We start from the raw sequence: 121,896 nt of genomic DNA, 5'->3' as shown, positions 1-121,896 counted from the left end.
TGCTAGACGACGAAATGTCAGTAAGAAATGAAAAGTCCTATCCGCAAAAGAGTGTGCTTGGTGGACGCGTCTAGGTAAAACTTGCTCAGGGAGGGTCGTCTTACAGCTATAAGAAAAAAATGGAGTTAAATAAATATAACAAGGGAAGTAAGACGAGCAATGAAAAGTAACATACCCTTTGGACGAAGATGACCCATCTCATCAGTGCAAGGAGGAAATGGGTCTCTGCCTACCTTAACAGGGTTCCTTGCCCAGAACCTTGAGATGAAGAAAAACTCTGTCTTCCATCTCCTATCAGATGAAGGAAGGGACTTGAACAACCTACAACTAGAACCCTTGGCAGAGAATTGGTGGAAACTTAGGGATTGACTTATCTCCAAGGGTTTGTAGCAGTATAAGAACTTGTCCACAATAAGAGGACAGTTTCCATAAAAAACTTCCCTTTATATCACTTGCATGGATATGACGAGCCTCCATGCGTTAGGGTTTAGTTGGTTTATACCTATACCTAGCCTATGGAGGATCTTTCCAGTAAAGGCATTAAAAAGTAGCCTAAGACCCCCTAGTAGGTAGGCCTCATATAGACCAACTCCAAAGTGAGAAGTACAACACCAATCTCCATAAACAGCTGGACGAGGGTTAAGATTTTCTGGGATCTAGTACCAACCCCTAAGAGAGTTAAGTTTCTTCTTGTCCATCCTAAAGGGAATGCCTACAGCACAACAATACAAAGTGTCATCTTTACTTGAGGAGGAGGTGGACGAGGAGGCACTGGTGGACGAACTAGCAGATGACCCAGAAGCAACCCTCGTCCTCATTTCTTCCTAAAAGACTTCTATGGGGACCCGAGGGACTTCAGATGAGTATTGCTCATCTGTGGTATTCCCCCCACTACTACTACTACTACAACAACTATTACCACTATCACTAGTATTACTCTCATCATGATACTCATCTATTTATTTCTTGTCCTTATCCCTAAACGAAGACACTACAATCTCAGCCATGTGTAAAGAATGCTAAAGAAGAAAACCTATAGATGGGAGAAGAAGGATACCTAATTCTAGACGAAGAGGACTAAGGACGGAAGGAAACTTCTAGATGAGGCACGGAGGATTACTGATGTCAAAATGGAAAATATGGGAAAGTAAGAGGGTAAGAGAGGTATTGGACTATTTATAGGCGACAGACCTAGACATTGAAGGGACGTGAGCCAACCAGGACACACCACATGGCAGCTTTTCTTAAAGAATGAAACGACATGACCAGTGGACCTCTAGGATTAAGCCACGTGTCAGCATCTAAGCATCTTATTTTGAACCACCTTGACACGCTACCTAGACAATCTTCCAGCCAATAAAGAATCGCCACATGTAAAAGCGATAGTGGCATGGACAACACAAAGACAAAGGGGCAATTGATAGGATCCAAAGCAAGTTTAGTTCATCCATGACTAGAACACGTCCATAAGGTTTTACAAGAAAAGAAGCCCAATAGAAGAATCCCAACATGATGAAGATCTATACATAAGATATAATAGCCTTCCAAGTTATGATGGTCGTTCATGACTCACAAGGTTATAGACGACCAAGCGTAATCGTCTAGGGCTTGTAAGGGAATGGATGACCATGCAACACTTAGTAAATTTCAGGGGAATTCTCTATAAGCTCTACACAATCAATCCACGATCTATCATTTTGGAATGTGGAGAGAATTTCTTGAAACCTGCTCTGCTTTTTCTCCATTAACTCCACATATCTCTCACGATGGTAGTGGATCTGAGTAAGTAGACCCACTTCCAACTCTCTATAAAATGATCAAGTCACATTCATCCAAGGTAAGTTCGACTATTCACAGTTTCCCATCCTCGTATTTTAGAGAGAAAACTGACTAAACCGTCGAAGGGCCCTTGGCTGGGTTACACTAGTAACCTTTGACATTCTTTTATTTCCTTTCAAGTCCTAAAGCCATCATCATAATCCGAAATATTCCAGTCTATTGATTTTCGTGTATCATCAAATTATAAATAGATTTGTAAGATATCATTGATAATATGAAAAAAAAAAAAAATCAATTTCATAATAAGTTTTTATTTTTTATTTTTTATATTTTTTGTTTAGAAGAATTTTCATAATAAGTATGAGGCCTTACATTTGGCATTTGGGTACCAAAAGCCTCTTTGGGCTCATAGAAACTTACCTGGCCCAATCCCCTAAAAGATAAACGAAACCTTAAAAACAAAGCATACAAATACAATAAATACAAAACGCCACCGTCGAGACAGTCTGAAACTATTGTGCAACTCTTTTTTGATTTTTCTGTTAAAAATCAAAATTGGGTGTGAGAGAGAGAGAGAGTGAGAGTGAGAAAAAGATTGAACAATGTATTCGAGTTCGAATCACAGTAACGGCTACCACCCACAACACCAACACGAAGACAATCGTTTCGGACAAACACAAAGTCACTGCAAGGACCGAGTTCGCAGGTACACTCGTGGCGGCGCTACTAGTACTAATAGTAGGTCACGTGACTTCAGGGACTCCCATGGCCATGCTGGTCCTACCTCTGCCTCTGCCCTTAGGGTTTCTGACCAGCACCAGAAACCTGCTACTGATTTCGACATGGCTTACTTTCACTCTTACGCCCACGTTGGCATTCACGAAGAAATGATCAAGGTCTGGTTTTTTTATTTTTTTGTAAGCTTTTTAGTTTGAGAAAATTTTAGCTGTTTTTGTTTGTTTGGATGCATTTTGACTAAATGGGTTTTGTTTTATTGTGCAATTTGGATGTGGGTTTGTGATTGTTTCTCTTTTTCTAGTATTGGGTTGTGATGTTTCCTTTTTTACATGTTGTTGGGTTTTGTTGTGTGAATGAATGGTTGTGTTGTTGAGCTCAAGTAGTTGGGTGTTGGGAGCTAAGTGCTTAGATTTTGATGTGGACATTATGGAGGGAATGAAATTGTTGTTCTTTTAAGGACGTAGAAAGCACAGGGACTCAGTTGATAGCAACGTTTAATAGTAACTCCATTGGAGAGTTTATAGAGTCTTTGCCTTTTTGTACATACTATTTCATTGTAATTCTTTAGACTTATTGGTGTTCAGTGTACCTGAAGTAGTCTTTTGTCAATAGAATTATTATTTACCTGTTAAAAAAAAAAGAGTAAGGTGAAGGGTGAGGTCCTAGCTTCAAGATCCATTGGCTGTTTGTGTAACTTACCAATAAAATAACTAAAATTTTATGTCGTAATTTCAAATTTAGAATAGCCCATTCACTTGGAAAATCTGCGTATCTTTTTCATGCATATTTATGTGTATGATGAAGGCATGAAGTCTATGTCATTCTTTCTAGTGGTAAACTAACTATATGTTGGTATAGAATGGTGTGATATCACTTAGGCATATCATTCATATATATATATATATATATATATTGCGTCAATATCCTTCTCTCTCTATCTTTCTTATTGTATAAGTATTAGAAACAAAACAATTCCTTATAGAAGGATCTAAGCACTATATTTGTTAAATTGAAACTGCTGTCTTTTTTTGGGGGATGGTGGGAGCATGTCAGAACAACCTCTGAGTTCTTGCTATCAGTGGGTTCTCCCTGAATGCATTTTTATTACTTTCTATCAGTGTTTTATTGTCTTTCTTTATACTTGAGGTTGCTTATTATAAATTTTGATAAATTACTTGATTTGATCCAATATTTTGGTAAGGTTTACAAACTTTATAATCTCAGAGTATCAAATACCTTAATAAATATATAGACTAATTTATACTTTTGGCCCTTAAAGTTTGGGTTGTTTTCATTTTGATCCTTTGAGTTTTAAAATTTGGCCCTTCATGTTTGATCTGTTTTCATATTGGCCTGCTGTTAATTTAATCTAACCATTAAGTGTTAGATAAGTGCATCCATTAAGACACTTCACCCATATAATGCTAGGTGTCACCAAATTACTAATGGAAATGGATGGTAGGGCCAATATGAAAACAAGATCAAACATTAAGGTCTAAAATGAAGATTTTGCCAAAATGAGAACAGCCCCAAATTTTAAGGGCCAAAAGTGTATTTTAGTCATGTTATATTCTATTATATTTTACAGACATATATCTGCACATCATTTTTGGTAAATGAATATACCACAATGGGCCATTATAATTTGAAAGTGTTTACCCTGATACTCTGCATGGACTGAAAGTAAACACAGCTTATATGGTTCACTTTCTTCTTCCTTAATGCAATTGTGTTTACAGGTTGTAGTGGATGTTGGTTGTGGCACAGGCATTCTGTCGATATTTTGTGCCCAAGCTGGTGCAAAACGGGTAAGCTCTCTAGGAGTTAATTTGATTTTTTTGTTTTTGTTTTAGCTTGAACTCTTGGAATCAATATATGTTAAATGTTTAAAATATGTTTAATGTACATCTGTATAATCATCAGAATTGTATGGTAAAATTAATATTTGATGTATGGAAATTTTTTTGTGAAAAAGAGTGTAACGTTATGTTTAGTAATTTCTGAAGTCAAATTTGGAACAATTATGTGTATCTCAATAAACCAAGAAGAAAAAGAATGCAGTATGTTGAGCATTGCAAAATATCAGATGAATAATATCATAACATATTTATATTCCATGTTGCAATGTTTTGCCTCTAGCAGGCAGTTACTTCAACTAAAATGGATTGTCTTGTCCTTCAAAATATAAATTAATGCACAATAGGTATTCTTTAGTAGCAGGTGGAGGCTTGCCTAGATTTGTTAATTTGGAAAATCTGTTGGTGGCTGATAATTGCTTCAAAATGATGTTTTATGGTGGACCTGCAATATTGAGACTATCACATGTGCAGAATATTTGTTTGGACTGGTATGTCAATGAGCTTTAGTTTAGATTGCATCTTGTAAGAGCAAGGTGAAGGTTAGATCATGAGTTCAAGACTTGTTGAGTGTGCATGTAACTTACAATAAAAAAAATTGTTGAGGTGGTGTTGCTGTTTTAACTGGTAGTAGTAGCTATGTGTGATTTAATATTGCTTGCAGATAATTTCTTTCAAGTTTCTACTTCTCAGTTGCAGATTACCCAATATTTTTCTATTTTGCCCATTTGGCTTTTTGAATGAAAAATTTGACATACGAGTATGGAGTTGTTTCCCTATTATTATCTCAATTGAGTTGTTAAGAAGATTTTGTCATTGCTTGAACTATATTTTTTTGTAAATTTTTTTTAATGAGTAGTACAACAACAATAACAATGTCTTGGTCCCAAATTTTTTTGGGGTTGGCTATTTTTTATTAGTAATAAGAAATTTTATTAGCAAGAGAAGAAGAAATTCTCTTATAAATATGGAGTGCACAAGAGAATCCCCTAAAGAATTACAAGATTACCCCCAACTCCCCTTTCCCCCCCCCCCCCCCCCCCCCCCCACCAAAAAAAAAGTTGTCCATTTGTCCATTCTTTGCAAAGAACACAAGAAAACATATTTGATTTCAATAGAAGACTTCTCAACACCATTAAAAGTATGATTTTTGCTCTCTTTCCAAATGTTCCGCATAAGGCAAAGAGGAGCTGCATTACATATGGGACTTTTTATGGCAATTGAATAACACTTTCTAACTGAATTAAACATCTATTGCTTTCTTTGTCATTTCTTGAACTGTCCTCTTTATTCATAAACATTAATTTTACATTTTTGTCTTGGCCATGGGGAAGTACTATATTGGTTCCTTATTTTGTAAAGACTTGAGTGATGCTCTTTTTCCCTTTTCTTCAGGTTGATGTTAATGATTGTTGATTTGTTTTCTTCTTAACTTACTTCCAGTTGTTGTATATTGAAATTGTAGAAATTTATGTGTATGAAATATTTAATTTGGTTTTGTTGTTACCAGGTATATGCTGTTGATGCAAGTGAGATTGCATTGCAGGTATTTTTTTGGTAGTACTAACTGTTTCATCTTGTTATTCTTATAACAATGCTCATTTTTCTGGCCTATATGTGGTTCGTTTTGTTTGATTCGTCTGGTCTCTATGGTCTATGTGTTCAACTTCCTCTTACATTTTATAGAATCAGTTGAAATTATTCATGATTTGGTCAGTACAACAATGGGGATAAGGTTTCAATCCTTTTTTTATTTTATATTTTCATAAGTGATAATGTCAATGACATCAGGTAAAGGGGGAAAGATAAGTATGATTATGAATTGGTTAATTTATTGAATTCTCAAGATGTGGGTTTGGAATTCTTTTCTACCCTTAGTTGTGCCACTTAAGTTACTTCTCTTATTCTGTTTTCAGTTGTTTTTGTTTGCTGTTTTTTGTGTTCACCATCATGAACACCTGTAATGGCTGTTTGCGTTTTTCTTGTTGAATAAAAGTCCTATTACTTATCAAAAAAAAAAAGATGTGGGTAATATAGCATTAGTTCCTTCTTAACATATATGTTCTTTCTTTCCTTTTTTTTTTTTTTGGGGGGGGGGGGGGGTGGGCGGGTGGGTGATGTTAGTCCTTTTCACCTCTCTTTCATAAATATTTGTGATTTCAACTGGTGTGGATGCATAATGTCTTTCTATTTTTTTTTTCACATTTTTTATGCAATAAGCATCTGACTAAATAATTTAATTTTTTGAGTTTGGACTGATCTCTTTCTCTTGTGAGCAGGCAAATGAAGTTGTGAAGGCTAATAATTTATCTGACACAGTCATTGTATTGCATGGACGAGTTGAGGTAGGCTTTTTTAAATGCACTAATGTTTTTCCTATTCTCTGAAAGGGGTTTTGAGTTTTAATTATATTAGTTAATCATCTTATTAATAATTTGCCTGTGTACATTTTTTATTATTATATAATTGGCAAGTGTCTATGTTGTGTGTAGGTATTGATGCATTATGAAAAAAAACTGTAATTTTTATAGGGGTCATAAACCATTAAATGTATGCTAGGTGTATGTTATTCTCATTTATACTTTCCACACGTCGTGGTATTTTATCTCCTTTCCTGCTTGCCCAAACTAATCTGCTTTTGCGAGCTAGTACTTTAGATTTCATATGATTTCTGTGAACTCAGATTATGATGTCTGCAGGATGTTGAAATAGATGAGGAGGTTGATGTTATAATTTCCGAATGGATGGGCTACATGCTTCTCTATGAGGTGATTATAGAACTGTGCATGCTGGAGTTTTTTTTTTTTGGGATCCGGAATCTAACCATGTGATTATAGAATGACAATTTTCTTACTTCTATTATTATGAGGAACTTGCTTATTATTGCAGAGTATGCTGGGAAGTGTGATCACTGCAAGAGATCGATGGCTAAAGCCTGGAGGTCTTATACTTCCTTCAAATGCAACGGTATCTTCACTTTTTTGTCTTATAGTTAATATAGTCCTGTATTATTGAGGACATTTGTGACTCCTTCTGCCTCCAATTTTTATTCAATTGACAATCTAGTCACTTTGGTTGGATTGTGGCCTTATTGACTTGTAGTTTGTTGAACTTGGCATTTAATAAAAAGCAATTTGCTTTTATGATCTTATTTCAATTTGTACTGCTTGCAGTTGTACATGGCACCAGTTACGCACTCTGACAGATACAGTGAAAGCATTGATTTCTGGCGCAATGTTTATGGAATTGATAGTGAGTACACATCATTCTAACATGGCATTCTTAATCATTATTTTAACATGATACATTTATGTTACAAGTTGGAGATTCAGTTATTTACTGTGTTCACAAAGAGAATATCTTAGTGCCAATCAGTTGAATTTCTTTCGAGCAAAAAAAGAAAAGAAAAGCGATTTTGTGTTATATTTGCTCTGTTTCTATTGTTTATGGCATCTTTATATGAAGTAACACACACACACACACACACACATATATATATACACAGTTTATTCCTTTGCCTGGCTACTTATTTGGAGCTTGTATGCCACCTTTCACCTCTATCAGAGTCTAATACTTTACCAGTGTCTGGGGAGAATTGTTGTGCCCTAAATATTTCCTCTGTAGTAGAATGCATCAGGAATATTATTTAACCCTACCTAGATTTTAGTTGCAGCATTTATTGGGAAATCCTTCTGGTTGAATGATCTAGATTTTAACTGTTTGTAATTGATAAAGTATTTTTGGGGTTCTTAACCGAGACCTCAAGCACATCATGTATTCTTAGATATGGTTTGGAAGTGGAGGTCTTCCATTCAACAATAAATGCACGGAGGATACTTGATGCTTGAAGGTTGAAGAAAAAATGTTGATTCTGATGTTCAGAATGGTAATTAGGCTTCGAAGATGTTCTTCAGCGTGGTTGAGGACCTAGTTGTAAAACTTTATCGTGTACCAAGGTCAGCTATGCAAGCAGCTCATGAAGTACAAAGCACAGGAAGGCTGAATCTACTTCTAAGCTACAAATGGTCAAGACTCTTTTTTTTTTATAGGTAAAATGGTCAAGACTTTGATATGACATGAAATTGAAGGACTCACAATATGTCAAGACTTTGATTTGCCTTAGAATCAAAATTTTAGCTAAAGTTCTTTCTCTTGTTTTGTCATGCGAAGCAGATATGTGAGTAATTTTAAATTTATAGGACTAACTTCTTAGTCAGGAGCCTGCTCAATAATTAGTTTACAACTGAGGTTTAAATGGAACTTCACCTAGGAAGCATGGACATGGACACTAGTAAGACACAGCATTACAAAAATTTCTAAAAAATTTGGACATGACACAGGGAACACGGGGATACATATATTAATTAATTATTAGATATTCTTTTATTTATATTTTTTAATATATTGTTAAGTATTTTTTTATATAAATAATGTAAGAAAGTTTATAATAAAAAATAGCCAACCCAAGTACATTGGAAATGTACTACAGTGGTAGAAATTAAGAACCCAGATTACAATGATCAACTAGAACAGGGAAAGACAAACAAGAACATGAAGGCAAAACTAAGCTCCATTCAAGGAGAGTATGAAAGAAAAAAGACTTTATATCAAGGATAGACCGTTCACAATCCTTGAAGCATCTAGCATTCCGTTCCTGTCATAAGCACCAAAACAAACCTCCATAAATCTATATTTCTATGTGTTCCAAACTTTCCTTGCCAAGAATCTAACAACTCAAGAACTTTATACGGCATAACTCAATGTATACCAAATAAACAAAGACCATAGACCACATCTCATATGCTATAGGACAATGAATGGATACCAAACAAACAAAAGACCATAGACCACATCTCATATGCTATAGGACAATGAAGAAGAAGATGATCCACTGATTCCCGACACCTTTTGCACATATAGCACCAATCTAGCACTACAATATGCCTAATCTGAAGATTATCTGTAGTTAAAATAAACGCTTAACAATCCAAATATATTGTTAAGCATTTATTTTTCATATAATGTTAAACATATATAAATTTAAGAGCAATAATGGAAAATGCTATAACAAATCCAAAAACCAAAATACACCCTAGCTGTGTCCCATTATATATATTAAAAAGGGCTAGGACATGCTTGCAGCCGTGTCCCAGAGGTGTCGGACACGGACACGGCAGCCTAAATGAGGTGTCCATGCTTCTTATTCACCCTATACTAGCATCTTCTTAGCCCCTAAAAGTAATCTTCTTGGTTTCTCTATATAAGGGGTGTACCTTAATGGCATTGAAACAAATTTTGGACCCAAATATTGCAGCTGATTTGGTTCATCAGTTGAGCTGCCTCAATTTTGTGGTGACATGCCATACTTTCTCTACCGGATATGCCACAGGCATCTAGATCAAGAAGTGAGGTGTGCCTTATTTTTAATTTCTATGCTACCTTTTAGCTGTCTTTATCCATATTTTACTGTCAAACTACAGTCTGTTTGTTGCTAACCTGTATACTCCCTCTAAGCCAACCTTGTTTGACATAATACATCTTTATTCCCATCTTAAAGAGGCTGTACTGCCTCTTTTTGGTGGCTGACTTTAGTAGTTCTGTTACGGTTCTTTGAGGTCTTGATTGTCTTACACTGTTCTAAAGCATGCATCTTGATTTCATACATTCTTTAGAGGGCCTTTTGCTGATGGAAAATAGATAGTGAACGCTATTCTCCATATATTTTGTAGGCAGTATCCTTTTGTGTTTGTGTCAAACTGTTGTCAAATAAAATTTCGTTGTACCAAGTTTTGTTAGCATCGTAAACGGCATTATTATACAAATGGTGAATCTAGATTTCAATTGAAATGCTTGCACTTATACATCATAAATTTCTCTCGAGACATTGTATAAATGGTTTTGAAGTTGTTTTTAACTGTTTCTTTCTCATAGGTAAGTATTTTTTAGTTATTTGTGATCTAGCAGTTATGATATTTTGTATTTGGATGCAGTGTCTGCTATGTTGCCACTAGCAAAACAGTGTGCATTTGAGGACCCATGCGTGGAGACAATAATGGGTGAGAATGTTTTTGACATGGCCGCATGTGGTGAGTCCTCTTATCTTAGTTCCGGATTTCATTCATTTATGGTCTACTTCTTTAATCTTTGTACTGACATTTTTAGAAAAATAAGTTGTGTTATTTTAAATTAAATTAAACAATTTCATATATTTACATATCTACAAATTTATAATGTGAACTGCTTCTCTATCCTATGCGATACACTCCCAATATCAGTGCTGCATGCAGTTAGAATCCATGTGCTGAAGTGATTACAAGATTAAAAAGTCATATGAAGTACAGTAACTCATTCAAAATCAACATGGCCATTTCTTTATTAAATTTTAAAGAACAGAATACCAGAGAAGACAAAAAGCATCAGTGTCTTACCTCCTTTTTTCAAATGACACTCCATTCTTGGGGTTTGTGATCCATGTAGTAGATACACCCTTACAACCACTTTCATGCCATTACAAAGTGTGACAAAATATCCTTTTTCAAATTAAATTCCCATCTCAAGTAATGGTTACTTACCAGACTGGTTAGAGGACAAACAAATAAAGGAGAAAAAATTGTAGCCCTAAGGAACAGTGTCATTTTTTATAAATAGGAGGTGAGTCCCTGATATTTCTCAAACTTCAAGGGAGTTTTTGCTGGTATACCCTTTCTCTTTTAGGAGTCCATTAATTGATGTCTAAGATTGTTGTTGAGACTTGTATGCTTGAAATGAAGGCGTATTCGTCAAAACAGATGTAAGATTTTATGTTCTATCTCTGCTCTGCCTTTTTGAATAATTTGGCATGAAAAATGCAATTGGACTCTCATATGCAACTATGAAGGAATAAAGTGATATTATGACATTACTAAACTGCTCTCACATGGTTTGTTAAGCAAAGGCCAGAAAAGATATTTTGTCCATGAAAGTAGGAAGAGTGATGATTTTCGCATTTTGGAGTATGTTAGCAAGTACATATGCTTTGAAAAAGTTAGATTCCACACACCCCCCCCCCCCCCCCCCCCCCCTTCTCTTGGGATTTACATGAAGCTTTGAAAATTTATTTGTCCAATTGTTTACAGGTAAAGCATGTTGACTGTTATACAATTATAATATTTGAAGACATTTGTAGAGGGTCTGTGGATGGTTATTGGAGATTTTAATGCATTTGATGGTTATTGGAGATTTTAATGCATTTTTACATGCATCAGAGAAGCAAAGCACACGACCACCTCAATATGTGCAGGTTGAAGCTTTTAGGAAAGTGTTGGATTCTTGTCAACTTCAAGATCTTGGATACAGGGAATATCTGTTTACTTGGAACAATAAGAGACCAGGTGAAGCAAACACAAAAATTAGACTGGATAGAGGAGTTGCAAATGAAGAGTGGAGAGTGAAATTTCAAATGAGTACAATTACTCATCTATCAACACATGTTTCAGATCACCTACCAATTATGTTGCAAGTTCAATCTTTTCAACAGCAAAGGCAGCAGCGTGGGAGGTCTTTCAAGTTCGAGGAAGCATGGTTGCTCTCTAATGAGTGTGAAACAAATTCAACATGGACTCGCTTTGATGCAAGTTATCATGATTGGGAGAAGAATAAGAAGACCATAAGGAGCCAGGGATTTCGCCCTCCTCATCCATCATTATTAATTAATTCTCAACAACTGAAGAAAGAAATATATATATAGGAGAAAATATACTATTAAACTTTTGCTTCGGTTTCGGTTTGTGTTGGAATAGGAGTGCAATTTATATAGGAGAGGGAGGGACAATCACCGCCTATTACCTATTAGTTTTTTTTTTTTTTTTTTTCCTTCGCCTAGTAGTTGATTGACTTATGCTTACGTGTCATGCAAATTAATTTTTTTTATCTAAAATTAATAATTTTGGTTTTACAACAAATAAATTATTAAGCCAAGTTTCTACTTAATTTTTTTTACCGACTTTAGACAAATAAAAATTTATTAAATTTAAAAGAATTTTATTTGAAGATAAAATAATTGCGTAATGCTCAACACTATTCCCCTTCTGATTCGTAAAACATGAACACCCACGCAAGCAAGAAAGATTATTTTCAATTTCATGAAACTTGTGGAGGAGTATCAATAAAAAAAAAAATCATTAAGTTGTAGTTCTTGTTGTCTGACATTTTTGGCGCTTTAGTTTTAAAGAGAGAGAGAGAGAATTAAGAGGCTATGGTTTAGGGTTTAGCGGACTCAAGGTAAATTAGGGTTCGACTATTCCTAAAAAAACAATTAGGGTTCGGCTTCCCTCCTTTTCTTTTAATTAAAAAAATTGCCGTCATCCACTACCCATGCCACATAATTTTTTAAAGCCCAGTTGAATTCAGCTTTAAACCCGAAAATAATAATAATAATAATAATAATAATAATAAAAAGACCCTAGGTGTTGTGTTTTGCGTGGTGGATCTAGGTTAGAGGAGAGCGTGTGGTGAGTTGGGTTTAAATTTGGTTGTCTTTGGGCCTGGGCTTGGTTCTGAGTTTTGTTTGTGGGCTAGGTTGAAATTGTTTAAAATGTGGGCCGGCTGAGCCTATGGGTTTAGAGTTATATGGATTTGGATATTGGCTAAAGAACTTGGGCTTACCATGTGGGTTGATTGAAATCATCTAATAAAGGATTAACCCGGTTAAGCTTGAGGTTTTGAAAGCTCTCAAGCTTGGGCCATGGGGGGTTGGGTTTGAAGTTGAGTAGCGAAGCAAAGAGGAAGAGGTTTAGAGCAAGAGATGAGGGATCAAACCACCTCCGAATTCGACGATGGCTTGGGTTGAAGATGAGAGAATTAGGAACGTTGATAAGTATGTCTGACTCTGGCTTCAAACTTGATGACACAAAAAAAATAAAAAAAATAAAAATTGTCTTGCTTATTAATTTCACATAAATGTCCCCCTATTATTAAGCCCCACAGTTTTCTCTCTCTGAGTTCTTTTTTTTCCTTTTTCACTTTATCTTTTTCTTTATTCTCTTGCATGTAATGTGCTTCACAGTAAAAAAAAAACAGGTGATGCTGCTGCTTGGAATGTTGTGGCTAAGATATCTTCTTATCTTCTTCTTCTTAATATAAAAAAAGCGGCAATGCCGCTACAGTACTTCGGTACTGTGTATTTAGTGTATTTGCACTGTTATCCTACTGTTCGTCTACAGTGAATTTTGGTGAGTCCCTCTATTTTGTTCGTTTGTGGAGTGCTAAACGCTGCGTTTTCGCTGAATATATAAAACAATAAAAGGGAGTGAGGGAGAGAGGCTATCTAGAACTCTCTTTTCTCTCTTCTCTCTGGATATTTTCTCTCTCTTTTTCCTCTGGAAGAACTCTCTGTATCTCTCCTCTCTATCATTTCAGGACGATAGGACCAGATCGGCTCAGGAAGAAAGAAAAAAAAAAAACATGGTAAGAAAGACCGACTAATTTTTACAGTATCTCTTTTTTATTTTTTTTTTTGTCTGTTTCTTCAAAATTTCCTCTCTTTTTTTTTGTTCTTAAGATCTATGTTTGTATTTATTTTCTTGTGGGTTTCAATATTTGATTGTTTGCTAATACGGGTCTTTTAGGTTTTGATAAAGAAAGGAGATTTGGTTCCATTTTGGGTATTTTCGGCTTACCCAAGAAACAGAGATGGGAGTGGGTAAGAGTGACAAATAGAGAGGGGTGAAAGACAAGAGACCTCATCAGTGATAGCAGAGCTGAAGGAACTCTGAGTTTCTCTCACCGATCCGCACTCTATTTGCTGAAAGAGCAAAGAGGGCTTTTCCTACTTGGATGGAGAGGGCTTTTCAACTATTATACAAATCAAAGGTCTGGTTTGTGGCTTTGGTTTTTCTCTCAACTCATACCACAACTATTTACATTTTCTAAATTTATCTTCTTTACGATTTCCCTGATTTCTTCTTTTCATTTGCTAATATGGGTATTTTGGGTCTCTTTTCTTCTAAAGTTTTAGCTGCTGGGTATGGAGTTGTGTTTAGTCAAGTAATGTTTGTTTTGGTAGCCAAAACAGTGAGTTTTTTTTTTTTTTGGAGGAAAAGCAAAGCTGTTTCAAGTGGAGGGACCAAAACAAAACTTGAAGAGAGAAAGAGTGTGGGAGGTGGCGAGGGAAAGTTTGGGATGGAAGCGAAGGGAGCCAAGAGTTTTTCTCTGCTCGGTTAATGGTTCTCTACATGATGGGAGAGAAATGGGTGGCTTGGCTAGGTATGTGTCTCTCTCCTAATTTTATGATTCGCCTTCCCTAAAATTCCTAGATCGGTAGATCCTCCTTCTCATTCTCTTATTTTTAATCTCCTTTAAATCCCCTCCTCTCTAGAATGATTAGATCTGTGCACATTTGATTACAAGTTCGTTAGTAGGAACTTTGGAGAATAGACTTTATATATTTTTTTTTCTGAGTTCTAGAGCAGCTCACAATATAACTTACCTGAAGCTCAAAACGGCAAAAATCTTAGTTATGTGGGCATGTTTTGTTCCTTTGGCTTCTTGGGGTTTGTAATTGATATTTAACATTGTATATATTATTAGCTTTTCATTTTGCTAGCAATTTGGGAACTCAATAAGAAGCTAAAAATTGATTATTGATTTGTTCATCAATTAGCTTTCTTATTTTATGATGATAGCTGACATTTATATTGTTATACTGACACAACAAATTTCACAATATTTTCACAATTATTGACGTGTTAATTTCTTACAAGTCGAAATAAAATAATAAAATATGAGACTGTAGTCAACCATAACTGAAAATAAATGTTTAAAAAAAATGTTACAACACATATTGTTATCACAATATTTTCACAATTGTTGAAATCTCAGTTTCTTATATATCAAATAAAAAAAATGCTAAATCCACAACATTTTAACATTAATTTCACAACAAATCATAGGTAAGCTATTATTGATGGATAGTACTGGAGCTACCGTGCTTTTGGTTTATTCAACTGGCATTGTAGCTACAGTGCCTAAAGGTTTTTTTTTTTTTTTTTTTTTTTTTTTTTTTTTTTTTTTTTTTTTCAGTAATCGGTTTGTGTTTTTTTTTTCTTTGAAATATTTATGTAAGCTGGTATATATATTGTTATACTGACACAACAAATTTTACAATATTTTCACAATTATTGACGTGCCAATTTCTTACAAGTCGAAATAAAATATAAGACTGTGACTAACCACACTGAAAATAAATATTTTGAGAAAGTGTTACAACATTTATTATTATCACAATATTTTCACAATTGTTGAATCTCAGTTTCTTATAGATCAAATAAAAAAATGCTAAGTCCACAAAATTTTAAGATTAATTTCTACCGTGCCTAAAGTTAGTTTTTTTTTTTTTTTTTTTTTTTTTTTTTTTTTTTTTAATATTTATGTAAGCTGGCATATATATTGTTATACCGACACAACAAATTTTACAATATTTTTACAAATATTGAAGTATCAATTTCTTATAAGTCGAAATAAAATAATAAAATATGAGACTGTGACCAACCACAACTGAAAATAAATGTTTTGAGAATAACAATAATAATGTTATCAGTTTAAAACCAATAATAACTTGTCATTTAAAATTTGTTCTAAAAATGTTATGAATGTAGCATTTCTCTCAAATAAAATAAAAAAAATTTCTATTCGGATCCTAAAAATGAAGATATTGTGAAAATATTGTGATATTTTGTTGTATTCTTGGATTTTTTTTTTTAATATAATCAAATTGGGTGAGCCAAAATTCACGTTTTCACACACAAAATCTATATTAATTTTCTCACTACTGGAGGCAGCACGTGCAGCCAATGCTAGTGTAATAAAAAATCTCACTCAAGAGAGGGAAATAAAATGGAGCAATGGATTGTGAGAGAAATTAACTTGTGCCCACCTAAAATCTAACAAATGAGTTTAGAACACTTTTGGGATTGATAAGGGTAATTTTGTAATTAACCCATGACAAAACAAAAGGCAACGGACATAACAAGGCTGTCAACTTCACTCATGAGAGACAACCTTGTTGTAAAGTCTACAGCTCCACCCCATACCTGACGGCTGCATCTTGGGCTCAGTAAGCTGAAGACAGTAAGCTAGAGACAGTAAGCTAAAGACAGTAAGCTGGAGATAGAAAGCTAAAGATAGTAAGCTGGAGATAGAAAGCTGAAGACAGTAAGCTGTCAGTCTCTAAGCTGAATACTTCACGCAAGATGAAGCCGTTAAGCTGACGACTTCATCTTACGACCAGTTGGCATCTACGCCTAGACGAAATGAAAAGCTGATGGGGAGAAAGCTGAAGGCAGGAAAGGATCCCATGAGATATGTGTATTAATGAGTGATAATGATAAATTTACAATATTAGAATCACCAATGAAAAGGGATGAAGTGACAGTCTATTGGCAAGTGACGACATGAGGAAGTCTACGGGTCCACCTCAAAGCTGATGGGAGCACCTTGAGCGTCGATGGAAAGCTGACGACTATAAGCTGAAGGGGGTATGCAAGACCTCGACAGTTCTGATGTGGCTTTACTTGAGCTCCACGCATGTGTCTATAATAAGATATCTTGTGCTCCATGCTCAGTGTTAATCAAAAGGACTCCTAGAAGGAAAGGGTTCTGATATGGATAAAAATAGTGCTTAAGGCATACGCAAGCAAAACCGTCAGCTTCCACTGCAAGCTGATAGCAAGAGGAGATCAGATAGGAGTAGTGAAGGGAGTCGGCAGGAAGTACCAAAAGGCTGACGGTGTCAATAAGCTGACACCTATAAAGCTGAAGGGAATGCAATAAGCTGACGGTCCTGATAGCGGTTTGCTTGCTGCCCACGCTTGCATATATAAGAAAAAGTTTTGCCCTCCACATTTGGTGCTACTCAAAGGGATTCCTATAAGGAAAGGATTCCGCCAAATACGCCTAAAAAGACACTTATAAGGAAAAGACTTCCACAGCAAGAAAAATGTCAACCCTTTACTACTATAAAAACCTCAATACCCTCACTAGCCAAGGTACGCACAATTTTCCCCCAGCTCTGGTACTCTAGACTTGTGAACAAGAGATTTCTCTAACTTGACCGTTGGAGGGTATTTGGCCGGTACCACACTGGTACTCCTCTTAAGGTCTTCAACTTTTGCATTGTGCAGGTTCTTATCAGGAGCACGTTAGGACCGTGTGACTCACTGGTGATTTTTTCGGTATCATCAGTTGGCGCCATCTGTGGGGAATATGAGTAATTAGTCATTGCTTTATCCCTGAGACAAAAGGTCGTACGGTCTATACTCGATTGATGGCATCAGCCAAGCAAGAAACTGGAAATCCCCCCACAGCTATAGAATGGCAACTACAGACACTCTTTGTTGCGATTGAGTGACTTACTCAACAAAATAAAGCCCTTATGCTACAAAACCAAGCGTTGGAAGTGCAAATTAAGCAGCCGCAAGAGCATCAAGTCTTATTGCATGATCAAGGTAGAAGTGGTCATAATCACTATCCACCCCTTCGAAATATTATAGAAGGGAAGAGCAAATAGAAGAAAAGACTGACGACTACAATACTGTAGGACGATGAATGATTGGCCAAAGAGAAGGCAAGAGGCCTAGACACTCTAACAGCTGACTCGTTCGTTTGACCCCACCAAACGCTCCTATCGACCATATACTTACACTTATCAAAGACGACCAAAGTCACTTACGGGTGGACGGTCTAAATATTAAGTTGCCTACGGCTGGACAGACCACTAAAAGGTGATGACCAACAAAGTTGAAGAGTATAAAGACTTGCTCCTAAGCACCACTGTGAGGTGACGACCAACAAAGCTGAAGAGTATAAAGACTTGCTCCTAAGCACCACTGTGAGGTGACAACCAACAAAGCTGAAGAGTAAAAAGACTTCCTCCTAAGTACTACCAAAAGGTGACAACCAGCAAAGCTGAAGAGTAAAAAGACTTACTCCTAAACACCACTAAAAGGTGATGACTAGCAAAGTTGAAGATTAAGAGGACTTACTTCTAAGCACCCTTAAAAGGTGACGATTAGCAAAGCTGACAAGTATGAAGACTTGCTCCTGGGCACCACTAAAAGGTGGCGACCAACAAAGTTGAAGAGTAAAAAGACGTACTCCTAAGCACCACTAAAAGGTGACGACTAGCAAAGCTGACGAGTAAAAAGACTTATTCTTAAGCAACACAAAAAACTCCATTCAAACAGATGAGCTTTCGACTATCTTATGGGCATATTAAACGACAACATGAAGCCCTGCAAGTGAAACTCCATTCATACTAGCATTTGGAACCAAAGCAGTGATACCGGAAAAGGTAGGACTTACAAGCTTCAAAGCGGATCACTAAAATGAAGAGAAGAATGACAAAGAGCTATGTCTCGATCTTGACTTACTAAACAAAGTAAGAATAGGTACTGAACAAAGGCTAGTTTCGTATCAAAACCTCATGGCTAGGCAATACAATAAACGAGCAAAGCCAAGACAATTAGACGTAGGTGAGCTAGTTTTAAGAAGGGTAATGCTCGCCACCAAGGACTCAGCACATGGAAAGCTAGTCCAAACTGGGAAGGACCTTATAAGGTAGTCGACCGCTTTAGGAGAGGTACTTACCACCAAGGGACACTTGACAGGAAAAAGCTACCTCACCCTTGGAACACCAAACACTAAAAGGAGTACCACTGGTGCTCACAGTTTGTTGTTACTTGCTTATTTAAGACTTAACTTATTTTCCTATAAGCTTACCATTTGAATAGAAGCATTTTCTCCACTTGTGATGCATTGGGTAGAAAAAGCGAACGACCAATACTATCTACCCTTCTACAATGTCTCCGAGGTGGTGAACGATCAACTCAAGTAGCGAAGGTAAACATGGAAGGGGGGCAACAGACGAGGAACATTTGTACAACGTATCGACTCAAAATATCACCTCCCAAGGTGAGCATCACCTTTCAAGGTGAACCCCACTTCTTAAGGTGGCCCTTACTTCTCAAATTGAAAGTCACCTACGGGTAGACGCATGACCAAAGTCGCCTATGGGTGGACGGTCACTATACTAAGTCACCTACGGGTAGTCGCATGGCCAAAGTCGCCTACGGGTGGACGGTCACTACATTGAATAACCTACGGGTAGACGCATGACCAAAGTCGCCTACGGGTGGACGGTCACTACACTAACTCGCCAATGGGTAGATGCATGACCAAAATCGCTTACAGGTAGACAGTTACTACACTAAATCACCTACAGGTGGACATATAACCAAAATCCCCTTATGGGTAGACGGTCACTTACCGGTGGACGTATGACCATAGTCGCCTATGGGTGGATGGTCACCATACTAAGTCACCTCCAAGTAGACGACCAAAAAGGTGACGAGACACCAAAATTTAGTCACCTCAATTAGTCCACAACCCCAAGTGGACGACTGACAAGGCCACAAAACCCACAATAGTGGAACAACGTAGAAGCAAATGAACAAGAAATCCGGTGCTTGTCTATAGAGTGTTCACCTTAGGAGAATGCAGAGATTAACAAAAGCCGACTGCTTTTGGAGCTTCACGGACAACACAACTCCTCCTTTAACTTTGCAAATACTAAACCTCAAGCAAGCTATTCATTCAATATCAACATTCAAGCATGCGTACGTGTTGAGATAACCATATGTGCATGTAAAGGGAAAGACAAGTGGAGCTTTGCATGCTGTTTACTAAGTTGTAAAGGTCATGTGTGTGCCAATGATTCATTAACCACTAGCTATAGCATTTAAGTGCAAAACCACAAAGAAGCCACCATGCTTCCCCATGAAAAATCAAAGCTTCAGGACGTGTTCAATATGTGGCGTAATTAATAACACGTAAGATGACGGAACTACCCCAAAGACGACCTTAGCGCCACTCAGAATGCACCGCATATACCCTCAACTACCCCATCAATCGAAGTGTAACTCCCGAGGAAAGAGACGATGGCTGCTGACGGACACATATGCTGAGGGGGTAAAGAATTGCATGGTCCAAAGATCAATGGCTACCATCAACTAAGAGACTGGAAACCCGCCCAACGCCTTGGAGAGGCAAGTGCAAACCCTCGCCGCGGTGGTTGAGCGGCTCACCCAACAGAATCATGAGTTGGAACAAAAGTTGGGCCAACGGAACAAATAGCATCTGAACCATCAAAATGACGATTAGGGTGGTGGCAAATGTAACAATGACCATCCCCCTATGGACGATCACCAAGAAAAAGGATGTCCAAGATGAAAGCCTTTGAGTGGACCGACGAATGCCAAAGAGCATTTGAGGAACTAAAGGCGTACCTCGCATCTCCACCACTCCTCAATCCATCCAAACCCGATGAAGAGTTTTCCCTCTGCTTGGTCGTATCCCCTACGGTTGTTAGTTCAACTCTCATCCAACAAGTGCCAATGCTTCAGCAAGACCTCATGGCTAAACACTACGAAAGGAAGCCGACGGGCACCTAATCCTCATCCCAACGGGATGGATTGACAACCAAGAATGCCTATGGGCATCTAATTCTCATCCTTACGGGATGGATCGACAACCAAGGATGCCTACGGGCACTTGATCCTCATACAAAACTAAGTCCCATCTACGGGATGGATCAACAATCAAGGATGCCTATGGGAACCTTACCCTTGTCCAAAACTAAGCCCTACCAACAGGATGGACCAACGATCAAAGATGCCTACGGGTAATTGTTCTTCATCCAAAACTAAGTCCTACCTATGGGATGGACCGACAACCAAGAATGCCCATTGGCACCTAATCCTCATCCTTACAGAATTGATCGACGTTTTAAAACACCGACGGACACCAGATCCTCATAGCAAGCTAAGTTCTACCTACGGGTGAACAAATGAACAAAGTCACCTAAGGGTTGACGGTCCAATGTAAAGTCATCCCCAAGAGGGACGGACGATGACCAAAGTTGCATACAGATGGACGGACAACCAAAGTCGCTTATGGGTGGACAGAAAACTAAGTTCGCCTACAAATGAATGGTCCAAAGTAAAAGTTATCCCCAAGATGGAAGGACAATGACCAAAGTTGCCTACAGGTGAACAGAAAACCAAAGTTGCCTACAGGTGAATAGAAAACCAAAGTCGCCTACGGTGGACAGTCCAAAGTAAAGTCATCCCTAAGAGAGAATAACAATGACCAAAGTCACCTACGTGAGGACCGTGTGACTTACTGACGATTTTTTGGGATATGGATAAAAATAATGCTTACTCATATAAGGCATAAGCTGACGGTTACATGTAAAACCGTCAGCTTCCGTTGATAGGTGTCAATGAACGGAGTGTAGGGAGTCCGCAAAACGCACCTGAGGGCAGATGCCAGTAAGGCTAAAGGATGTAGGATAAGCTGACGACCCTGATACAGGTTTACTTGCTGCCCACGATTGCATATATAAGGAAATGTCTTGCTCTCCACGTTTGGCGCTACTTAAAAGGATTCCTATAAAGAAAAGACTTCTAGTCCAAGGAAGAGAGGTCAACCCTCTACTATTACAAAGTCCACAAAGTGGATGAGTTTACTGCTAAGTCCACGAAATGGACGAATTTATTACAAAGTCCACAAAGTGGACGAGTCTACTACTAAGTCCACAAAGTGGACGAATTTATCACTAAGTCCACAAAGTGGACGAGTCTACTACTAAGCCCACAAAAGTGGACGAGATTATTACTAAATCCACAAAGTGAGCAACCTCATTACAAAGTCCACAAGACAGTGGAGAGATCCACCACAAATGGACGGACCTAAACACTGATAGGTCCGTAATTTGGTTCATCCCACGAAGATGGGTTAATAAAATAAAGTCCATAAAATAAAGGATGGATCCATAACAAGTGGACAGACCTAACTAAGCAAATAGGTCCATGATTAAGTCCGTAAGCAGGTTCATCCCGTCAGGATAAGGTTACAGACCACAACAAGCAGACGGATCTATAACTAAATAGACGGGTGTGTCTCTAAACTTGTGAAAACATATCTTGAGGCATCACACATAAATGACCCTTCCACGACGTTAACTCCATAACCCGTCAGCTAAAGCTGACGAGGCTATGGAGTAGGGGGCAGCTGATAATTGTAATTTTGTAATTAACCCATGATGAAACAAAAGGCGACGGACATAACAAGATTGTCAACTTCACTTATGAGAGACAACCTTGTTGTAAAGTCTACAGCTTCACCCCATACCTGACGGCTGCATCTTGGGCTCAGTAAGCTGAAGACAGTAAGCTAGAGAAGACAGTAAGCTGAAGACAGTAAGCTGAAGATAGTAAGCTGGAGATAGAAAGCTGAAGACAGTAAGCTGTCAGTCTCTAAGCTGAAGACTTCACGCAAGATGAAGCCGTTAAGCTAACGGCTTCATCTTGCGACCAATTGGCATCTACGCCTAGATGGAATGAAATGCTAACGGGGAGAAAGCTGAAGGCAGGAAAGGATCCCATGAGATATATGTATTAATGAGTGATAAGGATAAATTTACAATATTAGAATCACCAATGAAAAGGGATGAAGTGATAGTCTATTGGCAAGTGATGACATGAGGAAGTCTACAGGTCCACATCAAAGCTGACGGGAGCACCTTGAGCGTTGATGGAAAGCTGACGACTATAAGCTAAAGGGGGTATGCAAGGCCTCGACGGTTTTGATGTGGCTTTACTTGAGCTCCACGCATGTGTCTATAATAAGATATCTTGTGCTCCACGCTCAGTGTTAATCAACAGGACTCCTAGAAGGAAAGGGTTCTGATATGGATAAAAATAGTGCTTAAGGCATACACAAGCAAAACCGTCAGCTTCCACTGCAAGCTGACTGCAAGAGGAGATCAGATAGGAGTAGTGAAGGGAGTCGGCAGGAAGTACCAAAAGGTTGATGACTTCAATAAGCTGACACCTATAAAGCTGAAGGGCATGCAATAAGCTGACGGTCCAGATAGCGGTTTGCTTGCTGCCCACGCTTGCATATATAAGGAAAAGTCTTGCCCTCCACGTTTGGTGCTACTCAAAGGGATTCCTATAAGGAAAGGATTCCACCAAATACGCCCAAAGAGACACCTATAAGGAAAAGACTTCCACAGCAAGAAAAATGTCAACCCTTTACTACTATAAAAACCTCAATACCCTTACTAGCCAATGTACACACAATTTTCCCCCAGCTCTGGTACTCTAGAGTTGTGAATAAGAGATTTCTCTAACTTGACCGTCGGAGGGTATTTGGCCGGTACCACACCAGCACTCCTCTTAAGGTCTTCAACTTTTGCATTGTGCAGGTTCTTATCAAGAGCACGTTAGGACCGTGTGGCTCACTGGTGATTTTTTCGGCATCATCAGGGATCATTAGGCCCATGTTTTGATGTGGGACAGAATCTACTATTTAATTTTTATAATTATTTAATTTTGATATTTTTATGTAATTTTTATTATTTTAAGTTTAGATTATTTATTTCATTGTTTTTAGGTACTTTTAATGCTTTTTAGGTTGTTTAAAAAAAAAAAAAAAAGCTTTTTAGGTAAAATTTGGTTCTTATTATGATTAGGTGTTAATTAGGAACTTTTTTAGAATATATATTTTCTTGTTTGTCAAGTTTTATGGAGCCTTTAAATAAGCCTATGTTTTTTCAGAGATTATTATTAATAAAATTTAGAATTTTTCTCAAACGTTTTCTCTAGTGGATTCTAGACCTATCACCTTGTGGATTTAAGGAATCTTTTGTGGATTCGAGGTTTACTACCAGAAGGTTTACTACTAGAAACTAACAGTTTAGTTTATGTTCCACCAAATAGAATATTGTGTGTGCTTTGTTTAGGCTTTCGTGACGTCACTTGGTATTAGAGTCTTGACTTACCCTAATCTGATGACTAATCGGCGTGACCACCACAACTACAACAACGACAGCAAATCAAATTTATTTTTGGGTCTGTGGATTGGGCTCAAAGGAATTGGGGGATAACACATGCACACGCATCTATCAACACATGTTTCAGATTACCTACCAATTATGTTGCAAGTTCAATCTTTTCAGCGTGGGAGGTCTTTCAAGTTCGAGGAAGCATGGTTGCTCTCTAATGAGTGTGAAACAAATTCAACATGGACTCTGCTTTGATGCAAGTTATCATGACTGGGAGAAGAAGAAGAAGACCATAAGGAGACAGGGATTTCGCCCTCCTCATCCATCATTATTAATTAATTCTCAACAACTTAAGAAAGAAATATAAATATAGGAGAAAATATACTATTAAACTTTTGCTTCGGTTTCGGTTTGTGTTGGAATAGGAGTGCAATTTATATAGGAGAGGGAGGGACAATCACCACCTATTACCTATTAGTTTTTTTTTTTTTTTGCCTAGTAGTTGTTGATTGACTTATGCTTACGTGTCATGCAAATTAATTTTTTTTTTATCTAAAATTAATAATTTTGGTTTTACAACAAATACTAAATTAAGCCAAGTTTCTACTTAATTTTTTTTACCAACTTTAGACAAATAAAAATTTATTAAATTTAAAAGAATTTTATTTGAAGATAAAATAATGCTCAACACTATTCCTCTTCTAATTCGTAAAACATGAACATGCATGCAAGCAAGAAAGATTATTTTCAATTTCATGAAACTTGTGGAGGAGTATCAATCAAAAAAAAAAAATCATTAAGTTGTAGTTCTTGTTGTTGTTGATGTTGTCTGACATTTTTGGCGCTTCAGTTTTAAAGAGAAAGAGAAAGAATTAAGAGGCTATGGTTTAGGGTTTAGCGGACTCAACATAAATTAGGGTTCGGCTGTTCCTAAAAAAACAATTAGGGTTCGGCTTCCCTCCTTTTCTTTTAATTAAAAAAATTGCTGTCATCCACTACCCACGCCACATAATTTTTTAAAGCCCAGCTGAATTCAGCTTTAAACCCAAAAATAATAATAATAATAATAATAAAAAGACCCTAGGTGTTGTGTTTTGCGTGGTTGATCTAGGTTAGAGGAGAGCGTGTGGTGAGTTGGATTTAAATTTGGTTGTCTTTGGACCTGGGCTTGGTTCTGAGTTTTGTTTGTGGGCTAGGTTGAAATTGTTTAAAATGTGGGCCGACTGAGCCTATGGGTTTAGAGTTATATGGATTTGGATCTTGGCTAAAGAACCTGGGCTTACCATGTGGGTTGATTGAAATCATCTAATAAAGGTTTAACCCGGTCAAGCTTGAGGTTTTGAAAGCTCTCAAGCTTGGGCCATGGGGGGTTGGGTTTGAAGTTGAGTAGTGAAGCAGAGAGGAAGAGGTTTAGAGCAAGAGATGAGGGATCAGACTACCTCCGAATTCGACGATGGCTTGGGTTGAAGATGAGAGAACTAGGAACGTTGATAAGTGTGTCTAACTCTGGCTTCAAACTTGATGAAAAAAAAAAAAAATGTCTTGCTTAATTTCACATAAATGTCCCCCTAGTATTAAGCCCCACAGTTTTCTTTCTCTAAATTCTCTTTTTTCCTTTTTCGCTTTATCTTTTTCTTTATTCTCTTGCATGTGATGTGCTTCAGTGCTTTATAGTAAAAAAAAGTAGGTGATGCTGCTGCTTGGAATGTTGTGGCTAAGATACTTTAGCTATAAAAGTTCGATGATATTCATTCTTGTAATAGCTCTGGGTCTGGTCTGAGATGGGCAGGGGGCCCAAGCTTTTTCTCTCTTGTAAGACTTCCACGGCCTTTTTTTGTAGAATAAATATAATAGAGGGTTTTTCAGCAAATCAAATTTATTTTCGGGTCTGTGGATTTGGCTCAAAGGAATTGGGGGATAACACATGCACGCGCATCTACATAACTAATTTCCGCACACACTCTATATAACTTAAATCTACACAAAAACTCAAATATGAAACTAACAAACGTGCGAAGGTATTAAGCTAGCAAACAATTTTGATAAACCACCACATACCACATTAATTAATAGAATATCAATATATGAGAACAGCTTCATTGAACTGAATCCTCATTACAAATCATAATAGCATTAGCAAAAAAACAATCTATTTTTCAAAATTAGTTGGTCCACATGGATTTATAGAACCACGTTTACAACCACATGGTCCACATGGACCTTGGAGCCAAACTGCTTTGGTTATTACTCTAATATCAGAATGTATGATTTTTTTTTTTTTGACAAACACAATGTATGACTATTAATAAATGAAACAAGTATGAAGTTTCCCAATAGACAATGAATCCCCTATCATTATGTACAACAAATTAAAAAGGCTTTTGACCTATCACATTACCATGGGGATCATAGTTACAAGTGATAAACATGTCCTTACTCCGACATGTCACTTTTGCGCAATCAACCTTCAAGCTTTGCCTCCATATGATCTGGGTATAGTGTGGGCAATCTTTGTTCAGAGTACAAGAATTTGTATTATGATTGTAGTAACTTCTTTCAACAGCCCGTGCTTCAGCAGCATCACCTGGTTTCCAATCCTTGCCACTTCCCCAAAAGAGGTTTTCACCATAGTTGCTATCGGAATGAATCAAAGCACAATCTCCCTGGCATTGGTGAGCCAACCAAGATGCATAATCAGCTAGTTTCTTGCTCCATGTTAGAGGAGGGAGACCAAGCTTGGCTCTTATTGTGTTGTGAGGTATCAAATATTGTTGATTTGTGTTGTGAGGAGTGGTTTATAATAGGCGTCTTGTAATAGGCGTCTAGCAAAGAAGTCGATTGGAAAGCTCATGAGTCCAGTGTGAAAAGTAGAGGGAAGGAAAAGAAGAGAGGAGAAGGAAAGTTCTAACAAGCAACATGAAAGCAAGGGTCTAATCTCCATTAGGGGCACAAATCGATTGTGTTGGTTGAAGTTGATGAAGATCAAAACTCAATCTTTAGGTATATAGAGCAGAATTGTAATTTAATCATATGCCTTTTTTTTTTAATTAAAACATTTATGTTATAATATCTTGAACTTATTTTTATATATATATTTTTTATTAGAACTTGCGTTTCAACTAGTAATCCGTTGGTTGAACTAGTGACCCAGTCACCCAAAAGAGGTTTTCACCATAGTTGCTATTGGAATGAATCAAAGCACAATCTCCTTGGCATTGCTGAGCCCACCAAGACGCATAATCAGCTAGTTTCTTGCTCCATGTTAGAGGAGGGATACCAAGCTTGGCTCTTATAGTGTTGTGGGGTATCAAATATTGTTGATTTGTGTTGTGAGGAGTGGTTTGCAATAGGCGTCTAGCAAAGAAGTCGATTGGAAAGCTCATGAGTCGAGTGTGAAAAGTAGAGGGAAGGAAAAGAAGAGAGGAGAAGGAAAGTTTCTAACAAGTAACATGAAAGCAAGGGTTTGATCTCCATTAAGGGCACAAATCGATTGTGTTGGTTGAAGTTGATGAAGATCAGAACTCAATCTTTAGGTATATAGAGCAGAATTGTAATTTAATCATATGCCTTTGTTTTTTTTTTTTTTTTAATTAACACATTTATGTTATAATTTCTTGAACTCATTTTTATATATTTTATTTTTATTTTTTTTATTAGACCATGCGGTTCAACCAGTAATCCATTGGTTGAACTAGTGACCCAATCACTCAAAAGAGGTTTTCACCATAGTTGCTATTGGAATGAATCAAAGCACAATCTCCTTGGTGTTGGTGAGTCCACCAAGACGCATAATCAGCTAGTTTCTTGCTCCATGTTAGAGGAGGGAGACCAAGCTTTGCTCTTATAGTGTTGTGGGGTATCAAATATTATTGATTTGTGCTGTGAGGAATGGTTTGTAATAGGCGTCTAGCAAAGAAGTCGATTGGAAAGCTCTTGAGTCGAGTGTGAAAAGTAGAGGGAAGGAAAATAAGAAAGGAGAAGGAAAGTTTCTAACAAGCAACATGAAAGCAAGGGTCTGATCTCCATTAGGGGCACAGATCGATTGTGTTGGTTGAAGTTGATGAAGATCAGAACTCAATCTTTAGGTATATAGAGCAGAATTGTAATTTAATCATATGCTTTTTTTTTTTTTAATTAACACATTTATGTTATAATTTCTTGAACTTATTTTTATATATTATATTTTTATTTGTCCTTGCGATTCGACTAGTAATCCATTGGTTGAACTAGTGACTCAGTCACCTAAAAGAGGTTTTCACCTTAGTTACTATTGGAATGAATCAAAGCACAATCTCCTTGGCATCAGTGAGCCCACCAAGACGCATAATCAGCTAGTTTCTTGCTCCGTGTTAGAGGAGGGAGACCAAGCTTTGCTCTTTTAGTGTTGTGGGGTATCAAATATTGTTGATTTGTGTTGTGAGGAGTGGTTTGTAATAGGCGTCTAGCAAAGAAGTCGATTGGAAAGCTCATGAGTCGAGTGTGAAAATTTGAGGAAAGGAAAAGAAGAGAGGAGAAGGAAAGTTTCTAACAAGCAACATGAAAGCAAGGGTCTGATCTCCATTAGGGGCACAGATCGATTGTGTTGGTTGAAGTTGATGAAGATCAGAACTCAATCTTTAGGTATATAGAGCAGAATTGTAATTTAATCATATGCCTTTTTTTTTTTAATTAACACATTTGTGTTATAATTTTTTGAACTTATTTTTATATTTTTTTTATTTGATCCTGCAGTTCAACCAGTAATCCATTGGTTGAACTAGTGACCCAGTCACCCAACTCATAGATCAGGTCAACATCCGGGCCAGGTTTAATAACTATGATCACAAGTAACTAGTGAATAGGCCCACTTGTGAGTTCCACTGAATGTGCAATTCTTCACTAACTCTAAACTAAACAAATCAATATATTACTAAAAGCTGAAGCGTAGCATTTAATGTTGCTACGCTTCCATTGAGCCACGTCAGCAGCCATATCATTATCAATTTTTTTCCAATTTTTTAACATTTAAAGTGAATTAAAAACTCCATTATATTACAATCAAAATATCATATTTAATTTATCTTATCCCCACTACTCTCTACCTTAACTTTTTTCAACATTTCTCATTCCATTTCAACTTTTCATATCCCCACTACTCTCAATATTAATATTATTCTATATTTTTATCTTCCTTTATTTTTTACTTTTCTTATTCTTATCCTCATGCTATAAAATTGTCATTCTCCCTCTTATTCCATGCATAATTTCTATTTTTCCACACACAATAGCCTCTCTCTCTCTCTCTCTCTCTCTCTCTCTCTCTATATATATATATATATATATTTTCCTTCAATTTTTGGTATATATATATATATTTTTCAATTTTAGTGTAACAGGTTGACCATCAAAACATACTGATGCAGTATTGAAAGCTCCACCAAATGCATTGCAGAAATCAGTTTTAGACTACTTGAAATTAGTTAGTTTGCTAAAATTGGAATTGACAGGTAATCCAGCTTGATACGATTTAGTTTTATATTTTATGTTGTTATCTTTTTTATTCTCATTGGTTGTTAAATGTTATATTATTGCATTATAAAGATAGTATATAAAAATATAATATTATTTTATTACATAGCCTAACTAAAATAATATAGTGTTTATTGCTATACATTTCATTTTTATTATTTTATTCTCATTTTATTTTATTCAACATTTAAATTTAGCAACATCCTCCATATCATAATTATTTATATTTTGTCTCATTTTAAAAAAAAATTAAACGTATAGAGTTGGGTTGGGTTTGATGCCGACGAGCCAAAGAGCCAGCATGTTGTTCCCATAGGCAAGCTCAAGAACATAAGGTTCATGAGTATATTCAGGTTCAAAGTCTGGTGGACTACCCACTGGATTGGATGCAATGTCAAAGATATAGAGAATGAAACCCAGATGGTGATTTTGGACAAGAATGACTCGGGGCGCCCCTATGTTCTCTTACTTCCACTCATTGAAGGTCCATTCAGAGCTTGTCTCCAACATGGTGTCGATGACTATGTGGAAATGTGTGTGGAGAGTGGGTCCACAAGTGTATGTGGGTCCAGCTTCAGAAGCTCTTTGTACATGCATGTAGGTGACGTTCCATTTGGTCTTGTTAAGGAGGCTATGAAGGTTATTAGGTTCCATTTGGGGACCTTTAAGCTTCTTGAAGAGAAAAACCCACAAGGTATAGTAGACAAATTTGGTTGGTGTACATGGGATGCATTTTATTTTAAGGTGCACCCCAAAGGGGTTTATGATGGGGTCAAGGGCTTAGTAAAAGGTGGGTGCCCACCAGGAATGGTCTTGATTGATGATGGGTGGCAATCAATTTCACATGATGAGGATCCCATCACTGATCAAGATTGCATGAATCGAACGGCTGCAGGTGAACAAATGCCATGTAGGGTAGTAAAATATGAGGAAAATTATAAATTTAGGGACTATCAAAGTCCTAAGGTCCCTAAAAATAAAGGGTTGGGTGGGCTTATTAGAGACCTTAAAGATGAGTTTAGTAGCATAGAACATGTGTATGTTTGGCATGCACTTTGTGGATATTGGGGTGGGGCTAGACCCAATGTTAAGGGCATGCCTGAGTGTAAGGTCATTACTCCTAAGTTGTCACAGGGATTGCAGATGACAATGGAAGATTTGGCTGTGGACAAGATTGTGAACAATGGAGTTGGGTTGGTACCACTGGAGCTAGTCCACAAGATGTACGAGGGGCTTCACTCTCATCTTGCGTCGGTGGGGATTGACGGTGTGAAGGTCGATGTCATCCACGTAAGTTCTGGAAACCTTTTTCTTTTCCTCAAAATTTGTTTACTTCTTCCTATGCATAAACTTTTTAATTTGAGTATGGTGTGACTTTGGATTCACGTACACCGGTTAATAGTTATGATCCTACAAAATCTAGACATGTAAACATGTAAAGAGTAATTTTAGTATCACATAAAACTCTACAATTTTTATCACTTTCTCATAACTTTATTATTTTTTATTTACCATTCATAGTCTACCACATGAATAATTGTGGCAAATGTCATGATATTTTACGAGATCTTAAAATTTTTTATACTTAATGACTTGAAGGCTTGAAGCTCAGCAATAGGTCAAATAATTTTTTAAAAACCATCTTCTTTTTTGTTGCCACATTTAATATTAATAATATCTACGACTGAAAATGCTTATCCTATAATACGAGGAAGAGAGAGTACATGAGTAAAAATACAATTACTATATAAACAAATTGATAGGAATCCTTACTAATTATTTGACACTATTAAAAAAGAAATGATGGTTGATAGAAAAAATATATATCTGTGAATCCACATCCAATAAAAAATTTTGAATTAGAAAAAAAAAAAGAATAAGAAAGCACATACACTAGAGCAAGAAACTATATTAAAATTAAAATAGAAGAATATAAATAAATGATAATCTTGCTTGTAGTCCCTTAGATGTGTGACACATACTCTTTATTTATTATTTGGAAAAGAAGGAGAACCCAAATATACAATTGCGATTGTAATTGCAATTGCAGGAGATAAAGAGACATTTCTCATCCAGAAATCTTTTGTCATTGCAACTCTATCCTTTTATTGGCACGTGTCCTCTACTAGTATCAACAGGTGAGTGTTAGGATCATCATTACCATATTCACATCATATATGTAGCATATAAACAAATTCAATTGTGTTATTTTTTACATGTATATGTCTATCATGGATTCTTGTGTCAAGAACTAGGTTTATGAAAAATTAGTTTATCAAAATCATGTGATATCTTTTCTCTTCCATCTCACTTGCATTTGAATTGAACGGATAATTAAATTGACAAATCAACTTAAAATTTTGATTTACTGATTGTTATGGATGATATGCATCAGAATTTCTTATCAGTTCTATTATAATAAATCAAGGAAAGATATGTCAAACAATCAAATTGAATATAAGTAAATGGTCTTGACTCTTGAGTAATATTTTCCTTTATTTTTAAAATTTTTAATTTTTGGAAGAATACAACTTTTATTGTGAAAGGGAATTATATATTGGGGCTGATTGTTTTGAATTAATGAATAGCCACAATGTTCTTAACTTAAAAAGAGATAATCATGTAAGAGGAAAAAGAGGGAAAGATGGCCCTGATATGGTTGCAGGGCTTAGCTATACAGTAAACAGGCCCATATGAGTTGGGCTACCTGGGCTGATCTTGTGGTATGTTATATAATTATGGCTGGGTTTTAAGGGGAAAAAAAAAACAACAACAACAAACAAAAATAACGTTTGATCTTGGGTGAAAATTTGACATTTGCAGTTGCTTGAGATGTTATCTGAGGAATATGGTGGCAAAGTTGAGCTAGCCAAAGCTTATTACAAGGCCTTGACTGCTTCTGTGAAGAAACACTTCATAGGGAATGTTGTCATTGCTAGCATGGAACACTGCAATGACTTCATGTTCCTTGGAACAGAGGCCTTAACACTTGGACGAGTTGGTATGTAAAATCTAACTCAAATGTCTTTGGATATACTAATAAGAGAATCCAAGCAATAAACTTTCTGTTTGTGATGCATAGAGGAGATGATTTTTGGTGCACTGACCTATCGGGGGATCCAAATGGTGCATTTTGGCTACAAGGGTGTCACATGGTGCACTGTGCCTATAATAGCTTGTGGATGAGAAATTTTATACATCCAGATTGGGATATGTTCCAATCCACTCATCCTTGTGCTGAATTCCATGCCGCATCTCGAGCGATTTCCGGTGGACCAATTTATGTAAGCGACTCCGTTGGAAAACACAACTTTAATTTACTTAAAAGCTTAGTGTTGCCAGATGGGTCTATTCTGCGATGCCAATACTATGCACTTCCTACTAGAGATTGCCTATTTGAAGACCCTTTACATGATGGGAAAACAATGCTCAAGATTTGGAACCTTAACAAAGTAAGACATTAATATTTACAAGTTCAAGCAAGTTTGATAGTAGCATCCCTAAAAGTATATTTTTAAAGCATAATATAATACAATTTAGATTAGACTGCATATTTAGTTCTCAATTTTGAAATTTGTTTCAAAATTATACTTTAAAATGTTTCACTTTAATTCATATTCTTTCAATTTAATTCATATTCTTTCAAAATTGTTTTAAAATGTCATTATCTTTATCTAATGGATGGAAGATTTTGAAGTTCCAAACGGAACTCATGTCATGTCATCAAAGTAATCCTGGTTTTCTGAATTTTGTTTATTATGTCAATATTTTTCATCTATTTAATGATAGTAAGAACATTTTTGGAACATTTTAAAGTATAAAGAAATTTTGAGAGACCAAATATGCAATTCAACATACAATTTATATACAATAATTTTAATATAATGTTTTGTCATTTAAAATTTGTCACAGTACACGGGAGTTCTAGGACTTTTCAACTGTCAAGGAGGGGGGTGGTGCCCTCAATCCAGGCGAAACAAGAGTGCCTCACAATTTTCACACTTGGTGGCCTGTGTTACTAGTCCTAAAGATATTGAATGGAACAGTGGAAAGCACCCCATTTCCACAAAAGGGGTGGATATATTTGCAGTCTATATGTTCCAAGAAAAGAAGCTGAAGCTGTTGAAGTCATCAGAGACATTGGAGATTTCACTTGAGCCATTTTGTTATGAGCTTCTTATTGTTTCTCCAGTGACAGTCTTGCCCAAACAAATAATCCAATTTGCTCCAATTGGATTAGTCAACATGCTGAACTGTGGAGGTGCAATTCAATCAGTTGAATTTGATGATGATGAGAATTTGGTAGGGGTTGGAGTCAGGGGAAGTGGAGAAATGAGAGTGTTTGCATCAGAGAAACCTATGAGTTGCAAGATTGATGGAGTAGGTGTGGAATTTAGTTATGAAGATAAGATGGTCACAGTGCAAGTTCCCTGGCCTAATTCCTCAAGATCATCCCTTGTTGAGTACTCATTTTGAGTTCATGGTGCAATCGCTGGAGTTCAACATTGAAAGTGTGGTTAAATTTACTGCTAACTTTTTTCCCCACTTTCTCTAGAGAGAGCAAGTGCTTTTTTTGATTTTCAATGACCTTCAAACTTATGAAAATAACATTTTCCCTGCAAGTTATATTATCCTTACAATTGTTTGCTAATATGCTTGGAGACTAGGATAAGATGCCATAAGGGGACACGTGTTTGATGTTATAGGACTGTGTAGCAACATGGCCTTAAAAATTTGGATTGTATCTTGTAACTTGTTCATGTCTCCACACTTTCAAATATGTTTAGCTTGCTATAGTGTGACTCTCTATACTATGGAAAAAACTTAATTATGAACTGTTTTTAAACTTCAAATGTTATAATGTAGTTTCTTTCTGCGCCACAAAAGTTGCTAAAATCGGTTATGGTTGTGCATGTCCTACTACAGAAATAATTTGCGACTTTTTAAAAACTCATATTTAATAGTAAATTAAATATGCACTTTATCTAAATATATTAATGTTTAATTTTTTTTTTCTTTATGAATCATCATGTTTTAATTTGCTACTTTTGAGTTAATAAATATATGTTAGGCCATTTAAAAAAAGAAAAAAAAAGATTTTTTTTTTTTTCACTTAAAAAACAATAAGTTAAAAATTGCAATTTTTTAATCATAAAAGGTTGCAATTGGCAATTTGGGAAAGTAGATCACAGTTCACAGATTCCTAGCAGCAAGACATGGCGATTGATTCCCAATCCTTCAGTTAGAGTCTCTTATTATAGCTCCCCCCGTAAGCCTCTGTTTGGAATCTGGGAAAATTAAGAGGAAAAAAATACACAATCATGAGATCGTCGGAGTTCATGGACAAGAAAATCGCCGAATTGTCTCAATCTCATTCCCAAGATTTCTCCCTACTCTCAAACCATGTCATGGAGGGTAGAAAGTTTTAAGATACCAAATCATGTCTAAATAGGTCAGTAACAAATAAGAACCTACTAACTTGCCTGCAAGGTCATTAACAAACAACCCCAACAAACCCAAGTACAGAGCTGAATCTCCTACCTAATCGAAATTTGAACGTAAAAGGGCGCAAGCCAGCAAGGGACCCTACAAAAAAGTTGGTTTTTTTTTTTTTTTTCACAACCATGTACATAGACTTTAAAGAATCACATATTACAAAATCTATATTATAGCAAAACACAAATTTCAAAACAAAATTCAATTACCTTTCTAAGTCACTAAGTCCTTCATTTTTGAAGTTTATGGAGACACTTTCACATTAATTTAAAGCAACTTAGTATTTTAACTAGAGAATTTTGAAACTAATAAACTATTATACCCAACATCTTTAATAGCATGCTAAGAGTGTTGGACAAAGATATCTCAAGACCATTTCAAGAGATTAGAAGATGCTTCAAAATATGAGAATTTAAATCTTTTTTTAAAAAACTCCAATTTATAGTACTCCATCACACAAAAAACCAATAAAAATGGTTAATCAAATTGCATTGTTTTTAGCTGAAATAGCTTGAGAAACACAAAGACTTGCACTGTACTAGTATAATTAATCAACATATCTATTGGGGAAACCTATATTATACTTGATTTTCAATAATTAACATACACATAGAATTTTCAAAATCAGCATCAAACTCTTAGATAAAATACTGGAAAACAAAAGCTAACAAACACAGCATCAAAAAAAAAAAACCCTCATAAATCCAACCCATACTTAAATTGATACTATTGTTATACCACACCATTAACACTTAGAAACTCCTTTTTAAGCATTTCTTCAATATAATATGTTCAAACCTTTTACATCCAACCCATACTTCAGATTCGAAAGGACATGTTTGTAATTTCAAAGTACCTAAACCCTAGCCCCAAATTATACCAATGGTGAGGAAGAGAAGTATCTATGGATGGAGAGAGAGAAAACAAGAGAGATGTTTGGAGAGTTCTGCTATGTAATTTCCATAATTTCTTGGGAAACAAACAGAGAGAGATAGACATGTAATCGAAAAATGAGGCGGTGGAGAGGGCTACATCTGTCAACGGCTAGCTCATCGTCGGAGATGAGATTACCGACCACCGTGAATCAGCCCGTCAAAGATGAGATGAGCCAAAAATGAGTTTTCCTTTGAAAATTTTGGGATATCTTTTATCAAGGGTTGTCATAGGTTGCGTTGAAAAATGTTCAAATTTGGAGGCAAAACTATCGTTGGATTGTTAAAACCGGCCCGCTAGCTAGATTTTAATGGCTTGTTTCTATGGTTGTATAGGTTTATTTCGAGAATTTTATTGACCCTCAAAATAAAGCTAGTCAACCATACACTCCAGTTTTTAGTGATGGTTTCGCACTTTTTAGTGAACCCCTTTGAAAAAAGTGGGTTGAAATAAGTCAAGTTTGTTGTGGTGTACATCCAAAGCCAATTAAATTCCTAACGTTAGTAGGAAAATGAGGCAATTACATTCCTAACATGGGGGTTAGCTTCCATTGTTCCTTAATCACTTTAGGACTCTTAATTGGAGCCTAAATTATAAAATACTCTCAGAATATCATAAATTATATACTATTTCCTCTCACATTAAAGTGAGTCTACTAATTAAATTTATGGTAGGACCTACAATTTATGTAAAAGGGGAGTATGCATTTATGGTATTATAGAAATATTCAATAATTTTTCAAAAAACATAATATTAGTGTAAATCTGAAATTTAATTAGTAATAAAACTAATTTGATATTCAAGCTGCAGTGTATTTTTGTGCTCATGCATGAACGTGAAAGGGTGGGTGGGGCTTTTTTTTTTTTTTTTTTTGGAAGCTAGATAGTTGACATGACTGTATCTGTATGCGTGACATTGCCTGGTGAAAGGTTTTAAAGTTTCTAAGTTTGTATTGAATGCTATCATTGGGTAAGCTATGTAGCAATGCTTTTCTTTTTTGAGTGTTGGCCTTAGATCAATATATGTTTAGTGCTAGTTTTGAAAAATTTTAAATCGATAGTAATGATGTTTACCTTAAACATTTTCTATATCTGAAATGAGATAAAAGGTGTTGTGCAATATCAGCCCGATTAAAAAGATATGTATTAAGTTGGTGCGCAGTATTTCCACCGTAATGTTATCACATGCAGTAGTGGAACAATTTAAAAAAAAAAACTTTAATAAATTAATCTCATTGTGCACTTTGGGTGTGATGGTCACACCACAAGTATAAGTTATTGTGAGATGGGGACTTAAGTTTAGGTTAACTATTTTAATTTGAATCTATCAGTGAAATTACTTTTTTGCCCACAATCTATTAGTGTTAGGATTTGCTTTTTTGCCCACAATCCTAAAACTTATTAGAATTTGTTGTGAAAGTGTGGTCAAAATCTTCACTAATGATTCTAATTTAAATTTACTAGTCGCTAATCCGTGCAATGCACGGGATTGTTTTAAATCAAATGTTAACATGTTCAGGTTTAAACATTTCTCAAATTTCAATTATTGAAAGTTAAATTGGCTCTAATATAAGATGAAACATGTAATATTATGAAGTAATATTAAAAGTGAGATAAATACAAATATTATGAAGTAATATATTACAATAATCATAATGTGCTCTTACATTTGGTCTAATAAGTATTACGAAAGAGCCAATAACTAGAATAAATATACAATTGTGCTTACATCTTCAAGCTTTATCCAATGCTTTTCAAGAACGTATTTCCTCCCTTTCTTAGGCTCTTCTCTTTTCTCAACTTCTTCAAGCTACTTAATTTTTCGCCAAATTAGTATCAAGTATAACACCAAATTATACCAATTCATCAAAGATTTACAATGCAAAACCAAACACTCTTAATGTCAATAAATTTCATAATAACCCCACCCCAATTTATTCTACAATTTGACATCCAATTCTCTTTTAATAGCATCCAATGATTCACTGTATATTAATAATTGATGAAAATTTTTAAATAATAATAATTTATATTAATACTTGTAAGCTTCTTCAACAAAATCACCAAGCAAGTCCAATTGCTTCCACTAACAGTACTTAATAGAGCCTATAGAACTGTATAGAAACACATAAAAGAACTAAATAGAATTTATAAGCCAACAAATAACAAAAAAAAAAAAAAACTCTATCTCTACCTTTCAACAGCAACCATCATAAAAGGATTGAAGAAAAAAGAATTAAAAGTAAACTACAATAGTAGGTAGTTAGTTGAATGAATTAAACCCTTAAAAAAGGTGTGTACACGACATGTATTCCTCCTCCTCCTCATTCATAAATGGATTTCTTTTATGTCCACATCCAATTAATTACATGACCCACCCAAGAACAAGAATTATTTCTAATAGTACTGAATAGACAATCACTTTTAAGTGAATGCATTAACACCACTCACAATTTTACATGAAATTTATATCAATACCTGTAATTTATATCAATACCTGTAAGCTCCTTCAGCAAAACCTAACATTTAACAAAATTCATCATCTGCCACTATAAATTGATGCAAGAAGGTCACTCCTAAAAATAAATGATTTCTAAACATCATAACATAATGAAAATGATAAATGTAAGAGTCTATAGAATAACACATAGGAATGTAATGAAAACAATAGTGTGAACAGTGAATCAAATTTTAAAGTAAATTTACATATGGTTTATCATATTTGTGGTTTTCTTACTAAGTCTTAGTGATACCCATTGAAAAGCTTCAAACAGGGCCAAAAAGAAAAAATAATAATAAAAAAATAAAAAAAAAACCTTTTACAAACCTTTTCTTTTAAAGATATATAGATAATAGGTCATACAGTACCAATTGATTTGTGGTAAATTATGATGAAATAAGCTTCAAGGCCCCAATATTTATAATTCACTTAAGTCAGAAAGTAAATTCCCAAAGTCATAATCTATTTATTCTAAAGACAACCACACAAAAATACATGTAAAACACTAACAGTTCTGTATAAACAAAATTAAAACTTAAAGAAATAAAAATTGAAAGAAGAAGATGAAGAATAAGAAATATTAGAAGAAATTCTTACCCCAAAATTCTCAGCTGCAAGTTCATGTTGTCTTTCCCACCATGCCTCTTGCTTTTGCACATCCTTTACAAAACTCACTCTAACTTGAAACACCTAAGCAATCCCAAGCAAAATGAAAATATCACCCATTGAAAAGCCATAAAAGAGTCAAACTTTACATGTATAAATAGAGAAAAAAAAACAAACTTTACACACATGCACATATACATGGAGAAAGATAGAGACCTTGCAGGTAGTATAGATATCAATGGTTTAAACTGAAAATTGAAAAGGGCTGTACAAAGGTCTAAAATAGGTGGACAACCTAGATGCTTTGGTTGGGATATTGAACAGAATTACCACTACAGTGGGAAGAATCAGCAAAAAAACATCAAGGTATAAGACTCATCATATTCTAATAATTATGAAAATCCTTGTAGTAAACAAAACAAATATCATGTTGTATTGGCATGAAAAAAAAAATAAATAAATAATCCAAACGAAAATAGAGGATTTCCATAAAATAAACATAAAAAATTTCCAAGCTATTTTTTTTATTTTGACTTCACTCAGACAATTGTCGAGCACATCGGGTGATGCTATGATAGGGTTGGCCTATCTTCAAAAATCTTTTGTCTCAATGAGTCTTATGTAAAGGTCTAGAATTTTGAAGAAAGGACACCATGCAATTCAGCTTGATCCAAAATCTACCAACTAAAAAGGGCAACTGATGATATAAACTATACAATATTTTTAAATAACAAATCACAACACAGATAGGAACATAAAAATTCAATGCGTCCAATAATTTGAATTATTTAAACCCTCTATATCTAAACCCATCAATCTATGAATTCAATTATAATTCCCCCATGATCCAATTATGAAAATAATAATAATAGCAAAGTAATGTAAATCCAGAACCAATAACCAAAAATTAAAGAAAGAATCTTCCACCTCTAGAGGAAGAAGCCCAAGTTTGAAAACCCACTAAAGCAGAAGAAACCATAGCCCTAAAGTAAATACAATTAAATTTTTGTTTGGAAAACCCTTTTTAAGGCTGGCGAACTAAAGGCCAATCATTCAGCCATAGCAACCCAAAACACCAAAAGTAAATAATAACTGGGCAGGACATTGGAGAAGAAGCTTAGGTCTGCAACCAAACAAAGAATCAAACAAAACCCCTCAAAAAATCTATTTGGGTTTCTCATAAACGACCCTAAAAGCCCAATCTTTATGACCAATCTTGAATCTACAACAATACTCCATGACTCATGGCTTCTTTGCTTAGATTGTGGTTTTTTAGGATTGTGAGAAACCAATCAGCAAAAGGAAAAAGTAGACTTACAATTATGAACCGAAATTAAGAACCAAGGGAGTCATACACAGTAGACATACCCTCTGCCACGGCTGGGATAGTGGTTTGTTTGGTGATGCCTTCTTTCTATCTCGGACCTGATAGTGTGGGGGTGGCTTCTTGGCAGGATTGATTTTCGGTGTTGGGTTTTAGGGAAGGAGAAAGTAGAGAATAGAGAAAAGAGAGGAGCGGCAGAGCCTGGGTCTATGTTTTGGAGGAAGGAGAAGGCAGAGCGTGGGTTAGTGTTTTCAAATATATATTTGCGTTTATCGGGTTTTAGAATAGGTTTTTTTTTTTTTTAATACGTCACTATAATGACGTTTTTCAAGGACCTATAGTGACGTTTTTAAGGACTTATAGTGGCGTTTTGTAACTTGATATCCATGAAAAGGGCAGAAGCCCATTTTGTCCTGCAATCGAGTGGAAATTAGTAAATTACTATTTGATTACCTTGCAATTGATTTCACCGAGGGAAGGCAAAAAAATTCTTAAAAATCTCACCCTGATAAATATGTCATATACTATATAGTCACAAATCTATAGCCACAATCTGCTTGTTAGTTATTGCACGTATATAGTCACCTATATGGTCATTAAATTTGTATTGTATATGATATGACTTATGAGCATTAAATTTTAGTGTAATTGTCACTTTATGTTGTTGCTTTGCTTATAACGTTAGTTCACTTTTTTGCACTCAATTTTACCTTTCATATTTCTGTTTCAGCCTTGACTAAACTACCCAAATAAGTTACATTATCATCCATCATTTTCTTATTGTGGTCTATGTTTAATTTTTGAGAAAAATAAGAGAAAATAGAATGAAGCGCGTTTTGCGCTTCCCAGACGTTTGTGCTTCTTTTTTTCTTTTTCTTTTTTAGCCGAAAAGTTTGACTTTTCAATCAATTTTTAGCCACATGTGGGTCCCGTATATCATTCACGGACCCACAAATTTCACTTTTCAACCACTTTTTCATTAAAAATGGGTCCCACGGTACTATTTACACATTTAAAAATTATTTTGTTACAGTGTTTTTCAGTTTTCAATTTTCAGCTGTATTCAAACGGACCCTTAGTATGACCTTAAATAAGAATGATTTTCTAAGTTTTCTCTTTCTTTCTTTTTTGTGATTGCGTTATTGTATTTTTTTTTTTTTTTTTTTTTTTTTTTTTTGTAAATATAGGGTAGGAAATAAAACTAGAAATTATTTTAGTTCTTAGGTGAAGGTTATTTATGTTTTGGTCTTTTTCTATATCAAATATTTTTGTAAATTTCCATAAAAAAAAAAATATATTTTTATAGATGATAAAAGTTAAATTGTTGTAAATATTTTTTATTTGGTATATGTGCTTTAACAGAATTTCGGGGCCCATGTTTGTGCAACTGTTTACTCACATTACTAATCACCTCAATTACTTAAACGGTAGAAATGAGTTCAACGGTTGGTTGAAGAAGAGCATGCATATTAAAACAATGACAGAGGGAAAAAGAAAATGGTTAGAGGTGATATTTAATGGTCCAATCAATCAGGTTAAAGGGAATGATGAAGGGGATGCTAGAATTGCAAAGGGAATTCGTACTGACATTTTAAGTCTTCATGAACTGGTGAATAAAGTCACACAGAAACGGAAATCGAATTTTGTTATACAAGGTATGGGAAATTCAAAAAAGGAATACACTGCTTTCAAAAACAATGTAAGTTTGGATAAATCACCGATAGACATGACTGATTGGATTAAAAAGGTCCCCTTGGATCAATCTATTCCTTCAGATGATACTAATCAATCGCCTCTTCGGCAAGTGCTCTACGGACCTAGGAAATCTCAACAAAATCAGCAACAGCCACTTACAATCCAGCGGCGATTTTTAGATCCTTATTCTGTTCCAGCATATCTGAGAACCGTTTGTGAACATGGGAGAGATATTAATACAAATACCTGGTCAGGAAAACTTTTGAAGGAGCTTCATCACCTCCTACCTGATGCATTGCCAAAAATTCATTATGCATTGTGCGATTATGGTGATGCACAATTCAGGAATGACTTTAATAGTAGTTTAGTTAAGCTTTTAAGGCATGGTACATTTGGATACAAGGGTTTTAAGTTTTGAATACTTATGATTTTATGAATAGAAATTTGAAGTAGCGATAGATTGACTCATTGAGGATCTTTTGTAACACTGGCAATTTAAAAACACTAAATACTTTTGTTTCACAAATATAAAGTTCGCATTTTTTTTGTTACATACTTATAGCCATTGTTCAAGCTACAAGTCTTCAACTTCAAACACCTCACGTGAGACTATCAGACTTGAGATTGCACCACCATCTTTTTGTTCTTCTTCTATGTCTCGCTCACTCTCTCTCTGCGTTTTAACCGATGCTGCATCTGCATTTTTGCCTCTAGAGTCGTCTTCTTAGGCTTGCCTTAGTATCAACCACTGACTTCTTAAATTTTATGGGGACTTGCTCTTTTATTTACCCCATTTTTTAATGGGCGGACAAACCAACGTCCGCCAACTCTTGTAGGTGTTTTTTTTTATTCACAAATGGCTGACTATTCAAATGGGGCATAAAAAAATAAAAAATAAATAAAAAATATTGAGTTGTCAATTATGCTTAGAAATTAGAATTTAATATTTTTTATTTGCATAATTATGTTTTCTTAGAATTTAATATAAATATAGATTTGAAATATAGATTTTTATATTTATTTGGATTATTTTAGTTAATTTGAATTTTTACTAATTTAATACATTTATTTATCTTTTACATAATAATTAAATTAATATGGCTTTGTCAATATGGCTTTGTTTATCAATATGTCAAAGCCATATTGAGTATTCATGATCGTGATCGAAGTAAAGTTTCATTGGTGCATTGCCCGTCGCAGATTGAGCTGGCTCTCTTCGAGATGGTCTGGTTTGTTGACTTCGAACTGAATTGCTTCGAGGTGAGATGGGCTTGCCGAATTGGTTCGAGATGATCTAAGTCGAGGTGCTGCGTCTGGATGGGTTTTGTAGCTGCGTGAGGCATCTCAATTGCAATGATGGCTGTGTCACTTTGATGAAATCAGGAAGACACATATTGCTAAGAAAATTACTACTTAATGGCTTCAAATACAATTTGCAATTGTTGCATTAAAATTTGCTGGTCTTAAATCTCAAGACCCAATTGATTTAAATGCTACACCTCGTGCTATTGGTCTTAGCTTCATAGTGCCTTGGTCTTGGTTTTGAGACCAAACTCAAAGACATCCAGACTTCGTGACAGAAGTTAATTGTGGCTGGTTAAGCCATTAATCAGCCCACTTCGAAGAGAAAATGAACTGAAAATAAAGCTACTTCGAGATGTGTCATGTTTGCTCTGAATAAAGAAAGACGAACACTTAAGATTTTGCAATCCATATGGTTTGAAGCTTCCACTACATTGTAGAAATGCAGTAGATGTTGGATGATTATGTGGGTCACGTATCTATCAATATGTCAAGTCAATTTTGAATATCTTGTTATGAGTACTATGGATTAAATGATTCAGTAATTTTATCAATCAAAACAAGTTCCTACAGCTCTTTGATGTGCAGGGAATAATATATATGTGGGAAATCTTAAATGGAACATGTCCCAATCTGGCACCACAATCTCCCCTAGAAGAAGACTAATAAAGCCACAGAAGCAATATGTAAAGTCTGAAATGTTGGTTCTCTTGGCATGAAATCCTCCGATGCTCGTGCAATTACACTCTTCTTTGAACTGAAAGGAAACAAACTCAATGAGAAACTATATTCCAACTTGGTAACATAAGATTATATGTGTATGAAATCAAGAGAGCAGGCAAACCTATAGATTGAGTCTGAATGGTGACTCATGCAGCAAATCGGGCTATTGTCCTTGAAGTTCCTTGCAATAGATTGCTCAAGTGCTTCTTGATAGCATCTAGTCAATGACACCCGTCCACCGGCCCTTGAACCTAAGGTTTCTATCAAATTTTGAACATCAACCTTTGCTCCATCCACACTGCAGCTTGCAAGATAGAGGTGGAGATCGTTATAAAACCCATAGATTTTTTGGGGTTCTATAATCCCAACTCCATATTTTTTCATGCTGTCCATGGCAATGTCTCTAAGATTCCTTGTGTTTCCAGGTGATTTTGAATTGTACTTTTTCATTGTTTCTGATGATGGGAGCACACTGCTCCAATAACCTGCTAAAGCATGCCACATGTAAACAAATCTGAATAGATAATTAAGCCTCCACGGTCAAAATTACTGAAACTTTTAACTAGATGTTAAATAGATATAGAATTCCATACCCATATTGGAAAACTTACTTTAATCAATATTTTGCTTTGATTGAATCAAAAATATCATGGAGATCAATGCATGTATTAGCTGAACCCAAACTCTTGAAATTATTGTTTTCTTTGAAGTCCACCAATCTGTTTGCAAACCTATGGATCAACCAAAGAAACAAGGTGGTTGATAAACAAACTGATACAGATTGCTTCTAGTTTATAGAAGGTAAATAAACTTCTAAAGGAAGGAAGACTTACTGTGTCCCTTCAATAAATGGTTCACCTTCTTTTTTACAGAAGCCATTTACTGTCTCTGACCATCCATCATCAATGATCAGAAATTTAGATAAAAAGCCTCCTTCCAAGAAACTGAAGAATTCAAAATACACAAGAGATCAATAACCTATGGATTAAGTTTCTGATTAATTGGTGCAACCTTTATTCAAGTAATTGAATCAAGCACATATGACTTTCTTATTGTACCTTTGAAGACCCTCTTTGATCCCTTGTGGACTGACTTCAGTGTAGAAGGCATCCCAAGTGCACCATCTAAACCAGTCCCAGTGGGCTGGCATCTACTAATTCAATCAAAATAGGAAAATCAATTGGAATGCAAAAAACACATGCCCTCAAATTGTTTTAAGTATTTGGATCTTTATTACATTCTTGTATTCAATGTGGCTAAAAGTACCTTTGTGCTTCTCTAGTATCCTATATCATTATACATGTTTGTAAGGTTGAATTTATTCAACCATCTAATTGGCTTTATTCCGTGCCAAATTTGCTTGTAATTCAGCATTTAGTAACCCTGTATTTAGGTGGGATTGTTGTAAGGGTAGTGAGTGAGATAGTGTGAAGATTGCTCAAGAGTGTGCAAGAAAACAGAGTGTCGCGGCTGGGACTCGCGACTGGTCTCGCGGCTTCAACCCGCCAGAAGATGCACACGTGCCAAGCATGCTGGAAGATGAACAGTCATGCTAGCTGGAGCACTACAGGACAAAACAGGACAACTGGCCATACGGTTAACTCGCGACTGGAACTCGCGACTTAGTCAAGCCGCGAGGTCAAGCCGCGAGCCACCCCTGTTTTGGAAAAACCTGACGTTTCGCATTCCACTCCTCTCCAGTATAAATACCCTTTTAACCCACGTTTGAAAGAGAGCTTCCAGAGAGAATTTTGAGAGAGAAACCCTAAAGAAAAACCAGATTGTTTCACCCACAATCTCTACCTTAGAGTCTCATCAAAATCCCTCACTCTCTTCCTCTCCATTGTCAAATCCTTGAGAGGCCATTATACCAAACCTGGTTCTCACCATTATCATCTCTGTGAGACAGACGTTTGGAGTTCTGGGAAGCAGTTAGGAAGGAGCCAATATTCATTGGTTGATGCTACGGTGTAGTAGCGGAATCCGGAAAGCTAGAAAAGAAAAAGGTTCGGCGCAACCTCGTTGGAGCAAGAAGCTTGGAGGGCTTAGGTGCATTGGGTAGATTAGGCTTGGAGGGTCTACTGCTGTCCTTGTATCCCAACTGTATTTTCTAGTGGATTGATTACCGCTTGGAGGGCGGCGGAGAGGTTTTTCGCCGAGGTCTTCGGTTTCCTCTTCGATAACATATCTGGTGTTATCGCTGTGTTTGCATCTTCCTTCCTCTCTATCTCTGCCTTTACATTATCTGCTGTGGTTTATTTTGTTGTGGCTTAGATAGTTGTTTAATCAATTCCATGTTATAGCATATGTTAAGTTTCCGCACACTAGTTGTTTAACATATTGCGTGTGTTGATTAAATTGGTTTTTGGGGGTCTAAACGTTCAAAAGTGTTTTTGTACACGTTTTTTGAACTTTCAATTGGTATCAGAGCGGGTACACATCTGTTTGGTTTCATTACCATTATGTGATCCTTGACTCCCTTTCTTTTTGAGATGGATAGGTCTCAATCCCTTAATGCACCTCCATATTTTGATGGAAGTAACTATGCATTTTGGAAGGTTCGTATGAGAGCCTTTTTATGCTCTATTGATGAATCCGTGTGGGATGCTGTTGAGATAGGTTGGACCAAACCTGAAGCAGCCAAATCCACATGGGATAAGGCAGCACTTACTGCATCTAATGCTAACAGTAAAGCACTAAATGCTATTTTCTGTGGTGTGTCTCCAGATGAATTTCACAGGATTTCTCACATTACTATTGCAAAAGATGCATGGGAGATTCTGGAAACAACTTATGAAGGCACGAAGAAGGTGAAAGATACCAAGTTACAAATGCTGACCACTCGGTTTGAGGAGCTCAAGATGAGTGAGGATGAGTCTTTCGACTCATTCTATGGGAAGTTAAATGAAGTGGTTGTCAGCAAGTTTAACTTGGGGGAGAAGATGGAGGATTCTAAGATTGTAAGGAAGATCCTTCGATCATTGCCGGAAAGCTTCCGTGCCAAAGTGACAGCCATTGAAGAGAGCAAAGATCTTGACGACATCAAGGTGCAGGAGCTGGTTGGTTCTTTACAGACCTATGAAATGTCGCTGCCAAATCAACGGAAGGGTAAATCCATTGCTCTAAAGACCGTTAATGAGAAAGTGGAAGATCAAGGCTCGTCAGGAGAAGATATGGTTGACAAGGATGTAGCCTATCTTGTTAAAAATTTCAAGAAGTTTTTGAAATTCAAAAACAATGGAAAATTTGATGATAAGAGAAATTTCCAAAATTCTGGAAGGGAGAAGAGGGATTTCAAGAGGAAAGATGGAAAAGAATCCCAATCCACACAAGGTGTTACTTGTTTTGAATGCAACGGGCATGGACACTTCAAGAGGGAATGTCCTAACTATTTGAAATCAAAAGGCAAGGTGTACGCCACGACTTTGAGTGATTCAGATTCGTCCGACTCAGAATCTGAGGAGAGCTGTGATGGAGAAGGGAACTACTCAGCTTTCATGACTATTGCTCATGTTGAGTCTTCGGATGAATTGAATTTGCTTGTTCAAGACCTTGGAGAACATAGTGAGGATGACTCACTAGGAATTGTTGAAGAATCAGAAGCTGAAGAAGAAGAAAGCACAGCTACTCTTCAAGAAAATTACAATTCACTGTTGGAGAAATCTGGCGAATACACAAGGGTGGCCAAGGCTGCAGTGAGAAAGATGAAGAAGGCTGAGGAGGACTACAAAAGTCTCCTAATCCGGTATAGGGAGGCCAAATGCGAGATTGAAACTCTTAATGGTGAGCTGTCCGAAGCCTACACTAAAGTGAGATTCCTTGAGAATGAGGTTGTTCAAGCAAATGCAAAAATAGAGAGGGTCACCACCAAGAAGCTTGATGATGTTATATCATCTCAAAAGAGCTTCTCAGACAAATCCGGACTGGGATATACCGGAGGAAGTAGCTCAACTGGAAATGTCACTAAAGAAGTGAAGTTTGTGAAATCCAAAGATTCAGTTGTAGCTGACTCTACTAGTGTGAACCTCGAGGTGGAGGAGAAGAAGAATGTGGTGGACCAACGGATGCTGAATCATCATAATCAGTATGTGGGCAGGTCTGAGTCTCGTGCCAAGTCACGTCCTCGACCACAAAGAGGTCCTAGAGGAATGTATGTGTGCCATTACTGTGGACTTCAAGGGCACACTCGACCAAATTGCCAAAAGCTAAGAGCAAAGAACAGTGCTACTCCTCAAAGGTCAGGAGGACCAAGAGTTGATAGGAGAACGTGGGCAGGGGATCAACCTAGAGAGCAAAACGGAGATCCCGGAATGATGAACGTGATGAAGATGATTGGTGCATTCACCAACTGCTTGGAAAGCTTCTCACGAAGGTTTGAAAGCCCTAACTCCCGTACCCAATCCTCTAAGGAAATCACCCCAAACGCAAGTGTCGTGTGGGTGAAAAGGGGTACTCATGCATAAGCATTACAACATGTCCATGCATTAATACTTCCTATGCTTTGTGACTATGTTTGTTTGGTATGCTTGTTGTTTTTGATTTTGGTTGTTTGTTTGTGAATATTTCTTAAATGTGATTTATCAATCTTTTTGTTTCTTGAGTCAAAAATCCAAAAATTACATAAAAATTTGAAAATCAAAAAGCTTGTTTGACTTTGTTGGGTTTTGTCTTAAAAACTCGTTTTGCCTTGTACCTTTGTGCAAATGGCTTTGTGCATTTTCGAGCATTGCTTGTTTTCATGCACCCATATCACTTTGGGAAAAATCTTGAAATCTATGTGATTGTTGTAAATAGATCTTCAAACTTGTCATGAATGATTAGTGAATGGTTATGTTGATCTTGAAACATGCATAGACTTGTGTCTATATCTCTTCCCATTTTTTATTTTTTAAAAAGAGCTCACTAAATGTAAATCTCCAAATGAAAAGAGATATTGAGCTGCAAAAGCCTGTCGCACATTCTAGTATTTGACTAGGAAAAAGGGTAAGCGACCTCATATCAAAAGTAAAATTTTTTTAAAAAAAGGCCAAAGGCCTGTTCTTCAAAGAATAGTATTGTTTATCCCTCTCACAATGAGAGATGATTGCCTCAAAAGATCAAATGTTATGGCTGAAAGTGGAGTCAAATGAAAGGCTCCAAGTTATGTTATCTAGTTGTGTGGGAAGTCATATATTCATATTTCTATAATTGAGATTGGTCACATGATCTAGTGCTAATTGTGTATGCCTTGGTTGAATTGATCATTGAAGCTTCACATTAGACAAAGGACTATTTCATTGTTGATATCCACACACAACACACAAGTTTATGTTTAATAAATGCCATATTCATTTGTGTGATTGTACTTGATAAAATGTGTTTTCACATGCTCAATCTTTGTTAATTCAAGCACAAAAAGATTTTTGAGTGTTTTAGGTGTTTTTGGAAAGTGTTTTGCTGAAAAATCTGAAAAATTTCAAAAATACAGTTTTGCCCTGTTTTGGCGGCTCAGTCGCGGGTGTGTCAAGTCACGAGCCTCAGTCGCATCTTCGCTGGTCAGTTTTGGCGACTTGTTCGCGAGTGGAAGGTCCAGTCGCGAGATTCACTCAGAGATTTTCGCGGCTCAGCTCGCGACTCTCTCGCGGGTAGACCTTCCAGTCGCGAAAAACACTTAGAAAAATTTTTCAAAATTTTCCTCTTGACTGTTTTGGCGGCTTGATCTGGCGACTGTGTGGCGACTTAAACCAGTCGCGAAAATCGCGTGTTTTGCAGAAACAGGAGCAGTTTTTAAACTTTTTCAGTTTTTCCCTCGAATTTTTGTGACTGTTCATCTTCTCTCTAAACACTCTCCCTCCCAAACACTCCGTGCTCCCTTTTCCAATCTCTTGTGTTGCATCCTTACAGCCCAAAATCGTCGAGTTCCAGGTATGGGTTTTCTGATTTTCACTCTTTTCTACTTGATTTTGTGCTTTTACCCTTGATTTTTCGCATTTGATTGTGTTTTTGAAATGGGTTTGTGGTTCGGTCTCTGCTCTTTGTTCTTGCTTAGCTTGTGGATTCTGTTGTTATAGGTTGTGTTAATGATAGTCATTGTCCTATTGCTCTTGTGCTTAGCTAAATATTCCTTTCATTTCAATCTGAACGTTGAGCTGTTGAGATGTTACTATTGGTTCTGTTTGAGGTTGTGAGTTCTCCTTTACAAGATGTGCATGTCTTAGATTGATAATCTGTGGGAAGACTCTGATAGGTTCAACATATTGTTTGTTTGTCATATAATCTTTTTTTTCATAAATCTGCCTCAATGTCCTTCATCTGCCTTCAGGATAGCTACACCATGTTGTTCATGTGTTTCCTATCCTAGGCTTGGTTTTTCCATATATTTGAACTAAATTGCTTGCTGTTTAAGTGTTTGAAGTTCACTTGTTTGATTGATATCTCTCTCTGTTAACTACATGGTACTGACTGGTTATGCGCATATATTGTTATATGTTGTTGTGGCCTTTTCTGATTGTTCACAGATGGCTCCTTCACCTCAGAAGAAGAAATCTACTGCGAAGAAGGCTGACAAAAGACTTAAGATGGATCCTAGATTGTTTAGGTCAGTTCACCATTTTGAGAGATACAAGGATAACTTCTTGAATGCAGGAATCATTCAAGAGAGATTTGTGGATTTGGATGATTTAAGGCAAACTTTTATTCCCAGTTGTTTTGAAGGAAGAGGATGGGACAAACTTTTAAGTGATTTCCCTTTGGTGTGTGAACCCCTGATTAGAGAATTTTATTCAAATGCTGTGATAAAGGAGAATGAGTTAAATTGCTGGGTTAGAGGGAAAGAATTCATCTTGGATGCACATGTCATAGATGATGTACTAGGGCTTGAGGGTTTGGATGATGAGGAGTTTGTCAATTTCAAGGATAGGAGTGTCTCTATTGAAACAGTTCAACAGAGAATAGGTGGGCAGAGAGAAGGGAAGTGTTTGAATACCACTGCCTTTCCAGTGGACATGAGGGTTCTAACCATAATCATGATGTTTAACCTTTATCCTATTAGGAAGTTGACCACAATCAATTGTGCTAGAGCAATTTTTCTGATGGATCTCAAAGAGAAGAACTTCATAGATATAAGTTCCCACATCTTTGACATCATTGTGGATGAGACAAGAACAACATCTAGACCAAAACTGATCTTTCCCAGTCTCCTAATGAGGATATTTCGAAGGAAGGGTGTTCAAATTCCTCAAGACATCAGTCACATGTCCACACCCTCTGCAATCAACAAACTTACCTGCAAAAGGATCAGTGTTAGGCTCCCCGGAGAAGAAGATGAAGGTGATGAAGGAGAGGAAGTCCAAATGGAGACTGATGCAGAGGCAGCAGGGCATGCATCCACCTCAACACCAAGGAGGAGTGGCAAGAGGTCCAGAGTTTCAACTTCTGCAGATGCACCTCCAGATGCTTTCCAGATCATTCTGGAAAGGCTTGATGGGATCAGGGCAGTCCAGACTGAGCATTCTGACAGAATGAGAGCCATGCAAGACCAGATTGATGTCTTGGCTGCTACACTTGACAGCTTCACAACTCAGCATGACCAGTGACCCTTTGGCCATTCCATGTCAAAAAGGGGGAGAAAGTTCATTGATAATTGAAGCAGAAAAGCAGCTCTTGAGGGGGAGTAATTTGTTGAGGGGGAGTAATTAGTGTTTTTATGGTTTTTATGGTTTTAATACACTGGGTTTTAGTGTATAACTGTTCATAACTCATTTCATATACTTTTGGTTTAATCTTTAATATATGTTGTTGATGTTATTCAGGATATTTTGTGGTTTGTACCCATATGCTTTTGTAAGCTTTGAGGGTTTATGTTTTATGCATAAGTTTGTAGGCCTTGTGGTATGTACCATGCTTAAGTGCAGCCTTTATGCTATGTGAAATCAGTATTTTAAATCCAAATGTTCTGCATTGTGGTTTATGTACTGTCACTCTTGTGCCCTTGTAGGATTGTTCCTAGATGCATATGCCTTGTGTGCTATGCATTGGTTGAGTGTTGTACATACAAGTGTCTTGCCTTGTGCTTGTTAACTTGTATGTCCTTGTGTTCATTCCAAGTGTGAATGAACACTGTGATCACTACCTTGTGGTGTTCACCTGGTTGATCAAGCCATGGTTTGTTTATTAACTCCATCTTATGCTTGATCTCATATTGCCTGTTTCATATGCATTTATAATTTTCTGCTTACAATGATCATGGTGTATTGTTGTGTTTCAGGAGTTTATGTTCATATGATTCAAGTGCTTCACAGCTTCTAGAATTAGGTGTGAGTGAGTTTTGATCAACTGTTCCCAACTCACATGTTAAGTCTAGAGTCTGTTTTAGGGTTTTGTCACGGAATAGCCAAAGGGGGAGATTGTAAGGTTGAATTTATTCAACCATCTAATTGGCTTTATTCCGTGCCAAATTTGCTTGTAATTCAGCATTTAGTAACCCTGTATTTAGGTGGGATTGTTGTAAGGGTAGTGAGTGAGATAGTGTGAAGATTGCTCAAGAGTGTGCAAGAAAACAGAGTGTCGCGGCTGGGACTCGCGACTGGTCTCGCGGCTTCAACCCGCCAGAAGATGCACACGTGCCAAGCATGCTGGAAGATGAACAGTCATGCTAGCTGGAGCACTACAGGACAAAACAGGACAACTGGCCATACGGTTAACTCGCGACTGGAACTCGCGACTTAGTCAAGCCGCGAGGTCAAGCCGCGAGCCACCCCTGTTTTGGAAAAACCTGACGTTTCGCATTCCACTCCTCTCCAGTATAAATACCCTTTTAACCCACGTTTGAAAGAGAGCTTCCAGAGAGAATTTTGAGAGAGAAACCCTAAAGAAAAACCAGATTGTTTCACCCACAATCTCTACCTTAGAGTCTCATCAAAATCCCTCACTCTCTTCCTCTCCATTGTCAAATCCTTGAGAGGCCATTATACCAAACCTGGTTCTCACCATTATCATCTCTGTGAGACAGACGTTTGGAGTTCTGGGAAGCAGTTAGGAAGGAGCCAATATTCATTGGTTGATGCTACGGTGTAGTAGCGGAATCCGGAAAGCTAGAAAAGAAAAAGGTTCGGCGCAACCTCGTTGGAGCAAGAAGCTTGGAGGGCTTAGGTGCATTGGGTAGATTAGGCTTGGAGGGTCTACTGCTGTCCTTGTATCCCAACTGTATTTTCTAGTGGATTGATTACCGCTTGGAGGGCGGCGGAGAGGTTTTTCGCCGAGGTCTTCGGTTTCCTCTTCGATAACATATCTGGTGTTATCGCTGTGTTTGCATCTTCCTTCCTCTCTATCTCTGCCTTTACATTATCTGCTGTGGTTTATTTTGTTGTGGCTTAGATAGTTGTTTAATCAATTCCATGTTATAGCATATGTTAAGTTTCCGCACACTAGTTGTTTAACATATTGCGTGTGTTGATTAAATTGGTTTTTGGGGGTCTAAACGTTCAAAAGTGTTTTTGTACACGTTTTTTGAACTTTCAATGTTGAAGTGTTTGATTATATAAATGACCACTTTACATTTGCACACAATATAGGAAAGGCCAATTAAGTAATCATACTTGATAGAATTCTTAAGGAGCTCAAATGGCTAGTCCCCAGAATTAATGAAAACTGCTTCCAAAGATTGGGAGGTTTGAACATTGACATCTCCAAAAGAAATTATTGTATGCCCAAATGCAGTGCTGAAACTTCTGTAAGATAGAGGGCTCTTTTAACAAAGTTTAAACAGGATTATCATTTTCATCATAATCGAAGGAGTGAAAAGGAAAATAGGATTTGTTATATAATCTTATGAGAATGAAGAGATTCCAGGCCCGGATTGGCATAAATGGTGACATTCCAATAAATTGTCAAAATAATGAAAGCCTGAAGCCCATAATGGGCAATGTTTTCTTATTTCTAGATACTTTTCTCACCTCTACCTACAATGACATTTAAGAAATAATACCCCACAAAACATCACAGAATGGTGCATAAGGATAGCAGGGCCTGTGACTGAAAACTCATCTTTCTTTTGACGGACACTTTTGTGCAGTGTCAGAGCACTGACTAACCAAGCCATGCCAAATCTAATTCAGCCATACAAGATACATGTAGCATCTGGACCCTCATTAAGCTTGCCTTAAAAAATTTTAACGAAGGGACTGGATTTGCTTTTACTCTTCACAAACTGTTCGCAAAGCTTGCCTTAAAAACACTAGAAGTCACACGATAAAAAAGAAAATTTAAAATTTTCAAAGGAGGTACATTACAGAGGCTGACCTACAAATGAAAAGAATTATTTTAAAATAAATGATAAAACTTCTATGAAACTGAACCTCTTATTACTTTTAGAAACACAATTTCTACTAGCATAAATATTTTTTATAAACAAGAAAGTTTTAATAAAGCTCAAAGCTGAAAACAAGAAACATAAAACAAGACATCTTACCAAACCTATGGCCTGAACAACAATAATGTCCAAAGAAAACCAACAAAACTAAGCAGATAGAAAAAAAGCTTAGACAAATAAACGCGACTATCACACTAAATCACATCAAAACCACAGCACTTAGAGCCACACAACTTCTTGCTACTTCAGAACTGAGTCAGCAAAGTCCCATCTAAAATAGATTTCTTGATTCCTTCAAAGACTTGGCATCAATTAGTATCTGCATGTTCACCCAGAAATGGTATTGGCAGAACCACTAGGTTCACTGAATAGGTACTCGGCTTCTTCTGCATCAAACTTAATTTTTCCCAACAGAAGTATGCCTCCCAATTCCACTTCCAACGTCACTCATAGACGGTCTTTGTTCTCCCTTCACACTCAAACACTTCACTGTGAGATTGCAAACGTCCTTCAGCTGCTCCATGGAAACCTCCTTCACAATCTAATCATCAAGGATTTTATCGATGCCTTCTTCATTAACTGCAGTGACAAAAAGCTTTGCCAAATTCCTCTCACACTCAGGGTTTTCAGATGAAACAGATTTCCTCCCAGTGATTAGTTCTGCAAGAACTACCCCAAAACTGTACACATCACTCCGGTCAGTTAACTGACTAGTGTGGAAGTATTCAGGGTCCAAGTATCCTAAAGTTCCTTGAACCAATGTGGTCAAATGGGTTTCATCAATGGGCTTCAGCCTAGAAGCTCCAAAATCAGCAATTTTGGCAGTGAAGTTGTTATCTAAAAGGACATTTGAAGACTTAATGTCCCTGTGCAAAATGGGCACTTCAGTTTTAAAATGCAAATAGGCAAGTCCATTTGCTGTTTCCAGAGCAATCTTCATTCGTTTCTCCCAAGACAGTAAGGAATTTTGAACATGAATTTGATCAAACAAAGTGTCATTACTTATACACTCATATACCAGCAAAGGAACCTCTGTTTCGGTCTGCCAGATGTCTTTCATCTATATTAAAACTGAGAAAACATGAGAGTTTGAAACGGGAGGGGAGCCGGACCCATTTGTCCACCGCCTCCATCCTAATATATAATAACACCAAACACAAACACAAACACAAACAAGCAATACGCTCTCTGCTCTCTCTTTTTCATAGTCGTCCGTTTGTTTGGCTTGCGTCGCTCTGTTTCTATCCGATCCTCTCTTCGCAAAGCAAATTGCAAGTAAGCTCTCTCTCTTTCTCTCTCTCTCTCTCTTGATTCGATTTTCTGTAATTTAGGGGTATTGATTTTGCTTTGATTAGTTTAGATTGAATCCCATGTTACATTTGTTAATTTCGTATATATGGAATTCTTTGATTCTTTGTCTTTTAAGGCTCTGAAAATTTGGCGGTTGTTAGTTTATGCCATGGTTAGGGTTAGGGTTAGGGTTAGGGTTACGGTTCTGACTTATATTCTGAGAGATTTGTTTTGTTTTATGTAGAGTTGGCCATGTCGAATTCCAGATTTTCAACACCGAAATCATCATCCTCTTTGTCTCCACCTTCTTCATCTACATTCTCACTACCATCGAGTGATGAAGATTCTCTTCCATACCAGAAATTTGCTTGTATTCTCGTACAAGGTTCTCGTATGGCTTTGGAGTGGTATGTCTTTAACATCTCCGACGATGTTGAGCACAATCAGGCTCCTCCTCCTCCTGGTCCTAGTCCGTTTCTACAAACAATATTTCATCCAAACTCCCACCAGCAGCCGAATATCAAACCTGCAGTGATTGTACCTTCAGGAAGGAAGTGTTCCGTTTTAGGATCCAACAACACTTTATACCATATAGCTGGCCGCGATTATTGTGCTTCTGGACGCGACGATTTAGTGTCTCGCTTTGACCTTACCAATACCAAAAAATCTAGGCAAGAGTTTCTTCCTCCAATGCCTTATGGCGTGTCGTCAGCGCATGCCCTCTTTCTTGGCAACAAGCTTTATTGCCTAGGTGGTTATCAAGAAAACAAACCCTGGGCCATGGCTTACGACTTGAGTCTTGATAGATGGGATTCTCTAGTGGATCCTCCTCGCCGTCCCAAAAATATTGATAATAGTTTTTCAGTGGCTTTAGAGGTCCCAACCCCAACTATTGTGGTGGGTTCAACTTTGCAGTCTTCTCCTCTCCAAATCTATGATGTGCATACCAAGTGTTGGAGACGACATGAGTTTATAAACAAGGATGGCTTTTATCTTTTCCCTCGGGGACAACCTGTGGCTGTTGATAGCAAGTTTTATTGGTATGAATTCAACTATCAATGCCTAGCTGCATTTGATGTGGTCACAAACGAGTGGTCATTGGCCTATGTCCCTATACATGACAGTCATGAATGTCTATTGGATGGAGAGATCGATTCACCTCCGCGCTTGGCTCATCTAGCCGGTGATGATTTCTGCTTGTTTTGGGAATCCCCCTGCCAGCATTACGAACCTGGTGCCCCTCGTGACAGCGTCACATCTCGCCTTCACTGCCTGAAGTTTCGTATTTCCAAAGTTCACCCAAAGCAAGGATCAACTTTTCGCTTGGATGCCTCTATCCTGTCATGCCAATCCTACGTTGTGCCTTGGGTAAAGCTCTTTCTTGATGGCTTCGTGGGGTAAGTATGCATCTCTTTCTCTATTTGTGACTCTTCCTTTTCTGTAATTTATATGCCTCTGCCACTCTAATTTTATATATTTGTTATTTTACTGCAGGGACGGTCATTTGGATTTGGGATACAACTGCTTGAAAGTTTGACAACATGAGTGGTATTTTTGTGTTTGCCTTTTTTTCATTTTCCCCTTTTGATTCTATGGAACAAGATATTAGTGCTGTAATCCTTTTTTTTTTTGGTTAATTAGTGAAGTAATCCTTTTGTAACCTCCTTTTATTCTTTTGATAGAATATAGTTGCATTGAGTATTGTGGGTATGCATACTTTTCCTTACTACCTGCTCTTTTCTAAATTCATGAATTTGTTGTTGGTGGTGGAAGGGGAGGGTGTGAATTGAGGAGGATTACCTCAGAATTTTTTATTTAAGTGTTGCTGCAGTGGTTAATAAATATTCTCAGTTGTGCAATGCACAAGGTAACTTTTCTAGATGGTCTATTGTGTACTACGTTTGTACTGTAATGAACTGTAACTATGGTAAATGGATAATTCTCAATATCTAGAGTAAATGCTGTGATGTAGGTGTAAACATTCTACTTGACTAATACTAATGTGAGGTAGATATATTCTTCATTTAATTTGTGTATGGAATTTAGATAAAATTTCACGAAAATGGAAGGCCCCTGGTTCTCCCTAACTTTAACCATGTATTTGAATTGATGTTTATGTCAACTTCAATCTCCTATTTGCTTGACCGTTAAAATGATGCAAACCCTTTTCCCAATGAAAGATTGATGGTTGTTTTTAGTATCGATAAAACGGGATTTATATACCTTTTTCATGGCTTTATGACACTTTTTATTTGGGGTATGGTGGGGGTGATGTTTGATTTTTTTTGGAGAAGAATTTTCCAATTTAAGATTAAGAACACTTGTTTGAACAAACTCTGACTTGTGCATTCTTCTGCTATTGTCAACACCTTAAATCGCTTTGAACCCTGCCATTACCCCCTACATTTAGGAGGATATGAGGAAATTTTGATTTAGAGTTGTTAAATAGAGGGTTATGGGTTTATATTAAGAATTAAAAGGTGGGTAGATGAGTTATTTGATGATTATTTGATTGAAGAAAGTTTGCAGAGTTTTAAGGTGTTGATGGATAAAAGAAAGGATTGATTAGGGGTTGTAAGAAATAAGGAAATGGAGATGATTCTGTGGTATTTAGGGGCTGGATGAACAGTACTAGAAGAAAAGAAGTGCTTAAATTTTACCATCCTGCACCCTTGTTGTGGATAGCTTTCTCAGTATCCAGTTGTGATTGAGACAACCCAGAACATCCATTATTAGAGAAAGATGAACTTAAGTATTCCATAGATAACTTTTTAAGAATCAGGCATTAATTTATTCAAATTTCATATCCTAAGCAGGTTTTCATATATTCAACAGGAGTAGCACGTTTTACTTGTGTACGCAAATACTTTTTTTGTTTTTATTTTTTTATAATGAAATCTGTATGCAAATTTTTTATTTGTTTCTTTTGATCAACAATCCTCAAATTTTAAAATGGAAGCAGATAAGAGCAAAACAAGGTTTACGTACACCATTCATCAATTTACATTCTTAGCATTCATCAAATCCTCAAAGATGGATTTAAAATACACCCATAATGAATTGGGACATAGTGATCACCCACTTTGATGCCCAGCCCTTTAGCATCTCCATTCCATGATTAATAAGAGTTTGTTTTTGTGAAGGTGTCTATTTTTGTGAAGTTCAATGACAAGTCTTTTGGTATCAAATATGCAATTTGAATTCGAGCTCTTGTTATGTTGTTTCTTTCTTCCTTCTTATTGTTTATGAGATGAGCATCAGAGGTATTAATTTATTAAGAAAAAAATCTTAATAGAGATTGTGACTGTTATTTCTCAATTGATATTTGTGTCAATAACATTGTTCACAACCACAAAGATGGCAATTTAATGGTGCTGTATACATGCTTAACTAAAATAATCTTATCACATGTGATTGCCCTCATGAACAATTTGACAAGCTTGATCTCTTTGCCTTCAGCCCCCACCAAAAAAAAGGGCTTAATTTCTGCAATCTGTCCAGGTTGCAGAAAGTTGATTTATTGGTGGTAAGCGATAAATAAATAAGACTAATTTAATATTTCACTATATCACAGACGGCTTTATATTCTTTGCACCTATAGTTGATTGATCTTATGCTTTTTTTTTTTTTTTTTTTTTAAATACGTTTTAACTGCTTGAATTAGTTAGAGTTTGCTGAAAATCATGGAATTATTGAAACATATGATTTTGTATGATATAAGATGGCTGGGTTTAGTGAGATTGCAGATAAGTGGTCTAGTGATATAGACAATTTGGTTTGATTGAATACTCATTACTTTTGTATACAGCAGAAGTCGAAGTCAAAATTTTGACTTAATTCTATGATTTTTCAATGCCATTATTCTTTTAGCTCGTTTTAAAAGCATTAACGCTACAACAAACTTGAGTTTTTTCAACATATTTATATCCACGGTCACTAAAAAATGTAAATAAAAGTTTAATTTTCTACGGTTGAGTACAACTGTAGAGTAAAAATAAGGAAATTCATAAACTTATTTCTACAGTTGTTATAACTGTTGAAAAAAGTATTAAAAAGTATTTGGTTTTAGTTTTTTTCTTCAGGCACCGTAGTAAAAGGGGGTCAAAAGAGAGAATAGTTTAATCAACAGTTTGATCAACTGTGGACAAAATAATTTAAATTTTGTATCAACAGTTGTAAAACGTTGGAAAACAATAACACTATATTGTATAAAAGCTCATTTTAAACTCAAGAGTTTAAAACATTAAGGGGCTCTCTCGCTCTCGCTCCCGCTCTCTTTCATAGCTCACATCTCTCTCAGCTCCTCACAGGTTCTCTCTCTCTCTCTCTTCCTTCCTTCCTTGTGTTTTTATGTTATTTTCTCGGCAACCGAACAGAGTTTTTGACTTTGGTTGATTTTTCTTTGCTTCAGATTCACCGAGTTGGTACAATCGCATCCAAATCTTGCATATATTCACACTTTTACCTATCCAAACCTCTGATTAGGTATCTTCTATACGTTGATGAATCCAATTTCACATTCTCCTTGAAAACCTAACCTTCAATTTTGTATTTCTTTGTTTTTCCATAGATAGCATAAACGTTTTGTTTTTGATTTTGGATTTTTTGTATGTAACTTGTATAATTAAACTGCAAATCTAGAATTATTGTTTATTAATATAATTACTCTTACTATATAATTTAGGTTTGTTTTTCAATGGTGTTTTGGAATTCAGAGTTTGATTTTGGTTTTGGAGATTAGTGAGAATTCAGGGTTAAAAGTTTTGACCTCGAACCTGTTGTACCGGGATAAGTATTTGCATAGAGAGAGGAAGGGAGGGCTTGGATTGTTGATTCCAGAACAAGGACCGAAACAAGTGGAAGTGAAGGCTTAGGAGTTTGGGTAATCTAAACTTTTAACATATGTATACGTGTCATTTTTCATGTTGGAATTGATCATTTGAACTTCATTTTGTGGAGTATAGAATTGTGCAATTGTTTTTTTATAAGCAATTGTTGTTGTAGGAAAATTAGATGTAGAAGAAAGATTGTCACGGCATTCCTTGCATTTGAATATAAGTTATACAACTTTCTATTCAAAGGTTGCTCGAGCATTGTGATTATTTGAAGATTTGGATTCCTGTTTCTGTAGTTTCTGGTTTTTATAAATTGTAGTTACTAAAAAAATGCTTATATAAATAAATTGTTATTAGTTTCACGAATCCAGTTTTGCCATTTTAGTAGAATTATAAACCACTTGGAAATGTCTCATGACCTAAAACTCTTTTACCTTCTCCTCGTGGAACCATGCATGTAGTAGGGCCCATGAATGTAACAAAAATAAGTTGAATAATAAAATAAACTGACTTTTTAAGCTGCAATAAAAAAAAACTACTTAAAAATGCACAAATTAACAAGCCGTGAAATGGGTGAAAAATGAATATGCATGTAATTTTTATTTTATTATTATTATTATTATTATTATTATTATTTTTCAGTTTGATGAAAAAGCGTGAGTTCAAAATGAAAAATGTCTGTAATTAAATCAACTTCTAATGATAAAGAAGTAGAATTCACTAAAAATGTAGTAGGGCCCATGCATGTAACAAAAATAAGTTGAATAATAAAATAAACTGACTTTTTAAGCTGCAATAAAAAAAAACTACTTAAAAATGCACAAATTAACAAGCCGTGAAATGGGTGAAAAATGAATATGCATGTAATTTTTATTTTATTATTATTATTATTATTATTATTATTTTTCAGTTTGATGAAAAAGCGTGAGTTCAAAATGAAAAATGTCTGTAATTAAATCAACTTCTAATGATAAAGAAGTAGAATTCACTAAAAATATCATTTAACCTTCTTTTTATAGAAGTAAAAAATTCTAAACTTCTCCAACAAGTTCATACCAAGAGCTTATTATATTGAGTGAGCTGGACTTTTATAAGGTGCCGTGAACCCAACCAATAAGCTAAAACACGCACAATCTGAAAAGGAAAGTGCATTGGGTCAAATGGCCAATTGGGTGAGTACACTGAAGAGTAGAGAGGAGAGAGTAGAATAGAAAGCATTTGTTATAAATGAGATTTGGCGTCACACGCAAACATGCTCTTCTGCTCTGCTCACAAAACTCAGTCACTCAGAAGAAGCCAAAGCCTTTTCAGGGACCATCTTTGCATGCATGACCCCAAAATAAATGTGTTTTTTCTGAGATTCATTGCATTTCAACTCTTTGTGTGTTGTTTCTTCACTCATTTTAGGTTTCTGACGTAGCAAGTAAGTACCCATTTCGCCATTAAGCAACTTTATTGTAACTTCTTATTATCCCATTACGTACATTTCATTGTGTGTGTGTGTGTGTTTTTTTTTTTTTAGTTTTTGTTTTTATTTTAATGTTAGTTGTTTTTTATTATTATTTGGACTATATGTATTTTTGTTTTTGTGAATGTACCATGTTTGATATCTCTTCCTTTTAAAAATATTAAATTTTCTTTTTTTGAAGGAAAAAATATATTAATGTTTCTGGGTATTAATCTTCGATCAACAACATGCTTTACCTGTTTTGATTAAGTTCTTATTATCCTCGTACGTAGATTTCTTTCTGTGTATCTATATTAGTTGTTTCTTTTTATCATCTGGACTATATAGAGTTTATTTTTGTGATTGTAATGTGTTTGATGTCTTTTGCTTTTAAAAACATGCTTTACCTGTTTATGTCTTTTCTTTTTGTATGTTTGATGTATAGTTTAGTTACTCTTGCTTTGTGGAATTTGTTAGAAATTGTCTCAAAGGTCTCTCACATGGGGTGTTTGATACATGCACTTAAAAACTGAAAATTGTTATTTGAAAACATGTATGGAAATATGTGTAGATGAAAAAGTGTGTGGAAATACATATAATATTATTTAAAAACTAAAAATTGTTGTTTGAAAATATGTACCAAACACCAGTGCTCTATCTTATATGTGGTTGTGTTGATTTTTAAATTCTTCTATCCTATTATTATTATTATTATTATTATTATTATTACTAGTTGCTAACCCTTACGATGCACAAAATAGTTTAACAAAATTAAATTGTGGCCAATCAATAGAGCAAAATGGTAGAAGAATTAAAAATATTTGTTGAAAGCTTCCTCTAATATACAAATGATATATTAGAAAAGAGTACATGGTACTCATATTCTGCATGGAGACAATAAAATGAATAAATAAAAGCTAAAGGGAAAAATATCAAGAGAATATAATTTAACTGAAGAGCGATAGAATTAACTCATACTAAATATTAATTATCAAACAATTCTTGTATGTAAATATCTTACATATTATAACAATGACAACAATTTAAATGAACCACATATAAATGGAAAGTCTTGTGCCACTAAATTCGAACTCATAAACATGAACAATCTCCATATCATCAGGTTTTATATGGATTGGGGCATTCAAGGCTTTGGCAATATCAATGCAACATTGTGAAGAACTCCCTGCACTTGAATTGTGCTCCATAAGCCTATTAAAAATTACCTCTCGACGCTGCTGGTTGTATTGCATCGGTTTGGGGATTTCAAACTTCAACCTTCAACAAAATAAGAAAAAATAACACCTATCTGAATACAAAACTGAGTCAAAACAAATATAATATAAGCCATGAAGTCAGGAAAAATAAAATTTTAGAACAAAATTCTCAAGCTCAAAACTAAATGTGATTGTCCCTTTTATCCAACTTAATTTTGTCATAAAATATCTCTCTTCAAAAAGGACAATATTTAATGTTATCCACTATTCAAATTTTTGTAGTTTGACTAATTTAAATATCCTAGTGCTCTATCCAACCAAGAACCATAAAGAAACCAAGAACTATAAAGAAAGGTAGAGGGAGGAAGGCTAATTTAAACGTAGAAAAATGAAGGCCTCTAGAAGAATTCAAACTCGTATCAATAGCAAGCATCACCTCCAACTTAAACATTACAGCCCTTATGTTTGGAATTTGGGCAATTTATAGGATTGAAACAATCAGATATTTATAAGTGTGGTTCTCTCAATTACAATGATTAAATTATCATGCATGAATGTGTTTATGGAGTGGTCTCACACCCTTGGCCCAAATGATATGCATTTGGCTATGGTTTTTATTGAGGTCTTTGGGGTTTACTTTGGGTACACAGTCATGAGGTCTCTCCTAAATTTTCAATAAAACCCAAAAACCAATGCACTTTTGTGGGCTTTCAAGTGTGAAATCATAGTTTCAGCTATAATACTTAAGCTTGTAACTTGTATATACATGCGAAATCATCACTTTTTTTTTTGGTAGTTGCAGAATCATTACTTATCTTTTACATAATTGGATGCCAAAATGCAAGCATCACAATGTGATTTGATTTAGGTCTTTTATTTATTATGTTTGATAAAACATGTATTTTAGTGCTCAATGTTTGTTTCAAAATTAGAAACTCTTCTCAAAATAGTTTGTGAATTCAAGTATATCTTATGTTTCCTAGAATGTAAATGGAACACATAAATAACATTAAATCTCATGCTCAAACATTATGTCCCTGCTTAATCGTAGTTACCTACAAAACTATTGAATCTTTGACTTGTATAATGGCCAATTTTGGGTATCACATCTTCTACCTAAAAACAACAAAACCCCAAATAAGAAATTTGGGCAACAGCAAACCAACGTCTCCAAGACATTTATTCAAGAAAAGATTGATGTGCATATTGTAATGGAAGGGGGAAATAGAATAATGTTAAAAAAAAAAAAAAAATACATAAACACACACACACACATCTTAGCAACCCAGATTTAAGATTTTAGCATTTGGTTCATTTTCAAATATTCTAAAAAGATTAAACATACTAAAAACAAAACTGACCAAATAGGATCATGCTTTTAACTCTTCCAATTGGCAAGTAACAGTTTGTCAGTGCTACCCTCCTCTTGAAATCAACATAGGTAAATAAGCATATCCATAAATAGAAGAATTAGAGCAAAAAGTACGGCAGGCTGATATGAAAGTGTCACGACCCAAATCCATGGAAAATGAATTTAGATGCATGACTAACCTACTAAACTTATATAATTCCATAAACATAATTAATCCAAAATAAAACAATACTCCAAAGAAATAATACTCTTAAAAACCTCTTACAAAAATCTAAACTCTACAAATGGGAAATAATCTACACAAAAACATGAATTACAAAATAAAGGTAACTAAAATTCTTTAAGTCTTCAATTCATACTGAAGTCGCCTATAACTTCCATGCTCTACCTTGCACCTTACAAAGCAACCCAACGGTTCTATATTCCCAACTATATTTTAATCTGAAAAATAGTAATTGATGGGGTGAGCCACACATTTAGTAAGTAATTATACATAATACATAACGGAATAGAGTTAAGCCAGGCACAAGTATTTTGATTTTTCACAAACTCATTCAATGATATCAAAAATAATTATTCCAAAACATATAATGAATCACTTAATACAATTGTAATCACATCTTAAAATCATTAGAAAACACATACATATAATTGATCAGAGCACAATGTCACATATACACATCACATATTCTCACATATAATCCTGTGAGCGGATTTACACATATATCTGACATATCTGATCAATTCTAAAAACAATTATTTTGAGTCACATATCACAAAAGCAAAGTTTATACAAAATATAATAATTTACTTGATATTAACAATTATTCCAAATATAGAGGCATATCAAAGATCACAATATCAAATAGAACATAAATCAAAGGATGCTTGACTCTCTTGGGGAACGAATAGAAACTGAGGAGTTTATATAAATATATTACAATTCTTCAGTAAATCTGAAAATTTAATTTGCTAAAAGAAACATTTTAAGTACCATTTGGAGAATAGGAATATGATTGAAATCACTTGGTTTTAAAGAACAAGAACCTTTTTAGAACACTTACTTTGAAACTCAATTATTTTCGGAAAAATAGTTTATTTTAGAAATCATCTTTTAAATGAGATTTGGACGTTCAAAACGTTATTTAGAATTGAAAGTTTCTCTTTAAAACATTATTTAATAGTCGAAATTTCTCTTTCAATGTTGTAAAAATACTTTTGATAAACTTTAGAAAATATAAGTTTGGAATACAAAACTTTTGAAACTTTTAACTTCTAAGAATCTAATGGACAAAACTTGTGCATATTATGTATAATTACTTACTGCACTTGAATCACTCTGAAAGTCTAGCCGAAACAACCTCTAAAAAGTCTCAAAACACTCTTAAATAGAACCTTGAAAAAATCTGATTGCCTCTTTAATTGTATGTACTCTAACTCCAAGGAAAACCTCTTTGCCTCTTTGATAAAACCCTAGCCTCCTTAGTGATGAAACCCTTCTTATCCCAAAACCCTCATTATTTTTTCCTCCAACTTATATTTTAACACATCAGAGATGTGGGCTTGATGGGGTAGTGGGCTGGAGTTTGAAATCCACTTAAGCTTATCTCTTTAGTCTCCAAGAAGCCTATAAAACATCTTCATCTTTTATTTATTAGTTTAATCGCCGCACTAAATTGTATGCACTAAAACTTTGATTTTTCTCGCCTATTTGTAGCACCACAAAGTTGTCTACTCCCATCTTACTATGCACACACATATAGTACATCAACTCTATATTAAAATGGTAAGGTACGGTAATAATCATAAAAACAAAATTGGGGTATTACACTCTTCCCCCCTTAAAATAAGTTTAGTCCTCTAAACTTGACATACCTTAGTCCTTGAACAAAGAGAGATATTAGTCAACCAAATTAGCATCACTAAAACTCAATATTGTCCTTAATATGTATGAATGACAATCTTAAGAATATCTTCCTCCTTAGCTTTGAGTTGATGATAACCTGATTTAAGGACAATCTTGGGTAATCGACATTTTTTTTTCCTCAATCATCTTACAGTTGTTAATAAAGTTCAGTTCAATCCAGTAAATACTCGATGTAGGACTCATTACACACCTACACACATTACACAATCAATCAAATTGGAGCACCAAAATCTCCCCCACTTAAATCCTTAGCATCCTCGTTAGGGCCCACTTTGTGGGGTAGTGTCTTTGAGCCCACGCGAGGTTACCGAGCCGGCTCTAATACCATATGAAACAACCCAAAGAAAAGCGCTAGCCACATCTGCGCTATACCTCAAAAGGACTAATCACAAGTAAGGCTCCTTGCAATTGTTAATAAAGCCCAGTTCAACCCAGTAAATACCCAATGTGGGACTCATTACACACCCACACACATCACACAATCAATCAAATTGGGGTATCACAAAAAGCAATTGTAACTAATCAAAGAATTCACCAAATTTAGACCCTAAGCCTCACATTTGGTAACACAAAAAATCATGATAGCAATAAAATGTAGGTCCATAGTAGAATTTTGTGTTGTACTGTTCTAAAATTGTTGTTTATGAAATCTTTTTAAATTCATATAAAAGCTATTTTTAGTGTGTTATAGAGTCGATCATGTGTGGTTCCTTTATTGCTATATTGCTGCACAATTCTCAGGTTGCTACTCTACACCTAGTCTAGTGCTAGTGTATTAGTGATTTGGCCATTCAGACAACTACCTGGCTAATATACTTATTGTGGGTCCAAATGCTAACACCAAAAACAAAAACAAAAAAAAACGAAAGCATTAAAAATACCAAATTGTAATCAGCCCATCAACCTTTTCTTCTCAACAAAGAATAGTAATCAAATAACACCACCCAAGCAAGCAACAGAAACCATAAAACCAAGCAAAAAAAAAAAAAAAAAAAACTATATGAAACAATTTTGAAGTTTAAACACTATATTCTAACTTTGTATAATTTATACATACCTTCAGGTGCTTTAACTGGTCCAAAATTCTTTCATAAAGCTCTCTAGTCCTTTCAAACTCATCCTCTAATATTTCAAAATCAACATATGCATGTTATTAAACAAATAAGAAAAGAAAAAAAAAATCAATGGTTACAAAATTCTTTTACAATACAACAGAACCAAGGGCAAGTAAATAAAACAATACTAAAGAGAATTGTTTTATGAATTAATAACTTTCTTTTTTTATTTTCCTAAACTCTGTGTTTTTACAGATTGAATAAACTCAATTACATATAAAAAAAAAAAATCTTTATTTACACATACCCTTATTTTGCACTACATGTTATGGTACAAAAAGGTGAAAACAACATCAAACAAAAGGAAAATAGAAACGTGAATTGAATCATCAAACAAAAGAGGCAGTAACAAAATGTAAAAAGTGGAAAAAAAATCAAACAAAAGAATAGATCACAAAATAAACTGGATTTTGAGATATCTAAATTGAATCATCAAGCTTCTGTCAATATTTATATACTGTGAGGCGAGGAAGTCAGGAAGGAAGGAAGGAAGGCGAAAAGGTTGCTGCTAGAAGGGGTGAAACCGTAGAATAGAAATGTGGGAAAGAGGAAGGAACCTGAAACCATGCAACAAAAGGAAATCTGAAACCGTGCAATAAAAGGAAAACAGGGAGATTGAACTCGTGAACGTTGGGGAAGGGGAAGGATCTTGAAATGTGCAACAAAAGGAAAATTGAAATTTTGAGTAAACCATGTTTCTCAAAGGGTTCTCCAAAGTGTTTAGGTTGAAAAGGGCTTTGTACTTGGGCTTTATGGTGGAATTAAATTATAAGTGGGCTTTATGTTGGAGATAGGGCTGGGAAATATTTTATATTTGTGAGTAATTAATCAATATTTTCTTTAAAATGCATGCATGATAACTATATAACTCAAAAAAAAAAAATTTGGCTGAATTATTATATAAAACAATTGCAACATAAGCATTATAAACATATAATTTGAGAAAATCCAAGAGAGATATGCTCATTGTTACAAGAAAGCAAGGTTCTTGACGTGTTCTAATTACATAGCATTTTATATCTGTATGTCTATCTACGTCTACAAGTGTATGACGATTATGCCACATTCATTGTCAAGAACATAAATCATGATCAATGGCTACTGCAAATTAGAATGTTTATATATATATATATATATTTATATGTGCGCGTCAAAAGTGAGGTTGATGGACCAACCCTCACTTGGTCTCACAATCTATTTTTGATATGGGCTTTGGATTTCCTACTATGGGTAGTTCCTTATACAGAGACCCAATGGAACTGCCTTCCCCTCTAGATAATCTTACTCCCTCTGTGCCTATTATTACTATGCTAGCCTAGTGCACTCTCACTCTTTCTACCCCCAGTTTCTTTGTGAACCCTCCCAAAAAAAAAAAAAAAAAAAAAAAAAAAAAAACCTTCCCTCTTTAGCTCCTTATATTTATAGCCTAATAATTAGTAGAAAGTTATGATTACTCTTGTGGTTAGTGGTAAAGGAGGCTTAATGTTATTATCACTGAGTGGATGTTTAGTTGAGAGTGGGGTGTTCGGTAGAGATACTTCCCAAGGCAGTACCGGGTAACTGAGATACAACATTCCTGAGTAATCATGCTTCCGTCCGAGGTGTACTTTGCCAGGCAACTCCCAGGTTATGAACTATGAAGGACATATATTATAACAACTTGCTTAACGGGTTTTGGGCCGAGTGTAATGACATGAGGCCCGGGCCCATGGCCTTAGTAGGCTTAGAGCCTAGTTTTGGATATGAGGGTTGGGCCCATGGGCTGTATAGTAATGTTGGAGTTCAAGGCCCAAGGCCTAAATGGGTCTGGGAGTTCCATGCCGTACAATACATATATATATTGAATATTTTTTGAAAGATGCTAAAGATATTGCAAATTTTACAACATAACATTTAAAAATTGATATGATAATTAATGTGATTTGTAAATGTCAATTAATAACATAATAAATAAAAGTAATTTTTTTGGTGATACACTAATTTTAATGGTTATATTGTATAGTTTGTAATATCACAAACATCTTTATTTTACACATATCTCAACTACTCAGAAACAATTCTTTTTAATAACTCACTTTTTTTCCCCTCTACTCATTCTCTCCTACTTTTAGTATTTATCTTTCTTTATTTTTTATCTTGTTGTTATCTCCTCCACTGAGTTTTATCTCTTTAGAACATTCACATCAGTTTGTATATAATAGAAAAATGTGTAAAATATTTTACACAATTTTGCCTAAAAATGACCCATATTAATTCATGTATAATTGTGTAAATTTATAAATTTACTACAGTAACCGTGCAAATTTACATTGATACTATTTATTTTGCTTTTAGTTGTTTATTCTCTCTTTACATATCACGAGAATTAAGAAAGAGAGTGAATGGTGGTATTTGAACCAATACAGCCAAAATTCCATATAACTCTAGGTACAAATAGTATTTAAACCGGTATGAAATGAGAATTTTCCGTACCAGCCTAGGAAAAATTGACTTCATTGCTAATTTTATTAATTAACTCTCCATCTCCCTATATTGATCACTAAGACTCCTATTCTGGCTAGTAAAATAAAACATATTAAAATACTAACTTGGACCCAAAGAAAATAAAACCTAAGATACGCAGGATTTGCTAGAACATTCTAGACTCCATCAAATTACCCATGGATGGAAATTGTGGAAATTACAAATTTGTCCCTGAATATAAAAAAGCCCATACCTAATCAAATAAAAACCCAAATATAAACTATTTTTTTAATTAGTAATATAAGTCTAACCACTAAAATCACAACCTTTACTTCAATCGGACTTCACACTAGACCATATAAAATAATTCTTACATAGGTAACTTTTCAAAGTAAATAGCAAATCACTCGGCCGTGGATGCATCATCTATTCAAGACCACAAAACATATTCTCTTCTCCTATCATCAAGAAGTCCCAAAGATCCTCCCCTGCACAAGCAGAGGCAATAATAAGCATAATGGGCTAAGAAAAGAATAAGTGCATAACTAAGCACACCATAATGGTCAAAATTCAATCAAACTAAGGAATATTACCAGTGACATGAGATTAGACATATAAACACAATTATACACTACCATTTTAATTAAAAATGATCTTGTTTAACAAAATCAAAACATAGCTACTCTTTATTAAAAATAAATAGCTGTTCTACTTGTCCTCAACAAATTTACGTTATTTGTATTATTAACATATAGAAAAACAATAGTTTGAATTTTAGTACTGTGGGGTCCAATAATTTATGGGTCCGGCCCACACGCTTATGGGAAGCCCACCGGTCCTAAACTGAAGGAGGCCAGGGCCCAAGCTCGAAACTAGGAAACATAAAAAGTGGCCCGAAGACACAGCCGAGGACGGTTTCGTCCTCGGCAGGTCCAAAACCTCAGGGATAGGAATGGAACACGAGTAAGTTGGAAAGATCAGAAAATATCCTGGGGAAGTTGTCTTTAATACCCTTCCCTGACATGACACTGCCCCTAGCAGAGCCGGGATCTTAGGCTTTATGGATCATCTCCAGCAATTTTGGGATTAGACTGATGGGACAGATATCTGTCCTGGAAAGATCGACCCTACACGTGGACGAAGGACAACGAACGTAGGCTAGTATAAAAGAGAATGTTATGTGACCAAAAAGGGGATCTCCCATCTAGCTTCTGGAGAAAGACTTGATGAAAGAGAATGCCTGGATAATATACGCCGGACACCACCTAAAAACCCACCGACGGGTAACCGGAGACAGCACCATCGCTCCTCGGACATGATTCGAGGAGCCAAATCCTCCTAGATACAAGATCGAAGGGCCTGAATATCCAGCCCAAAGCTCTTTCTCATATCGGTTCACCTATAGTCCAGCCCGAAATGTCGCCCTGTGATCCAACGCTGGCCTTTCAAGCCCACTCTCTACAAATATTATTGTGAGGGACTTTCCGTATGCGAGCCCAACATCGTTGTTGGGCCGCTAAAGATTTTGTGTCCCTACAATTGGCGCCGTCTGTGGGAAAGGCTTGCGCGTTGGCACGGATGGCGCATGAGTCAGCTCTCCAGCAAGCAGAGGTTTACGAGTTTTTCCCATCTCCGGCGACGTACAATTGTTGCTCCGCCATAAGCCTCTGCTAGGGGCTACGCCTTGCACTGCCAACGGAGTGGACAGCTCTAGGGGCTTGCGGCCTCGAGCCAACTCCTCCCTCCCTGGCCTAGGGGCTGACCTTCAAAAAATAAATCAGTATAGAGAAAAGACTACTTAAAAAGAGATCTTACAAGTAATGGACAGAACCAAGGCCTTGCATGGTCCTCGGACCCAAGCCTATGGGGAAACCAAGTACAAAAAAGAGATCTTACAAGTAATGGACAGAACCAAGGCCTTGCATGGTCCTCGGACCCAAGCCTATGGGGAAACCAAGTACAAAAAAGATATCTTACAAGTAATGGACAGAACCAAGGCCTTGCATGGTCCTCGGACCCAAGCCTATGGGGAAACCAAGTACAAAAAAGATATCTTACAAGTAATAGACAGAACCAAGGCCTTGCATGGTCCTCGGACCCAAGCCTATGGGGAAACCAAGTACAAAAAAGAGATCTTATAAGTAATGGACAGAACCAAGGCCTTGCATGGTCCTCGGACCCAAGTAATGGACAGAACCAAGGCCTTGCATGGTCCTCGGACCCAAGCCTATGGGGAAACCAAGTACAAAAAAGAGATCTTACAAGTAATGGACAGAACCAAGGCCTTGCATGGTCCTCGGACCCAAGCCTATGGGGAAACCAAGTACAAAAAAGAGATCTTACAAGTAATGGACAGAACCAAGGCCTTGCATGGTCCTCGGACCCAAGCCTATGGGGAAACCAAGTACAAAAAAGAGATCTTACAAGTAATGGACAGAACCAAGGCCTTGCATGGTCCTCGGACCCAAGCCTATGGGGAAACCAGGTACAAAAAAGAAATCTTACAAGCTTTGGACAGAACCAAGGCCTTGCATGGTCCTCGGACCCAAGCCTGTGAGGAAACCAAATACGCGAATGAAAAACCAGATACACAAAAGCACGATCGGAGTACCCTACTTCCCGTTCGGTAGATTGGATGGATCGTGAGGAGGTCACCATTCTTGGGCGACATTTGCGCGTTTATCACAAGAGTAGACAACTGCTACCCCGGTCAGTTTCCTAAGTTTGATTTATTACAAATTATCGATATAATGCCTGATAGTGCTGATAGATGAGAGTTGGTTAGATTATGCTTCAAAGTAGCTTTGTTACAAATATTCTCAAAGCAACACATACATAGAGCACATTCGTTCACAGAGTTGTACTACCCAGTAGATCAACGCTTAAAACATGTAAATCAATTTCCATTTTTATTACAACGAAGAAATAGTACAGTGTACAATGAAAAGCTGGAATCAGCCTACGTCAAAGCTTACTACATAAGCAAGAAAAAGAAAAATACAAGAAAGCTGGAGAAAGCCGAGGAGGTATGTCGGAGGAAAGGTTGGCTACAGCTCCAAGACCTTATTCTTCCCCCATGCTTTCATATGCCCACAACTCAAACAACAAAAGAGACCCAACTTGAACCTGACACCGTTGAAGGAAAGGTGCAAGGAGTGGGAAGTTGAGGGGCTTTCTCTAAACACACGTCTGCCGCAAAGCAGAGGTGCCGATGGTGGAAAATCTTTCTTTTGACATACCAAAGTGCTGGCATGAACAGAGCCTGCTTCGGATTTTGACTAAAAGAGGGAGAGACGCCGTTCCCCCTCGGTGGAGCTGGAGTACTCTCCTGAACTTGTGCTTCTTGTGCCCATACCTTACTGTTATAAGCCTCATGAGGACACGGCGCTTCTGCGGCGGAGAAAGTTCTTTCTTCCCAACCCTCGCTTTCAACATGTTATGCCAAGAAATGAGAGCTCCGGATATGGGAAGCGTGATGTGAGAGAAAAATAAAAGGATGGGTGTATATATAAAGCAACCCTCTCTCCCTCCTGTTTATTTGAAAAGACAAGATAATGGCAGTCAACTCACGCAGCGTCCCAAGGAGCACTACAGACAAAGTAGTCTTGGCTCAACTTCCAACATCAACTGCAGCCAAGAGACTCAAGGAGCCTCGTAAAGCCGCGCCTCGATCCTTGGGGCGTCAGAGAAGTACTGCGCGGCCAGAGGTTGCAGAAATATCTCTTAATCCGCGGATTCATTGAATTCGCGGCCCAAGCCCGCTTTGCGTGAAGGCCCAGGGACACCCTGTTTGGCACCTCGGGAAATGCTCAATGAAAGGGAAAGTCTGAACTCAAAGTCTTGGACAGAACCTAAGGCTTGCATGGTCCTCGGACTCAAGCTAAAAGGGAAAACCAAGTACTGGTGCAGACATTGGTCTTGGACAGAACCTAAGGCTTGCATAGTCCTCGGACTCAAGCTAAAAGGGAAAACCAAGTACTGGTGCAGACATTGGTCTTGGACAGAACCTAAGGCTTGCATGGTCCTCAGACTCAAGCTAAAAGGGAAAACCAAGTACTGGTGCAGACATTGGTCTCGGACAGAACCTAAGGCTTGCATGGTCCTCGGACTCAAGCTAAAAGGGAAAACCAAGTACCGATAAAGACACAAGTATCGGACTCAAGCCTAAGGGAAAAATCAAGTACATGAGGTAAAACGCATAAGTCCTGAACAAAACTCAGGTTTTGCAAAGTCCTCGGACTCAGGCTTCTTGGGAAATCAACTGCCCGAATGAAGAAATTTCTCGGCTTAAACACTGGAAAAGGATAAGGCTCGCGCATCATGGAGATGGCAGAATAACCTAATGATCGTCAACCTAAGGAGGCCATTCATCCGGTGGGTAGCATGTCCTCGGATAACTACTTCTTACACCTTATCGAGCATTTAACACCCATCACGGCTAATTTTAAGATAAGTCTCATTCCTCACTGGTCGGATTGTTATGTTGAATTGTAATGTTGTTAAAGTTATCGTGGCATCTTTTTATCAACGATTACTTTGGCCTTAGTTATTATTGATTCAAATGCTATACTATTATGCCGAGCAGCGCTTTCACATTTGTTAGAATATATAAACAAGACATACGAAATAGAGTAACACTAACTTTTATTGATATTAAAAATTGTTACAACGTACAAGGAAGGGCTTAAACAAGCCTATACAAAAAATGAACTGCTAAAACAGTAACGACATCCGTAATACAAATAAGTAAACCATCAGGTGTCTTCTGAACTCGCCTTCAAAGTCTCTCTGAAATCTATGCCTCAGTGCTGCTCATATCAGGAGAAGAACCTTATACAAAAATAATGAAGGAGAAGGAAGAAGAATTGGAACACATGGAAGCACTTCAGCAAGCTCTTGTCACTGAAGAATGCAAGGGAAAAAGAAGATGGAGGACATGAGCGGGAAGGAGGAGAAGAAGAGGGAAGCAATGAAAAGAAAGTAAAAGGAGCAAAAGAGGGAGAAGGGGAGCCTTATTAGGTATGCTCATGAGAGAGCAGATGGAGATGACAAGGGAGGTTTTCGACTCAGTCCCACCAGAAATGGGGTGTGATGAGTCCCTGCTTCGGATTTTGGCTAAAAGAATGGGGAGGCAAATCTTAAGCCTCCGCCATCCTTGCCCCGACCGAGCCATCTCGAGTTTTGTTAGGACAGGGCGTTTTTGGGAAAGAAAGGATTTGTTCATGGTGGATTACTATAAGAGAGGTATTATTGAATAGGGAGTAACCGGATGGAGGAAGTGGATTCTGGGAAGAACGTGAGGGATTCGGATATGAAGAAGTCACCCTCTGTCTCCTCTCTTTATATAGGGGACGGAGAAGAGGGCATGTAACGCACTCAGATCCCCAGGGAAATCCAGAGTATAACGCGCCGCTTCGTTCTCCTACACCATCAGTAACCGTTGTATCTGGGAGGTCTCGTAAATGGGAAGATATTAAAGACACGCTGCAGACAACCACGCGGCATAACGGCAACGTACGCAAATCCAGGAAAAACGGCTCGTAGACCGGTACGTTCCTTGGGGAGGGGAAGAGTCGCCAGTTTTGATCAAGATCCGAAGAAAATGAACGGCAATAAGGGCTTGACATCATCAAAATCCACCTGTCCTACCATGGCGTTGGACAGCAGGATTTTGAGGGGCTAATGTGGGGTCCAATAATTTATGGGTCCGGCCCACACGCTTATGGGAAGCCCACCGGTCCTAAACTGAAGGAGGCCAAGGCCCAAGCTCGAAACTAGGAAACATAAAAAGTGGCCCGAAGACACAGCCGAGGACGGTTTCGTCCTCGGCAGGTCCAAAACCTCAGGGATAGGAATGGAACACGAGTAAGTTGGAAAGATCAGAAAATATCCTGGGGAAGTTGTCTTTAATACCCTTCCCTGACATGACACTGCCCCTAGCAGAGCCGGGATCTTAGGCTTTATGGATCATCTCCAGCAATTTTGGGATTAGACTGATGGGACAGATATCTGTCCTGGAAAGATCGACCCTACACGTGGACGAAGGACAACGAACGTAGGCTAGTATAAAAGAGAATGTTATGTGACCAAAAAGGGGATCTCCCATCTAGCTTCTGGAGAAAGACTTGATGAAAGAGAATGCCTGGATAATATACGCCGGACACCACCTAAAAACCCACCGACGGGTAACCGGAGACAGCACCATCGCTCCTCGGACATGATCCGAGGAGCCAAATCCTCCTAGATACAAGATCGAAGGGCCTGAATATCCAGCCCAAAGCTCTTTCTCATATCGGTTCACCTATAGTCCAGCCCGAAATGTCGCCCTGTGATCCAACGCTGGCCTTTCAAGCCCACTCTCTACAAATATTATTGTGAGGGACTTTCCGTATGCGAGCCCAACATCGTTGTTGGGCCGCTAAAGATTTTGTGTCCCTACAAGTACCATTAAACTACCTACATTGGACAACAAGCTAGGAGCCTAAAACTTGCCCTTGAAGATGGCCTTTTGGCAGCCTAAGCACGGGAAACAGAGTTTGGTTAGAAATTAATGCATTTTTTTGAAAATCAGGGTGACAGTACTTCTCCCTCAAGCACACTTTCCTAATTCAAATTCAACCACCCATCATCCTAGAGATAAGCATTGACAAGATATCAGGTATTTCGCGCAAATCATACCTCAACACAATTTTTTATCTCAAAACTCGAACCATGTCCTATGCCCTTCAAGGCTCATAACAACTATAAACTAGATAACAAAAGTTTCCAAGTTAAACTCATATCATTGTTCCATGGGATTACCATTTTAATTAGCAAGACAATTGTACACAAGGAAACAATTAACAGTCTAATCTTTCAGCAAACTATAAAAATATATAAGCATATTGATGCGCAAGGACCATACTTGCCAATAATCCTTTCTACCCAAAAGTTTTTAGTATTTAATTGTATTTTTTACACAAAAAAGAAGGTGGAGACATAAAGCAAAATTCATAGTATGAAAAATAAGAAAACTTAAGAATAAAACACAAAAGTGATGGAGATCCCATAAAAAATAATGATAAAAGCTTAAAAGTTCCAAAAAATGCTCTACTTATCGAAAAGAAAAAGGTTCCAACAAATGCTCTAAGTCCAAATTTCGTTTGACTACTCCTTAATACCACACATGAACAAATTTAAGCATAATAGCTGGTCATCAAATCGAATCAACACCAAACCTAAGGCACCATATCAAACACACTAGGGGAAAATCATTTTAAAGTTCTATTTCAGACACAAGTGGCACATATGAATTTTTTTTTTTTTTTTTTAAGTAATAAGTTTTATTGATATCAAATATGAAATATCCTAGTAGACAGGTAGGTCAACAATTCAAGTACAAAAATTATAAGAATCAAGGAAATCAAGAAAAGAAAAGAATGATTGGTTTTGCATAGCAACCAACCAATCCAATAAAGTTCTAAAGAAAAATAACTTAAAGTCTGGTATGGATAATTCATTATCTCCAAAACACCTATTATTTCTCTCCCTCCAAAGACATCACATTAAGCAATGGAAAACAATTAACTAAATATGACCATTTTGATAATGACCAAACTTGCCTTGCCAACAAGCTAGAAGCCCCACAACAAATTGTGGCATAGCCCAACTTTCTCTAAATAAACCCAACACCATAGATCACAAATCAATAGCAACCGGACAATGCAGAAAGAGATGGTCAACCGATTCGCCATTACACTTGCACATGTAGCACCAATCTAGGATCCAAACCTTCCTTTTTCATAAATTATCAACCATCAAGCATTTTCCTAAAGCAGCAGTCCAAACAAAGAAAACCATTCGAGAAGAAATCTTCTGTTTCCAAATACTTTTTCAAGGAAAACAGTAGTCATTAGAGCCCACTAAAATACTCTAATAATCCTTAACCATGAACCCTTTGTCTATATCAAGTTTCCAACACATCTTATCCTTACCAAACCCCCTTACTGAAGAACCATAAATGGTATCCATGAAACCTGACATAGCCTCTAATTCCCGAGTACGCACACCCCTAAAGAAACTTACATCCCAAAAGAGGACTCCATTAGTGGACTTCATAAGCTCAACCATACTAGCCTCTTTATCTCGGCAAAATCTAAACAATTCAGGATAGTTTACTGCAAGAGATGTCTCACCACACCAATGGTCTTTCCAAAACTTCACCCTAGATCCATCACCAATATCATACATAATGTAGTAGGAAAAAGTAGGCCATCTCCGTCTAATATTTTTCCACAAACCAAAACCATATGGACCATTAACAGAACTAGTACACCAGCCACCCCATACACAACCATATTTCACCTCTATCACTTTGTCTCCATTAGTGGCACATATGAATATGTTTGAGCAACCAAAACACAAGCTTAGGTAGACCAACATTCGTGTCCAAACCAACCCAAAAAACTAACTAAAAAAAATAAAAATAAAAAGATTCTTCAAATTTCATAAACAAAGTACACATTGATACAAAAAGATTTCAAATACTTAACATTTAGAGAAGTCTTGAGGAAAAAAAAAAAAAAGAGGTACAACTATTTGTTGTCAAAAGGTGAAAAGCACTACTCTGTATACAAATGAAATGGATATATATTCAAAAAGATAAATGATGGCTCCTAAAGAGGCTAGATTTTTTTTTTTTTTTTTTAATTTAATAATTGGGAGAGAAGGGATTAAAGCCATGGATTTTCTCCTTTGAAAATGCTAGGAGGTGTCAACCAATTGAATTATAAGACTTTTGGCTCATCAACCAGTTGAGTTACAAGACTTTTGGCTCTCTTAAAGAGGCTGCTTGAAGAAAGAAATCCTCAACCATAAAAAATTCAAAATGAAAAATTCTGAAATAATTGTGACATTTCATTTTGAATAACAATAGTAGTTTTAGGTTGATGTCTTCTATTTACCTAGTTTTTCTTTTTATTGTTTCCACTGGTACTGGCCTTTTGCTTCTAGTTTGTACAGTTGTGTAGCAGAAAATCCTAAATCATAAACAGGGGAGAAAGAGAAAGAAAAGAAAAACAATGGAAGGAAATCTAGTCAACAAAACAATACATCTAAGCATAACTACTTTATTGGGAGAATTAATTATTGTTTTGGTGCAGGGTTTTGAATGAATTTGAAACTGAAGGTTAAAGAATTATTCATTGTTTAAAGTTGTACTAAAAACAATTCAAACCAATTTCCTAAAATCTCTACGATTCTCATTCACAAGCTGGACGCCTTTGTTCTGTGACTTATGCCATCCCTTAAATTGTTTGAAGAAAGGCCTATGCCAAAGGTCCCATCACCAAATCTCATCAAGAAGGGGGCTTGGGTTTGGACATGAACAGTAAATTCAACAATATAATTATATGAAAATTCCTGTGCATAGCAGATTTTGCAACAAGTAAGGAATTTTTAGAATCGAGCATTTTGTATTCACATGTAATGTATGATCAATGTCAAGTATATGTAAAGAAATAAATGAAAAACCATAAAAAGAATAAGTATGAAATGCATCTTACTGATTTTCTTCAATATGTAACTGCACCGTTGGCGGTTTTGTCAAGCAAAACTAGACTCTCAACATAATAACCAACAAAAGTAAAACTAAATCCAATAATCCTAAGATCCTTAATCTTTTGGCTCTCTGGATTCCACGAGACAAGCCTTCCTCCAAACATTTGCAGTACAACCTCACCATTCCTCCGAAAACCTACTGCCCTTTCTATGGGTGATGTTCGATTTTGATGAACTTTCATCCATGATGAGGCAAGACCATACTCTTTCATCACCCATATATTGAAAGTACAATCATAAGAACAATCATAAGAACCTATTTGAAACATAGCAATGGAATTTCCATATACAGAAACAGACGTACAACTCTCCGGCAGCAGTATTTCGCGGAAGACCTCATCCCCCAAATCAAGCACCAAAACAAAATGTACTCTATTTTTTCCATCATTAGTGGTAGTAATCCTTGAAGCAAGCCAATGCAGCGCCCCATTGACAAATGCTTGTTTCTGACGACCATATACAACACATACAGGAGCACTAAGCATTTTCCATTGACCAGTGGAGAGCGAGTAAAGCTCGACCACGGGGGGTTGAGGATTTTGAAAGACAGAACCATCCTCCGTTAACTTTAAGCTCACAGCCCTCACCACTTTATAATCATTAGTTTTGGAATCATATCCAAACCCAAGAGACGGTTCGAAATAATTGTGTAAAGTGACATTGGGTGAAGGAAGTTCCACGAACTTTCTAACAGAAGGGTTCAGCAGAAAGAATCTATTAATGTCATGAGTGTTGGAAAGGCAGAGCAGGCCATTACAAGTACCGACCAAATATAATAATCCATTAGAGAAACGCAAGGCAGGATGACAATCAAATCTAGTGTGTTTACTGAGATAAGGATCATCTTCGTTATGCAATGCGCAATATAGTTCATTATGGTGGGGACCGATGAGGAGGAGGTTTTGGTTGTTGGTGATGGTGGTGGTGTAGGAGTGGTGGAGATGGTTGGAAATAAAAGTGGGGTTTTGGATTAGGGATTTCCAAGTTTTTGAGACAGAGGTACAGATAATTATGGATTTGATAGGTAGACGTAGGAAAATATCGGTTACAATCTCATCAGGTAAATATTCCCATGGAGATCCAAGTATTAAGTTGTTGTCTGACATTTTTGGCGCTTCAGTTTTACAGAGAAAGAGAAAGAAAATTAAGAGGCTATGGTTTAGGGTTTAGCGGACTCAAGGTAAATTAAGGGTTCGGCTGTTCCTAAAAAAACAATTAGGGTTCGGCTTCCCTCCTTTTCTTTTAATTAAAAAAACTGCCGTCATCCACTACCCACCCACGCCACATAATTTTTTAAAGCCCAGCTGAGCTGAATTCAGCTTTAAAGCCCGAAAATAATAATAATAAAAAGAAGAAGTTATCTAAACAGACCATAGGTGTTGTGTTTTAAGTGGTGGATCTGGGTTGGAGGAGAGCGTGTGGTGAGTTGGGTTTAAATTTGGTTGGCCCTGGGCTTGGTTCTGAGTTTGTTTGTGGGCGAGGTTGAAATTGTTTAAAATGTGGGCCGGCTGAGCCTATGGGTTTAGAGTTATATGGATTTGGATCTCGGCTAAAGCAGTGGCGACGCCACATTGAGACAAGGGTGTTCCTAGGAACACTCTAACCTTAAAAAAAAAAAAATTATATATAAAAATTTAAAATTTTTTTATTTGTTTACTCTTAAAAAAAAAAAATAGGAACACTCTCGAGAAAAATCAGGAACACCCTCAAAATTTTTATGCCAAACAAATTTTGAACTAAAAAAAATTGTAATAGAGAATCTAAAAAAAAAAAAAAATTGTAACAAAGCAAACCCCAAAAAAAAGGTCCAACATCAATCCTAAACAAAATCAACCGTAACCAGATTTTTAAATCAAAATAATCTATATATATATATAAAACCGAAGCCTTTGCTGGCACCACAATTTTCCACGTCAGCACATTATTTAAAAAATAATAAATAAATAAAAATTATAACTCCTCAAAACCCTAGCAACCTTACCCCTCTCTCAAGTTAAGAAATATAAAGTCACGGTTTCTGCAAACTCTCTCTCTCTCCAGACGTAAGAAGCCCTAAAGCATTCAAGATCTACAAAACCCTAGCAACCTTACCCCTCTCTCAAGTTAAGAAATATAAAGTCACGGTTTCTGCAAACTCTCTCTCTCCAGACGTAGGAAGCCCTAAAGCATTCAAGATCTACAATGCACGGTATAGATTTTAGCTTATAAAATTCAGCTTTTGTAAGGTTAGTTTTGTTTATATATTAATTAATACATAGTACTTTGTTCACCATTGAATACTCATCTATATATATATATATAACCGAAACCTTTGCTGGCACCACAATTTTCCACCAAAATTCTAACTGCGCTATCATAAAATATTATTATTAGTATGAATTTTATGGAGTTGCGGTGTTCAAGAATTAAACCAAAATTCTTTTAAATTATCTATAATATTTTGTCCTCTGAAAATTTTATCTCTTTGATTTTATTATATTGTGTTTCTTAAACTATAGAGAGATTTTCTTTGGTTTCTGCAAACTCTCTCTCTCTCCAGATGTAGGAAGCCCTAAACGCACGGTATAGCATTCAAGATCTACAACTCACGGTATAGATTTTAGCTTATAAAGTTCAGCTTTTGTAAGGTTTAGTTTGTTTATATATTTAGTCCTTACGTTTAGGTTTAGGTTTAGGTTTTAAGAGATTTATATATTACTACTATGTGGCTAAATTTCTCATGACATCAGTTTTATGTTTTTAACCAAATACATCAGGAAAGCAAGAGAAGGCGCATAAATATTTAGTCCTTACGTTTAGGTTTAGGTTTAGGTTTAGGTTTTAAGAGATTTATATATTACTACTATGTGGCTAAATTTCTCGTGACATCAATTTTATGTTTTTTTTTTTTTAATTTGTTTTATGTAAGGTTAGTTTGTTTACATCAGTTCTTTATCTCAAAGATAAGGCTTTTATTTCCACCGCAAGAACTATTTAGGTATGTGTGGGGCCTGAAATTTGGAATCCCGGCCCACTTCACATTAAGGGCCCAAAGCCCAAGCCGAGGAGCCCTACTGCAGAGGAGGTATGATGAGAACCCCTTAATGGCCCAAGAATGTAGCCGAGGACAACCTCACGCTCAACGCCTCACAAAATGCCTGAAGAAAATGACAAACTCAGTACAAGAGCAGTACAAGCGAGAAAGCTGTCAACACCATAACGTGGAGCCCAGCACCTGACAAGTCCATACCCCATACCATGCTATCCAGCTTTTCCCAACCACTCTGACGTGAGGATTGATAGGACGAGTAATTGCCCCAAACAAGGAGAAACTGACACGTATATGAAGAAGGGGAATTGAATACTAGTATAAAAGGGAAAAGAGAGCTAAAAAAAAGGGGGGGGGGGCCCGGAAAAAGGAGGAAGAATGGTAAGAAGATACTGCTCCTCGGATTAATTCCGAGGAGTCAGACCTTTCCAACCACATCCATGTAAGGCTTAGCTATACAGGCCAAATCCACCTTCGTATGGGCTTCCATGAAGATCCTGGCTAAACCGTTGCTTGACAACCAAGGTCCAGCCTTTCTATCCCACTCTCTACAAATCATATTGTTCGGGCCCTTTACATACGAGCCCAATGTCATCCCCGGGCCGTTAAAAATTGTGTCCCTACAATTGGTGCCGTCTGTGGGAAGGCTTGCGCGTTGGCGTAGTTAGAGGTGGAGTCAACTCTCTAGCAAGCAGAGGTTCGCGGGGTTTCCTCCATCTCCGGCGGCATGCGTTTGTTGCTCCGACATAAACTTCTGCTAGGGGCTACGCCTTGCAGTGCCAATGGCGCGGGTAGCTCTAGGGGCTTCTGGCCTCAAGCCAGCTCTCCCCGCCCTGGTCTAGGGGCTTACGTTCGAAAAATAAATAAACTCAAAAGAAAAATTACAAGTTTTGGACAGAACCAAGGACTTGCATGGTCCTCGGACTCAAGCCTATGGGGAAACCAAGTACTCAAAAGAAAAATTACAAGTTTTGGACAGAACCAAGGCCTTGCATGATCCTCGGACTCAAGCCTATGGGGAAACCAAGTACTCAAAAGAAAAATTACAAGTTTTGGATAGAACCAAGGCCTTGCACGGTCCTCGGACTCAAGCCTATGGAGAAACCAACTACTTAAAAGAAAAACTACGTTACATGGACCTTAGAATCTATCCGAGGAGAACTCCCCATTAACAGTTGGGTTAATCCCTAAACTGCATGGATTCCCCAGTCTACTTTCGGATCCTCAGTACCAAAGGGATTGATGCAATATAGAGCAATATGTTACCAAAAACACAATCGAAGTCCCTCACTGCTCGACTACCCTCTCAGATGAATTATTTAGAGTTTATCGTTCTCGGACATTTGTCTTGCATGCATCGCACAGCGCTCGGCCGTTATCTCTGTTAGTTCCAAGAGTTTAATTTATTGAGCATTACCATTGTTATGCTTGATAATGTCAGTAAGTTCAAACTAGTAGGAATTTGTTTTAAGGTTTTTTCCTGCTCTAAGTATCATTAAAGGAAAGTGTATATTTAATATTCATGCACAAAGTAGTTGTTGCAGAAAAGAAAAGTATTTGAGATTAAGCGAATTCATTTCTTATTAAGACAAAAGAACAGTACAGTGTACAATGAAGGAGCTTAAATAAGCTCATAATTAAAACTAACTACACAAGCGAAAAGTAAAGATACAAAGGAATGAAGGAAAATCCAAAGAAGAGGTGCAGAGAAGAGCCGCGCTGCCGCTTCAAAATTTCGTCTAAGGAAGCCATTCCTCAATACTTTTACATGCCCATAACTCAGGCAGCCAAAGAATCCAACGTGGGGCCTGCACCGTTGAAGAAAAGGTGCAGAGAGCCCGGCTTCGGGCTAGCGCAACTGAAGAAAAGGTGCAGGGAACCCAACTTGAGGCCCGCACCGTTGAAGAAAAGGTGCCGGGAACCGGAAGTTGAGGAGCCTCCACAAAAATTTGCCTGCGACAAGGCAGACGGCGCTGATGGCGGAAATTCTTTCTTCTGACACACCAAAAATCTGATGTGACCAGAACCTGCTTCAGATTTTGACTGAAAGAGGTGGGGGTACCGTTCCCACCTTATCCAAGCGGGAGGTCACCTTAAATCTGTGCCTCCCCTGCCCAGACCATACCACCTTAAGCCTTGGAGGGGTCCGGTGCCTCTGTGGCAGGTAAGGTTCCTCCACCTCCACCCAAGCCTCAAACATATTGCACTAAGGGAAGACGACATTGGATGTGGGAACTGGTTATGGATGAAAGGTTATAATTTTGAAGAGAGCAGAAGGGTTTATATGCCAGGAGAACAAGCACCTATCCTGCTTATATAAAGGGTAAGGTGGTGTCATTTAATTTGAGCAGATTCCCAAGAAACGCTGCAGACAAGGCAGCTCTGGCACAATTTCCAACGCCATCCGCCACCGCAAGATTTAAAGGTCCTCGTGAAGGCGCGCCTCGAATACTGAAACGACAAAGGACACTGCGCGGATGAAGAATAAAGTAATGCCTCTTAATTCGGCACATCTCCCATGCAAATGGAAGAACACAAGCAGCGGTAAGGTACGGAACTTGACCAAGTCACGAGGTGGGCTCAACATCACCAAAACCCTCCTCCCCAACTAAAAAGTCGGGAAGCAGGATTTTGAAGGGCTATTGTGGGGCCTGAAATTTGGAATGCCGGCCCACTTCACATTAAGGGCCCAAAACCCAAGCCGAGGAGCCCTACTGCCGAGGAGGTATGATGAGAACCCCTTAATGGCCCAAGAATGTAGCCGAGGACAACCTCACGCTCAACGCCTCACAAAATGCCTGAAGAAAAGGACAAACTCAGTACAAGAGCAGTACAAGCGAGAAAGCTGTCAACACCATAACGTGGAGCCCAGCACCTGACAAGTCCATACCCCATACCATGCTATCCATTTTTTCCCAACCACTCTGACGTGAGGATTGATAGGACGAGTAATTGCCCCAAACAAGGAGAAATTGACACGTATATGAAGAAGGGGAATTGAATACTAGTATAAAAGGGAAAAGAGAGCTAAAAAAAGGGGGGGGGGGGGGGGCCGGAAAAAGGAGGAGAAAAAGGAGGAAGAATGGTGAGAAGATATTGCTCCTCGAATTAATTCCGAGGAGTCAGACCTTTCCAACCACATCCATGTAAAGCTTAGCTATACAGGCCAAATCCACCTTCGTATGGGCTTCCATGAAGATCCTGGCTAAACCGTTGCTCGACGACCAAGGTCCAGCCTTTCTATCCCACTCTCTACAAATCATATTGTTCGGGCCCTTTACATACGAGCCCAATGTCATCCCCGAGCCGTTAAAAATCGTGTCCCTACAGTATGTATCCCTTACAAACACATATGAACTTAAATTGTCTTTTAATATATGCATGCTTTATTATTTTCTAATAGTTTTCCCGTGCATCACACGGGTTAACGACTAGTTATTAACTAAATACCCAACCCAAACGTATTATCACAAAAAAAAAAAACAACCAAAACCCAATACGAATCCGCGTCCACCAATTCATCAATCACCAAATGGTAAAGCTAAAACAAAACCTAAAATCAGAAACCTTACCTAACCTAAAGAAAAAAACCACATCAACGACAACGCCTTATACCTCCGCCTAAAACCTCATCACTGAGCACAACCCGTTTTGGGAGAAAAAGAGAGGCAGAGATTGGAGAGGCCAAAGCTGAGCACGCAAAACGCAGCACCGACTAGGGGTAAACGGCGTCGTAGTGTTGAGGAAGAGAGGAGGGTGGAGAAGGACGAGGTTGCTCTGGATTTGGAACAGAGCGTAGATACCATATTTTGGTTTTGTTGTTGTGTCGTTTTTTATAGTGTTGGGTTAAAGTCCTTTGCTTTGCTTTGATTGATGCTATCGTTGTGGAATTCATAGAGAGAGGCAAATTGCTAGCTCTAGAAGGTACTAATTGTGCTGATGTTGTTTGATTGCGCCACGTAAGAATGGAAGTTTGATCGTACGGTGGTCATGTTTCCAGTTGTATTGATATTTTAGTGGGTCCATTTTTAATGTTGGTTCCTTACTTCTTTTTCAACACAAAAATTGATCACAACTATTTACATTAGTCACAAACACATCGTTAATAAGAATATAGTGCGTGTTCATGCACAGTGAAGTGTGTGTTAAATTGCTAGCGATTAGCAAAAAGAATAATAATAATGAAGTAACTAAACACCAATAATTAATAATTTAATTAACCAATACAGTTAGTTTTGACCCTTCCTGTCATTATTGCAACAGTAGAAAAAAAATTTTCAACAATGAAATATATAAAAAATGAACTGCGCAATCGAATAAGAAATCAGTGGACAAATGATTGCTTGGTTATGTATATTGAATGAGATATAATTTGTAGCAAACTCGTAGAAGGCCATTGTAAATTTTATATATTTGCGTGTTTTTTTATTGTTGTTGTAAATTGTGTAATTTATGTTTCTTAAAGAACACCCTGAGAAAAATTCTTGGAGTTGCCACTGGGCTAAAGAACCTGAGCTTACCGTGGGGGCTGATTGAAATCATCTAATAAAGGCTTAACCCGGTCAAGCTTGAGGTTTTGAAAGCTCTCAAAGCTTGGGCCATGGGGGGTTGGGTTTGAAGTTGAGTAGCGAGGCAGAGAGGAAGAGGTTTAGAGCAAGAGCTGAGGGATCAGACCACCTACGAATTCGACGATGGCTTGGGTTGAAGATGAGAGAATTAGGAACATTGATAAGTGTGTCTGACTCTAGCTTCAAACTTGATGACACAAAAAAAAAAAAAAAAAAAAAAAAAAAAAAATCTGTCTTGCTTATTAATTTCACATAAATGTCCTCCTATTATTAAGCCCCACAGTTCTCTCTCTGAATTCTCTTTTTTCCTTTTTCGCTTTATCTTTTTCTTTATTCTCTTGCATGTGATGTGCTTCACAGTAAAAAAAAGCAGGTGATGCTGCTGCTTGGAATGTTGTGGCTAAGATATTTTAATTTTAGCTATAAAAGTTCGATGATATTCATTCTTGTAATAGCTCTGGGCCTGGCCAGAGATGGTCAGGGGGCCCAAGCTTTTTCTCTCTTGTAAGACTTCCACGGCCTTTTTTTGTGGAATAAATATAATAGAGGGTTTTTCAGCAAATCAAATTTATTTTCGGGTCTGTGGATTGGGCTCAAGGGAATTGGGGGACAACACATGCATACCCTATAACTTATTATTATGGGGTATTACATAACTAAACGTGTGTTTGTGGATTGGGCTCAAAGGAATTGGGGGATAACACATGCACACGCATCTACATAACTTATTTCCGCACACACTCTATATAACTTAAATCTACACAAAAACTCATATACGAAACTAACAAGCGTGTGAAGGTATTAAGAAAAAAATTGTTTGTTTGTCAATTGGTATTAAGCTAGCAAACAATTTTGATAAACCACCCCATACCACATTAATTAATAGAATATCAATATATGAGAACAGCTTCACTGAACTGAATCCTCATTACAAGTCATAATAGCAGTAGCAGATAAACAATCTGTTTTGCAAAATCAGTTGATACATTTACCAATTGTGGCCGCTAAACAAGGATTCTTTGATGCTATCATACAATTGCCTATAAAAAATAAAATGTAGTGATCCTTCTATTACAATGATATTTTGGAACGCTCATAGCTGACAACTAGTGCACGCAGCACATGTGCCATTTAGGAACCCCCTTGCTTTAATAAATAAATAAATAAAGGTAAACAACAACAAACAAAGTTTCAAAGATTGTGGGGATGGTCACACAACCATGTATCAAGGCCTCATCATGTTGTAATCACACAAAGGATACGGCCTTAATATTTCATTTACCGATCTTTACGGGAAGGTACTTTTTTTTTTCTATTTATGTTTTTTTAAAAATAAAAGTGACAAGATAATGCCGTTGAGGAATAAGGCTTTAGGCTAGATGATACATCTTTGAAGTGAAAGCCATAGAAGCTTAAGCTGCCAAATCAAGAGATACATCTGCCATAATAAATATTGCAGCAGCTGCCTCACAAAAAAATGTCACTAAGAGATGGTACAAGCAATTTCTTTTCACCTATATATGAAAGGCAGAATTAAATGAGAAAATTTGCCAGGATACCAGCTCGCATTAGCTTATATCAAATGTAAGAATACAGCATTGGAGCCATCAAATCTATTCTCCAACTGTCAACCCAAACCCAAATTTGTAGTCTTTCTTTTTGTGGTCTATCTGCAAAACAGAAATTCAGTAACTTGATAAATATCACAAAAGAAGGGGAAACACGCGCGCACACATGCTCATAGAAGATTTCGCTATTGAAGCTCCATGTAGATTAACACTGGCAAAGTAGTAGGGCCTATGTCAATGAAATTCATGTTGTACTAGAAATAAAAGTAGAATACATGCTTCCATGTCATATGACTTGGCCAATATCCTAAGGAATATTGAACTGCAGATCCTCGTTTAGAATGTGACAACAGGAAAACAAAAGTAAATTTACTCATAATCAATCAGCTAGCTAGTGGATGACCCATATATATTTTTGTTGGTAAGTTACTTGCCTAATTGGTGGGTGTTGAACCCACAAACTCATCCTCCACCGTACCATAATGGTAAAACCTAATTAAATGACTGAGGAATAGAAGGGGTTGAAAAAAAAAAAGTACAATAGGGAAATGGACTGAATGATTTTCACTATTTTTTTCTTTAACATTGATTTTCTCCATTGTGCTGGTGTGGAATCATTTGCATTGCTAGTGTCTGATATCCAAAACAAACTCATATTCCAATAAACTAACTTTGAAGAATAGACCAAAAGATTTAAACCAAGGAGGAGCTACAGAAGAAGCATCAGCATAAATATAAAAGAAGACTGCTAACCTCTGCCGAGAGAATAAAATTGAGACCCATTTGTAATCTCTCTTCTAGAAAAGCAGACGTGCAGCCATTGGAATCAATCTTCCCTCTAAGACGACACTAAAACAACCAGAAAAATAGGTATATGATTAGTAGCGGATTTTAATGTCATTTAAAAAAAAGTATTGCAAGAGAATACGTATAGCCAACCCTAACTAATCTGTCAAGGATCCATAGCCAGTCCCAAAATTTTGGAACTAAGGCTTTGTTTGTTGTTGTTGTTGTATTGCAAGAGACTTTCCTATTGATCATCAAAAACTAATTCTGCCTATTAATTGAGACTAACATATAGTGTCCTGAAACAATTTATGAAGTCTCATGTTGAAGAACAAAAAGTGCCAACAAAGCAACTTAACTAAACTATAACATGGTTGCATATCCTATTTAACCTTTAGATTGATTGTCAACTTGGTAACCATCTCATGTTGGAAGGAACCCTAGGTTATTGATGACTACCGGTCATGAGAAAAAAGAGCCAATGATAGTGTATTATGAACCATATCTGTCAAGGCGCATCAGTAGATTACCGATTTTTGCTATTATTAATGCATATGATTATTCAATTGAAAGATACAACAGCAAAAACCAAGCATTAATCCTAAAACTCTAGAGTCAGTTGTAGATCCTCAATAGACTAATTAGAGCCGGCCACATGTATTATTTTCCATCATTCTATCCTTAAAACCACTAATAGATACATTGATAAGGGGAAAAAAAAGAGAGATGGACTAAAGAAAACGTTGCTTTTGGTATAACACATGCATATACATTAATTAGCTTTCTTCTGCATAGTTTCATCATATTGAAGTAAGCAATCTTTCAAAAATAAATTCAAGTAATTCCAGAACTACATCAAGAGCCTTGTAACACAATTGGCACCTCCTAATGTTTCCAACGAAGACATCTAGGGTTCAAATCCTCCCTCCCCCCACTATTGAATTATCAAAAAATGTAACTCTAGAACTACATCCCTTAGGAAAGTTCACTCTGCCAAGAACTAAACCTCATGAGGCAAATGTCAAGTCCAAATCTTATTCCCTTCCCTTGCGGCCACGCACTCATACAAAGATAAAATAAAACAAACAAAAACCACATGAAAGTAGATGCATCTACTAGCAAATGATAGGTAAAGGTTATAAGTAAACAACAAATTCAAATCATACTTGTCTGACTCTTCTTCTAAGCCTGTACTATAATTTTGTGGCTAAAATATCTATATTTGGTAATCTTTTACACAAGTAAGAATGACAGAAACCACAGATGCACGCAAGCAAACTCCAAAGTAATAAAACACCTAGCAAGTAGTCACATTCAATAGGTAGTATAAAATTCGCAAAAGCAGAATTCACCTGTCTAAGAATGTAATCATAGCCAACACTTGCAGTGACGTCTCTTGACATGTAGTTGTACATAAAGTCTGATGCTAGAGAAACCTAAATAGAAGAAAACAGTGTAAATAAGTATATCTACACATAAGTTTTCCAACAATGCAACTTTCTTACCTTCTCAGAAACTTTCTGAACATAACTGAGTGCAACCATTCCAGTGCTGGCAACTTGCCCAGTGGCAACCTGCAGCCAAAACATTGTAAAATGCAGGGAGATTAAAGAGTGTTAAAATGCAGGTCCTTAGTCTCAGATTCAAGCCTGTCACAACCAGAAACAGTAATATAATTCTCGCATATTTATCTAATATTTCCAGTGCACATTCTTATGTAGCAATATGAGAAAAACAAAAGCAAGAAATTTTCCATAAAACATTAACATTACCATCCAAAATTAACACAGCACTAAAAAGAATACAAATCAGATATTTTTTCAGATACAAACACATGACATCAGATGAAAACCAAACTACATTACCATCTTGTCAGTGTTGTAACGAGCAGCATAGCCAATACCCGACTTTCGATGCTGACCAGCCCAAAATACTTCACCACCCAAAGACAAATTCGGGGTCACACTCTGTAAGAAGAAATGCAGACTCAGATTTGTATCGGAAATGAACATAAACTTGTCAATACATGGCCAAGAGAGAGAAAGATAAAGCAATAGGAAAATAATTTGCAGAAGCGATATTCAATGGCCAAAGACTACAAAAATGTATCTGCTGTTTAGATCAATATAGAGAATGTAGTACCAAAAAATTTATAGGAACATTGGTAATACATAAAGTGAATGTAAAAATCTTTTCACCACATTTTTTGACATACAACTAGTGGACTGAGACTTTTCAAATCATCTCACTAATAAGACCAATATTAAGAATAACCACACCATCTACAACAAAAATCAACTCCAATATTACATAATGTATGAAAACAGAGAAGTTTAACACCAGAAAAACCAAAATTTCGTAATATATTGTGTGAGACGTAAAGGCCATAACAACATATCAAAATAATTTGTATCTCATATTTTGCATATGTAAGCAATAGAAAAAAGGGAACACTATTTATTGTCCAATATTGGTCATGCTACTATGCTAATCATTTTTGTTTTGAGAATTGTGAGGAAGGACAAAAAAGCCCATCAACTATGGTTTGTATCAGTGTGCTATCCTCAACTCACAAGAAAATATAACATAAAATAAAGTTAACACTGTTCTACACTCAGTGGCTTCCACAGTTCTTCCTATGTGTTCTTTCATAGCCCATCCTTGTGATAAGTTCTACTAAAGCATAAGACTAGCTAATGTATAAATGTATTTTGAAATCTCCTTAAAATAAAGCAACAAATTTGTACACATCTTTACATAACAGAACCTTTGGACAGATTATTCGATATGATCAATCTCATCAGAGGAAATTCTACTTAACCAATGGGAATTTTGGACATGAGTGGAAACTTCAGAGGGACCACCTTAGGTATTCATGAAAAACAGAGTGCAACAGTAAAGATATTCAGATATTGTTAGTGTCATGGAAAAAAGGATGGAGGGGAATCTTCAGAAACCAGACATAGAAAGGTCTGCGTAATATTATCGTAAATTGTTTTTCGTTACCAATATTGGGCAATTTTCTACTTTGACCAATAACCATTCTCTAAGATTATTTTAAGTTGGTCAGTATCTCAAGCTTATTTATAGATCACAATTTAGCTCTGAAACTCTACTAAAAAAACAAAAATGTACAGTCTTTTGTTTTCACATGTATGTGACCCAAGAGCAGAAGAATTAAGTTCTTTGACACAAATTGCATGAGTCAAAAAATGATATCAACAGCTAGAGCATTATGTAAGCAGGTCATATACCTGAATGTAATTGGCTCCAAATAAGGCACCATTACCAAGTTGAAACTGCGCCCTGTAGTCTTTGCCCTGTACAGTGAAATAAAATTCAAGACGAATAGGAATAAAATCAGAATAGATCATTAAAATGTGCTTCCAAATTTTACTCATAAAAATTCTACAGATGTCCTTAACACAGAGAGTTGAGCAAGCTACACCATTTGCATGACAAACAACAGTACATTTTAACAGTAGCTTTAACGAAATATATATTATCATTACAGATAGGTAGATAGTGGGAGGGGGGGAGGGGAAGGTGGGGTTCGAAGCACACATCACTTTCCAGTATATTATATGGCATCAGATAAAACAAATATTTTGATCCAATGCTCTAAATGTCAAAAGTAGAAAAATCAAAGAATAGGAGAGGGACAAGTATCATTCATAGACAAACTGCAGACGAAAAGTAAGAGGCTTTAAAAACCTCAAACAGACACAGAATGATGGAGGAGCACATGGTGCTTTACTGCAAGGCATGAGAAAGGCCACATGTAAAATAAGGTCCTGCAACCATTGAGATTAGCTGGCATATGGTAATCTATGTCCACAACCCATGGACTCCGTGTGTTCTGCCTCCCATTACTTTGATGGAATAGAACTCAAACAGTGGGAACCTTCTAAGCATTACCATTGCTCTTTCTTATGATGTATACAGTCTTTTGTTTAAAATTCAGAAAGTGAGAATCAATATCCATAAACTGATTAGTGTAATTGGAGTAACCAAAACCTTAAATTTGGAAATTACAAAGCTACAACTGTTGCACAAATTCTAATCAGAAGATAAACAGGCTAATGTTTAATGGGTCCTGATCCATTGAGCATTCTCAAAAATCACATTAGCTTTGACTTTTTAAATCTTTGTAAATTAAGATCATGGCTATATTCTTAGTTTTTCTTATTTCTTTTGCATTTCTCTTGTATCTTTTTTTCCCTAAAATAAAATGTTGTTTCTTATCAGGAAAAATAAATGCCTTAAGCACAGTCATGGCAAACATTGTGCCATTGAAGCATGAATACTACCAATCATATTGTTCCCATCAAAATTGTCTCAAACTTAAAAAAATTAAATATTATAAAAAAAATAAGTAATAAATAAAAAAAGTTACTAACTGCAAATGGTCCTTAGCTACCATCTGAAAAATTATATTAAGCCTAACGAATGTAACAATTACGGCCCAGATAACTGAATCCTTAGTCAAAGAAAAGATTGATAAAATAGCCAATCCGGCAGTAATTTCCTCAATGAAATTATTCTCTGATACATAATTAGTCAATTAACGTTCCCATGATTCTATGATTATTCTCTGATACATAATTAGTCACTCCCAAAAGCTATCCCATTAAAATTTAGTTCAAGTATGATTATGCAATCTCCATAAACAAGTAAGAAATATAAAATCATCATCATGATCAGATTCAAAAGCTTCATACACTCCTAATCAATGTTAATAATTAGAACAGCAGCCTCAGCTACCAGACCAGAGGGACCACATGTTCTTTAAAAGAAAATTCACTCCTTAGATTGCGTCAAACATTGCTGAGAATTCACAGACAAGATTCTCTCATCTAACAGACAAGTTGCCATGGAGCATTGAATAATCCTTAGACATAAACATAATTGATAAACAAGAATCTCATTAAGAAGGGGGGAAAAAGAAGCATGATGATAAGTGATAACATTAATACTCGACCTTGTAGTCAAAGTACGCAATGCCATGAGACATGTGTGGCTCATTTGTAAGCTGAAAAAAAGACAAACAAATCGCTTAATTAGCTTAATAAAAAGTACAGTTTTTAGCTTTCTGCCCAAGAACTGTGACAGAAAGATACAGAAACATAAAGAATAGACATTGACATTACCTGTGCATTAGCCTTTAGACTAAGATTTTCAATCAAATCGCACTTCAATCTAGCAGTTAGTCTCCCATCTGTCAATACCCTCCCAACAAGCATCAACTGCGAAAAACCCATAAATTTTTCATTGAGTCTTACAGGTAAATAATTCCAAAAGTCACTATTATGATTATCATTAGAAACCGGGAAAAGCAAATGTGGGGATGACAACCTACCTTTGGGTCCATAAAGTTAGCACCAAACTCATACTGAGCAGTAGGGATTTTAATGGTTTCAGCAGACTGGGAAGGAATCGTTGTAGGTCCCATGTACACACTGGTAGATAGTTAATATAGTTATCAAAATCAACCAGTAAAACCAAAAGAACTAAAGAAGAAATAGTGAAGGAAACCATGCACACAGAAGTTCATTAAGAAAGAGGAGTCAAAGCTACCTGTGACTAAGAGCGAACTTTGGATTAAGTCCTCTGGTTAAATCAAAACGCAACCCTTCAAAAAGGTCTGGTTTCAAGGACACTGCCAAAGATATTCTTGAGTCAAAATCTTAGTTTCAGGGAGGAAAAAAGAACTACCAAGCCTATCTGCTGCCAATGAATGATTCTTCTACTAATAAGTCGTAACATGCTCTAGACAAACTCTACTTTAATTGTAGGACATACCATATAATATATTACCTAAACTGAAATTTACAAGCTATAAATTAAGTGAGGAAAATCTCTGACTCCCAAAAGAAAAAGAGGACAAAAACCCAGAAAGAAATTTTCAAGTAGCACAAATTGGACCCTTTAATGCTTTCAAAGTTGGGGTTTTTTTTTAACACTAACACTGCATCTCAAAACCTACTATAACATTACATTCATCATCAAGAAAATATATAACACATACATACATACATAACAAAGAGTAAAATAGAACAAATCGGTGAATAATAAAAAGGAAGAGAAAAAAACATGAAAGTAGTAAGATTAAACTAAGACCCATAATGCATTATTGAAAAAAGTTGAAACTTTGATGGGTAGAGAGTACAAACTGAAAGCTTCGCGGTGGATTTCTTCATAGGGTATGGGACAGGGAAGGTTAAAGTAATCAACTTTCTCTTCCTTTGTGGGCTTTGGATCCTCCTTATGCATGGTAGTACCCGGAGGTACCAGACCCGCCATTGTTGTTTCTTTTCGCTTTTCGATTGAATCACTAAAACTATGAACAGAGATTCTGAGACTGAGAGTGAGAGAATTGGGGGATTTTATGATTTATATGTGGTGGGTTTAAGTAAGGGTTTTACAGCGAGTCTTGGGTGGTTGTAAGATCCTAGCCGTCCACGCATTTGATTTCTTTTTGTTATTGTCAGATAGGCTAGGAAATTTTTTTTTTTAAAAGGGACAAATAAAAGTAATAGTTTTTTTTTTTTTTTTTTTTTAGAACTTAATAGAATTAGTTTCAATCGTAGCAACGGAGGAATCATGTTTCTAAGAATGTAAGCTATTCCTATGTTTGATTTCATTGGAATTTCTTAAGATTTCTAGGAATATAAAATGATAATATTTGGTTTATTCTCATAAATCTTAAATAAATTATTTATTTTTTCCATTCTATCCTTACATTTGAATGTGAATTACCAAGTCCTTTAAAAAAAATATTCATTTAAATAAATAATAAAAAATCAAATATAAACTATTAATTATGACAAATTCATTAAAATTGTAATCTAACATTTCAAAATATAAATTATCCTATTTATGTTATTTTGGCGGGAAAAGATAAAGATAAGGGAAAACATATTGATAATTTGTTTTATATTTTATCTTAATTACTTAAATGATAAGGAAAAATAGTTAAAATTGTCAATTTATAAAAAATACAATTTCCTTTAAACTTAGGAATCTAGATTCCCACCTATTTTAAAAAAAATCCACATTCTTACTGAGGGGTTTAAGGGGGAAATCCAGATTTCCCTAGCATCTGATTCTCTAGCGTAATTTGCAACTAAATATGGGAAACTTTAAACATTCCTAGTAATCCTAAAATATTACCCCATACCAAACGTCACATAGGGGTAATTCTACGGTACCCACTAGTAGGTAATCTGCTATATTAGGTTACTTTTTTCTCACATTTGACAATTCCATTCTCACATTGTACAATTCCAACATCACATGTGACAGTTCTTTTCTAACGTTTGGTGGTTCCCTTACTTTTTTTTCTCACATTTGACAGTTTCATTCTCACATTGTACAATTTCAATATCGCATGTGACAGTTCTTTTGTCACATTAGGTGGTTACCTTATTTTTTTCTCACACTTGATAATTTCATTCTCACATTGCGCAGTTCCAACATCACATGTGACAATTCTTTTCTTACATTCGGTGGTTTCCTTACTTTTTTTTTCATATTTGACGGTTTCATCCTCACATTGTACAGTTTCAAAATCACATGTGACAGTTCTTTTCTCACATTTGGTGGTTCCCTTACTTTTTTCTCACATTTAACGGTTTCATTCTCACATTGTGTAATTCCAACATCACATATGACAGTTCTTTTCTTATATTTGGTGGTTCCCTTTTTTTTTTCTCACATTTGAAAGTTTCATCCTCACATTAAACTCATATTGTGTAGTTCCAACATCACGTGTGACAGTTATTTTGTCACATTGGGTGGTTCCCTTATTTTTTTTTCACACTTGATGATTTCATCCTCACATTGTGCAATTCTAACGTCACATGTGACAATTCTTTTGTCATATTGGGTGGTTTCCTTCATTTTTTCTCACACTTGACTATTTCATCCTCACATTATGCAGTTCCAACATCACATGTGATAGTTCTTTTTTCACATTTGGTGGTTCCTTTATTTTTTCTCACATTTTACGATTTCATTCTTATATTGTGCAGTTTCAATATCATATGTGACAGTTCCTTTCTCACATTTGGTGGTTCTCTTACTTTTTTTTCTCTCACATTTGACAATTCTATCATCACATTTGACGATTTCATTCTCACATTATGTAGTTCCAATATCACATTTGACAATTATTTTCACAAATTTGATGGTTTCCTTTCTTTTTTTTTCTTACATTTGACGGTTCCATTATCACATTGTGTGGTTCCAATATCACATTTAACAGTTCTTTTGTCACATATAGTGGTTCCTTTGTTTTTTTCTCAAATTTGATGGTGCCATTGTTATATTAAGCAGTACCAACATCGCATATGTTCTATTTTTGTCACATGTAACAGTTCTTTTGTCACATTTGACGATTCTTTTGTCACATTGGGTGGTTTTTTTTTTTTCTCACATTTGACGGTTTCATCTTCACATTATGCAATTCCAACATCACATGTAACAGTTTTTCTCACATTTGGTGGTTACCTTTTTTTTTTTTCTCATATTTAATGGTTCCATCATCACATTGTATAGTTCCAACATCACATATGACAATTGTTTTGTTACATTTGGTGGTTCACTTACTTTTTTCTCATATTTGACGATTTCATCCTCACATTATGTAGTTCCAATATCACATTTGATAGTTATTTTGTTACATTTAGTGGTTCCTTTATTTGTTTCTCAAATTTGATGGTTTCATTATCATATTGTGCAGTTCCAATATCAAATTTGACAGTTCTTTTGTCACATATAGTGGTTCCTTTATTTTTTCTCAAATTTGATGGTTCTATTGTCATATTGAGCAGTACCAACATCGCATCTGACTCTATTTTTGTCACATTCAGTGGTACCCTATTTTTTATTCTCAAAGTTGACAGTTCCATTATTACATTGAGCAATATCAACATTACTTCTAACCATAAAAGCCTCGACGGCTAGGAAGACACCCAAAATATAGGGTTTTTGACAGCGCCTTCCTTTTCTTTAAGGCAACTAGACGAGGTTGGGAATAGACGTCCTCCCCTTCTTGGACGGATTCTTCGTTTGCCAAATCTGTACCCTTGTTCTCTTTCATGGTTGTCAATCCTATACATAAAAAAGAAAAAGAAAAAGAAAAAAAAAAAACACTTGTTAGAGTTTAGACAAATTAACTGGTCAAAACACAATGAAATAAATAACTTACGTCTATGGGTGGTAAGATTGTAGGCAAGTGCTTCCTTTGTAGGCTCAGGTCCAAGTCCCCAAGTTGCTAGACGATGAAGTGTCAGTAAGAAATGAAAAGTCCTATATGCAGAAGAGCGTGCTTGGTGGACATGTCTAGGTAAAACTTGCTCAGGAAGGGTCGTCTTACAGCTATAAGAGAAAAATTGAGTTAAATAAATATAACAAAGGAAGTAAAACGAGCAATGAAAAGTAACATACTCTTTGGATGAAAATGACCCATCTCATCAGTGTAAGGAAGAAATGGATCCCTGCCTACCTCAACAAGGTTCCTTGCCCAGAACCTTGAGATGAAGAAAAACTCTGTCTTCCATCTCTTATCAAACGAAGGAAGGGACTTGACCAACCTACAACTAGAACTCTTGGTAGAGAATTGGTGGAAACCTAGGAATTTACTTATCTCTGAGGGTTTGTAGCAGTATAAGAACTTTTCCACAGTAAGAGGACGATTCCCATAAAAAAACTTCCCTCCATATCACTTTCATGGATATGATGAGCCTTCATGTGTTAAGGTTGAGTTGGTTTATACCTATACTTAGCCTATGGAGGATCTCTCTAGTAAAGGCATTAAAAAGTAGCCTAAGATCCCCTAGTAGGTAGGCCTTATATATACCAACACCAAAGTGAGAAGTACAACACCAATCTCCATGAACAGCTAGACGAGGGTTAAGATCGTCTAGGATCTAGTACCAACCCCTAAGAGAGTTAAGTTTTTTCTCGTTTGTCCTAGAGGGAATGCCTACAGCACAACAATACAAAGTGTCATCTTTACTTGAGGAAGAGGTGGACGAGGAGGCACTAGTGGACAGACCAGTAGATGACCCAGAAGCAACCCTCGTCCTCATTTCTTCCTAAAAGACTTCTATGGGGACCTAAGGGACTTTAGATGAGTATTGCTCATCTGTGGTATTCCCCCCCACCACTACCACTACTATAAATACTACCACTATCACTAGTATTACTCTCATCATGATACTCATCTATTTATTTATTGTCCTTTTCGCTAAACGAAGACACTACAATCTCAGCCATGTGTAAAGAATGCTAAAAAAGAAAACCTATAGACGGGAGAAGAAGGATACCTGATTCTAGACAAAGAGAACTAAGGACGGAAGGAAACTTCTAGATGAGGCACAGATGATTACTAATGTCAAAATGGAAAATATGAGAAAGTAAGAGGGTAAGAGAGGTATTGGACTATTTATAGGAGACAGACCTAGACATTGAAGCGACGCAAGCCAACTAAGACACGCCACATGGCAGCTCTTCTTAAAGAATGAAACGACATGACCAGTGGACCTCTAGGATTAAGCCACGTGTCAACATCTAAGCATCTTATTTTGAACCACCTTGACATGCCACCTAGACAATCTTCCAGCCAATAAAGAATCGCCACGTGTAAAAGCGATAGTGGCATGGACAACACAAGGACAAAGGAGCAATTGATAGGATCCAAACCAAGTTTAGTTCATCCATGGTGGTCGTCCATGACTAGAACATGTCCATAAGGTTTTACAAGAAAAGAAGCCCAATATAAGCATCCCAACATGATGAAGATCTATACATAAGATATAATAGCCTTCAAAGTTATGATGGTCGTTCATGACTCACAAGGTTATGGACAACCAAAAGTAATCGTCTAGGGCTTGTAAGGGAATGGATGACCATACAACACTTAGTAAATTTATGGGGAATTCTCTATAAGCTCTACACAATCAATCCACAATCTATCATTTTGGAATGTGGAGAGAATTCCTCTAAACTTGCTCCGCTTTTTCTCCATTAACTCCACACATCTCCCACAATGGTAGTGGATCCGAACAAGTAGTCCCACTTATAACTCTCTATAAAAGGATCAAGTCACATTCACCCAAGATAAGTTCGACTATTCACAGTTTCTCATCCTCATATTTTAGAGAGAAAACTGACTAAACTATCGAAGGGCCCTTGGCTGGGTTACACCAATAACCTTTGACATTCTTTTATTTTCTTTCAAGTCATAAAGCCATCATCATAACCCAAAATATTTTAATCTACTGATTGTCGTGTATCATCAAATTATAAATAGATTTGTAAGATATTATTGATAATAAAATAAAAATCAATTTCATAATAAGTTTTTTTTTTTTTATATATATATATTTTTTAATTTTTTGTTTAGAAGAATTTTCATAATAAGTATGAGGCCTTACATTTGGCATTTGGGTACCAAAAGCCTCTTTGGGCTCATAGAAACTTACCTGCCCAATCCCCAAAAAGATAAACGAAACCTTAAAAACAAAGCATACAAATACAATAAATACAAAACGCCACCGTCGAGACAGTCTGAAACTATTGTGCAACTCTTTTTTGATTTTTCTGTTAAAAATCAAAATTGGGTGTGTGTGTGTGTGAGAGAGAGAGAGAGAGAGAGAGAGAGTGAGAGTGAGAAATAGATTGAACAATGTATTCGAGTTCGAATCACAGTAACGGCTACCACCCACAACACCAACACGAAGACAATCGTTTCGGACAAACACACAGTCACAGCAAGGACCGAGTTCGCAGGTACACTCGTGGCGGCGCTACTAGTACTAATAGTAGGTCACGTGACTTCAGGGACTCCCATGGCCATGCTGGTCCTACCTCTGCCTCTGCCTTTAGGGTTTCTGACCAGCACCAGAAACCTGCTACTGATTTCGACATGGCTTACTTTCACTCTTACGCCCACGTTGGCATTCACGAAGAAATGATCAAGGTCTGTTTTTTTTTTTTTTTTTTTTTTTTGTAAGCTTTTTAGTTTGAGAAAATTTTAGCTGCTTTTGTTTGTTTGGATGCATTTTGACTAAATGGGTTTTGTTTTATTGTGCAATTTGGATGTGGGTTTGTGATTGTTTCTCTTTTTCTAGTATTGGGTTGTGATGTTTCCTTTTTTACATGTTGTTGGGTTTTGTTGTGTGAATGAATGGTTGTGTTGTTGAGCTCAAGTAGTTAGGTGTTGGGAGCTAAGTGCTTAGATTTTGATGTGGACATTATGGAGGGAATGAAATTGTTGTACTTTTAAGGACGTAGAAAGCTCAGGGACTCAATTGATAGCAACGTTTAATAGTAACTACATTGGAGAGTTTATAGAGTCTTTGCCTTTTTGTACATACTATTTCATTGTAATTCTTTAGACTTATTGGTGTTCAGTGCACCTGAAGTAGTCTTTTGTCAATAGTATTATTATTTACCTGTTCAAAAAAAAAAAAGAGTAAGGTGAAGGGTGAGGTCCTAGCTTCAAGATCCATTGGCTGTTTGTGTAACTTACCAATAAAATAACTAAAATTTTATGTCGTAATTTCAAATTTATAATAGCCGATTCACTTGGAAAATCTGCGTATCTTTTTCATGCATATATATGTGTATGATGAAGGCATGAAGTCTATGTCATTCTTTCTAATGGTATACTAACTATATGTTGGTATAGAATGGTGTGATATGACTTAGGCATATCATTCATATATATATATATATATATATATATTGCGTCAATATCCTTCTCTCTCTATCTTTCTTATTGTATAAATATTAGAAACAAAACAATTCCTTATAGAAGGATCTAAGCACTATATTTGTTAAATTGAAACTGCTGTCTTTTTTTGGGGGATGGTGGGAGCATGTCAGAACAACCTCTGAGTTCTTGCTATCAGTGGGTTCTCCCTGAATGCATTTTTATTACTTTCTATCAGTGTTTTATTGTCTTTCTTTATACTTGAGGTTGCTTATTAAAGTATTTATAATCTCATTTTTCTTTGAACTATACAGGATCGTGTACGGACTGAAACTTATAGGATGGCAATCATGCAGCATCAGAGCGCTATTGCAGGCAAAGTAATGAAGTTCTTGTAATCTCAGTTATGAATTGAAGTATAAAAAAAAAAAATTATGAAAGGATTTGTGAATTCTTATGCAAAAGCGTTTTTTATGTGTACGTGCGAGGACTCACACATTTGGCTTTATAAATTTCGATAAATTACTTGATTTGATCCAATATTTTGGTAAGGTTTACAAACTTTATAATCTCAGAGTATCAAATACCTTAATAAATATATAGACTAATGTATACTTTTGGCCCTTAAAGTTTGGGTTGTTTTCATTTTGACCCTTTGAGTTTTAAAATTTGGCCCTCATGTTTGATCTGTTTTCATATTGGCCTGCTGTTAATTTAATCTAACCATTAAGTGTTAGATAAGTGCATCCATTAAGACACTTCACCCATATAATGCTAGGTGTCACCAAATTACTAATGGAAATGGACGGTAGGGCCAATATGAAAACAAGATCAAACATTAAGGTCTAAAATGAAGATTTTGCCAAAATGAGAACAGCCCCAAATTTTAAGGGCCAAAAGTGTATTTTAGTCATGTTATATTATATTATATTTTATTATATTTTACAGACATATATCTGCACATCATTTTTGGTAAATGAATATACCACAATGGGCCATTATAATTTGGAAGTGTTTAGCCTGATACTCTGCATGGATTGAAAGTAAACACAGCTTATATGGTTCACTTTCATCTTCCTTAATGCAATCGTGTTTACAGGTTGTAGTGGATGTTGGTTGTGGCACAGGCATTCTGTCGATATTTTGTGCCCAAGCTGGTGCAAAACGGGTAAGCTCTTTAGGAGTTAATTTGATTTTTTGTTTTTGTTTTAGCTTGAACTTTTGGAATCAATATATGTTAAATGTTTAAAATATGTTTAATGTACATCTGTATAATCATCAGAATTGTATGGTAAAATTAATATTTGATGTATGGAAATTTTTTTGTGAAAAAGAGTGTAATGTTATGTTTAGTAATTTCTGAAGTCAAATTTTGAACAATTACTTGTATCTCAATAAACCAAGAAGAAAAATAATGCAGTATGTTGAGCATTGCAAAATATGAGATGAATATATCATATCATTTTCATGTCAATTATATTCCATGTTGCAATGTTTTGCCTCTAGTAGGCAGTTACTTCAACTAAAATGGATTGTCTTGTCCTTCAAAATATAAATTAATGCACAATAGGTATTTTGTAGTAGCAAGTGGAGGCTTGCCTAGATTTGTTAATGTGGAAAATCTGTTGGTGGCTGATAATTGCTTCAAAATGATGTTTTATGGTGGACCTGCAATATTGAGACTATCACATGTGCAGAATATTTGTTTGGACTGGTATGTTAATGAGCTTTAGTTTAGATTGCATCTTGTAAGAGCAAGGTGAAGGTTAGATCATGAGTTCAAGACTTGTTGAGTGTGCATGTAACAATAAAAAAATTGTTGAGGTGGTGTTGCTGTTTTAACTTGTAGTAGTAGCTATGTGTGATTTAATATTGCTTGCAGATCATTTCTTTCAAGTTTCAACTTCTCAGTTGCAGATTACCTAATATTTTTCTATTTTGCCCATTTGGCTTTTTGAATGAAAAATCTGACATACGAGTATGGAGTTGTTTCCCTATTATTATCTCAATTGAGTTGTTAAGAAGATTTTGTCATTGCTTGAACTATATTTTTTTGTAAAATTTTTTTAATGAGCAGTACAACAACAATAACAAAGTCTTGGTCCCAAATTTTTTTGGGGTTGGCTATTTTTTATGAGTAATAAGAAATTTTATTAGCAAGAGAAGAAGAAATTCTCTTATAAATATGGAGTGTACAAGAGAATCCCCTAAAGAATTACAAGATTACCCCCAACTCCCCTTCCCCCCCCCCCCCCCCCCCCCCAAAAAAAAAGGTTGTCCATTTGTCCATTCTTTGCAAAGAACGCAAGAAAACATATTTGATTTCAATAGAAGACTTCTCAACACCATTAAAAGTATGATTTTTCCTCTCTTTCCAAATGTTCCGCATAAGGCAAAGAGGAGCTGCATTACATATGGGACTTTTTATGGCAATTGAATAACACTTTCCAACTGAATTAAACATCTATTACTTTCTTTGTCATTTCTTGAACTGTCCTCTTGATTCATAAACATTAATTCTACATTTTTGTCTTGGCCATGGGGAAGTACTATATTGGTTCCTTATTTTGTAAAGACTTGAGTGATGCTCTTTTTCCCTTTTCTTCAGGTTGACATTAATGATTGTTGATTTGTTTTCTTCTTAACTTACTTTCAGTTCTTGTAATATTGAAATTATAGAAATTTATGTGTATGAAATATTTAATTTGGTTTTGTTGTTACCAGGTATATGCTGTTGATGCAAGTGAGATTGCATTGCAGGTATTCTTATAACAATGCTCATTGTTCTGGCCTATATGTGGTTCGTTTTGTTTGATTCGTCTGGTCTCTATGGTCTATGTGTTCAACTTCCTCTTACATTTTATAGAATCAGTTGAAATTATTCATGATTTGGTCAGTACAACAATGGGGATAAGGTTTCAATCCTTTTTTTATTTTATATTTTCATAAGTGATAATGTCAATGACATCAGGTAAATGGGGAAAGATAAGTATGATTATGAATTGGTTAATTTATTGAATTCTCAAGATGTGGGTAGTATAGCATTAGTTCCTTCTTAACATATATGTTCTTTCTTTCCTCTTTTTTTTTTTTTTTTTTTTGGGGGGGGGGGGGGGTGGATGTTAGTCCTTTTTGCCTCTCTTTCATAAATATTTGTGATTTCAAATATTGTGGATGCATAATGTCTTTCTATTTTTTTTTTCACATTTTTTATGCAATAAGCATCTGACTAAATAATTTAATTTTTTGAGTTCGGACTGATCTCTTTCTCTTGTGAGCAGGCAAATGAAGTTGTGAAGGCTAATAATTTATCTGATACAGTCATTGTATTGCATGGAAGAGTTGAGGTAGGCTTTTTTAAACGCACTAATGTTTTTCCTATTCTCTGAAAGGGGTTTTGAGTTTTAATTATATTAGTTAATCATCTTATTAATAATTTGCCTGTGTACATTTTTTATTATTATATAATTGGCAAGTGTCTATGTTGTGTGTAGGTATTGATGCATTATGAAAAAAAACTGTAATTTTTATAGGGGTCATAAACCATAAAATGTATGCTAGGTGTATGTTATTCTCATTTATACTTTCCACACGTCGTGGTATTTTATCTCCTTTCCTGCTTGCCCAAACTAATCTGCTTTTGCAAGCTAGTACTTTAGATTTCATATGATTTCTGTGAACTCAGATTATGATGTCTGCAGGATGTTGAAATAGATGAGGAGGTTGATGTTATAATTTCCGAATGGATGGGCTACATGCTTCTCTATGAGGTGATTATAGAACTGTGCATGCTGGAGTTTTTTTTTTTGGGATCCAGAATCTAACCATGTGATTATAGAATGACAATTTTCTTACTTCTATTATTATGAGGAACTTGCTTATTATTGCAGAGTATGCTGGGAAGTGTGATCACTGCAAGAGATCGATGGCTGAAGCCTGGAGGTCTTATACTTCCTTCAAATGCAACGGTATCTTCACTTTCTTGTCTTATACTTAATATAGTCCTGTATTATTGAGGACATTTGTGACTCCTTCTGCCTCCAATTTTTATTCAATTGACAATCTAGTCACTTTGGTTGGATTGTGGCCTTATTGACTTGTAGTTTGTTGAACTTGGCATTTAATAAAAAGCAATTTGCTTTTATGATCTTATTTCAATTTGTACTGCTTGCAGTTGTACATGGCACCAGTTACGCACTCTGACAGATACAGTGAAAGCATTGATTTCTGGCGCAATGTTTATGGAATTGATAGTGAGTACACATCATTCTAACATGGCATTCTTAATCATTATTTTAACATGATACATTTATGTTACAAACTGGAGATTCGGTTATTTACTGTGTTCACAAAGAGAATATCTTAGTGCCAATCAGTTGAATTTCTTTCGAGCAAAAATAGAAAAGAGAAGCGATTTTGTGTTATATTTGCTCTGTTTCTATTGTTTATGGCATCTTTATATGAAGTAATACAAACACACACATATATATACACAGTTTATTCCTTTGTCTGGCCACTTATTTGGAGCTTGTATGCCACCTTTCACCTCTATCAGAGTCTAATACTTTACCAGTGTCTGGGGAGAATTGTTGTGCCCTAAATATTTCCTCTGTAGTAGAACGCATCAGGAATATTATTTAACCCTACCTAGATTTTAGTTGCAGCATTTATTGGGAAATCCTTCTGATTGAATGATCTAGATTTTAACTGTTTGTAATTGATAAAGTATTTTTGGGGTCTTAACTGAGACCTCAAGCACATCATGTATTCTTAGATATGGTTTGGAAGTGGAGGTCTTCCATTCAACAATAAATGCATGGAGGATACTTGATGCTTGAAGGTTGAAGAAAAAATGTTGATTCTGATGTTCAGAATGGTAATTAGGCTTTGAAGATGTTCTTCAGCGTGGTTGAGGACCTAGTTGTAAAACTTTATTGTGTACCAAGGTCAGCTATGCAAGCAGCTCATGAAGTACAAAGCCCAGGAAGGCTGACTCTATTTCTAAGCTACAAATGGTCAAGACTCTTTTTTTTTTTATAGGTAAAATGGTCAAGACTTTGATATGACATGAAACTGAAGGACTCACAATAAAGCTTGATTTGCCTTAGAATCAAAATTTTAGCTAAAGTTCTTTCTCTTGTTTTGTCATGCGAGGCAGATATGTGAGTAATTTTAAATTTATAGGACTAACTTCTTAGTCAGGAGCCTGCTCAATAATTAGTTTACAACTGAGGTTTAAATGGAACTTCACCTAGGAAGCATGGACATGGACGCTAGTATGACACAGCATTACAAAAATTTCTAAAAAATTAGGACATGACACAGGGAACATGGGGATACATATATTAATTAATTATTAGATATTCTTTTATTTATATTTTTTAATATATTGTTAAGCATTTTTTTATATAAATAATGTAAGAAATTTTATAATAAAAAATAGCCAACCCAAGTACATTGGAAATGTACTACAGTGGTAGAAATTAAGAACCCAGATTACAATGATCAACTAGAACAAGGAGGGACAAACAAGAAGATGAAGGCAAAAACTAAGCTCGAAGCATCTAGCATTCCGTTCCTGCCATAAGCACCAAAACAAACCTCCATAAATCTATATTTCTATGTGTTCCAAACTTTCCTTGCCAAGAAGCTAACAACTCAAGAACTTTATACGGCATAACTCAATGGATACCAAACAAACAAAAGACCATAGACCACATCTCATATGCTATAGGACAATGAATGGATACCAAACAAACAAAAGACCATAGACCACATCTCATATGCTATAGGATAATGAAGAAGAAGATGATCCACTGATTCCCGACACCTTTTGCACATATAGCACCAATCTAGCACTACAATATGCCTAATCTAAAGATTATATGTAGTTAAAATAAATGCTTAACAATCCAAATATATTGTTAAGCATTTATTTTTCATATAATGTTAAACATATATAAATTTAAGAGCAATAATGGAAAATGCTATAACAAATCCAAAAACCAAAATACACCCCAGCTGTGTCCCATTATATATATTAAAAAGGGCTAGGAAATGCTTGCAGCTGTGTCCCAGAGGTGTCGGACACAGACACCGCAGCCTAAATGAGGTGTCCATGCTTCTTATTCACCCTATACTAGCATCTTCTTAGCCCCTAAAAGTAATCTTCTTGGTTTCTCTATATAAGGGGTGTACCTTAATGGCATTGAAACAAATTTTGGACCAAAATATTGCAGCTGATTTAGTTCATCAGTTGAGCTGCCTCAATTTTGTGGTGACATGTCATACTTTCTCTACCGGATATGGCGCAGGCATCTAGATCAAGAAGTGAGGTGTGCCTTATTTTTAATTTCTATGCTACCTTTTAGCTGTCTTTATCCATATTTTACTGTCTAACTACAGTCTGTTTGTTGCTAACCTGTATACTCCCTCTAAGCCAACCTTGTTTGACATAATACATCCTTATTCCCATCTTAAAGAGGCTGTACTGCCTCTTTTTGGTGACTGACTTTAGTAGTTCTGTTACGGTTCTTTGAGGTCTTCATTGTCTTACACTGTTCTAAAGCATGCATCTTGATTTCATACATTCTTTAGAGGGCCTTTTGCTGATGGAAAATAGATAGTGAACGCTATTCTCCATATATTTTGTAGGCAGTATCCTTTTGTGTTTGTGTCAAACTGTTGTCAAATAAAATTTCGTTGTACCAAGTTTTGTTAGCATCGTAAACAGCATTATTATACAAATGGTGAATCTAGATTTTAATGGTAATACTTGCACTTATACATCATAAATTTCTCTCTTGAGACATTGTATAAATGGTTTTGAAGTTGTTTTTAACTGTTTCTTTCTCATAGGTAAGTATTTTTTAGTTATTTGTGATCTAGCAGTTATGATATTTTGTATTTGGATGCAGTGTCTGCCATGTTGCCACTAGCAAAACAGTGTGCATTTGAGGAGCCATGCGTGGAGACAATAACGGGTGAGAACGTTTTGACATGGCCGCATGTGGTGAGTCCTCTTATCTTAGTTCCAGATTTCATTCATTTACGGTCTACTTCTTTAATCTTTGTACTGACATTTTTAGAAAAATAAGTTGTGTTATTTTAAATTAAATTAAACAATTTCATATATTTACATATCTACAAATTTATAATGTGAACTGCTTCTCTATCCTATGCGATACACGCCCAATATCAGTGCTGCATGCAGTTAGAATCCATGTGCTGAAGTGATTACAAGATTAAAAAGTCATATGAAGTACAGTAACTCATTCAAAATCAACATGGTCATTTCTTTATTAAATTCTAATGAACAGAATACCGGAGAAGACAAAAAGCATCAGTGTCTTACCTCCTTTTTTCAAATGACACCTCCATTCTTGAGGTTTGTGATCCACGTGGTAGATACACCCTTACAACCACTTACATGCCATTACAAAGTGTGACAAAATATCCTTTTTCAAATTAAATTCCCATCTCAAGTAATGGTTACTTACCAGACTGGTTAGAGGACAAACAAATAAAGGAGAAAAAATTGTAGCCCTAAGGAACAGTGTCATTTTTTAAAAATAGGAGATAAGTCCCTGATATTTCTCAAACTTCAAGGGAGTTTTTGCTGATATACCCTTTCTCTTTTAGGAGTCCATTAATTGATGTCTAAGATTGTTGTTGAGACTTGTATGCTCGAAATGAAGGTGTATTCGTCAAAACAGATGTAAGATTTTATGTTCTATATCCGCTCTGCCTTTTTGAATAATTTGGCATGAAAAATGCAATTGGACTCTCATATGCAACTATGAAGGAATAAAGTGATATTATGATATTACTAAACTGCTCTCACATGGTTTGTTAAGCAAAGGCCAGAAAAGATATTTTGTCCATGAAAGTAGGAAGAGTGATAATTTTTGCATTTTGGAGTATGTTAGCAAGTACATATGCTTTGAAAAAGTTAGATTCCACACCCCCCCCCCCCCTCCCCTTCTCTTGGGATTTACATGAAGCTTTGAAAATTTATTTGTCCAACTGTTTGCAGGTAAAGCATGTTGACTGTTATACAATTACAATTCATGAGCTAGAATCTGTCACAACTAGATATAAGTTCAAGTCAATGATGAGAGGTAATCTCTCTCTTTCTCTCTCTGTATGCACATTTATATATTTTCATTTCTTACTTATCAAAAAAACATATTTTCAATTCTTTTGTCCCCGGTTCTCTAGTTTTTTTCTGCAACCTTACGCTCAAAAGATCTGTAATCCATTTCGTCTTCATCATCCAGATAGAATCTGGCAGCTTTTCATCTTCAGTCTTCTTAACATCAGTGCTTTTTAGTGTGTTTTTATAATTGGAACCTTTGTGATTCCAAAAGTTGTTATGCCTGTTAAGCACATTATTTCAGTCTGTATTTACAATAGATTTCATTTCTGGAGCTTTCTGTACATCTTTTGTTACAGGTCATTTGTCTTTAATACTTTAAGTAGATATTTCTTGCCACTCTTGGTGGTTTTTCTTTATTTGATTCAAGTTTGATCCAAGTTTTCTTTGATTTCCAGCTCCACTGCATGGGTTTGCATTTTGGTTTGATGTTGAATTCAGTGGACCTGCTGTATCTCCCTCCAATAATCACACACTATCATTGCTTGTTGATAATAATCCCATAGATGGTAGTCAGAGGAAGAAACGGGCAAATCCCAATGAAGCATTGGTGTTGTCCACTGCACCTGAGGACCCTCCAACACATTGGCAACAGGTACTTATAATGCTTGCTTTTCTTTTCTAACCCATGTGGGCCTAATTCCATTTCCATGTGTTGAATCACACATACATGCACATGTTTTCATCTCCAAGGTTCTAGCTTATCCTATTTCATACTTGTAAGTAAAGGAATATATAAATTGTTTAGTTGGTTTATGGTGTCTCTAACGCAGTAGAATTTTGCAAAGGTAAATATGACTCACGGTGTCAGAAAGTGGAAAATGTGGCCAGTAATTATGTGGATTATATGTATTAGAGATACTTTATTATATCATATTATATCAATCCAGATGGACAAAAGTCCAAGAGGGAAAAGTACGAGAGAAAGAAACACTAAACATTTCAAAGTTCTTTCTTTTTTTCTTCCTAAGAGGCTAAATCTGAATTTGTAACAAAATGAAGACAATAAACTTGTTGAACAGTTACATTCATAACTAGTTTTGAAAAAGTTGCTTATTAGAAACCTCTTGTTTCTCTAAAGATATTGTTGGCACTGACAGAGTTTTCAGAATATCAGAGCCTAACAACAAGAAAAGCAAACTTTTCATTTTAAAGATCAAAAAACATGAATAAATTTCTCAGAACATGATATTTTCCAGGAAGAAAAATTGCTCACTGTGGATCTCATTCCTGCAATTCTTTAGTAATCATTTCCTTGCTTAAGAAGTTTTCTTTTGCTTGTTATATAATTGATACTGATTCAGTCAATACATCTAACAAATTAATTTTGCAGACAATGATATACTTTTATGACCCGATAGAGGTGGAGCAAGATCAACTGATTGAAGGCTCGGTAACACTATCACAGAGCAAAGAAAATGCTCGATTCATGAATATTCACCTTGAATATGCGTGAGTGATAGGACATAATTTTCTTAAGCTATTCTTCTCTTGTCCTTGGTCAAGCAAGAGATATCATATGTAATTTCCTCATATTGATCTTTGCTCTTGCAGTTCGGGTGGCCGAGCCTTTGTAAAGGAGTCAGTAATGCGATAATCATCCTAAGGATTCTCCTCATTGTTATCTGTGTTGGGCTTCTTGGAGCAAATCCTTTTCAAGTAATTTCATGGCTCAACCTGGGACTGTCTTGTCTACATTTCTTAGTGAAGTTTGCTTCTCCAAACAAAACTCTGAGGGTGAGGCTGTGGACACGAATTTCACCAACTTTAACCTAACAGAGTCTTCACGAAGATGAAATGATTCATTAACTAAATTAAATATAAGCATAGGTAAATTTTGATGTTATACCTGTTTGTTTTTTGACGTTGTTGGCTTAGTTTGCTCTTGAGGTTGTATTTTATCTAAATGGATGTGAGTTACTAGATGAGTGTGTCATTCAATTCTCTCAGTTCAACAATATGTTCCTTGTGACACCATTTTTGAGGCTACAAGTGACTGATGTATTAATCAAACTGTTGTATTTGAAATTTCTCTTGATTTATATGGAACAATCCTCCCCCACCACCACCACAACCCCCCCCCCCCCCCCCCCAAACAACCCTTTTTTCTCCTTTTCTTCCACTCCTTGAGATAGCACTTGTTGCCGTTGAACTCTTTTTTTTTTTTTTTTCGGTTGAAAGGATATTTCATTAAACAAAAACTAACTGGCCTCTAAAACAGAGGAAACAAACCGGTCATGCATAGTTCCAGCCACATCAAGGCTGAGGAGAAGAGCTACATCATGAGGGGGTTCAAGAAATATGGAGAAATTCTGATTATGGAATGCACCTTGTCTAGCGAGGGCATCCGCACGCTTATTCCCCTCTCTATAACAGTGCTGAATCCTGACTATGGGGATGTTCCCAAGGCTATTCCTACAGTCAGCCACCAATACATCTATATTATTTGGATTATTCAACTCTTTCTTCAAGAGATCTACAACTAGCTTGGAATCAAGTTCAATCACCACCGCTTGGAGCTTGAGGCCAATACATAATCTAATGCCATCTCTAAGGGCCCAAAGTTCAGCTGCTACACTAGTTGTGATCCCGATTGCACGTGCAAATCCCTTCACCCATTCACCATTCTCGTTCCTAATAAGACCACCTACACCAGCCAATCTGGGATTGCCCAAGGAGGATCTGTCTGTATTCAGCTTGAACCAGTTTGGAGGAGGGCATTGCCATCGAACCTGAATTTTTTGGTTGGTTTGGATCTGCTTCCCATTGATACCCAGATAAAGAAATTCAGTTGCTTTGGCCAGAGAAATTCAGTTGCTGCCATTGAACTCGCTGCCTCATAAATCTCCCTTATTATTCGAGCCAAGCCAACACTAAGCTTTGAGTGTATTTTCCTCTGGGTTTTTTCACTTTGTAAACAAATTGTCTCAATTGTTTATTTTACTGCACTTTACTCTAGTAGTTGTTTCTTTTTTTAGGGTATGCGGTTTTAACAACAAACCAATGGTCTAAACTTGTACTTCATATTGAGATGAACAATAATCATTTATAATCTACTTGAAAAATTCTGGTGGTCAATAGCTCAAGTGACATCAACGTCACTCCTGCAATATGGACAATTTTCATTGGACTTGTCCAAAAACAAACTTTCATACATACATGACAATAAAATCAGAAGTGAATTACCAAACTTTATTTGTCAGATGTCTACCTTCGAATCCAAAACTTAAAACATAATAAAAAAATAACTAATCTCATTAATAATTAATTAGAAAGTTTCTTTCTATTTCTCTTAGTTTTAAAACAAAATACATTTATGATTTTCCCATACCAAAAACCCAAAGGCCCAAAGCATGCTCCTTATAGGCTAGTACATGCTTGAACCACACAATAGGACACATGTAGTCCTCTTTGCCGTTGCAACTCTCCCTCTCTTTCCTCCTGGTGTCCTTCATACCATGCAGAGCCACCCATCATCCTGCGTTTAAGCAATGGGATTGGGGTATTTGTCCTTGTACAGCCAGCAACATTCCTCGTACTATAAGAGGAGAATGTTGCTGAGCATCCTAGGGATCAAAATTTCATAAGGGAAATAGAGCAGAAAAGGATAGAGAGAAAAGAAAGAAAAGTGTGCAAGAAAGTTGTGTAAGAAAGAGTGTTTTCTAGAAATAATATAGTCTTTACAAGGGGAAGGACATCAAATACTTTGTTTTCTAGAAATAATAGTCTTTACAAGGGGAAGGACATCAAATCCTTCATCCCACCGTGGTTTTTCACCCTGAATATTGGGGTCTTCCATGTAACTCCTTTGTCATCCTTAATGTTTTTCTTTTTACTGCCTTTTATCTCTTTTCCAATCCACAAAAATGTCATTTTTCACATACTATAAGAATCATGTTTAAATGTATTGTTAGGAATTAGAGGGCACAAAAGCATTCACTTTCTTTAAATCTAACTTGCACGTATAAAGTCTTACAAAGAATCCTTATTCATTAATAGAAAAATTCTTGAAACATTGAACCAAAGAAACAAAAAGTCCATTTTTTTTTTTTTCGCTCTTATCTTGTGACTTAAGAATATTTCAATTCTCTTTTCAAAGATTGCGTCACATGGAACAACCTTATACTCTCCTACATGAGGTCTCTTTTTTATATATACAAGGTTGTCAAAATCGGGATCCTACGTACGATTGTGGGAGGTAAGTAGGATCGTGGATCGTAAGATCCTATCTATTTTCAGATTTTAAGCAAAAAACCTATTGATAATGACATTGTATGTTATATAATCACTTAAAATATGAATCCATCCATTTAAAAAAAAAATTGCATCATAAAATGTAATTTGCACACACTACATCGTTCTTATATCATTCTAATGAAACAAAATATATTTAACTTTTGACATAATGTATCTAAAAAGTTCAGTACATTTTTAATTAGCAACTAAGTACCAAAATATTATCTACACATATGGAAAATGTTTTCCAAATTCTAAGTTCCAAATCCAAAATAAGTTAGGCTAGTTAGCATATAAAAACTAGCTAACTACAAATTTACAATATGTAACCCAAAAGAGAATTCTCAATCTAAGGTAAACTAGCTAATTACAAATATGAAATCCAAAAGAGAATTTCTATTTTAAGGTTCTTCTAATCTAATCATTGTCATTGTCATATCCCATTTCATTATCTAAATATTTTAGGTTTTGTTTTTGAAAACATTAAACTTAAGTACTATAGGTTTTTTTGAGATTTTATGTTGACATAGGGGTAAATTTGGGACTTCAATTCATTATTGAGCTTTTGCTAACCCATTGGGTTTGTGGGATTAGGTGGATTATCTTACCTAAATGAATCTCACTTAAAAAAATAAAAATAAAAGATAAAAAATCAAGCCAAATGGTAGGATCGGTAGGATCCCATACGATCCTACGATCCTACATACGATTCTACCATTTTTGCGATCCTGTTACAATTTAAAACTTTTTGGTGAGGTGGGATTATAAAATTGTGTGATTTTACTATCCGGATTGCGATTTTGACAACCATATATATATATATATATTGATTAAAGGAAATTAGATGATTATTTATATATATTGTGGGTATTTGCCCCGCCATTAAGCAGTGTTTGTCCGCTTTGGGGAGCCAAGCCCTCACGGATTTGTCACGAAGGGGTGGGAATCTAGGATCTTCACCATTTTTGGCTTAACACCTTTTTCTCACATCGCCTAAGTAACCCTCCCACTCATGCTTTATATGCCCTTGGAGCTTGCATGAGTGTACCACTACTACACATGATGTGGGTACTTTGCCCCGCCATTAAGCAATGTTTGTCCGCTTTGGGGAGCTAAGCCCTCACGGATTTGTCACGAAGGGGTAGGAGTCCAGGATCTTAGTACCCACATATATTATTTAAGTTTTTTTTTTTTTTTTTTTTGTAATTATGATAATTGATTTAAAAAATGACATTTTTCCTTATATGAGAATATATTTATATTTATAATAATAATAATCATTGATTTCAAATGTTTAATCGTTTTGACAACCATTGACATAAAAGCTATAAAAAATTAAATATTTGTAAATTTACTAAAATGAGTCATAACCGTTAATATTTCTTAACTTCTTTTAGTTTTATTCTATATTTAACCAACATTGTAGTATTTATTCTATATAATTAAAAAGATTACTAATATGGTAAATAATTTTTTTTTCTATATTAGTTATTTTAGGCAGTTCATTCGTTATATAAGTATAATGAAATTTTGATATCAGTTTTCTAAGATTTATATGAGAAAAAATTGATTAGAAATATGATACTCTTGTGCAAAATTAGTTACTTTTGCAACAGTGGAAGCAAGGTTCAACAAAATGAAGAAAAAAAATAATTACACACAATCAAGAATATAAAAACAATTATATATTGTGGGTGCCCAAGGAACGAGGAGGAAGTTGAAGGGCCGCAGCATTGGTGTAGGAATGCCGCGGGTCACGGACCCGAGGAAGTAAGCCGCTCGAGAAAGGGAAGAAGTAAATCAAGGTACTCTATGGTATTCTAATTGGAAGTAGGAATCTGAAGAGAGAGGAAGTCAGTGTGCCTTAGGAAAGCTTCTGGTCTGGTGTAGCCTGTTGCATCCACATTAAATGGTATACAATAGTTTTATTAGTCGCATTGATGAGGAAGTGACCTGAACAGTGTAAGTTACAGTTAAGCAGAAGTGTCAAGTGTCATAAAAGGAGGGAGGTTAGGTGAGAATAGAGGGTGGAGATATGAGAGAGGTAGAAGTATATAAGGAAAGGAGAGAGCATTGAAGAAGGGATTGAGACAAAAAAGAAGAAAAGAGAAAGAAGAGCATTGAGGGAAGAGAGTGAACAATATTACTTTTATGTAAACTTAGTCTCCTCAGGCGAGCTTGTGGAGAGTTGGATGCTCATCTATTTCTTAATATAAACCTTATTCTTCCCTGCACTTGTTCTCAGGCAAGGCACTCTGTTATTGTTTGTTCCCTTCTTTTACAAATTTTATTGATTTGGGCCAAGGTTGAACTGCACAACCCACTACTCCAAGTGGGCTTGGGCCACAAAAATTTTCTGGTCCACACACACACACACACACACACACAAGTTAATGAAGTTACACTTGGTGTAATATTACAAAACAATGTAACGGTTCAAAAAATAGTGTCTAATTTTTTTTTTGAGATAAATGATAGAACTATCTTAGTTAATTAATATAGTGTGTTTTAGTGTTCTCTTTTATTTATTACAATCAATTATGAAATTCTATTTTACTTTAGAATTAGAAACATAAACAATTTTACAATTTTTTTACAAAACGTTGATGTGACACGTTTCACATTAACTTTTAAAAACAATTATTGAAGGATATTTTTATTTTTATTTATTAAAATGATATTTGCAATTTTTTAAGTAGGTATGAAACACGCTTATCTAAATCAATCACAATATCAAGCAATTTTTAAATTTGTAAACACAGATAGTATAATTAAATTATTACACCACTTTTATTACCTTTTCTGATTTGTTTATAAAATATAATACAAAATATTACAACTTTAAAAGTAAAATTATTGAAATATTGGAGGAAATTAATAAAATATATATGCAAGAACTCGACTAGTTATTAAACCAAAAGAAAAAGAAACTAACCAGAAAAAAAAAAAAAAAAACCTTTATTTATTTTTGTCCATATAAGCAATTAAAAAAAAAAAAAATCTCAATATTTGATTTTCTAATAATCCCCTAATCTTACATAAAAAATCATTTTTTAGAGTTTAGACTGAATACAAACACTTAGGATAGTAAAAACCGGTGAGTCACTTTTAAGAGCTTAGATTGAATACAAACACCTAGGATAGTAAAAAACCGGTCGAAATTCGAAACCATATATATATATATATATATATATATATATATATTTATACATGCAAGACCCTAACTAATACGTCACCTTTTACTCGGGATTAATTAAACGTTGGCATGGCTGCTAAAACTCATGCAGGTATGTCGTTTTTTTTTTTTTGATTCTTTTGCTTTGAATATTTTCATACTGGTCTTTCAAGCTGACTAGGTGTAAAATTTAGTAAGTATAATATATACAACTCAATTCAGAACTCACCATCCTTGTTATCTCTTTGCTTTGTATATTAGTATTGGGTCGGCTTAATTACTATGATAATGATATGGCTCAAGATATGGAAAAAAAAGTTAATATAATCCCCTCTTTAATTTATTTGTGCTTAGTATTGGGTCATTGAAATTATATATTTAGTCTTTTTTTATCTTTTTTTTTTAGTTTAATATATATACTTGCTATATATATCTAGTTTAGGTTTTGTTTGAAGTAATTAGGTAAACACGAATGATGCAATTGCTAAGATGTTTGATTTTCTTCATGTCAATATTTACATCTTCTATCCCGTTTTCTGTTCTTAGATATATTCGTATTAGGGTTTTAGGAATTCTTGGTGTTGTAGAGTTCTTATAAAGATGTAGGCAAACCCTGATACGACATGCTAGATTGTCAATTAAAGAATTTATCTCTTTGACCCCTATAGTCACAACTCATAAATTATTAGGAGTTTAGGACTAAATGTTATTACTATATTACTTATTAGTATCAAAGTTAATTTAGGCTTTATTTTAGAGGAGTTGAGATGGGAATGGTGCCAATCTGCAAGGGACTTTGTAAGCAATAGGTACAAGCACAAGCTTATAAGCCTTTGGGCCGGACAAATCTGAATTGTGTAAACGATTAATATGACATATAGTGTGAGTTTGGGAAACGCGTTTTGCACGTTTCCAGTCCCGTGGACTGTTCACGGGACCCGTATTTACTTCTTTTAACAAAAACAATTTTAAAACTGGGTTCCACGGTACTATTCACATATTTGAAAATTATTTTGCTTTAGCATTTTCATTTTTCAGCAATAAGCAGTATCTAAATAGACTCATAAACGATTATAAGGAACCTTAATTATAAGGTCTTTTTGCAACTTTAAGGAAATCAAGCACCACATGTCTTATGTTTGTTTTTACTATCGAATTTTATTCAACTCTGTCTTTCTTATAATCTCATGTAAATTTTAATTTCGTACTCTTTGTTTTTTTTTTTGGTAAACAGAGGCATTACAAAAGACTAAGAGACAGAGCTCACAGAGCAAAGCCTGGAGTGATACATCCCACTAGCATCCTCCTCAAGGAAGGTTACAATGTCCACAGGCGGACTTTGGTAAATAATAAAATCTAAGGACTGACTAGCTCCTAGACCAACAAGCTTATCAGCACAACAATTCACCTCACGAAAACAGTGCTTGAAGCAGATACGGCGAAACTGAGTGGCCAACGTCTTACAATCCTCCAGTAAAGGAGACACAATATAGTTAACATAGATAGGATTAAGCAAAGAGTCAAGAATAGCTTTAGCATCAATCTCCACTTCTATAGAGTCAAAATTTCTGCAGCAGCATAATTGTAAGCCATCACGCAGCCCCCACAGCTCAGCAATGATGCTATTTGCTGCCCCAATCCTTCTAGAGAACCCTGTGATCCAGTGTCCATGCTCGTCTCTAATGATTCCTCCACAACCCGACCTATCCCTACCTGACCCCGACGCACCATCAGTATTTAATTTACACCATCCAGCCGGCGGTTTTTCCCATCTAACCTGCATAATAATCCTGCTGCTGGTCTTGGCACAAGTAGAGGCATAAAAGGTGAACTCCATGGCTCTATTAACAATCTCCGTCGCTAACCTGGGATTTTGAGTTTTCCCATTGAACACCACCTGGTTTCTGCTCTTCCATATGAGCCAGATAGTGAAAAGGAAAATTGTTCTCCAAGGGGAAACACAAGCCTCTCGATAGTTCCCTTTTTTCCATTAAATTCAAGCCACTCATGCAGCTCATCTGTCCAGAATCTTCGATCAGCCCATCACACTCCCAGCTGGATCCACACGGGTTTAATACTCATGCAGTCCCTCAGAGCATGTATAATTGTTTCAGGAGCCCTACCACAAAAGGGACAAGCACCATCTTCCAGCATTCCCCTTCTCACTAAACACTCCTTGACCCCAATACTATTATGACAACACTGCCAAACAAAGGTTTTGATTCTCGGAAGAATATCTATTTTCCAAATCCACTTCCCTGGAAACTCCTTAGCATGCAAATCCCCCATAACAATTTTATAAGTGCTTCTAAGGTCAAAATTCCCTTGGGCCGAAGCAGACCAGGCTAATCTGTCCCCACCCGTAGATGTGAGGGCACAAGGGGTGGCTTGAATAATGTATTTGATATGCTGCGGGATCTCATAAGAGAGGCATCCCCAATCCCAATACCCATCCTTAAAAATGTCCCTGATTCTTAGCTGTTGATCTGCTAAGGACAAAGGGCCTTGAATCATATGACTCACCGGGCCATTAGAAGTCCAATTATCAATCCAATCATATGACGCACCGGGCCATTTTGTACTCTTTGTTGCAAATACCCTATTACCTTATTTAGTACATAGTACATACGCTGATGTACTTGATTTCTATTGTACAGATATAGCTCCATTTAAGGATGAGGAAGATTTGATTTATGATAGTGTTGTGCTACGAAGGCCTGACTTGGCTCTCCTTGAAGGCCCTTTCTACTTAAATGACCACATTTTACAATTCTTTTTCAGCTATCTCTCATTGTGTATCCATCAGAAGATCGACATTCATTTTGTTACTCCTTCAATCTCATACTGGCTCGCAAATTCCAAAGATTTTGAGAGTTTGAAAGCCTTTGTGGAGCCTCTTAAACCCTTCAAAGTTGTAATCTTTACAGTTAATAACAATGATGATATGAGCAAAACTGATGGCGGAACTCATTGGATTTTGCTGGTCTACTATAAAGATGCCAACACTTATATGCATTATGACTGCATTCGATGTTTAAATGGAAGGTATGCCATGAAGCTTTATGAAGCTGTTAAAGGACATGGGAGCAGCAGAGATACTGATTCTAGATTGGAAGATTTGGATAGAATTCAAAACAAAAAGAGAAGATTTGCAATGGCAGCCATGTATCCTTGTTTCAGAGAGTACTCTACACCACAGCAAAATAACTATTATGACTGTGGTCTATACGTCATGGCTATTGCTAGAGTAATCTGTTGCTGGTGCGTTAATACATTAAAGAAGAATGATGAAATCTTGTTTCCTGATATCCTTAAGAATGTTGATAATTCTGTAGAGTCTACAATGTGCATTGAATTACTGAACATTATTAAATACCTAAGGACATAGAACTCTCATTCTCTTGTTAGTATGTATACCGTATACAATTAATAATACATTATTAGCAATTATTAGCTATTAATCTTGTGTTGTGCCATATCTGTATCCTTTATTCACTGTTATTTTCCATCATTAAATTACAAGATTATTCACTCTTTCTTAGATTTTCTTCTTTTAGTTGGGTTTTTTCATTTTCGCTGCAATCTCTGCTGGATTTCACTCCAATTCTTTCTTGCAAATTTTTTTTATTCTGCAAAAGCTAAAGTTAGGTTCTTATTGCAAAAGCTGAAGTTCATATTATCTAACTTATTTGTATTTGATGCAACTT

The 121,896-nt window shown here is 36.1% G+C and overlaps 8 protein-coding genes, 1 long non-coding RNA gene and 1 pseudogene across 15 annotated transcripts; 5 read left to right on the top strand and 5 right to left on the bottom strand.

The window, feature by feature from the left end:
• Positions 1 to 2,273: 2,273 nt before the first annotated feature.
• Positions 2,274 to 108,176, top strand: LOC126714776 (probable protein arginine N-methyltransferase 6). 6 transcript variants are annotated; one of them, XR_007651673.1, is made up of 10 exons: positions 2,277 to 2,675; positions 4,257 to 4,325; positions 5,884 to 5,919; positions 6,653 to 6,718; positions 7,073 to 7,141; positions 7,263 to 7,340; positions 7,547 to 7,625; positions 10,364 to 10,459; positions 11,088 to 11,163; positions 11,489 to 11,771. XR_007651673.1 is itself a non-coding variant. In XM_050415083.1 (9 exons), the coding sequence occupies exons 1-9, from the start codon at positions 2,382 to 2,384 to the stop codon at positions 12,097 to 12,099; spliced, it is 1,269 nt and encodes a 422-aa protein (XP_050271040.1). In that variant the 5' UTR covers positions 2,276 to 2,381; the 3' UTR covers positions 12,100 to 12,193. The 6 variants fall into 6 exon arrangements, 4 of the variants coding, with proteins under 4 accessions (XP_050271048.1, XP_050271040.1, XP_050271070.1 ...); XM_050415083.1 differs by lacking the exon at positions 11,088 to 11,163 and having other exon boundaries at positions 2,276 to 2,675; positions 11,618 to 12,193; XR_007651674.1 differs by lacking the exons at positions 10,364 to 10,459; positions 11,088 to 11,163; positions 11,489 to 11,771 and adding exons at positions 8,158 to 8,422; positions 107,664 to 108,176.
• LOC126714810 (pathogenesis-related protein PRMS-like) lies at positions 26,573 to 27,196 on the bottom strand (annotated as a pseudogene).
• Positions 27,996 to 34,385, top strand: LOC126692365 (galactinol--sucrose galactosyltransferase-like). Its single transcript, XM_050387953.1, has 5 exons — positions 27,996 to 28,025; positions 30,025 to 31,053; positions 32,587 to 32,764; positions 32,848 to 33,215; positions 33,676 to 34,385. The coding sequence occupies exons 1-5, from the start codon at positions 27,996 to 27,998 to the stop codon at positions 34,237 to 34,239; spliced, it is 2,169 nt and encodes a 722-aa protein (XP_050243910.1). The 3' UTR covers positions 34,240 to 34,385.
• LOC126714820 (uncharacterized) lies at positions 44,188 to 45,638 on the bottom strand. The gene is made up of 5 exons (XR_007651676.1): positions 45,400 to 45,638; positions 45,175 to 45,285; positions 44,953 to 45,072; positions 44,463 to 44,826; positions 44,188 to 44,375 (listed from the first exon to the last, which is right to left on the bottom strand). It is a non-coding gene; the product is annotated as an uncharacterized LOC126714820 (long non-coding RNA).
• On the bottom strand, positions 55,231 to 55,749 carry LOC126692355 (putative wall-associated receptor kinase-like 16). Its single transcript, XM_050387942.1, has one exon. It carries the CDS (start codon positions 55,747 to 55,749, stop codon positions 55,231 to 55,233), a length of 519 nt encoding a protein of 172 aa, XP_050243899.1.
• LOC126714799 (uncharacterized) lies at positions 55,793 to 57,852 on the top strand. The gene is made up of 3 exons (XM_050415132.1): positions 55,793 to 55,964; positions 56,224 to 57,376; positions 57,474 to 57,852. Exons 2-3 carry the CDS (start codon positions 56,232 to 56,234, stop codon positions 57,514 to 57,516), a joined length of 1,188 nt encoding a protein of 395 aa, XP_050271089.1. The 5' UTR covers positions 55,793 to 55,964; positions 56,224 to 56,231; the 3' UTR covers positions 57,517 to 57,852.
• On the bottom strand, positions 70,593 to 81,221 carry LOC126714800 (F-box protein CPR1-like). Its single transcript, XM_050415148.1, has 2 exons — positions 79,898 to 81,221; positions 70,593 to 70,843 (listed from the first exon to the last, which is right to left on the bottom strand). Exon 1 carries the CDS (start codon positions 81,056 to 81,058, stop codon positions 79,907 to 79,909), a length of 1,152 nt encoding a protein of 383 aa, XP_050271105.1. The 5' UTR covers positions 81,059 to 81,221; the 3' UTR covers positions 70,593 to 70,843; positions 79,898 to 79,906.
• LOC126714801 (mitochondrial import receptor subunit TOM40-1-like) lies at positions 88,938 to 96,304 on the bottom strand. 2 transcript variants are annotated; one of them, XM_050415164.1, is made up of 11 exons: positions 96,076 to 96,301; positions 95,480 to 95,561; positions 95,262 to 95,361; positions 95,053 to 95,148; positions 94,884 to 94,934; positions 93,157 to 93,222; positions 91,768 to 91,869; positions 91,408 to 91,476; positions 91,255 to 91,338; positions 89,870 to 89,965; positions 88,938 to 89,218 (listed from the first exon to the last, which is right to left on the bottom strand). In XM_050415164.1, exons 1-11 carry the CDS (start codon positions 96,203 to 96,205, stop codon positions 89,162 to 89,164), a joined length of 933 nt encoding a protein of 310 aa, XP_050271121.1. In that variant the 5' UTR covers positions 96,206 to 96,301; the 3' UTR covers positions 88,938 to 89,161. The 2 variants fall into 2 exon arrangements, with proteins under 2 accessions (XP_050271121.1, XP_050271130.1); XM_050415173.1 differs by lacking the exon at positions 89,870 to 89,965 and having other exon boundaries at positions 96,076 to 96,304.
• On the top strand, positions 101,472 to 112,830 carry LOC126714769 (probable protein arginine N-methyltransferase 6). The gene is made up of 13 exons (XM_050415070.1): positions 101,472 to 101,888; positions 102,938 to 103,003; positions 103,723 to 103,791; positions 105,348 to 105,383; positions 105,905 to 105,970; positions 106,325 to 106,393; positions 106,514 to 106,591; positions 106,798 to 106,876; positions 109,541 to 109,635; positions 110,659 to 110,743; positions 111,177 to 111,373; positions 112,112 to 112,230; positions 112,333 to 112,830. The coding sequence occupies exons 1-13, from the start codon at positions 101,595 to 101,597 to the stop codon at positions 112,373 to 112,375; spliced, it is 1,296 nt and encodes a 431-aa protein (XP_050271027.1). The 5' UTR covers positions 101,472 to 101,594; the 3' UTR covers positions 112,376 to 112,830.
• A 7,552-nt stretch (positions 112,831 to 120,382) lies between these two features.
• Positions 120,383 to 121,577, top strand: LOC126692346 (NEDD8-specific protease 1-like). The gene is made up of 2 exons (XM_050387931.1): positions 120,383 to 120,404; positions 120,847 to 121,577. Exons 1-2 carry the CDS (start codon positions 120,383 to 120,385, stop codon positions 121,575 to 121,577), a joined length of 753 nt encoding a protein of 250 aa, XP_050243888.1.
• Positions 121,578 to 121,896: the final 319 nt, after the last annotated feature.

Source organism: Quercus robur, chromosome 1 (assembly GCF_932294415.1).
Source record: "Quercus robur chromosome 1, dhQueRobu3.1, whole genome shotgun sequence".
In the NCBI taxonomy this organism is placed as follows: domain Eukaryota; kingdom Viridiplantae; phylum Streptophyta; class Magnoliopsida; order Fagales; family Fagaceae; genus Quercus; species Quercus robur.
Note: the sequence above shows the minus strand (reverse complement) of the source record. Positions and strands in the feature narration are given on the sequence as shown.

Bases quoted from the DNA above. Each gene is read 5' to 3' on its own strand.
- LOC126714776 (XM_050415083.1), top strand. From the start codon at position 2,382: ATGTATTCGAGTTCGAATCACAGTAACGGCTACCACCCACAACACCAA. The intron at 6,719-7,072 runs GTAGGCTTTTTT...TGATGTCTGCAG, and splicing joins TATTGCATGGACGAGTTGAG to GATGTTGAAATAGATGAGGA. The intron at 7,341-7,546 runs GTATCTTCACTT...TACTGCTTGCAG, and splicing joins TACTTCCTTCAAATGCAACG to TTGTACATGGCACCAGTTAC.
- LOC126692365 (XM_050387953.1), top strand. From the start codon at position 27,996: ATGAATCAAAGCACAATCTCCTTGGTGTTG. The intron at 28,026-30,024 runs GTGAGTCCACCA...TTAAACGTATAG, and splicing joins GCACAATCTCCTTGGTGTTG to AGTTGGGTTGGGTTTGATGC. The intron at 33,216-33,675 runs GTAAGACATTAA...AATTTGTCACAG, and splicing joins AGATTTGGAACCTTAACAAA to TACACGGGAGTTCTAGGACT.
- LOC126692355 (XM_050387942.1), bottom strand. From the start codon at position 55,749: ATGAAAGACATCTGGCAGACCGAAACAGAGGTTCCTTTGCTGGTATAT.
- LOC126714799 (XM_050415132.1), top strand. From the start codon at position 56,232: ATGTCGAATTCCAGATTTTCAACACCGAAATCATCATCCTCTTTGTCT. The intron at 57,377-57,473 runs GTAAGTATGCAT...ATTTTACTGCAG, and splicing joins TTTCTTGATGGCTTCGTGGG to GGACGGTCATTTGGATTTGG.
- LOC126714800 (XM_050415148.1), bottom strand. From the start codon at position 81,058: ATGTCAGACAACAACTTAATACTTGGATCTCCATGGGAATATTTACCT.
- LOC126714801 (XM_050415164.1), bottom strand. From the start codon at position 96,205: ATGGCGGGTCTGGTACCTCCGGGTACTACCATGCATAAGGAGGATCCA. The intron at 95,362-95,479 runs GTAGCTTTGACT...ACTATCTACCAG, and splicing joins AAGTTCGCTCTTAGTCACAG to TGTGTACATGGGACCTACAA. The intron at 94,935-95,052 runs GTAATGTCAATG...TCTTTTTTTCAG, and splicing joins GTCTAAAGGCTAATGCACAG to CTTACAAATGAGCCACACAT.
- LOC126714769 (XM_050415070.1), top strand. From the start codon at position 101,595: ATGTATTCGAGTTCGAATCACAGTAACGGCTACCACCCACAACACCAA. The intron at 111,374-112,111 runs GTACTTATAATG...TTAATTTTGCAG, and splicing joins CTCCAACACATTGGCAACAG to ACAATGATATACTTTTATGA. The intron at 112,231-112,332 runs GTGAGTGATAGG...TTGCTCTTGCAG, and splicing joins AATATTCACCTTGAATATGC to TTCGGGTGGCCGAGCCTTTG.
- LOC126692346 (XM_050387931.1), top strand. From the start codon at position 120,383: ATGACAACACTGCCAAACAAAG. The intron at 120,405-120,846 runs GTTTTGATTCTC...TCTATTGTACAG, and splicing joins GACAACACTGCCAAACAAAG to ATATAGCTCCATTTAAGGAT.